The sequence below is a fragment of the Pseudophryne corroboree genome, chromosome 8 (assembly GCF_028390025.1).
Source record: "Pseudophryne corroboree isolate aPseCor3 chromosome 8, aPseCor3.hap2, whole genome shotgun sequence".
In the NCBI taxonomy this organism is placed as follows: domain Eukaryota; kingdom Metazoa; phylum Chordata; class Amphibia; order Anura; family Myobatrachidae; genus Pseudophryne; species Pseudophryne corroboree.
In genome coordinates, this window is record NC_086451.1 from 398,547,852 (window position 1) to 398,692,030 (window position 144,179).

At 43.0% G+C, this 144,179-nt stretch overlaps 3 protein-coding genes and 1 pseudogene across 5 annotated transcripts in view; 1 reads left to right on the forward strand and 3 right to left on the reverse strand.

Annotated features, from left to right (window-relative positions):
- Positions 1-3,486: 3,486 nt before the first annotated feature.
- Positions 3,487-92,174, reverse strand: LOC134949280 (cytochrome P450 2C23-like). Of its 2 annotated transcripts, none has more exons than XM_063937776.1 (9): positions 91,957-92,174; positions 44,292-44,454; positions 40,998-41,144; positions 38,665-38,825; positions 29,991-30,167; positions 29,131-29,272; positions 18,971-19,158; positions 3,849-3,990; positions 3,487-3,702 (listed from the first exon to the last, which is right to left on the reverse strand). In XM_063937776.1, the coding sequence occupies exons 1-9, from the start codon at positions 92,128-92,130 to the stop codon at positions 3,521-3,523; spliced, it is 1,476 nt and encodes a 491-aa protein (XP_063793846.1). In that variant the 5' UTR covers positions 92,131-92,174; the 3' UTR covers positions 3,487-3,520. The 2 variants fall into 2 exon arrangements, with proteins under 2 accessions (XP_063793846.1, XP_063793845.1); XM_063937775.1 differs by having other exon boundaries at positions 40,995-41,144.
- A 7,560-nt stretch (positions 92,175-99,734) lies between these two features.
- Positions 99,735-99,852, reverse strand: LOC134952419 (5S ribosomal RNA; annotated as a pseudogene).
- Positions 99,853-125,727: 25,875 nt separating this feature from the next.
- Positions 125,728-129,489, reverse strand: LOC134949883 (putative inactive cytochrome P450 2G1). The gene is made up of 3 exons (XM_063938581.1): positions 129,334-129,489; positions 126,043-126,184; positions 125,728-125,927 (listed from the first exon to the last, which is right to left on the reverse strand). The coding sequence occupies exons 1-3, from the start codon at positions 129,487-129,489 to the stop codon at positions 125,728-125,730; spliced, it is 498 nt and encodes a 165-aa protein (XP_063794651.1).
- Positions 129,490-135,514: 6,025 nt separating this feature from the next.
- LOC134949281 (cytochrome P450 2C23-like) overlaps positions 135,515-144,179 on the forward strand; it is a 33,789-nt gene continuing 25,124 nt past the window's right edge. For both annotated transcript variants that reach the window (XM_063937779.1, XM_063937777.1), the window contains exon 1: positions 135,515-135,572. The gene's annotated coding sequence lies outside the window, so the exon portion shown is untranslated. The remainder of the gene's footprint in view (positions 135,573-144,179) is intronic.

Here is a 144,179-nt window from a genome sequence, read left to right on the forward strand (position 1 = left end):
CTTGCCACACGTGAAGTCAGTTCAGACACTGCCAGCCTGAGTCAGGTCATTCCCCTCATCAGGCTTTTGCAGAAGAAGCTGGAGGCATTGAAGAAGGAGCTAAAAGGGAGCGATTCCGCTAGGCATGTGGGACTTGTGGATGCAGCCCTTAATTCGCTTAACAAGGATTCACGGGTGGTCAATCTGTTGAAATCAGAGCACTACATTTTGGCCACCGTGCTCGATCCTAGATTTAAAGCCTACCTTGGATCTCTCTTTCCGGCAGACACAAGTCTGCTGGGGTTGAAAGACCTGCTGGTGAGAAAATTGTCAAGTCAAGCGGAACGCGACCTGTCAACATCTCCTCCTTCACATTCTCCCGCAACTGGGGGTGCGAGGAAAAGGCTCAGAATTCCGAGCCCACCCGCTGGCGGTGATGCAGGGCAGTCTGGAGCGACTGCTGATGCTGACATCTGGTCCGGACTGAAGGACCTGACAACGATTACGGACATGTCGTCTACTGTCACTGCAATTGATTCTCTCAACATTGATAGAATGGTGGAGGATTATATGAGTGACCGCATCCAAGTAGGCACGTCACACAGTCCGTACTTATACTGGCAGGAAAAAGAGGCAATTTGGAGGCCCTTGCACAAACTGGCTTTATTCTACCTAAGTTGCCCTCCCACAAGTGTGTACTCCGAAAGAGTGTTTAGTGCCGCCGCTCACCTTGTCAGCAATCGGCGTACGAGGTTACATCCAGAAAATGTGGAGAAGATGATGTTCATTAAAATGAATTATAATCAATTCCTCCGCGGAGACATTGACCAGCAGCAATTGCCTCCACAAAGTACACAGGGAGCTGAGATGGTGGATTCCAGTGGGGACGAATTGATAATCTGTGAGGAGGGGGATGTACACGGTGATATATCGGAGGGTGAAGATGAGGTGGACATCTTGCCTCTGTAGAGCCAGTTTGTGCAAGGAGAGATTAATTGCTTCTTTTTTGGGGGGGGTCCAAACCAACCCGTCATATCAGTCACAGTCGTGTGGCAGACCCTGTCACTGAAATGATGGGTTGGTTAAAGTGTGCATGTCCTGTTTTGTTTATACAACATAAGGGTGGGTGGGAGGGCCCAAGGACAATTCCATCTTGCACCTCTTTTTTCTTTTCTTTTTCTTTGCATCATGTGCTGATTGGGGAGGGTTTTTTGGAAGGGACATCCTGCGTGACACTGCAGTGCCACTCCTAGATGGGCCCGGTGTTTGTGTCGGCCACTAGGGTCGCTAATCTTACTCACACAGTCAGCTACCTCATTGCGCCTCTTTTTTTCTTTGCGTCATGTGCTGTTTGGGGAGGGTTTTTTGGAAGGGACATCCTGCGTGACACTGCAGTGCCACTCCTAGATGGGCCCGGTGTTTGTGTCGGCCACTAGGGTCGCTAATCTTACTCACACAGCTACCTCATTGCGCCTCTTTTTTTCTTTGCGTCATGTGCTGTTTGGGGAGGGTTTTTTGAAAGGGACATCCTGCGTGACACTGCAGTGCCACTCCTAGATGGGCCCGGTGTTTGTGTCGGCCACTAGGGTCGCTTATCTTACTCACACAGCGACCTCGGTGCAAATTTTAGGACTAAAAATAATATTGTGAGGTGTGAGGTATTCAGAATAGACTGAAAATGAGTGTAAATTATGGTTTTTGAGGTTAATAATACTTTGGGATCAAAATGACCCCCAAATTCTATGATTTAAGCTGTTTTTTAGTGTTTTTTGAAAAAAACACCCGAATCCAAAACACACCCGAATCCGACAAAAAAAATTCGGTGAGGTTTTGCCAAAACGCGTTCGAACCCAAAACACGGCCGCGGAACCGAACCCAAAACCAAAACACAAAACCCGAAAAATTTCAGGCGCTCATCTCTAGTTTCTATGTTGAAGTCTGACCTTCAATCATTTTTCCAATGCACATCTTTGATAATCTCATTGGTCCTGTTTGTTTCCCTCCAATGATTTCTAGGGATACTGTTTCTCCTATCTACCAATGGTGTATTCCAGTTTAATCTATGTCTCCTATAATTTCATTATAAGGGGTATTATTATATCTCCAGTGCTCTTGTCTATTAAATTTGTTATTCTTCCTGGATACTCTATTCCACCTTTCTGTGTTCTTTATAGGATTTTCAACTACATCTTGTCTTTCCTCTATTAGTGTATCTGTTTTATTTGATGCAGGTACATTCTTATTCCTAAATTTTTTTTTTTTGTTGCTCTTTTATCCTTAATTCCGGCACTGGTTACCTGTATTCACCAAATGCATTATGCTGTATTTTCCCACTTACTGTATTTTATCTCAAAGCCACAGCCTGTGTCTTCAATTTGTTTTGGGCTTTGCAGCCTTCAAGGGCGCCATATGAGCACCTACAGTACATCTGTTTTCTGAAATCAGTATTTAGTTTTTTTGCACACACTGAATTCTAACATTAACCAATATTGCTGTTCACTCAATTATCTGCTAATCAAACTTTGGGCACGATTCAATTAGAAAAATTAGCATTCACTACCAGGGCTATGCAATACAGCGCAGTGGTAAGTTGGAGAATGCCCGTTCTCCAGGACTAAGCAGGGTGTTTTGTTGGGAGAACTGGTATTCTCTGACTTACAGTAAGTGCCCGGCAAAACACTGTTTCCAACGTGCTAAGGGCAGAAATAAGCACATCATTGGGTGTCACAGGGTGATGTATTCAATAGCCCCGGAAGCTTATTCCCAGCGCTATTCAACTGTCTTTGAACTGAATCATGCCAATAGTATTCTTTAATGACCTGGTTATAATTATTTTATAGCCTAAGGCAGTGATCACATTTGCAAAGCTGAATGCCAGCAGCTCTGCAAATGTTATTGCTCTAAATGCAAATGCAGTAGCAGGAAGCATGAAACACCACCTTGCTGCATTTGCAAACCCAGCCCTGTGACCGGTATTGCAGCCTGGGTTCAACATTGTGACCGATGGTTGTGATGTTCCCCCGCAAATGGCCAGCTGAGTAAGCCTCAGCTTACACAGGATAGCCATCGCAAAGGGCCTTATGAGATCAAGGGAGCTGCATTTATAGACACAAATCTTGACCTTGCCCTTCCAAATCTTGGCTTCGCCCCCTCCTGCAAAGCCAGGCCCTCATGTGAAGTCACACCCCCACTCGAGCCATTGGTGCGCAGAATGACTCGAGGTTCCACACCAGGTGTCATTTAGGTCAGATACGCCTCTGCTAGCAACGCTGGCCGTTCCCACCCCACCCCCTGAATAGCTGTGCCTGTCAAATCAGGCAGATGCTTATGGAGGGCTGCCTGCGATCATACAGGAACATTCTGCACACGCACAAAATGGGGCCTGCGTCTGCGCAGTTTCATGATAATTGGGAACCTGTGCAGGAGATTGCATAAGGGATCACTACTGAATGAAGGCCTAAATTGTGAGATATGCACAAGTAAAATAATTGTCTTGTGTAACAAATATACTATATGAATCTGTTTATTGTAAGGTACTGGATCAGCGTTTGTTCATAGAAAGCATGTAAGGTTGAGGATTATTGATGATTCTGTTGGGTACAGGAGAGATGTCAATATCTTCAGGTTCCATGTTGCATTTCAGGTCAAACACTTGCAAAATGGATGTGAGGAATAGAAAAATCTCCATGCGTGCCAGACCCTCTCCTAAGCAGATTCGCTTACCTGTCAGAGCAACAAAAAAAAAATGGGAATGTGAGGAGTAATAAAAAAATTCAACAGAGGGCATTTATATTTAACTCTTAGGAAAATACTGCAACTTCAGTATTGTTCTATACATATTATATATTAAACACTGTACTGAATATCACCTATAGAGAAGGGTATGAAGGCTTCATTTTTCTTTAGATTGCCCTGATCATCTAAGAAATGTCCTGGATCAAATTTCTGTGGATTCTTGAAATATTTTTCATCTTTCAGGACGGAGGTTAACATGGAGAATACTGTTGTACCCTAGAAAACAGTAACACAGCTTTGTCAGGAAGATCACTACTGAAACATTCCCTGTTTAACAAAGTATTTACATAACTTTATATTGAATTGTATACTAGATGGAAAAGTTCCAGTATTACATACCATGAAGATAGTGGAGTAGAATAGGGTAACAGAGGCCTTCAGAGAAATGCTATAACAGAGGAACAAAGGCTTTCAGAGACATGCTGTAGGGTATTAGGGGGTATGTAGTCATTATGTTGACTTTGAAATGTCAACATTCAGAAAAGCAACAGCATAATATCGACATGATCTGAATGTCAACATTCAGAATGTCAACAAAAGGGTGGCCAATCCCAGGGTCAGGATTGGCGAGATCCCCAGGATTTAGGCCTAAAATTGTCCAGGATTCAATCCAGGAATTGGAGTTTCCAATCCCGGGGATATAGGGATTAGAAAGCCCCCTGTTCTTTCAATCCCAGGCAGCATTGTGCTTCCTCAGGAGGCTCAGACACTGCCCAGCTCCCTCCTTCCTGCTCCCACTGTTCCTTGCTGTGCGCACTGCGCAGCATGACGTGAAGTCAGAGGTCTCACTGCATAGTCTGACACCATCTGACCGCGCTGCACGGACCAAACCTCACCGCCCATCGCCTGCAGCATGTGAACCTGTCCCACTCCCAAAGGATGGTGAGTAGTTATGTGGGATAAACGGGTCTGGGAAGGGGCGGGGCAGAGGCACTGAAGACTGTAATTTTTTTGTTTAAAGATTTTATTAGGTTTTCACAAAAAAAAAAATCAATGTAAGAATTTCAAAGATACATACATCTAATAAACATCAGTAGATTACATATATCCACCAACAGTCATAATAACAAGGCACAAAAGTATACATATTCAGTAGAACAAACCTTGCAGAAAATATATAGAGTACAACATATAAACCGGACACTTCCTAATTAGAAGACATTGATTTGAACAAGGATAAAACAAAAGGAAGGGGGGAGGAGAGGTAGGAGAAGGGAAAGTAGTTAAGGATTCTAAGTACATAGTATATGAGTATATGAGAAGGCATTAGTAATCCGTCTAATAATGGAATCAGAGGAAACTGTCAAGTATCAAATCATGAAACATTAGCTACAAAATTTGCTACGCTCCTGTAGAGATAAATCATATAAACCTAACATGGTATTGATAAAGGTGCTGAAGTTTAGTCATTAATTGTTATTACGCTCCATTGATGAGTGCATGTCTATATAAGAGCAATATCGGTACTTATAGTGAAAGTATCACAGTAAAAAGGGTCCAAGTCATGAAAAAGTGTAACATTTAAAGTCAAAATGATATATTTTAGAGACATTATCACTGACAGAGTATGTGATTAATGTAGAGGATGTAAACAGTGGCAAAAGGTATTCAACACACAGATTTAACCAGATTATATCAAATGCATTATTTGAACTTAATGTTGTGCGTCAAGGGTTTCAATATACTTGCCCCATTTAGATAATATTTCTCAATAGATAGAGATGCAGTCATCAGTAGAGAATGTTTGTCAAACATTAATAATTGTAGTAATTTGCTATTCACTTCACATATAGATGGGGCAGTTTTAACAGTCCAACGACTCAAGATAAGTTTTTTTGCTACTGTTAAGATAATTGTAAGAAGAGGAATAATAGTAGATTTGTTAGCTGCAAGCTTCCAGTTTTTGAAGTTTATATATAGACAGGCTAGAGGGTCAGGAGATAGGTTAACAGAAATCAATTCATTTATGAATCTTAACACTTTTCTCCTACACTTATAACACTCTCCTGATTCATCTTGAATCATATATTTGCATTGAGCTGGGGCTATATATATATATATATATATATTCTATAAATCGTCTTGAAGAGGACCTCTTGCATATATGCTGATTAAAGAACTTTCATAGTAGGGGAGAAGTGATTTAATAAAATCTTGAATCTATGATGTCCGGTACGTCTACATTGCATGCTAGTGTTAGGGAATGCAGTTAGGGAATGTAGAGTGGAGTCTACTGATGTATTAAGGAGAATGCCATATAAATGGTGAGTTTTGTAGGGTTGTGTGTATAAGACTATGGAAAGGGAAGTGAGAGGGTCTGGGTTATGAGGGGATACTATAAATGAAATTAGAGAAGAGATATATGGGGTCATTCCGAGTTGATCGTAGATGTGCTAAATTTAGCACAGCTACTATCAGGCACTCAAACATGCGGGGGGACGCCCAGCACAGGGCTAGTCCGCCCCGCATGTCAGTGACGCCCCCCCACCCACCCCCCGCAGAAGTGCAAAAGCGATGCTTTTGCATTTCAGGAAAAAATTATTGAAAATTTACAATTGCGCTTACACTGAAAAAATATACACATAGCCTGAATTCACTCTGATTACAACCCTCCTAGTAGGTAGATCTTCTTTTTTATTCACCAAAATCACAACAGACAATTGGCAATACTCCAGATGTATTAATGGAAATATAGTGAAATTCCCTGAAAGTGTATTTGCTGCTAATATACTGATTAATCAGCGCAGATTACATAAGAAATGTATTTGTTTGCATTTGAGGAGTAACTCTTTGCCAGCACAGCTCCTGCGGCTGGCTGGGAGAACATCTTTGCTGCCTGGGTCACAGCGGCTGCGTGTGATGTCACACAGCCGCTGCGACCCACACCCCCCAATGGTCCAGCCCCGACTGTGTTGGCCGGACCGCGTCCCATAATGGTGGCTTAATGCCGCTGTCCAGCCCCCTCCCGCACAACGACCGCCTCTGTCTGTCAACCAAGCAGAGGCGATCGCTAGGCAATGACGGCTGTCCATCTAGCATGCGCCGGCGCATGCGCAGTACTGACCCGATCGCATTGCTGCAATAAACTGCAGCGTGCGATTGGGTCAGAATGACCCCACACAGAGACAGACCGGTAGGTACCTAAAAAACAAAATGATATTTCAAACGTTGGTATTTGTTTTTTAATACTTTGAATGGGAATATGGAGCCTCCTGGGTCAAACAACTTCGTGGCTATATCCAGTCCTTTACAGCGCCACCCTACAAAAGCGGAGCTTTGAAGTGAGGGGTTAATTCAGGTTGCCCCAAATAGTAAGAAAAGGTAATATTCTGAAGTCCCTACCAAGCTTTTTCTTTATTTGGATCCAAGCATCATAAGTACGCCTGAGAGGAGTATGTAATAAAGCACTCAAAGAATAAGGTTCAAATATAGATTTGTCTAAAGTTAGATCTGTGTAAGTCAATTTGTCTAGAAGCCAGACTGTAATATAACGGAAATGAATCATTCAGAAGTACATCTGAAAATCAGGAATACTGAGACCCCCCTTAAATTAAGATCAAGTAAGTTTCGATAGAGACATTCTTGGCTTTTTCCCATTCCATAAGAATGATGACATACTGTAAGATTATTAATAGAACAAATATCTGATTTAGGTAGGGAGCAGGGTAACATTTGTAAATCATAAGAAAAATGTAGGGAATACCCCACTTTTTAGAACCGCTGCTACTTCCGAGAAGTGAGAGTGGTAGTTTGGTCCAACATTCCAGTTGATTCATAATTTTAGCTATTAAGGGGGTAAAATGAGTCTTATAGATTTTATGTGGGTCACGGGTGATTAGAATGCATAGATACTTGGTGTGAGAATGCTGGATAATGAATTGAGATATTGTATGGTGTGCCAAAATCGTGGGGTATAAAGATGTGATAGGAAGAATTTCTGACTTGCTAACATTAATTTTGTATCCAGAAATGGGACTGAACAAATCTATAATATCCATAATAACCGCTATAGACGAGAGGAAATTTGTGAAGAAAAGTAGCATGCCGTCTGCAAAGAGGGCACGTTTGAGTTCCAAGTTTGCTATCGATATACCCGTGTATTCTAGAGAGGATCGAAGGGCTAAAGTAAGGGGTTCAATTGCGATAGCAAAGAGGAGTGGGGAGAGGGGACAACCATTTCTTGTCCCTCTTTTGATCAGGAAGGTAGAGGAAAGAAAACCATTACAAGCAATTTGAGATGTAGGGTCAGTGTATATAGTTTGCTTGAATGATATATAAGACTGGGGAATACCAAATTTGACCATCGTGGAAAAGAGATGGGACTAAAGCACAAATGCCTTTTCAACATTGTAAGAATTACATTAGGAGATTCTGAGCAATTCTCTGAGTAAAGGACTTGGGTGGCAGCTAAAATCTTACGTACATTACGAACCAAGTGTCTGCCAGTTATAAAGCCTGTCTGGTCCTGATGGATTATAGGAGGAAGGATAGGGTTAAGGTATTTAGCTAAAATTTTTGTCAATAACTTGTAATCACAGTTTAGCAATTAAATTGGCTTATATGATCCAAGCTTTGAAACAACCCTTCCAGGCTTAGGAAGAACTTTGATGGTTGCAGAATTGAAGTGTGGGGGAAGGTGTTTGTTTAATAGAATAAAATTAAATACCGATACTAATAAGGGGGCAATACGATCTGGGACCATTTGATAAAAATCTCCAGAGAATCCATCAGGACCAGAAGCCTTAGCTGCTTTTTAATGACTTGAGAGCTTTTAAAACTTTGTCTAATGTGATCTGTTCTGTGAGGGAAGAGGTAAACTCTTCAGGTAGTTGAGAGTATGATAGCCTGTCCCACAAATCTTGCAATTTTTGTGTATTGAGAAGTGGAGAGGAAGGAGTGGGAGTAATAGCTGAAGTCAGAGGGGATTAATATATATGTTAGTGTAAAATTCACTCATTACTTGTGATATTTGTGCGTTAGAGGTTAATGAACCATCAACATGTCTAAAGGACTAACAGACATGGGAGGCCTAGTACTATTTAAGATATTGGAAAGTAATTAGCTGGACTTATTACCTAACTTATAAAAATGGTAGTTGGATGTGAATTGCAGCTTATCTGTCATATTCTGAAGGAGGTTGTCTAAAATAGACTTGGCTTTTAAATACAAAGCTCTATTAGTAGAGGTAGGGTGTTGTATATAAGTGGAATATGCCTCAGTTAAAGACTCTTGAAGAGTGATATATGAACATTTATTTATTTATTTATTAACAGTTTCTTATATAGCGCAGCATATTCCGTTGCGCTTTACAATTAGAACAACAGTAATAGAACAAAACTGGGTAAAAACAGACAGACAGAGGTAGGAAGGCCCTGCTCACAAGCTTACAATCTATAGGGAAATAGGCATAGATACACAAGGATTGATGCTACCTATTGCATAATGGTCCACCAGATTGCTAGGTTCTTAATGGGTTGTATGATGATACCCCACAAAGTTATCCAAGTGTCAGGAGGGTGTGAGACTAAAGAAAGTCAAGATATGTGATGTTATGAATACTCTACAGAGGATGTAATTAGATAGGGAAGCACTGAAGGTTATGTGGGTGGGTCTGGAATTTGATAGGCTTGTCTGAAGAGGTGGGTTTTCAGGGAACATTTAAAGGTTTGGAGACTAGAGGTGAGTCTTACTGTGCGTGGGAGGGCATTCCACAGAGTGGGTGAAGCCCGGATAAAGTCCTGTAATTTTGAGTGTGAACAAGTAATGCGTGTGGATGAGAGACGTAGGTCTTGTGCAGAGCGGAGAGGTCGGGTAGGGAGATATTTTGAGATGACTGAAGAGATGTATGTTGGTGCAGTTTGGTTAATAGCCTTGTATGTGAGTAAAAGTATTTTATATTTAATACGGTAGAATACCGGTAACCAATGGAGGGACTGACAGAGCGGATCTGCAGACGATGAATGTCTGGCAAGGAAGATTAGCCTCGCAGCTGCATTCAAAATGGATTGTAGTGAACATGAGTTTTGTTTACAATATTTTGTCTCAAAGGACAGAATAGCGCCTCTGAATACTGGCTTCGCTGTTAACCAATGAAGAGGGGGGTTTGAGGCTAAGGGTCTTCATTATGAAAGTGATAATTATTAAAGGCTGTTTCCAAATATGTGTAAAATTTGGATGAATGATGAATGAACAAGGTGGGCAGGAAACCTCCAAGATTTCTAAGGTGACACTTTTTTAGTTGACTGTAGGGTGACACTGATTAGGGAATGGTCAGAAAGTAGAATAGGTTCAATATCAGTATTCTTTACATGAGAAAAAAGGGTTGTGGTTATGAAAATGTAATCAATGCGGGATAAGGTGTGGTGTGCCGCCGAAAGTATAGTCACATCGTGTTGGCTTCAAAGCTCTCCATACATCAACTAAATGTAGTGATTTCAATAAAAAAGGGATACCTATTTTGGGAACAAATCTGTAAACCCTATTAGTAACAGACCCGTCTAAGGTAGTATGAGAGAGTTCAGATTAAAATCTCTACACAAAATTAAATTGCTGGAAACATGAGTGAGCAAGAGTCTAAATATTCTTTAAAAAAAATGTTTTGAGAAATTGTTTGGTGCATATATGGAACATAGGGTGTAGGCAGTACAGGTTGAGTATCCCATATCCAAATATTCCAAAATAAGGAATATTCCGAAATACAGAATTTTTTGAATGAGACTGAGATAGTGAAACCTTTGTTTTCTGATGGCTTAATGCACAAAATTATTAAAAATATTGTATTAAATTACCTTTAGGATGTGTCTATAAAGTGTATAAGAACGAAGCATAAATTATTTGTGTGCATGTACACAAACTTTGTTTAATATACAAATTTATTAAAAATATTGGCTAAAATGACCGTCAGGCTGTGTGTAAAAGGTACATATAAAACATAAACGCATTCTGTGCTTAGACTTGGGTCCTATCACCATGATATCTCATTATGGTATGCAATTATTCCAAAATACAGAAAAATCCGATATCCAAAATACTTCTGGTCCCAAGCATTTTGGATATGGGATAATCAACCTGTATTATAGATGTATAGTGAAACCAGCAGATATCTACCTTAAGTACCAGCTTGTATGGATATAACTTCTATAGGTGGAGACTTGGATGTGAATATAGCTATACCCCTCAGCTATCCGTCTGGGGAAGGGTACAGAAAATCTGGGGAAGGGTACAGAAAAAATCTGCTGCTTTGAAGGTCCCAATGAGCAGAGTGGCCTCCTTCATCCATAAATGGAAGACGTTTGGAACCACCAGGACTCTTCCTAGAGCTGTCCGGCCATCTAAACTGAGCGATCTGGGGAGAAGGGCCCTAGTGAGGGGGATGACCAAGTACCCATTGGTCACTCTGTCAGAGCTACAGCATTCCCTGTGGAGAGAGGAGAATTTTCCAGAAGTACAACCATCTCTGCAGCAATCCACTAATCAGGCCTGTATGGTAGATTGGCGAGACGGAAGCCACTTCTCAGTAAAAAGCACATGGCAGCCCACCTGGAGTTTGCCAAAATGCACCTGAAGGACTCTTAGACCATGATAAACAAAATTCTCTGGTCTGATGAGACAAATATTGTACTCTTTAGTGTGAATGCCAGGCATCATGTTTGGAGGAAACCAGGCAGTGCTCATCACAAGGCCAATACCATCCCTACAGTGAAACAGGGTGGTGGCAGCATCATGCTGTGGGGATGTTTGTCAGCATCAGAAACTGGTAGAATAGTCAGGATAGAGGGAAAGATGAATGAAGCAATGTACAGAGATCCTGGGTGAAAACCTGATCCAGAGTGCTCTCGACCTCAGACTGGTGCAATCTTTCAGCAGGACAATGACCCTAAGCACACAGCTAAGATATCAAAGGAGTTGCTTCAGGACAACTCTGTGAATGTCCTTGAGTGGCCCAGCCAGAGCCCAGACTTCCATCCGATTGAACATCTCTGGAGAGATCTGAAAATGGCTGTACATTGAAGCTTTCCATCCAACCTGATGGAGCTTGAGAGATGCTGCAAAGAGGAATGGGGGGAACTGGCTAAAGATAGGTGTGCCAAGCATGCGGCATCTTATTAAAAAAGGCTTGAGGAGGGCAGCGTGGCCTGACCGGGAAAGGGAATAGCTGCACTTCCAGTGAGCTCCTGAACAGCTACCCTTTTTATACCCTCTTTTACCCACTTTCCCCTCTTAAAACACGCTCTGCCAGGCGTCCTCATCACCTACCACCACCGGCGATTCAGCGCGGGGTGAACTGCGACGCCGGGAGATGCTATTAAGGGTCTCTCCGGATTGCGGTCTTCCCTACCAGAAAATCCGGGGACTCGAGTATCCGCTCCGGCCCGCCGGCTGAGCTCCACGGCGGGAATCGCGGGAGAACGGAGCCGCGGACGCCAGCTCTGAATAGAGCCTAACAGACATACTGCCTGCCTTCTCTCCTGGCCTGATGACCTGCACAGACCACCTTGCTGGCACATCACATGAGGTGAGAGACAAGACAGGCTCTGCTGCACTCAGGCTGTGTATAGCTGCGGCTGCCATTTTCTCCCCAGCACATTACATTACAGCCTAGTCTGGGAACACTTTGCTGGACTGTTAGCTTTACTCATTCCTGCTGGATCCTCTCCCTAACCTCTTGTCTTGCTACCTACATTACTGGGGCTTATTTCTACATGTTGCTGGAAGTCATAAGCTATTCTTCAGTATATTATCTGGGTGCACCCCCTGCTGTTCCCCAATACTCCCGGTCTGTAGCTACATGTGAAGCCTGTCATCTTTCACATTAACCCCCCCCTGGATCCTGTGATTTGCATTACCATAGTTTTTGCATTACCCACAATTTGCCTCAGAAATTCTCTGTACTGGATGAAGACCTTGGCAGCGCTGCTGGTCAGGCTGTTACTGTGTTCTTCTGTATTATTCGTATATCTACATATGCTTCTAAAGCCCATCTCACAGGAATATCTACTCAGGTACTCTGCAATGTGATTTTATTTACGCAATGAGCTGATAGCCTCGCTCACCGGCCTCATCTTACTTACTCCAGTAGAGACATTTCCACTTGTCACTGTTACTGCCTATCAGGGTTTTTCTTTTTCTTTTCTTTTTTTTTCCTGAATATAATATTGTCCTGGTGGCTGCTTATATGGAAAAATATCTTACGCCTCCTGCCTCCGCACAACCTCTTCAACCACGCCAGGAAAAGAGAAGGGCAGACCCCAACATGTCTTCGGACTCTGCTATCGTTGCATTATCTCCTGCCGCCAAAAAATCGGTAGCCCCTCAGGACTCGTATGTTACATATAATGATGTGGTAGATGCTATTAAGGCGACCATGGGGCCGCTACTCTCACAAGCAGTTTCAGATATAACTTCTCAACTGCAACACCTTACCCACTGGCTTGCTGAAACGGAACATAGGGTCGGTACCCTGTTTCAAGACGTCTCGCATCTCACACAAGTGGTTCCCAAATTGGAAAAGGACACCTACTATCTTTGGAACAAGGTAGATGACCTTGAAAATCGGTCCAGGAGAAATAACATTTGACTATTGGGGCTCCCGGAAGCAGTTAAGGTCCCGGCTCTAGCTCATTTTGTTCGTAATACTCTTCCAACCCTCTTAGGAATCGCATCTGAATGTCGTGATCTCATCATTGAACGAGTTCACAGAGTGGGTCAACATTCCGCAGCTACGTCTACCCGCCCTCGAGTTGTCCTGTTTCGATGTCTTAATTACTTACATAAACAGTTGCTCTGGTCAGCGTCCTGCAACAAAAAATTTATTCCCTGGGAGTCATCGAAGTTATACCTTTTTCAAGATTTCTCAGTGGAATAATCTTGAGCCCGTAAGGCTTTTTCCCCAGTGTGCTCCCGCTTAGTGGCAGACCAACGTAAATTTGCCCTGATCTACCCAGCCAAACTGAGACTGTTTGATGGTTCTTCTTACAAGGATTTCAACACTCCCGCTGATGCAGAGGCTTTCTTGGCGGAAGAGAGTCGTTCTACGCCCCAAGGGGATATTGCAGATACTCCTCCGGTTACTCGCTGACCTCCTCTCAGTTCATGTGGACACTGCTTTGTTCTAATACATTGTTTTTCTTTGTTTCTTTTTTCCATTGAAAAATGCATCCCTTCGTTAAAAAGTCACTACGAATTGTTATGCAAGTATACCTTGTTTTCTAATATTACAGGTATACTACTGATAATATGTTTTCTGCCTGAGTTTGAGGCCTAGTTACTTATTTTTCACATTGATTCAGTTTTTAGAGGCTTATCTCACCCATTGTGTTTTGCTATTAGATTCATCAAACACTTGCCATGATTAGAATGGTACTGGTTTTGACGTTGCAGATTTATGTTTTTTCTCATTCTATGTCATCCCGTGTTTGTGTTTGTCTCTTCCCTTTTGTCTCCTCTCCCACCCCCCATTCCATATTTTGTTCATCTGACAGGTCAAGTGGGGATGTTCGTAACTGGTTCCTGCATTACTCACCTATCACTTAAATGTCTGTACGCTTAGGCACGTGGAATGTCGGAGGAATTAACTCCCCGGCTAAAAGACGCAAGATTCTTACCTATATTTCCAAACTGAAGGTAGATATCATATGTATCCAAGAAACACATTTGACTCACACTGAATCCCTGAAACTGCAAACACTAGGTTGGAGATTGTTACTTGCTGCACCTTATAACTCTAAATCCCGAGGCATAGCTATACTGGCCAAAAAATCCTTATCCGTTTCTATTTCTAATTCAATTATTGACCCGGAAGGGCGGTACCTGATTACTGATATTGTAATCAATAACTCCCCATATACCCTCTGCACGATCTATGCCCCAAATGTTTATAAAAGATCCTTCTTTAGCAATTTACTGACCAAATTATTACAACATAGCTCAAAATCCCTGATTTTATTGGGAGATTTTAATCTTATCTCCTCCCTGATTCTTGACAGATCCTCCACTTCAAAGACTCCCACCTCGCTCCCTAAATTGGGTATACCAGCGCTTTCCAAGCAACTCAGCTTGATTGATGTTTGGCGAGCTATGAACCCAATAAACAAAGAATTCACCTGCCTCTCTGCTGCTCACCAGACACTCTCCCGCATAGATTTTATTTTATTATCTTCCTCCTTATTCCCCAAAGTGCAGGATGTTGTTATTGAACCTTATCTGACCATGCGTTAGTATGGTTATCGCTTCAAACTACAGTAGACAAGGGCCCTTATAGATTATGGAAATTCCCTAATTATTTGTCCCAGTCCATTTTTTTCCGGCAAAAATTAGAATCCGCTTGGATGGACTTTAAACATGCTAATGCTGATTGTGAAACTTCGGACCCACTTTTGTTTTGGCAGACGGGCAAAGCGGTCCTCCGCGGTGTCATAATCTCCTACCTGGCGGCTGAGAATAGACGCTTAGCCGCCATGTATCTTGATTTACAGTCTAAATTGACGGAATCTTATCAGTCCTTTAAGTCGGACCCTACCCCTTCCAATAAGTCGGTGTACTGCACTGCAAAAATTCATTTTGATGAATATTTTAAAATCAAAAGTGATCGCTCCCTTTTTTCCACTAACTATAAATTTCATAAGTTTGGAAACAAGACGGGCCGTCTCCTTTCCAATCTCCTGAAAGGTTCACAACCACCTATGTTGGTCCACCCGCTATGTCGAGATGATGGTTCTGTGGCAAACTCGAGCGACCAGATTACTGATATTATGAAAACTTTCTATGAATCCATATACTCTGACCCTCAAGATATTGATCCCCCTTCCACTGATGAGGTTCCCCCCAGTTCTTGGACGTTTCCACCCCTTCCCCAATTTCCAGATGAATTCTCTCATCTACTAGAAGCCCCTGTCTCTATAGAAGATGTCACTAGGGTTATTCAGCAATCAAAACCATTGAAAGCCCCAGGCCCAGATGGTCTATCAGCGGAATTTTACAAAATTTTTTTACCTAGGATTGGGGAAAGCTTGGTTGCTTTCTACAATGGTATTATTTCTTCCAAATCGGTTCCACTCTACTTCAATTCAGCGATTATTAAGTTACTCCCCAAACAGGGCAAAGATTTATCTCTACCTGGTTCCTATAGACCTATTTCTTTATTAAACTGTGATTATAAAATATTTACAAAAATTCTGGCTGACAGATTGAAACTATATTTACCCAAAATTATTCATCCGGATCAGACCGGTTTCATATTAGGAAGACATTCAGTAGTTAATGTACGAAAAATTTTGGCAGCGATTCACCACACGAGCCCTTCTACCCCCCCTAGTCTGATAATTTCTTTTGACGCAGAAAAAGCGTTTGATTTAGTTAGTTGGAAATATCTTTTCACTGCTTTATGCCGGTTTGGTTTCCCCCCAGCTTTTATTTCTATATTACAAACACTATACCATTCCCCCTTCTCACAAATTTCCTGTAACGGTTCCATATCGTCTGCTTTCGCCATTTCACGTGGGACACGCCAAGGCTGGCCTCTATCCCCCCTTCTTTTTGCCATCGCCATGGAACCTCTGGCGATTGCTATACGGCTTTCTGCTACGATTGAAGGTATTACCATTCGTTCCAAAATACTCAAAGTTTCCCTATATGCAGACGATATGGTACTTTTTCTTTCCAACCCGGCATCCTCTCTTCCAGCTGTCCTAAACCTCATCTCCTCTTTTGGCTCTGTCTCCGGTTACAAAGTCAATTTAGACAAATCAGCGATTCTCCCCATTAGTGGCTCGCCCTCTTATTTTCAATCACTGCCCATTCTTCAAGCTTTCCACATTGCCCAGTCTTCTCTTAAATACTTAGGTATTCATATATCGACCTCACTGTCGGACATTTATGCCCTTAACTTTACCCCCATCATCGCCAAACTGAAATCATACCTAGGCAATTGGCTATCCCTGCCTATTTCCCTCTTAGGCAGAATAGCAGATATAAAAAGTGTACTGTTTCCCAAAATCTTCTATGTTATGCAAATGCTCCCGTTTAGACTCCTCGCTAATGATATCAAAAATTTAAATACCCTCTTTTCCCGGTTCCTATGGCAAGGGAAACGTCCAAGAATTGCGTTCGCTAAATTAAGATTGCCCCGTAAGGAGGGAGGTCTAGGTTTTCCAGATCTAGCCTTATATTCGGACGCAATATTTTTTCGATATGTCAGTGACTGGTTGCTCGAGACTAACTCTTACACAGATAATCAACTGGACTCTGCTCTATTTGCCCCTTACTCCCCCAATGCACTGTTACACTCCAGATTAGCGGATATTCCTCCATTTATTAAAGACAATCCTTTATTCATAGATACTTATCGGACCTGGATTAATATTAATAAAAAATGTCATGGTAACTCCAGCTATTCCCCGTATGTGGCATTATGGGGAAATCCGGCTTTTCCCCCTTCACTATCTAATGTGGGTTTTCTTCATTGGAAGGAAAAAGGTTTAGCCTCAATAGCGAAGGTATTTGACCCTGGTGGCTGTCTATATTCATTTGCGGATCTTCAGTCCCGTTACTCCATTCCTGCTCAGCATTTCTATATGTTTCTTCAAGCACGTCACTACATTCAATCCCTAGGTATCCCATCACCTACTGACAATAGAACGAACACGCTCCTTTCCTTGCTTAAGCTCATTTCCTCTGTGCCTTATAAAATCAGTCTACTATATACCTCCTTAGCCTCCTTGTCAGCCTCGGCTCACTGGGAACCCACCCTAAAGAAATGGTCTTTAGATGTGCCTAGTATCAAACTTTTACCAGACCTGATATCTTCATATGATAACACGCTTAGATTTCTACAATCTTCCTATCTGCAAGAAGTTCACATTAGGATGGTACACAGAGCATATATAACCCCTGCACAACGGAGGTATATGACACCCCTTGAATCCGGTGCATGCGTTACATGCAAAATGTCACATGCAACATTTATTCACTGTGTTTGGGAATGTGGCAAAATTAAACGGTTTTGGAATAAAGTGATTCAGTTTATAAATGCTATGGTTTCTACTCATGTACACCCTGAACCTTTGGCATGTCTCTGTGGGAATTTCAAAGCTTGGGACTTAGGTCCCGATAAGAAATTTAAACTCCGTTTATTGTCTTTAGTTATCACGATTGCCAAAAAGATTATTCTCATTCACTGGATTCATTCCTCCTCTCCCTCACTATCAGAGGTCAAACAAAAATTGTTGCAAATAATGTATTACGAGCGAAGGGCTACTATTCCTGCTATTGATATGGGCGTGGAGAAATTTTACCGTAAATGGGAATTTTTTATTAACACTTTGGAAATACAGACACAAAATCATATTCTTAAATTATTCGAAAATACTTCCTGGAACTTGCTTAGGAATCTCTCTGCCGATTCTTAAATATGTCTCAGCTATATAAGTATTTTAAATATTATATATGACAGGGTTATGAACCCCTGATTCCCGTTGACAGTTTCTCACCTCCCTTCCCCCCCCTCCCGCTCCCTTCCCTTCTTCCCCTGGATGTTGTTTGTAGTGTTTTGTTTTGTTTTGTTTTGTTTGTCTTTCCCCCCTCTTTTTTGGGTTTTATATATTCATACTGTACCGTACCATGAAGATTATTGTTAGACTCTCGTATTATTTTATGTTATGTCTGCCAATGAGCTGGTGGAGTTTATTTTTTTACATATCTCCCCCTAACCCTCCAGCTAATGTGGTAAGATTGTTTTTCTGTTGAGATTTTCATTGTCTATGCAAGCCACTAGCCTAATTGTACTTGTTCATGCCTATTCGGTACTGTAATTGATTTTCTCTATTCCTATTAGAAAACCAATAAAATATATTTACAAAAAAAAAAAGACTTGAGGCTGTAATTGCTGTCAAAGGTGCATCAACAAAGTATTGAGCAAAGGCTGTGAATACTTATGTACATGTAAATTCTTAGTTTTTTATTTTTAATAAATTTGCAAAAATCTCCCAACATTTTTTTTCAAGTTGTCATTATGGGGTATTATGTGTAGAGTTTTGAGGGGGAAATTAATTTATTCCATTTTGTAATAAGGCTGTAACATAACAAAATGTGGAAAAAATTAAGCGCTGTGAATACTTTCCAGATGCACTGTATAAGAAACTTGAATAATAATAGTAATAATAATAATAATAATAATATAACTTGCCTATAGGTTACTGACCTTTGGAATGTGATATCCTCTCAGGTTTATATCCTGGTTGGTTGAGTGTGGGACCCCTTGTGGTAAAAGATCTATAAATCTCTGGATTTCATGAATCACTGCATCTGTGTATGGCATTTTAAACCTATCCTCCATTGTTGGACAGCGACTCTGGCCAATCACCTTGTCAATTTCATCTTGGATCTTTTCTGTTGGAAGTTAAAACAATGAGTATGTGTTCACAATGACATTGTTCTGCAATCAAATTACATTTGTAAGTTAGAGGGGTAAAAGATCTATGAATTGTTTACACATTTGTCGACAATCTGTTCAATAATTTATGTTAAGATGTGTTTCAATCGCTGTTCTATAGTAGAGCCATGTATTGAGCAAGCAAAAACACTAATGTGTCACTTTATAATTTTTGTGGGGATAGCTGGGCGGAGGCACGTGTTGCTCCACTGATGTGGGTCTGCAGTTTTTCTTCAAACACCAATATAAAAGAGTGTTTGTGGAACTGAGATGTGTCTATGAATCATACAACAACAATGTATAAATAATTGTACATTTTCTGTAATAAAATATAAAAAAATATAACTTTAACATGGACACTTGGGGTCACAAATTGCTAAAAAATATTTTTCAGCAAGAAACTTAATCACATTTGTCAACTGCATCCACTAGTGCATGACTAAATATCAATATAATATTCTGCAATTATTTAGATCTTCATGATGTTAAATGGCCTAATTCAGATGCGGTTGTTCTTGTTAATGCTGCTGCTGTCTTTTGCTGTACGCAATTGAAAATTATATGCTAACATGGCCAGAAGCTAGCCTGAGCATAGGTACGCCCACAGCTGTCACATTATTTCTGTCTGACAGCTTTTAATTGCTGATACTTCGATACCATCATCGCAAAGTGGATCATGTCACAGAGTCGGAGTGCCTCTGTAGACACGCAGACTGACGAGCTGTCCAGAGATGCAGAAGACTCTCCAGTAGCAAGTAAGCACACAACTGCTAATTTTTGCATGCCCAGAAAATGCTGTCTGAAAGGCCATGACACACTTGCTTATATTCGACCACTTCCCGGTCCCACCCACAAACGCTGTTTACCTGGCACTCACTTTGCAACTAATTCCTCGGTGTGACCGCTATCACAGATCCCTCGCTGCACATGTGCACTGCAGATCAGACACTTGCATAGTAAGAAAACGTCAACTGATTTGTGTACAATGGCCCTCATTCCGAGTTGTTCCCTCAGTAATTTTCTTCGCATCGCAGCGATTTTCCGCTAACTGCACATGCGCAATGTCCGCAGTGCGACTGTGCCAAGTAAATTTTCTATGCAGTTAGGTATTTTACTCACGGCATTACAAGGTTTTTTCTTTGTTCTGGTGATGATAATGTGATTGACAGGAAGTGGGTGTTTCTGGGCGGAAACTGGCCATTTTATGGGAGTGTTTGTAGAAAAGCTACCGTTTCTGGGAAAAACGCGGGAGTGGCTGGAGAAACGGAGGAGTGTCTGGGCGAACGCTGGGTGTGTTTGTGACGTCAAACCAGGAACGACAAGCACTAAACTGATCGCACTGGCAGAGTAAGTCTCGAGCTACTCAGAAACTGCACAGAGTTGTCTTTTCGCAATATTGCAAATCTTTAGTTCGCAATTTTGATAAGCTAAGATTCACTCCCAGTAGGCGGCGGCTTAGCGTATGCAAAGCTGCTAAAAGCAGCTAGCGAACAACTCGGAATGACCACCCATAGCCGCTTTGCGACCGCATCTGAATTGGTCCAAAATTCCAAAGAGAAATACTTTTTTCCTCAGCAGATTATATACGGATATTACAGTCATGATAGGTTATATAAAATGTTCTATCTATCTATCTATCTATCTATCTATCTATCTATCTATCTGTCTGTCTGTCTGTCTGTCTGTCTGTCTGTCTGTCTGTCTGGGTTGGGTGTAGGTGACCGGTGGTCTTTCTGGCCCTGAGGACGAAGGGCATGGCCGAAACATGTCGGTTTGGCTTGAATAAACTGACACTGATTTACGAATTTACCGATGTCTGCTGAGTGCCGTCGTCTTTCTGGAAGTATATATATATATATATATATATATATACACAGTACTTAGACCGGCACTCCGATAAATAACATAATCAGCTGGTGCCTCACATATACCTCAGTATATATACATACAGTTGCTGTGGTGCGGCACTCGGCTTGGAAAGAATGATCAGTAGACTGGCGTATAAAACAACGTTTCAGTGCTCCATTTATTGCACTATCATCAGGTTAACCTGATGATAGTGAAATAAATGGAGCACTGAAACGTTTTTATATACGCCAGTCTACTGATCATTCTTTCCAAGCCGAGTGCCGCACCACAGCAACTGTATATATATATATATATATATAAGTTTGTTTGCACGCAGATATATTCTACAGCTGTCAAGGTGAAGCTGCCAAGTTTTACACAGTTATTTAGTATGGAAATATTAAGCTATTAAACCACATTGAGACAACGCAAACAAGCGGCAGAGCGACATACTGTATATTGAATACATAATTTTTTGGTTGTAAACAATTGTTTTACTGATGGAAGAAAACATTCCGACAACATGACATACCATCAATGCAACAAATCTTGTGACAATTGCATTTTCAAAAGTGAAAGTATAACTTTAAAATAAAATCTATAAGTTTGTCATAAAAAAGGATAATTGGTTGTGGCAATTCCTAGCATACCTCTAATAACCTCTCAGATACCATTTTAATTTGAACGCTTGCAATTTCCATTGAGATTAAGTTTTGCCATGTCGATTAATACATCCCAGGGACAAACACTAAGGCTGGGCACACGCTTGACAATATGCAGCTGATATATCATCAGACAAGGTGGATCGGACGATATATCGTTCACATAGTCCCGTGTGTATGCACTTTATCATTAACTATGCGCGCTCCTTGTCCAAGATATTGGGCAAGACTGCTTGCACCTGTATGTGGGTGGATGCCGTCATTGACGATATCAGTAATGATAGCATTAAGTGTGTATTCCCGATATTGTTTGCTTTGACGAAGTCACATCTTGTACGCATCATCAAGTGTGTACCCATCCTTAAAGTTGTTGGGTTTCAACTACAAGGGGACTGCTTCTCTTATGGTTAACTGTATGTAGAATGCTCTTGAGTGTTAACAGATATAAATCTTTTCGTATATTCTCCTTTCAAAACAATTTACAAGATTGTATATAAAGAAGTTCTGTAAATTCAAATTTTACTTTAAACTTTGTTTATAATTTAGTATAAGGTCTAACATACTAGAGTATTAGTACAAATATTAGCACTAAGTTTCTTTTTAAATTAAAGAAATTAATATATTTTTGGTTTTTGCTGTAACTTTGTTATAAAATAATTATTGTAAGCAGAAAAGTTTAAAATAATAAATCTAGTTCATTTTTAACGGCAAAAAAAAATTATTTCATTTTACTGAAATAAAACATTGTTTAAAGTTTTATTTTATTTCTCTAATCAGAGCATTTGCATATTTTGTAAATAGCATTTTTGGTCTATTTACCAATTAATTTGCTTACATACTGTATAAAAACTTCTACACATTACAAATCGGACCTGCTCAACACCAGGTGACACTGCTTATAAAGATTACTTGATCCCAATATCCACCAAATACTGTAGTATAAAAAAGACATGCTTGATTTTGACCATTTCTTTGGCATTGTCCAGTTTCAGCAGAGGAATAAGAGCAATCTGTTTGATAGTCTCTTAAAGAGTCCGGTATGTACAGTAATCCCGGTAGTCGGGATCACGGCAGTCAGGAGACTGATGCCGGAATCCCAGCCGCAAGCGCAGCTTCTCCCCTCTTGGGCTCACTGTGCTTGCCACAATTCGGGTCTGGTGGTGAGCTTAGCTCACCACTCTATTATCTTTATCGGGTCTCTGGTCAGGATTCTGACTGGCGGCATTTTGCTGGCTTTCAGGATTCCGGTGTTGGTCTCCTGACAGCCGGTAAAATAACTGCATCCCCTCTTAAAACCAGTCTTTCCCTCATTCATTATTCTGATTTTGCACACCTGAGTACTGCTCCAGATCATATGTGAGGAGCTTGCAATAATACAGCCACAAATAGACTCCAGGGAGCTAATTCTTTCAGCCAAAAGCTCAATTGCCAGCACAAAAATGATAGTTGTCAAACCCTGAAACTGAACCATTAACAAAAACCCTAGCTGATGGAGTGGTACACAGGGCTAAAACAGAGTCAAGCATTCTTCTTTCAAAGCCAAATTGCCTTAGGATAGCTTGCAATAACCCCATTGAAGTCTGTCAAATGCCTTTTTGGCATCTATTGACAGAAATAACAAAGGCTCTTTCAGGGATTTGCATTGTTCTATAACATTGATAACTCTGTGCATGTTATCCAGCACAAACCCCACCTGGTCGGGTTTAATCAAAGTAGGCAAAGAGGTGCACAGACAATTAGCAACTAATTTTGCAAATTATTTGATATCAGTAATAGGGCAATAGTTTTGAACAGAGCAATAGGGCAATAGTTTTGAACAGAGGTAGGAGCTTTACCAGGTTAAGGAATAGCCACGATCTGCAACTCCCTCGGAAACCATTTAGTCTCTGAAGCTTTATTATACACAGACATCAGCACCGGAGCTAGATCAGCTTTAAAAGGTCTTACAAAAATTAGAAAGATAGACATCTTGTCCTGGTGCTTTGTCCAGTGTCAAGGAGTCAATGTAGGTACCTCCACCTCTTCTAATAACCAGGAAGAGTTAAGGGACAAGCAAGTTTCAGAGAATAAAGAATGTAGAAATAGTTTAAGACGTTAGCAGTATTTTAGCCCGATTGCCAAAACATAACATTTCTGATTACGGTGAGTTAAGATGTGCCGAACCTCTTGAAGAGAATAAACATTTACTTTCTCCTGAAAATTTGGAAGCAATTTAAAAATTGTTTTTCTGGAAGGATTAGCTTTATGGGCTACCTCTAGCCTAGCCGGTTCAATTTCAGCCTGCCGTAATGTTGTTAATAGTCTCTCTTAAGTCGTGCCTGAGTAGCTGAGTCTCTCATAACAGCTTTTAGGGAGCACCAGAAACTAAACGTGGGTTCCTCAGGGTTATTAGTACAGATAATTCTGGATGGCTTGTGCTCTGCTCTGGCTGAGAGAGGATTTAGTTATCCAACCTCCACCGGTCAGGGGCAATCCTCCTAGCACCTATATCCCAAGTTAGAAAGAGAGAGGACAGGTCTGACCACGACAAAGGAAGTACATAAATGTTATTAATGTAGGACAAAGGTCACTTATCTGATAAAGCCAAATCAATCCTAGAGTAGGATCTATGGGGGTCATACCGAGTTGATCGCTCACTGAGTTTTTTTGCTGCATAGCGATGAGGTAAAAATAATGGCAAATCTGTGCATGCGTATGCACCGCAATGCACACGCGTGATGTACGGGTACAACGAGCATCGTGGTTTTGCACAGGCTCTGGCGACGCTTTCAGTCTCAGTGGCAGTCGCAAGAAGATTGACAGGAAGTGGGAGTTTCTGGGTGGCAACTGACCATTTTCTGGGAGTGTTTGGAAAAACGCAGGCGTGGCCGGGCATTTGCTGGGTGGGTATCTGATGCCATTACCGTGTCACTCGTCGCAGCAATCATCACACAGTATAAGTAACTTCAGGGCTGCTCTTGTTTTGCCCAAAATGTGTTTGCAGGTGCACTGCTGCACAGGTGTTTACACTCCTGCAAAGCAAAAATACACTCCCCCGTGGGCAGCGACTATGCGTTTGCACGGCTGCTAAAAACTGCTAGCAAGCAATCAACTTGGAATGAGGGCCAATGTACATGTGAATAAAATCCCTTTCTGTAGGGTGCTTAGATCTCCATACATCAAATGAATTGTATTCTGCAAGTAACTGATGAAAACCTTTAGCAAACTCTGGGGCTTATTGGATCAGGAAGTAGTTATGCAAGATCTGTCCATCACCAGATCCAAAACCATATTAAAGTCTCCAAGGAGCAGTACTGCTCCTCTGGCGTGTTTCTGAAGTGTCGAAAAAATTTTAGTACAGAAGGACAGTTACCTAGAATTTGGTGCATAGCAGGAGACTAGGGTGACATTGACATTCTTTAAATGCAAACTCAAATTTAGTACCTTCTATCTGGATTGGCATTTTGTAAAATGAGAATGGCACTGCTAAGAGATAAGAATGGCCACACCATCTTTTTTAGTATGATCATCAGCTATATAACTGTGGGGAAATCTAGTGTTACTAAAAAGTAGAGATGAGCGGGTTCGGTTTTACTCGGATGATTTACCTGACTCTCCTTATTGGCTCACGGACGTGTTTTGGTTAGCTTATAAGAAAAATTCAGAAAAAATGAACTTGCGATAATTCTGGCGTTAAGAACCGAGTAAATCCGAACCCACTGATCTCTACTTAAAAGTGGTAAATCCTAACATTTAAAGTGAGTTTCTTGGACAGCAACAGTGTGTGCTTTTCGCCTGTGAAAATAATTCAAAGATAGTCATCTCTTTTGCAGGGAATTTAGGTGGTCATTCCGAGTTGTTCGCTCGGTAATTTTCTTCGCATTGCAGCGATTTTGCGCTAATTGCGCATGCGCAATGTTCGCACTGCGACTACGCCAAGTAAATTTTACTCATGGCATGGTTTTTTCTTCGTTCTGGTGATCGTAATGTGATTGACAAGAAGTGGGTGTTTCTGGGCGGAAACTGGTCATTTTATGGAAAAAACGCGGGAGTGTCTGAAGAAACGGGGGAGTGTCTGGGCGAACGCTGGGTGTGTTTGTAACGTCAAACCAGGAACGAAACTGACTGAACTGATCTCAGTTGCCGAGTAAGTCTCGAGCTACTCAGAAACTGCTAAGAAGTGTCTATTCGCAATTCTGCTAATCTTTAGTTCACAATTTTACTATGCTAAGATTCACTCCCAGTAGGCGGCGGCTTAGCATGTGCAAAGCTGCTAAAAGCAGCTTGCGAGCGAACAACTCGGAATGAGGGCCTTAATCCCTTAGCATTTATGGATATAATATTCACCATAGCAAAATATTAAAAGTGTAATGTATTCCGACCAGCACTTGGAGAGTACATATATGTAATGCAAACCTGGTGATGGAGTGAGTATTCAAAAGATTGCAAGGAAAACAGGGAATAAAATTAAAAAGGGAAACTGAAATGGCCCCACAAGAGAGTTGTCAGAACACATGATGGCCAAGAGTAGTGTGGGGTAGTGGCAAACCTCCCATCGCCCATAATAGGAAAAGGTAAGGGCATTATGCTATTTTAATCAGATATCTGCCAACCCGTAATCCAACTAACAGAAATAGAGTATACCGTACATGCCTAGAGAATTTATAGAGGATTAGGATCACATGAAAGAGGTCTCATAAATGAAACTATGCAGGGTACCCCACAATTGGCATAGGTTAAACAACACTGACAGAAGAATAAATGCTGCTCACAATTAACTGAAACCAATAAGAGATCCACAAAAGTAGTACATACAAACAATCTAACATATACAGAGATCAAATGAACTTTTGGAAAAAGAGACTCTTTATTAAACAGAACACAGAGCAATACAACATTATTTCCAACAAATACAAAAATCATCCCAACCTGCAGGAAAGTATAAATGGTTATTCAGAAGATGGAGCAGTCATTCTGTACATATGGCCTTGACCCCACCATAGACCAGTCTGCTAGAGCCCACAGTCAGGAGAAAAGCCCACAAAAAACCCTGCAATGTTCTATTTAGAGAGGACATTCATACTCGCATCCAGAATAGCAATCGAGACAGTGGGGCCATTATGGGGGACTACCAGTCTAGTAGGAAAACCCCAATAAAGAATGTTCACATTCCGAAGAACATTGGTGATGTGTTGAAGGGAGTGCATATTTAACAATTTAGCCTGTGAAAGATTGTTGAACAAGTGAAGGGTTCTCAGAATCTCAGACAAATAAGTCAATGATCTGGCAGCATTTCATAACACTTCCTTGATGTTAAAAACTGAACCATTATCAATACATTTGTGAGGAGCACCCTCAGGGGCATTCCTGGTTTTAGGAAGCCTATGGATATGATCAATGAGCATGAGGAGATCTGAGGGCTTGGCTGAAGATAGAAGCGTCTTAAACAGGCTGACAGTGAAATCATATAGACTGCTGTTAGAGCAGTTCAGGACCCCTCCTCATTTTATGTTACTGAGGAGTTATCTGTCCTCCTCGCTAACCTTATCATTGAGGGTTGTAAACTCTGCTTGTAGAGACTCTTGGGATAATATTAAGTAATTGCAAGAACCTACTGACTTCTCCATTTTAGTGTCCAGATGGTCAGTACGCCCCCCAAGATCATCTATAGTTTGTTGGCACATCTGGATGGTGGCTGCAAGCTATTCCTTAAATTGAGACAGGAGACATTTAATGTTGACTACAGTAAGATCACCAATATCATCAATTAGCTCCAAGGTAGCATCCACCAGAGGTGGACCTGGGGCACCAACATTAGAGGAGGAGGCAGGGGAGTCCTTACGAGAACTAGATGCCCCAGCTGCTTTAAGTTTGGAGGCTTGTGGGGATGGCTTAAAAAGGCAACCTGAAAGACAGATTCAGACACTTTGTACCGCTTAGGAGGGCTAAGGCTCAACACACTAAAGTCAGTAAATTATGTGATATACAGTATCAAAAGTAGATGGCTTCACTGGACTTAGAACTGTTAGACCATCTCACAAGCATCTCACAGGAGATATTGGGCAGATCACTTCAACATACCTAAACTCATATTACAGAGCACTAGCACAAACAGAGCTATTGGCAGGGCAGCCATCAGGGGGGACTGTGAGGACTGGTGTCCCGGACCCTTACAGAAAGGGAGGCCCACATCTGGATCCTACCAATATCTGTAGCCATGCACCAGTCTGTGAATCAACAGCAGGCTGATGCAAAGGAAGGACTTCTTACAAAAAAACCTTCCCTGCACACCAGCGCTCTGTGAACCATTCCTGTAGGTCTGCTACACTCCACCTATATGTAACGTCACAATGTATAACATTACAGAGGGGTGGAGCACTGCGGCAGAATCATTTACCTGTCTATTTTGTCAGTCCCAGGCCTCACAATTTCTGATGGCAGCGTTGGCTATTGGAAGGTCAGAGGGCAACACAAATGAAGGGATGTTATCAGGAGCACATTTAAACCCTACACAAACTGCTGGTATTTGAGTAACTTTGAGCAATATCGTCTCTGAGTGAAATTACAGAGGAGTGGAAGAATTGGGAGTGCAATTGTAAGCAATTGTGCTGAAGAGCCACCAGATTGAGCTCCAAGTCCTATCCAGAATTCAATAAGAATTCAATATGTTATCAACAAAACAATGGCAGTAAGATATATAGCCCAAGTAAACTTATTAATTCATGGAACCTGTCACTTCAAGCAGAGGGGAGAAGAATGGGGCTCTAATCACTCATCTAGCAATGGTGTACACAGGAGAGGTAGATGGAGGCAGGAGAGCACCCTGAACAGCAGCCACTATCACTACCTATGAGATTCTGGAACAGGCTGCAGTGATGGGCAAGACTGCCACCAACACTGCCTAGGGAGCAGGGAACCCTACTGTCCCTCACACCCCTGCAGAGAGCATCAAATAGAATCCACTTGGTAGAGGTAAGTAGATGCCGCGCCACCTTCACTAATACTGGGAATCATGGGTAATGTGTCCACAGCATCCACTGATTGTAGCGCAGGAGCTCCAGCCATGTCAGAAAGGGAAACTGTAGTAGGTAGCAGGGAAGATCCCTTTTCCATATCCACTTGCGGCACCTCGAAACACAATCCTGGGAGGGTTATAAACTACTCAGCAGTTAGAGGCCACTTCAATATCCTCCGCCACAGGAGACAGACTGCCTGGTCCAGTGTAGAAACATAAGCCGAGTCAGGCAAGACTGCAGCTTCAAGGTGCGGGGTAGGCACCAATCGCAGAGCCCCCCATGACAGTCAGCGACTATCTCTAAACAGGGGTGTCACTCCCAACACTTCCAGTCGTTGGAATCACTATAAGACCCTGTTAACAGCACATAAAAGCACATCTGCTCTCTCCAGCTTCCAGGCCATGTGCACTCCAATAATACTTACTTCTAATGTCAGGATATTTTAGCAGGATGAGTAATGCATATCTCAGTGTGGTACTGGTGGATTCTGTCCCAGCAAAATATAAGTTAATTATGGTAACGAACAGATTTTCATGATTAAATTCCGTAGCAGCATTGTCTTTCTCCTGGGGATGGGAAGAAGAAAAGATAACATACATTTTATTACAATTGGATATTGCTTGCTATGGACAGCTGCTAAAATAAAATAGTTCCCCACTTTTGTAAAAGGTAAAGTTTTGGCTAACACAATTAGCTCTTGATTTATTATTTATTTATTTTTTTTTAATTGAAAAGAAGCCCATAGATTTATATTGGACAATAGCATCTATATATACCATTGTCTACAAGCTGTCTTCAAGCTGCAGAAATTTTAACTTTATACATGTAGAACAATCACTATGGTGATGTGCTTAATGGTATCTACTAAAGTGGTTGGATTAGTAAATAAGCGGATGCAAAACCATTTAGAAAACATGAAAAACCTGGAAGTTTTGCAAAACAAATGTTTAGTAAATTTCCCACATACTGTAGCTACAATAACACTTTTGCAAGAATTTGAGGTGTGTACCTAAAATTCTTACAAAAATGTTATTGTAGCTACAGTATGTGGAAAAACAACTCAACAGACAATGGGCAGCACAATGGAAGTACTCAGGAATCCCAGTCTAAAACAGTAAGAGCCAGTTCAATGAATCTTCATTTGCAAGTTCTTGTTGTTATTTTACCCAAAGTAAGTTTACAAAATCAACCTATCTGAAATGAGAAACAATACTTTTTACATCACTCATAAAGGAGGTTTCAACCAAAACATTCAAATTTCATACGGATGTTTCCACAACGTACCTGTCCCATCTTTATGAGAAAGCAGTCAATGAAATCTCTGGGACAGTTTTTATCTAATGTCCTTTCATGTAATTTCACCTTTCCTATCACATACTCTTTCAGCTTGTCAAAATTCTTGAGCACTTTGTGGTGAGAACCCGGGAAATGCATTAGGAGTTTTGGTGCCAAGCTAAAGATCTAAAAACGAAAAAACTAGAAATAAATTTCTAACAATGTGTGAAACACATTATTAATATTTTTCAAGGCACAATACTAAGGTGATCATCAGTATAAATTATCATAATGTAGTCAAACTGTAATATAAATATTAGTATCTCTATATCCACTCATACTCATCATTAATGCAATTAGTAAGAAGTCTTTTGTGATAATATTTGCACATTTGCATAGAAAACCTCTTCAGATATTCCACATCTACCACATCAAAAAATCTCTAGTCTGTAGTGCAGATAGTAACTGTGCCCTTTAATTAGTGATGAGCGGGTTCGGTTTTACTCGATTTTACTCGGTTCTCAAAACAGAACCTTATGGGCTATCCAAAACACGTGACATCCGTGAGTCAATAAGATGCAGTTTTGAGAACCGAGTAAAACCGAACCCACTCATCACTACCTTTAATGTGCATACAATGAGTAATCTAGGCAGTTTAATATATTACCAAGACATTTTGTAGGGCACATGCAAATTTGTAAATGAGGCCCTGTTACTGTACACTGTACTTCCAACAGCTCATACTTAAATTTAAAGCCTGTCTTACTGTATAATATAAACAAGGGTCTCCTGTTCTAGCACCCATTCTCCACTACTTCTATAAAGATTGATGAGACTCCTGGTTGTGTGCTGCAATAATGGAGATTACCCATGGAACCATTCCAGGTACTATACTGTATATATTTGGTTTCCATGCCTTACAGAATCTCTTCTCAGTCACAGGAGATACAGTAGGCTCTCAAAGGTGGGTAGCGCATGCAGTCTCCTGGTTTTACCTACTTTAATTTTTTTTCTTACATTTTCTGTTTGTGCTAGTTAGCTTTCTAATTGTTAGATTTCTGAATATCAAACGACAAAGTGATTTTAAATAAAATAATGAAAAATAAAAAGATGCTTAACCAGGGCACAGTGGTTATAGCGCTGCTTGATAATGCAGGGCTTTATACTATCTATGTGAAGGTCACTTCATGTGTTCTCCCATTGTTAGCATGTTTCCTCCCATGCGTACTGTTAGGGTTAACATATCAGTTTCTGTGTGGTTGCAAAGAAGACATTGATTAAAATGATTAAAAAAATAATCTCATGACTGCAGTGTAATACGTTTTTGCTTTAGAGATAAATGTTAATAAAATCAATAATGACTTGATATGCTCAGTTTATTTGCAGGTCCAGTGAATGCACATATGCTACCTTTAAAGTAGCCATAATCATATGCAAACTACACAACCAAGTTGAATATTTGATTGAGCAATCTTAGAGGTCTGAAAAAACTTCAGTATACTATTGGGATGTTATTAAACTCTGATTTTTCAAGCATCAAAATGATACATCCCATAGAGGGGTGTAGTATGGCTGACCGGCGTCTCCTGACCGCCGGTCAGCTTACCGACACCGGGATCCTGGCGGGGAGGGGTGAGTGCAGCAAGCTCCTTGCGGGCTTGCTGCACTCGCCACGCTGCAGGCTCGCCACGGGTTCTATTCCCACTCTATGGGTGTCGTGGACACCCACGAGTGGAAATAGTCCCTGTTGGTCGGCATGCCAACCATCGGGATACTGAGCCGGCGGGATGGTGGAGGAGGTCATGTGACTGTCGGTCAGCAGACCGCCGGTCACATGAATACCACCCCCCATAGAGCACAGGTTTTCAAACTCGGTCCCCAGGACCCAAAACAGTTCATGTTTTCCAGGTCTCCTCACAGAATTGCAAGTAAATAAATCGGGTGGTCTTCAGTTTGCCGGCTGTCAGGATCCTGGTGCGCAGTATACCGGCGCCGGGATCCCGATATCTGGCATACCGACACTTTATCTCCATCTTGGGGGTCCACGACCCCTCTGGAGGGGGAATAACATGCGCCACTGTGCCCGAAGTGTGGCGAGCACAGCAAGCCAGCAAAGGGCTCATTTGCGCTCGCCACGCTGTTGGTATGCCGGCAGTCGGGAGCCCGGCCGCTGGCATACAATACTACACCCAAAATAATCAGCTCCACCTGTGGATCTCTTCAAATATATTAGTGAGTAATCAATACACCTGTGCATCTGTTTGGTGATCTGGAAGAGGTGAACTGTGTGGGATCCTGAGGACCTAGTTTGAGAACCACTGCCATAGAGGAACAGTAGCTCCCACTTTTCTTCTCTCCTCTACTTTGTGTGTGTCGCAAGACTTAAAACAACACTGCATATGTGGGATGATCATGGGGATATTAAGCCAGGCTCCCCTGGACTGATAACAATGAAACGGTCATCCTTTGACCTTGCAATTCAGGTTTCTTGCAGGCAGCCTTCAGCCAGACAGAAAAAAATTATTCAAACCAGGTGATCAATAAAGAGCAGGTGAGCTCTTATTGGTCAGATCATGAGATTTCTTCTCTGATTGCATGGTTTCAGCTAGAACTCATATGAGATTTAGCAGCAATGAATCTCAATGTATCAATAAGTTTAATTTATGCATTTTATCAAATAGTCTCACTGTACCTATAAAGTTAATTACAGCTAGATCCTATCTGTGGTCTAGTTATTACTAATTAGAGTAGATTTCAAACTAGCAGCTGACAGTTATGCTGGCCTGTCAAATCTGTCATGGTGCAGTAAAGAGCAGATTAGCACTGCAAATGTGTCTATTTTCTCCTAGGAATTAAAATCTGGAAGCAAGAAGATCATTGTAAAATTGTGTGATAAATATCTTTGTGAACGAGAAAATAGGTGATTATTCAAACTTTTTTTTTCACATTGTCTGCATATTTTTATATCTCTATAGGTTCCAGCTGAGTCTTGTAGCTCAAAAAGTGCCAACATTCTTTGGTAGCCATAGGAATGCTGCCACTTATGGTTCTAAAAAGTGCAGTTTACTAACTGACAGGGCTTTCTTGGATCAAAGGTGCTGCACGCCCTTATGACATAAGAAATTCAATTGTTTGTGAAGCATTACATATGAAATAACTAGAGATGTGCACCGGATATTTTTCGGGTTGTGTGTTTTGGTTTTGGATTCGATTCAGCGGCCGTGTTTTGGATTCGGGCGCGTTTTGGCAAAACCTCTCTGAAACTTTTTTGTCGGATTCGGGTGTGTTTTGGAATCGGGGTTTTTTTTTTTCAAAAACCCTCAAATACAGCTTAAATCATAGAATTTGGGGGTAATTTTGATCCCATAGTATTATTAACCTCAATAACCATAATTTCCACTAATTTCCAGTCTATTCTGAACACCTCACAATAATATTTTTAGTCCTAAAATTTGCACCGAGGTCGCTGGATGACTAAGCTAAGCGACCCAAGTGGGCAGCACAAACACCTGGCCCATCTAGCAGTGGAACTGCAGTGTCAGACAAGATGTCACTTAAAAAAAATAGTCCCCAATTAGCACACGATGCAAAGAAAAAAAGAGGTGCACCAAGGTCGCTGGATGGCTAAGCTAAGTGACCCAAGTGGCCGGCACAAACACCTGGCCCATCTATGACTGGCACTGCAGTGTCAGACAGGATGGCACTTAAATAAATAGTCCCCAAACAGCACATATTGAAAAAAAAATAGGTTCACCAAGATCACTGGATGGCTAAGCTAAGTGACCCAAGTGGCCGGCACAAACACCTGGCCCATCTAGGAGTGGCACTGCAGTGTCAGACAGGATGGCACTTAAAAAAAATTAGCCCCAAACATCACATGATGCAGAGATAAATAAAAAAAAGAGGTGCAAGATGGAATTGTCCTTCGGCCCTCCCACCCACCCTTATGTTGTATAAACAGGACATGCACACTTTAACAAACCCATAATTTCAATGACAGGGTCTTCCAAATGACTGTGGCTGAAATGACTGGTTGATTTGGGCCCCCACCAAAAAAGAAGCAGTCAATGTCTCCTTGCACAAACTGGCTCTACAGAGGCAAGATGTCAACCTCCTCCTCATCCTCCAATTCCTCACCCCTTTCACTGTATACATCCCCCTCCTCACAGATTATTAATTCGTCCCCACTGGAATCCACCATCTCAGGTCCCTGTGTACTTTCTGGAGGCAATTGCTGGTGAATGTCTCCATGGAGGAATTGATTATAATTCATTATGATGAACATCATCTTCTCCATGTTTTCTGGAAGTAACCTCGTACGCCGATTGCTGACAAGGTGAGCGGCTGCACTAAAGACTCTTTCGGAGTACACCCTGGAGGGGGGGGGGGGGCAACTTAGGTAAAATAAAGCCAGTTTGTGCAAGGGCCTCCAAATTGCCTCTTTTTCCTGCCAGTATACATACGGACTGTCTGACGTGCCTACTTGGATGCGGTCACTCATATAATCCTCCACCATTCTTTTAATGGAACAGAATCATATGCAGTGACAGTAGACGACATGTCAGTAATCGTTGGCAGGTCCTTCAGTCCAGACCAGATGTCAGCACTCGCTCCAGACTGCCCTGAATCACAGCCAGCAGGTGGGCTCGGAATTCTTAGCCTTTTCCTTGCAGCCCCAGTTGCGGGAGAATGTGAAGGAGGAGCTGTTGACGGGTCACGTTCCGCTTGACTTGACAAGTGTCTCACCAGCAGGTCTTTGCACCTCTGCAGACTTGTGTCTGCCGGAAAGAGAGATACAACGTAGACTTTAAACCTAGAATCAAGCACGGTGGCCAAAATGTAGTGCTCTGATTTCAACAGATTGACCACCCGTGAATCCTGGTTATGCGAATTAAGGGCTCCATCCACAAGTTCCACATGCCTAGCGGAATCGTTCCGTTTAAGCTCCTCTATCAATCTCTTCAGCTGCTTCTGCAAAAGCCTGATGAGGGGAATGACCTGACTCAGGCTGGCAGTGTCTGAACTGACTTCACGTGTGGCAAGTTTAAAGGGTTGCAGAACCTTGCACAACATTGTAATCATTCTCCACTGCGCTTGAGTCAGGGGCATTCCCCCTCCTTTGCCTATATATCGTAGGCAGATGTATAGGCTTGGATGGCTTTTAACTGCTCCTCCATCCTCTGAAGCATATAGAGGGTTGAATTCCACCTCGTTACCACCTCTTGCTTCAGATGATGGCGGGGCAGGTTCAGGAGTGTTTGCTGGTGCTCCAGTCTTCGGCACGCAGTGGCTGAATGCCGAAAATGGTCCGCAATTCTTCGGGCCACCGACAGCATCTCTTGCACGTCCCTGTCATTTTTAAAACAATTCTACACCACCAAATTCAATGATTGTGGAAAACATGGGACATGCTGGAATTTTCCCACATGTAATGCACGCACAATATTGGTGTCATTGTCCGGTGTCAAAATCCCCAGTAGAGTCCAATTGGGGTAAGCCATTCTGTGATGATGTTCCTCAGTTTCCGTAAGAGGTTGTCAGCTGTGTGCCTCTTAAGGAAAGCGGTGATACAAAGCGTAGCCTGCCTAGGAACGAGTTGGCATTTGCGAAATGCTGCTACTGGTGCCGCCGCTGCTGTTCTTGCTGTAGGAGGCAATACATCTACCCAGTGGGCTGTCACAGTCATATAGTCCTGAGTCTGCCCTGCTCCACTCGTTCACATGTGCGTGATTAAGTGGACATTGGGTACAACTGCATTTTTAGGACACTGGTGACTCTTTTTCTGACGTCTATGTACATTCTCTGTATCGCCTGCCTAGAGAAATGGAACCTAGATGGTATTTGGGACCAGGGACACAGTACCTCAAGCAATTCTCTAATTCCCTGTGAATTAACGGTGGATACTGTACACACGTTTAACACCACCGCAGCTGCCAAGACCTGAGTTATCCGCTTTGCAACAGGATGACTGCTGTGATATTTCATCTTCCTCACAAAGGACTGTTGGACAGTCAATTGCTTACTGGAAGTAGTACAAGTGGTCTTCCGACTTCCCCTCTGGGATGATGATCGACTCCCAGCAGCAACAACAGCAGCGCCAGCAGCAGTAGGTTTTACACTCAAGGATCCATCGGGGGAATTCCAGTTATGAGAGGACTCGTCAGACTTGCCAGGGACATGGCCTACAGGACTATTGGCGTTCCTGTCTAAGGAGGAAATTGACACTGAGGGAGTTGGTGGTGTGGTTTGTAGGAGCTTGGGTACAAGAGGAAGGGATTTAGTTGTCAGTGGACTGCTTCTGCTGTCACCCAAAGTTTTTGAACTTGTCAATATCTTCTGATGAATGCGATCCAGGTGACGTATAAGGAAGGATGTTCCTAGGTGGTTAACGTCCTTACCCCTACGTATTACAGCTTGACAAAGGCAACATGGCTTGACACCTGTTGTCCGCATTTCTGTTGAAATAATTCCTCACTGAAGAAGAGATTTTTTTTGTAATTTGACCAGGCATGTTAATGGCCATATACGTCCCACGGACAACAGGTGTCTCCCCAGGTGCCTTACTTAAACAAACCACCTCACCATCAGAATCCTCCTTGTCAATTTCCTTCTCAGCGCCAGCAACACCCATATCCTCATCCTGGTGTACTTCAACAGTGACATCTTCAATTTGACTATCAGTAACTGGACTGTGGATGCTACTTCCAGCACTTGCAGGGGGCGTGCAAATGGTGGAAGGCCCCACCTCTTCCAGTCCAGTGTTGGGAAGGTCAGGCATCGCAACCGACACAATTGGACTCTCCTTGGGGATTTGTAATTTAGAAGAATGTACAGTTCTTTGCTGTGCTTTTTCCAGCTTAAGTCTTTTAATTTTTCTAGTGGGAGGATGAGTGCTTCAATCCTCATGTGAAGCTGAACCACTAGCCATGAACATAGTACAGGGCCTCAGCCATTCCTTGACACTCCGTGTCGTAAATGGCATATTGGCAAGTATACGCTTCTCATCAGACCCTTTTAATTTAGATTTTTGGGTCATTTTACTGAACTTTTGTTTTTGGGATTTTACATGCTCTCTACTATGACATTGGGCATCAGCCTTGGCAGACGACATTCATGGTTGCAGCTTCAGCACGAGGTGGAAGTGGATCTTGATCTTTCCCTATTTTAGCCTCCATATTTTTGTTCTCCATTTTTTAATGTGTGGAATTATATGCCAATAATATATGAATAGCAATGGCCTACTGTACTGTACTATATATGTATACTGTTGGTCACCAAATTGCTGCACTGTAATACTAGAAGCTATAGAAAAGTATATATATTATTGTATATAAATCAGTAAAGAGCTGTTTAACTGTGACACATGTGTGTCCTGACAAGCAGTATAGAAGCTATAGAAAATGATTTAAAATTATTGTATGTAATTCAGTACAGAGCGGTGTAACTGTGACACATGTGTGTCCTGACAAGCAGTATAGAAGCTATAAAAAATGATTTAAAATTATTGTAAATAATTCAGTACAGAGCTGTGTAACTGTGACACATGTGTGTCCTGACAAGCAGTATAGAAGCTATAGAAAATTAATTAAAATTATTGTATATTATTCAGTACAGAGCGGTGTAACTGTGACACATGTGTGTCCTGACAAGCAGTATAGAAGCTATAGAAAATGATTTAAAATTATTGTATATAATTCAGTACAGAGCGGTGTAACTGTGACACATGTGTCCTGACAAGCAGTATAGAAGCTATAGAAAATGATTTAAAATTATTGTTTATAATTCAGTACAGAGCGGTGTAACTGTGACACATGTGTGTCCTGACAAGCAGTATAGAGGCTATAGAAAAGTATATATATTATTGTATATCAGTACAGAGCGGTTTAACTATGACCATGTGTCCTGACAAGCAGTATAGAAGCTATAGAAAAGTATATATATTATATACTGGTGGTCCCCAGTCCCCACAATGCAGCACACTGATCAGATATATGCAGCACACTGAGCACAGATATGGAGCGTTTTCAGACAGAGAACGTAGATATTTTCAGCACACTGAGCACAGATTATTTGCAGCACACTGAGCACATATATATTTTCAGCACACTGAGCACAGATTACGGACCTTTTCAGGGAGAGAATGCTGCCATGTCCTCTCCATTCAATCTCCAAAGCACAAGTGAAAATGGCGGCGACGCACGGCTCCTTATATAGAATACGAATCTCGCGAGAATACCACAGCAGGATGATGATGTTCGGGCACGTTCTGGTTAACCGAGCAAGGCGGGAAGATCCGAGGCTGCCTCGGAACCGTGTAAAATGGGTGAAGTCAAGGGGGGGTTTGGATCCCGAGGAACCAAACCCGCTCATCTCTAGAAATAACACACTTTCTCTCCTTCAAGACTGATGTGTGTGTGACTGGATCATATACTGTAGCCCACCAAAAACCTCTGCAATCTGGATTGACCAAGGTTCAATTAGGTACATCACAGTTATCCTCATGTATCAAATTACTATTACCCTATACATTTTAAGCTTGTGAGCAGGGTATTTCTTACATATTTCTCTGTTACCCAATCTCATTTTATTTAAGCACAATGCAGTATGCAGGCACTATATAAGTAAATGCTAATAAGAACTCTTGTTGCAATCTATTCTACTGCTACTATAATTTTTTGCCTACCTGAGCCCAAGTTGAGGATGCAATTCTGAAAGCCTCTTGTAAGAGTTTCAACATAGACAGAAATTCATTATCTTCATAGTCAAAACGTTGATCAAAGACAATAGAACTGATAACATTGGAGACTGCCAGACTTAGGAGGACGGTGGGATCAAATGGTTCCCCTGAAATAAGCATGTCACATTATCATCATCATCTGAGTGCATAATGGAGAGAAAGGTAAAAATTCTGGGGCACAATTACAGTAAACAGGAAGTTTGCTGGTCATCATTATCAACTTTATGATGCCTAGAATTTTAATGTGTATTGACAAAACATAAATGAAAATTATCCCACCCAAATAAATAAATAAATAAATAAATGAATTAATGAATAAATAAAAAAGTGAACAGAACACAAGCACTGATGGGGCTGATTCACACTATAGCAGGTTAACAGGGAAAACCATTGCGTGAGGTTTCCTGTCACTATTGCACACAGATCCAACTTATTTGCCTCTCTAATCACTCTGTGCCAACCTCCCACCTTTGCCAGACACTGCAGGGTAAATGTACTAATAATCGTATCTCACCCGTGGTTGTCCTAGATTAAACACGTGTGGGATCAAACAAACACTGTAGCATTTTTTTTATGAAATACAGAAATTTCCTATGCTCCCGTGTTTTGGGGGATTGTATTTTACGATGGTGTATGCAATCATAATCTACAGACATGTTTTAGGCGAGAGCCGCAAATCACTCCCATAAATGGCTAGTTTTGACTCCAATCTGCATTTTTCAATTGCGCCTATATTCCGGTCTGTCTGCAAAATGTACATACACCATTATTATTGAAGTGATGTAATTTCTTATGCAAAATGCAACCTTTTCATTTATGTTTAAATGTTGCCTAAGAAATGTTTACCAATTTTTTTTGTGATTTATGATTACAAACTCCGTTTAGATCTATACATTTTTAAGTATACATGGGCAATTATATGTGTATTTATTTGAAACTATTATATGGGTAACCTAACTAAACCTTCACATTAAAAAAAAAGATCTTTGTATATACATTTTCTTAAGTTGAAACTAAAATTAATACGTACGGTTATTGTACCCAAAATCATTGGGAACTGTTTTTGTTTTTAAGGTTTTTTTTAAATAATAGGTATATTGGTTATGCTTAATGGATTTTTGGCTAAATAAGAAATTTTCTATTGTAAGTAATGAAATTATAATAGGTGATATTGCAAACATGCTGCTGGTGAGGTGGCACATTTGAAATTTCTATTTTTGGGGTGAGTTTGGACAATTCACAGGTGTGTTTGCAAACACGAATCTTGGTAAATTTTGAGTAGAATTTGACCAATGGTGTATTTGATTGTATTTGTGATTACACCCAGGTTTTGAACTTCTATTTGAGTGAACACTACCGTGTTTTGTCTTTGGTAAATTTCCGTCATTGAAAAATTTACCAAACACTCCCGTGTTTGCAAATTCAGACAAAAACAGAGCTTAGTAAATTTACCCCCACAATTCTTCCAGTCCCTTACAGAATACATATCAACAATTTCACCCTCACTTATAAAGCCACTCATGCCTCAATAATAACCGGTTCTCGAAACGTCCACCATGCTGCTTACTGGATTGGGGTTGCGTGACTGGTGGTTATCATACCGACGCCGGGATCCTGGCCACCAGAATGCCAGAAGGGGTCAAGCACAAAAAACAGGTTCTATTCCCACTCTATGGGTGTCATGGACTCCCACGAATGGAAATAGTCTCTGCTTGTCGGCATTATGGCTGGCGGCATTTTAAGTGGTCAGGTTTAATTTGTTTTGCTCTACCTACCATTTGTGGTTCTTTCTAAAAGAATGAAATAATAATAACAATAATAATAATATTTAGAATTAGAATATAATAACCAAAAACTGTGTTTAGATTTCAACAAAAAATGACAGACATACTGTACATTCAACTGTATTGTTTCTAACTATTATTTTATTTACCATTATTATGTATTATCTTCATGGCATAATGTTATGTTGTACTGCACATTGATTTTAGTAAAGTCTGAAGGATCTCCATGAATATTATCTGCTACTAACCTGACATTTACAATTATAACAAAAGCATTGTATACTAACATACAATATTTACACATTTGGGAAAGTTTTAGGTGTAATTCACTTTTCTTATGTTTTTATTTTATTTTATCCAGCATAATAAATGGCCCAGTGTGGATTAGGGTAGACTACAACCTCTTAAAATGTACATGGCCTATATAAGTCTAAATGGATCACACTTATACAGTATACAAATATAAGTAGGTTTAGTAATTATGTGACTGACCACCTTTCTTCTTGAATTCCTCTGCTAGACACTTGGCCTCCTCCTGTACCCGGGACTCCAAACTTCTTTTTCCCATTCCAAATTGCCTCAAGGTACTGAGTGAGAACCGCCTCATCTGCTTCCACCGATCTCCATTACTGAATACAACTCCTGTTTGTAGAGAAATCATGGGAATTAAGAAATACTTTATTACATGTATTTGCTCCATTACTAAATACTGCACATCATGTAACAAGCTGAAATCCACTCCTAACATTCTAGAGATATATGGCTGGATTAAGAGTGGACAGTAATGTATGCACAGTTGCTATTTTTATGGAGTCACTGCGGTGGCAATATGCTAATGCTAGGTTCTGCCTTGCCATTGTATACTAGAGTGCTCTGCTCCAGACAGTGCAAGCTCTGAGATGTCAACTTTCAATGCCAGTGGACAGTGGTTCCAAACACTCAAACATTGGAACACAATCATGCTCACCACTGGCCCTGTTACTAGCCTATGGCTGGCACAGTGTTTCCTTCTGAATTTTGGCTACACATGGCCTCTGTGGCTGCAACTCTGAAGATGAGAACACCGCCAGGTCCACTGAGAGGTCCGCAGCACTCCCATAACATGCCCATAATATTGGCTTTTGCGCACGATTCAGGCCTCTTCCAAGTCACCACCTAGGAATGCCCATGTTTTTGCCTCACCGGGTCTAAAGCTGGGGCCTTCATATGCAACAGCATTCTCCACATACACTCAGGGGAGCTCATATGCCATAGGGGTTTTCAGCATTTCTCGTGCAAGCAAAGCAGCAAATAATCACTTAACTGCTCATACGAGAACTTTGCGTCCACCTCCAAATCAGGCCCACAGGATCGGATTCTGAGTTGGATACAAATCCAAAAGCAGATGCATCCCAGGAGATCCCACAATAATCAGTAGACTGCAAATTTTCCAAAGAAAACAATCACATACTGTGCCTGCACTGCACCTTGTATTCTGCATTGTGACTCCTATTGTGGTTTACATCTCTTATCACTCCTGGCTCCAGTAATCCAGTTCAATCCCAGTGTCCAGTTTCCAGTTCAATCCAAGTGTCCTGTATTCTGATTCCACCTGGAGTGTCCAGTATTTCAGTTCCACCCTGTTGTCCAGCATTCTGATGCAACCCAGTGGTTCAAGTACTCAATCTGCTATTGGTATCAGAATAAAGGATACATGGACACAGTAGTGTATGTAACATGTGCAGAGAGATTTAGATATATTGTTTCTGTGCATGGGAAATACTGGCTGGTTTATTTTTACACTGCAATTTAGATTTTACTTTGAACACAACCCACCCAAATCTAAATCTCTCTGCACATGTTATATCTGCCCCACCTGCAGTGCAGCATGGTTTTGCCCATTAGTGTGCTTTTTTCGGTTTGCTAGCAAACCTGCATAAGGCCCAATATACCATCCACGTCTGGAAAAGGATTAAAATCTCTGAGCATAAGTACTGTATTATAAGCACATGGAAACTACTTACCACACTCTAAATGAGTGTGGTATGACTAGCCAGCTGTAGGGATTCCGGCGCTCAGCATACCGGCATCTGGATCCTAACGGAATGCTGGCAGCGGGGTGAACACAGAAGAGCCCATTGTGGGCTCACTGTGCTCGCCATGCTGCGGGCACGGTGGTGCACATCCAGGGATGTCGTGGACACCCCAAAAGGGGGAATAGTTTCCAGCATTCCAGCAGTCAGATCCCGGTGCCAGGATGCTGTGCGCCGGGATCCCGACAGCCAGCCAGTCGAGTGCCACCCCTCTAAATATGGACCATGGGCATACTGTAAGTATAGTGCAGGGGATGCTGCAAATATTGGTCTCAGAGGTTTAAGGGGACTGCCTGAAATACTCTCGGCTCACATCTGCATCGGTGCCAAACAGAACTGTAAAAACAGTGACACTCTATTTTATACTGTGTGGCATAATATGAACTAAGGCCAATACAATGTGACATATTGGTAACTGGGGTCACTACAATGTGGCATAATGTGAACAAGGGTACCGTGTAGCATAATGTAAACTACTGTAGAAATTGACAGTCTACAAACTACTCAGCACAATTCTAGTGTATTTAAGTAGATACTGTAATAGCGAGTAGTTTGTAGACAGTCCCTTTTTACCAGCCTGTTGAATTACAGTAGATTGCGTACAGCAGATTTGTACAGAGTAGAAGTGGAATAAGAAAGCAACCATGGTGAAGAATGAGGTAAGCAGGAGCCAACTAATGTGAATTTTGGGCTCTGTCTCATACTGTTCATGGAGGGCACTGTGTGGCATGAAGTGAACTGGGGACTCTATGGTGCAATGTGAACTTGGGGAACTGCATTGCTGCATAATGTGAACTGGGGTACTGAGTGGTGTGATGTGATTTGGGGGTACCATGTGGCATAATTCGAACTGGGAGAACTACAATGTGACATTGTGAGCTTGGGGCACTATAATGTGGCCTAATGTGAACTGGCACTCTGTGTGGTTAACGTGATCTGAGGGTACTGTGTGACATGATTTGAACAGGGGACACTGCGGTATAATGCAAACTAAGAGCATCACAATTTGGCATAATGGGAACTGAACTGGGGTTACTGTGTGGCGTAGTGTGAACTATGGCACTTCTATAGAGCATAAAATTAACTAGGGCACTACTAGGGAGAATAAAATGAACAACCACTGTGAAGAGATGTGTCTCTCTAGAAGAATTTGGGGACCACTTCAAAATGTTCCCATTGGGCACACAAAGTCCTAGTTACACACCTAAATAAGTTTAAATCTAAAAATCACTCCCCAACAAGCAAATACATTTAAATCTAATTCCAAACAGTGTTTACTGCTCCATCACTAAATAATATATGATTAAAAAAAAAACCTTTGATGTTCAATAAATCCTGAAGACCTTGGCAGCTACACTATGATAGTAGTCTAAAGCCCTCCTATATACTGTAAAAAAAAATTAGATACAGTATATCAAAGGATCTTTGTATGCTCATTTTATATTAAACTTATAGTACAGTAGGTATTGGTCAAGTGTATTCTACATTTGTTGCATTTTGTTATTTTTTTAATATAATGTTTACATTTACATATGTTTATGATTCTGAAATATGATTCTCAATTTTGGATTTATTTGCTATTGGTTTTTTTTTCCACTAGTTTATTTTTTTGACTATTTTTCTTTTTTTACAGAACAAACCAATGACACTATTTTCTTGACTTTTAGTTCTTGTTTAACCAACATAAACTAAGCATAAATACACAATTGTATCTCACCATATCCCTTGAAAGCAATATCTGTAATGGCTATGTTCCCACGATCACTGAAAACATCTCCATGTTCTACAAAAGCCTCTTTCACCACATCATACCCATTTAATACGACCACCGGCTTCTGGGCCAAGTACACCATGGAAACAGGGCCATACTGAGAGCCGAGCTGAAGAAACAAAAAGGAGAACCTGAGTAGGACTCCATACCAGTAATCAGAACAGAGGTAGCATGAGAATATTTTAAAACTGAATTTTTGAAAAGCTGGTCATATTTTATATCAAATTAACAGGAAGGCAGCCAAATAATAATAACAACAGAAAAGAAAGTATGTTTAAACAAATAACTGTCTTATCATATACATGTAGTGAATATGTTGAATTTCAATTTTTAATCTCACAAGGATGAGACCCTACAGTCCCCAACTTTAACATAGGACTACAGTGTGAGGCTTCTTTCCTGACACAAACATCTCTTTTTCTGGCATTTATTACTGGCAGAATTTCCGAGGGTATGTAAAACAAAAGCTTCCTGTGATTTGTATTCTTTGAATGAAAAAACAAAAAAAAATCAGTAAGGTGATATTTAAGGGCTCGTTTATCAATAAGTAATACATTTCACCAGCCAATCAGCTCCTAACTGTCTTTTTTCAAACACAGCCTGTGACATGGAAGTTAGGAGCTGATTGGCTGGTGCAATTTATCAGTCACAGTGAAATTGATCACTCATTGATAAATGAGCCCATATATTTCTTTGTCAAAGACACTGGGACAAACACTGAAATACATAAGCATGCATGCCTACCTTGCACCTACCTGGGGAGACAGCCAACTGGTTGATCTTATCTAAAGATAAAAATTTGAACTCACAAAACAGTTATGACACTGATTATATATATCAGTTGTATACTTGAGAATATATTAATCAAATCTGATTGGATCAGATTTGATCAGTATATTCTCAAATATACAACTGATCAGTTTCATAATTGTTTTGTGAGTTCAAATTTTTATCTTTAGATATTATTAAAAGTTAAGTCTTAATCATTTCATAAGTGTGCCCCAACTGAGAGAGTTTTCTTTCTTCCTTTACTTACATGATACTGCTTACCATAACTCTCAGGGAGCACCACCGGGCTATTCATATACATTTTTTCCTCTCTATAATTAGGCATTAGTATTTAAAACTATAAATTGTAAATTAGCAAAATTCCGGTCTTTCCAATTAATTCTTTTCACCCTATGTGATAGGGTAAAATCAGTGCTCCTCCTACTCCCCTCCTTTTTCTTCCCCAACTGGTCGATCTCAGGATTGATGACCAATTCATCATGTCACAGAGGAGGTTCTTCAGGCCCTCATTCTGAGTTGTTCGCTCGCTAGCTGCTTTTAGCCTCCGTGCAAACGCTAAGCCACCGCCCTCTGGGAGTGTATCTTAGCTTAGCAGAAGTGCGAACGAAAGATTCGCAGCGCTGCTACAAAAAAAGATTGTGCAGTTTCTGAGCAGCTCGAGACCTACTCCTAGCTTGCGATCACTTCAGACTGTTTAGTTCCTGTTTTGACGTCACGAACACGCCCTGCGTTCAGCCAGCCGCGCCTGCATTTTTCCAGGCACGCCCGCGTTTGTATCTGACACGCCTGCGTTTTTACACACACTCCCCGAAAACGGTCAGTTACCTCCCAGAAACACCCACTTCCTGTCAATCACTCTGCGGCCAGCAGTGCGGCTGAAAAGCGTCGCTAGCCCTTGTGTGAAACTGCATCGGCTTTTGTGAAAGTACGTTGCGCGTGTGCATTGAGCCGCATTTGCATGCGCAGAAGTGCTGATTTTTAGCCTGATCGCTGCGCTGCGAACAACGGCAGATAGCTATCAACTCGGAATGACCACCTCAGACCTGATCACTAGTGTGCATTTTTTGCGGCCCTGCGATCAGATAGTCGCCACTTACAGGGGAAGGGAAAAGGTCTCTGCAGGTGTGCGGTCGCATTTGTAGCAGAGCTGCACAAACATCAGTTGTGCAGCCTCTGCTCAGCCCAAGACTTACTCTGCCGCTGCGAGGTGATACTGCTGATCGGGGCTGACGTCGGATACCCTCCCTGAAAATGTCAGATCCCGCCTGTGTTATTCCAGACACTCCTGTAAAACGGTCAGTTGCCACCCACTAACGGCCTCTTCCTGTCAATCACCTTGCCATTGCCCGTGCGATCGCTTTTTTCGCACCATCCTGTCGCTAGGCACTGATGCACGGTGCAGTTGTCCGATGCACCGGCACATTGCAGTGCATACGCATGCGCAGTTCAGATCTGATCGCCCGCTGTGCGAAAATGCACAGCAGTGATCAGGCCTGAATTACCCCCCGAGTTTCCTACTATCTGCAGATTGCTCTTGTCTCAGTCAGACTGCTTAATAACCACCAAGGTATCCAACTACCGGTGAGTTACTTATGCATAGAGAACCTGATTTATACGTTTACTATTTTGGACTCAAACTGCCTTTTATGCTGCCTAATTAGCCTACCAACCCCAATATCTATATAGCAACAGAGTGACTAACAATTTTTTATGTATGTATGAGGGCCCTAAGGGTTAAATTGCATGCAATTTTTTTGTGATACTAGGAATTTTATTAAAGTGGTATATTCTTTTCTATGGTGTATCTTTTTTATCAAATAATTATAGAATTAATTTTATCTTCTTACTCAACACTGTTCCTGTACACCCAACACTCTAAACCCTGTTCTATGCAAGAACAATAATTGTGCTTCTGTAAGTAAACAATAGTTATATCATTATTTTGATTGGAATAAATATATATCAAAAACTAAAAGATATATCCAGGTGGTTTGTCAAAAGCAGGACAATGATGTTTAGTAACAAGCACTCTAGCATAAGCTACCAGCAGTATGGATAGATACCTCATGCAATTCTCACAACCAGACCAGTATCTTCAATATCAACATCCCAATAAGAATAGAGGGCAGTCATGCATCAAATTCTCAAATGCAAACTGTCTCCTCTAATACAATTAATCATTCCCATGAACAACCTTTGCATGGTAGGCAGAGCCGGTCATAGGCATAGGCAAACTAGGCAATTGCCTAGGGCATTTGGTATGCCTAGGGGCACCAGCAGCTTCTGCTGATTAAAATGATATGTGGCATGCCTATATTCTGTGCGTAGCATTTTGTATGCAGATACAGCCACAGTCTCACACAGTATATAGGCATGCTGCATATCATTTTAATCAGCAGAAGCTGCTTGTGCATCCTAGCCACATAGCAATGCAAATAAGATGCATTTTCATCAAAAAAAGGCACCAGATCCGATGGTAGCAGAGCTGCCAGCTTACTCATGCCAGACATCTCCTGCTACATGGTGCATTGAGTCAAGATTTATGAGAACACATCTGTAGTCAAGCAGAGGCAAAGGTCACAGTTTTAGCGGCTGTGTGAGTGGGTTGGTTGTGCAATAGTATTCGGCATACAATATGTGTAAGAGGCATTATGCGTGTCGTGTATAAATGCATTAATAATGTGCAGCGAATGTGTAAGGGGCACTATGTGTGTCATTTTGTGTATAAGGGCATTAATAATGTGCGTCATATGTGGAAGGGGTAATATGTGTGTCATTATGTGTATAAGGGCATTAATAATGTGTGGCATATGTGTAAGGGGCTCTATGTGTGTTATTATGTGTATAAGGGCATTAATAATGTGCGGTATATGTGTGAGGGACATTGTGTGTGTCATTATATGTATAAGGGCATTAATAATGTGTGGCATATGTGTAAGGGACATTAATAATGTGTGTTTTATGTGTAAAGGTCATTACTGTGTGGTATTATGTGTATAAAGGCATTACTAATGTGTGGTATTATGTGTATAAGGTGCTCTACTGTGTGGCAATACGTATAGAAATGTAAATAAAAATGTGAATAAAGAGCAATATGGTGTGGTGTAATGTGAATAAGGAGCAATTCAGTGTGATGTAATTTGAATAAGGGGCACAACTGTGAGGAGTAACTTATATAAGGTAAAGTGATACTACTGTGTGATGTAACGTGAATTAGGGACACTATCGCATGATTAAATGTGAATAAAGTTGCAGTACTGTGTGACATAATTTGAATTGAAGGTACTATTATGTGGCCATGCCCCTACCAGCAAAAATGCACCCCTTTCTGGGCTGTGCGCCGAATGTGTGCACTGTTCCTATTTAAAAGGGAGTAGGAATACCAAAATAAGGACTGCTATGGGTGCTGGGTAACGGTGCTGGGAAAGGGGTGCAGGGTCTTATGTGGAACTAGTGGTGGTGCTAGGGGGCACCAACCAAAATCTTGCCTAGGGCATCATATTGGCAGTGGTGCAAGTAGAAATAATTTCTTAGTGGTATTGAGTGACGAAAAATGGGTGTGGTCACGTGTTGTGAGGGGGCTTGGCCACATGCTGCTAGTGGGAGTGGCTACATGACACTGCGGCGTGGCCACACGACAGACCCTTTTTTGGGTGAATCTGAAGGCAAGGCTAAAAATAAATAGTAATGCCTCCAGTATAATAAAAATATATACAGTAGTGATACCTCCAGTATAACAGAAATATATAGTGATACCTCCAGTATAACAGAAATATATAGTGATACCCCCAATTTAATAACAATATATAGTAATGCCTCCAGTATAATAGAAATATATAGTGATACCTCCAGTATAATAGAAATATATAGTAATGCCCCCAATTAAATAACAATATATAGTAATTCCTCCAGTATAATAGAAATATATAGTGATACCTCCAGTATAATAGAAATATATAGTAATGCCCCAATTTAATAACAATATATAGTAATGCCTCCATTATAACAGGAAAATACAGCCACTGTCACACTCCCAGTAACCCTGACAAAGTGGGAGGAGCCGTCATGCTGCCAAGCACCATGGTCTTGTTGCTTTGTGGCACATTATAATTGTGGTAATGGCAAAGTGTGTGGTAGTGGGTACTGCGTACCCGCTGCCAACTTCTTAAGGGTACTCCGTACCCGAGCGTATCCGCATACTTGCACAGCTGCATATTCGTTAGGGGCGGCTCTGATGGTAGGGTTGCTAATGTTGGTAAAATTGAATTCCAGAAGTGGACCAAGAAGACTGAGCATAGTGTAAAACAATTTTTTGCAAGATAAAGCAAGTACTGAGTCAACATCCTCTTGCAGAACAGATTACTAAAGCCATGACAGCTACATCATGTTAGCATTGAATCTGTTTCCAATTTCTACCATCCATGCATCAGTTTTTAGCTGTTTAGTATATCTTAGTTGAATTTATAAAGACTACATAACTATGATATGCAACTCAGTAAGTGTATCACCTTTGGCAGCTGCAGCTGCACTTGTAGCATCATCATTATCCTCCACATCCTCTCAACATAGCAGTTGTAGCACACAAATCCAGGTTATTCACAGACAAGCTGCTCTATGTATTACTGGCTTTATTAACCACTTAATTGATGATTTTTTTCCCCAAACAAAAAAACGCTCAGAAATTGAGTTAATTAGATGAAGAACATGAATTTAACCTTATCCAAAATTATTTTTTTTCAAAAAGTATTTCCCGCAAACATCAGAACATTGGTTGAGAAGATCGGTAACATGGGAATATCTGTAACATTGCGACCATCGCAACATTGTTTTTCACATCCAAAACAGCGGGCAGGTACACGGGGGGGGGGGGGAAGGGGCACAGTTGTCGGAATTGACTCGCCAACCCCTATTCAAAGAGCGGCCAAATCCAAATGTCGTATTTGTCCGCTCCCGTTGTCCTGTCCTGCTGCTGCTGTCAGCGGCTGCCGGGTGCGCTGACATCAGCGGTGGGGGGAGCTGTCAGCGGCGCCGGGGGGAAGGGGGGGAGTTGTCAGCGGCTGCCGTAGGAAGACATCTGCGGCACTGGGGGGGAGAAGATGTCTGCAGCGGTGGGGGGAGCAGCCAGGAGAGCAGCGAAGGAGGAGGAGACGGAGCGGAAGAGAGGAGGAGACAGGGTGAGCAGCAGCTGCATGCAGCATAACTGGAGCCTTACGGCAGCGTCCACCCGGCTCCAGCAAGCGGGACCTCGCTTGTTGGAGTTGGGTGGATGCTGCCGTCAGCAGCGGCGGTGCCCCATCCTCCTACTACGGCTGCTATTGGAGCTGGGTGGATGCTCCCGATGGGTTCCTGCTCTCCCCACTGCTCCCCCCCCCCCCCCCGTCTCCTGCTCTCTGCTCCCTCATCTCAATCCGACTTTTTTTAAAGTAGGATTGAGATTGTTGGAAACGGGTCTAAAATCTGTCAGGTTTGGCCCCGCTTCCGACAATGGCCCTCATTCCGAGTTGTTCGCTTATTAGCTGCTTTTAGCAGCATTGCACACGCTAAGCCGCCGCCCTCTGGGAGTGTACCTTAGCTTAGCAGAAAAGCAAACGAAAGGTTCGCAGAATAGCGAATAGAAATTTCTTAGCAGTTTCTGAGTAGCTCGAGACCTTCTCACAAACAGCGATCAGTTCAGTCAGTTTCGTTCCTGGTTTGACGTCACACACATGCCCAGCGTTTGCCCAGCCACTCCCCCGTTTCTCCAGACACTCCCGTGTTTTTCCCTGAAATGCCTGCGTTTCTCCGCACACTCCCAGAAAACGGACAGTTTCCGCCCAGAAACACCCACTTCCTGTCGATCACACTCCGATCACTTCAACGATGAAAAATCTTCGTTCGAACGTGAGTAAATCTACTAAGTTTTGAGCTAAAATACTAACCGCATGCGCACTGCGAACCATGCGCATGCGCATTTTTGCCTTAATCGCTCCGTTGTGAAAATCGTCAATGAGCGAACAACTCGGAATGACCCCCAATGCACGCTGATCGGCAGCTGAAGCCGCCGATCAGCATGCATTCCGACAGCATTCTGACAAGTCGGGTTTCCCGGCTTGTCGTAAAAAACGGGGCCGTAATGAATAGGTCGGAACCCCTTCTGACCTAAAACTGTCGGAAGCTGCCATCTTTCCGACAAGACGTCAGCTTTCGACAGTTATTGAATATACCCCTTTATCTGACTGGTCGCATCCTGTGCGACCAGGTCAGATAAAACACTTGCTGGTATGGTCGGATCTGATGCGACCATGCCAGGCAAGTGGTTAAGGAACATACCAATGTCAGTCTGTTGGAAGTGGTTAAGGAACATACCAATGTCAGTCTGTTGGAAAAATTCAGGAATGTCAGGAATGTTAAGAATCTTATCAGAATTCCACATTAATAATAATGGAGTAAACATCATGAGCATTAAAAAATGTTAAATTTGAACACATACTATGATTTGTACACACAATAAACTTGGTGGCTTAAATTTTGTAAAAACAAAACAAAACTGAGAGGTCTGCAGTGCCATCTTAACAACATTATAGGCCCTGGGCAAAGCAATGCACAGGGGCACCAATCAATGCAGTCACTGGAATCAATTTATAAAACTTCATAACTAACCTGTCCTGTGGTTCGGTGCTGTCTCTCCACATACTTCCATAAAGTGAACAACTGTCAGCACTCTTGGCCCGATTCAGACCTGATCGCTGTTGTGTGAAATCGCATAGCGGCTGATTATCAAGTGATTGTGCATGCACCACAATGCGCAGGCGCATAGCCAAACAGCGACACGATGGGGTGAAAATTTCGATTGCATTGGCAAGGTGATTGACAGGAAGTGGACGTTTGTGGGTGGTAACTGGACATTTTCTGGTAGTGTCAGGAAAAACGCAGACGTTCCCAAGTGTTTTCAGGGTGGGTGTGTGACGTCAGCTACGGACCCGAACAGCCTGTTTGTATTGCACTGTAGGAGTAAGTCCTGGGCTATGCATAGACTACACAGACTGTAAAAATCATTTGATGGTAAGAGAGTTGCGAACGGATTTGCAGCTGTCCCCTGTCTGGCCGAATTTTTGCACGCCATACACATGCATTTGCACACTTACACAGGGTGTGTTTTTATTCTCCCTGGGTGACAACTATCTGATCGCAGACCTCTGCAAGTTTGCAGCACAGCTATCAGGTCTGAATTAGGCCCTCTGTTTGGTGGATAGCTCAAGATAGAGAAATATGCTCCCAGCCCACTCTGATTGAGGATTTCACACAATCAGAGTGGCTGGGCAGTGTTCTTTACCCATCTTCAAAGAAGCTCTAGAGATACTAGCCTGGAAGTAGGGAGTTGCCTGCATTAAGGCCCCTTGAATCATAGATCCCTGGACAGCTGCTTATTGTGCCAATACAGTAAGATGTCCCTAGAGGTCTGTACAGGATATGCTGCCTATGGACTAAAAAAACGATGAGCATTTTTGGCATTCAGCAACTGCATATGGTACATTACAAGTATGTTGGTCTTGCTTTTTATGTTACTTATTTGGGTGTGTAATTTTATATTGACATTCATAATGTTGATATGAGAATGTTGATATGGTAGTCATTTTTAAATGCTTGGCATGTCAACATTGACCACGTGAAATGTCATCATGATTAGAATGTTGACAAATTGTCCTTGGTGGTCTAGTGGTGACTTACTTGGTACGGTGGGTATGGCAGCTCTAGCATTGTCTTTTGGGTCTGGCAGAGATGTCCTCATGACTTCTGGCAGATCCTGCATCACATCTGGTGGAGACTATTGCTATTCTTAACCCCTAAACGAATTCATCTGGGGATCGAGTTTTCTGCTTTGTGGCACTGACTCTATGGAATTGTCTTCCCCACACAGTTTGGGAAGCCTCCACTCAAGAATTTTTTTAAAAATGGACTAAAGACTTACTTATTTACTCAAACATTTCCCTACTATCCACTGTTAAGCTTATTTTGTATTTGGTGCTGTAAAGGTAAATGTAAAGAACTTTGAGTCCTATTAGGATAAAAGTGCTATATGATGATACTAAACTATGTAGGGTAATTAACTCATATAAGGATTCAGAGTTCCTACAGAATGACTTATTTAAACTAGAAGTTTGGGCAACTAAATGGAGAATGAGGTTTAATATAGAAAAATTTAAAGTCATGTACTTTGGGACTAATAATAATCATGCAACCTACAAATTAAATGGGGAGAACTTAGGGGACACAGTATTAGAAAAATATTTGGGTGTGCTCATTGATAAGAAACTTAACAACAGTAGCCAATGTCAAACTGCAGCAACAAAGGCAAATAAGGTATTAGCATTCATAAAACGGGGAATTGAGAGAAGGGATGAGAGTGTAATCCTACTATTATATAAATCGTTGGTACGCCCACATCTTGAATATTGTATACAATTCTGGGCACCTCCCTATAAAAAAGATATCTTAGAGCTTGAAAGGGTACAGAGGCGAGCCACAAAATTGATAAAGGGGTTAGAGGCACTGAATTATGAGGAAAGGCTTACTACGTTAAATATGTTTACACTTGAAAAAAGGCGTCTAAGAGGAGACATTATTAATATTTATAAATATATAAAGGGACAATACATGGAGCTAACAGGAGATTGGTTTATTGAGAGATCTCTACACAGAACACGTGGACACCCTCTGAGGTTAGAGGAGAGGAAATTTATTACCAAGCGAAGGAGGAGGTTCTTCACAGTAAGGGCAGTAAGAACACGGAATTCTTTGCCAGAAAATGTAGTAATGGAGGACTCAGTAAATTTAAAAACGAGTTAGATCAAATTTAAAAACGAGTTAGATCAACTGACTGAAAAAGATATCCAAGGGTATAGCATCTAAAATTAATGTATTTTAGATAATGTATGCATTCTAGTTGTCAACTAGACTAAAAATGAACTCCACTTGAACCATTATGAGTAAATCTATGGTTATAGAGACTAGCATAGTCTAGCATAGGATTAAAAAAAAAAACACAAAAAACAATAAAGGTTGAACTTGATAGACAACTTTGTTACTATGTTACTATGTGAATAACATAATTATTATTATTATTATTTTATTATTATTATTATTATTATTATTTTTTTTTTAATTATTATTATTATTACTACTTTTTGCTCCCAACCCTTCATCTAGTGCCTAACCCTAATCTCCCCTCCCGTATCTTAAACTTAACCCTCCCCCTAGTGTTTAGCCTTCCCCTCCCATAGCCTAATCCTATCCCTAAACTGCCAAAGCCTATCCTTGGCCCTCCACTTCCTGGAGAATGGCAACATATTCAATGTTAACATTTTAACAATGTCAACATTATAAATGTCAGCATTATGACTAAATCCATTTTATTTGATTTGTTTAGACACTAGAGTTTGCAGATATTTAATGTGGATCACTTTGTTTTGGCTACCATACTTGATCATACTTTCAATTTATTAGTTATGTCTTTCTTTCCAACTGACACATATCTTAAGAATGCAAACAGTTCCATGTAAGCAAGTTATTGACTCAAGTCACGCATAATACATCCCGTCCTTCAACATCTACAAATGCTACTGCCAGAAAAAACCTGTGTCAATGTAATAGAGGATTCTGACATCTGGTTAGGCTAAAAACAAATGTCGAAATATATTGGCATCTCTACTACATCTCTATATGATACACTGGGGTAAATTTGCTAAGGCTTCTAAAACAGAGAATTGGTAATGTTGCCGTAGCAACCAATCACATGCTTTCTACCCTTTCTCTAAGGCCTTTTAGAAAATTATAGACAGCATCTGATAAATTCTCTGTTTTAGAGGCTTCAGTAAATCTACCCCATTGTGTCATAGTAGAATGGTAGAGGGTTACAGCACTTACAATGTGGAGATTGGCATTATAAACAGTGCAATATTTAAAGTCCTTTGTAAAAACCAGCTATGGTGCACTTAAGCTGACGACACTCTAAAGTGTATTCTGAAAGAGTAGCATAGCAGGAAACTAAATGCCGAGTTGTCTGATACATGCTCGCCCTTTTTCAGTGCAAGGTAACCATAAATATAATAAAATAATGTCATTGAATCATATATAAGGGGATAGGAAAACACAGAAACATAGAAGTTGATGGTACAGTAAATAAGAACTGCTTGGCCAATCTAATCTGCCCTATGTACATGTATACACTTACACCATAATTGCCTACCCTCCCGGAATTGCCGGGAGACTCCTGAAAATCGAGTGGCCCTCCCGGCCGCCCGGAAAGGTGGGCAAGCCTCCCACTTTCCCTGCAGCTCCTCCACACCCCTCCTCGGCCGCCCGCAGCAGAGAAAAAGTGGGCGGTCCGAGGGGATCCGATCATGCAATTTGTGCTGAATTGCGTCATCATAGCCCCTCCCCCGCTATACAGTGCCTATTTTCTTGGCTCTGCATAATGGGGGGCAGAGCTACAATGACACCACAGGACTGCCCACTTCCCTGTCAGCCACGCCCCCAGACAGCAGACATTGCCTCTTGTCATGCCCCCAGACCACCCATCTTGCTTCCGGCCACACACCCATGCACCTACAACGCTGTCTCCTCCCGGACGAGGGGGCAGAAAAGTAGGTAAGTGTGACTTAGGGCGGGATTTACTAACCTCTGCCACTGCATTAATTGTCGTTTTCTCTGCGATCTGACTCACCGCTCTGCTGCCCGCCGCTACCCCTTAGCTCCCCCGTCTGCTTTCTCATCTCCTCTCCCTTTTCATGACCGCCATGGCCACTGAGTTTTCCTTTTGCTGCGCTCCCCCTGGCCGTTGGCGCATGCGCACATCTCTACCACCACCTACCACCTGACGGATGAACTAGTGTGCGCATGCCTGGAAAAACAGAGAGATGTGTGCATGCACCAGCGGCCAGGGGGAGCAAAGCGAAAGGAGAACTCAGTGGCCGCGGTGGTGATGAGGAGCTGAGAAATCAGACAGGAGAGCTAAGGGGTAGCGGCGGGCAGCAGAGCGGTGAGTCAGATCGCAGAGAAAACGGCAATTAACACAGAGGCGGAGGTTAGTACATCCCGCCCCTACACACTAGGGTTACATTTTAATGTGAGAACAAGTACACACTAGGGTTACATTTTTGATGGGAGACAAGTAACCTAGCAACGTATTTTTGTAGTGTGGTAGAAAACTGGAGTGCCCGGAAGAAACCCACGCAAGCACAGGGAGAATATACAAACTCAACACATTTAGACCATGGTGGGAATCAAACACATGACGTCAGTGCTGTGAGGCAGTCATACTAACCATTACATCATCTGTAATGTTTAAGGTCAGATTTACAAATTTGAACTACAGTACTATATTTAAACTAGCTATAACAGTGTTAATTAAATGAGCAAGATAGAAAGTATAAATAAAGTATGACACAGAAAGAATGGCCCAACTAAACAATATCACCATCTCCCTACATTCCACATCCTTCTAAGGGCCTAATTCAGACTTAATCGCAACAGCAATCTTCTTCTCTACTGGGCAAAACCATGTGTACTGCAGTTTGAGTACTCGTGAAATGATGCAAATGGATGCTTATATAAAGATGTGTTTTACTTTCACATGTATCAAATATGACACTCAATATAATGAAACAGTGCAGATAAATATTGTTGAACATGAAAAAGGTGGTAATCACAATGTGTGCTCCACGGGGAGCACCTGTTTAACTCAGTCCTTTAATCACTCAAATTGGTGATTAAATCCTTTAGGTTCTTGGCGTGTGTGTTCTGACACAAAAGCCAATGGGCTGGAAAAAAATATATAAATGTAATGATTAAATCTGGCTGTGTTGCTTTAAAAGTCAAATATAGATTTTCCAGTGGAAATGTCTCTAGTCCTGACCGGACTGTGTGGGCTTTAAAAATCTGTCTTTAGTAATTAGATTCATATAGTTGCAGAGGACGGCGTCCCGTACCTCTGCGTGTGGAAGTCAGGTATTCGTGCACTATCATTGCGGCCGTACTTGTAAGATGTACAGGTGCGGGGGGCAGCGGGAACCTCCTGGCAGCTCCGGACAGACTCGTCCCTCAGCTCGCGCACCCGCTCTCCGGTTCGTCCTGTTAGGGATCTCCCCGTGTGCCTGCGCCGCTCGCTGGGTTGGTCGTGTTCGCGTGGGGGGGAGCTCAGCCGCAGGATCTAAACAGAGCCTGTGGCAGTGTTGCACCTCCCCACAACGGAGTACTCACCTGTGTGGTCCTCCTGCTGCCCGTCCATCTGTACTGCTTACCGATGTCTGCGCCGTAGGTCCGAGGGTCTCACAGCACTCTCCTGTCCTCCAATGGTTTGATGTCTCTTAGTCGTCTCCTCCAACGCGTTTCAACCGGATCGGTCTTCCTCTGGGAGTCTTTGCAGTGTTCTGATAGTGGTGGATGTTAAAATGGCTTGCGGGCGGGACCAGCATCAGTTCCTCCTTTGTTCCACTGATTTGATTGACCGATCCGGTTGAAACGCGTTGGAGGAGACGACTAAGAGACATCAAACCATTGGAGGACAGGAGAGTGCTGTGAGACCCTCGGACCTACGGCGCAGACATCGGTAAGCAGTACAGATGGACAGGCAGCAGGAGGACCACACAGGTGAGTACTCCGTTGTGGGGAGGTGCAACACTGCCACAGGCTCTGTTTAGATCCTGCGGCTGAGCTCCCCCCCACGCGAACACGACCAACCCAGCGAGCGGCGCAGGCACACGGAGAGATCCCTAACAGGACGAACCGGAGAGCGGGTGCGCGAGCTGAGGGACGAGTCTGTCTGGAGCTGCCAGGAGGTTCCCGCTGCCCCCCGCACCTGTACATCTTACAAGTACGGCCGCAACGATAGTGCACGAATACCTGACTTCCACACGCAGAGGTACGGGACGCCGTCCTCTGCAACTATATGAATCTAATTACTAAAGACAGATTTTTAAAGCCCACACAGTCCGGTCAGGACTAGAGACATTTCCACTGGAAAATCTATATTTGACTTTTAAAGCAACACAGCCAGATTTAATCATTACATTTATATATTTTTTTCCAGCCCATTGGCCTTTGTGTCAGAACACACACGCCAAGAACCTAAAGGATTTAATCACCAATTTGAGTGATTAAAGGACTGAGTTAAACAGGTGCTCCCCGTGGAGCACACATTGTGATTACCACCTTTTTCATGTTCAACAATATTTATCTGCACTGTTTCATTATATTGAGTGTCATATTTGATACATGTGAAAGTAAAACACACCATAAGCATCCATTTGCATCATTTCACGAGTACTCAAACTGTAGGGGATGAGCGCAGTCAGGTGAAAACCAGATATCCATATTGAACCAAAGGGCAAGGACACCCTTTTGACTAGCAGCACATCCCATACAGTAAAACCACCCCAGTGCGCAGATTACCTCCCTTTTTGTTAAATGTGTACTGCAGGTGCAGCAGATATAACATGCACAGAGAGAGTTAGATTTGGGTGGGGTGTGTTCAAAATCAAATCTAAATTGCAGTGTAAAAATAAATCTGCACATGTTACATAGGCCCCACCTGCAGTGCACATGGTTTTGCCATTTAGAGAAAGATTTTGCTTTTGCGATCAGGTCTGAATTAGGCCCCAAATTGGAGGCCAACTGACAATCCATTACCATGCTCAAGGTATCCACCCCCCCACCAATAACACAACATAAGACCCACCTGGACCACAGGTGCCACCAGAGGTGTAGCAAGGTGTCATGGTGCTTGGAGCAAGGTATGTTTCGGCGCCTCCCTCCTCTGTACTGAATTGGGGGCGTAGCCACCAGGGCCGGTTCTAGACCTTGTGGCATCCAGGGCGAAAGTTACCTTTGGCGCCCCCTCGTACACACACATACACACATAGGTTAAACATAGTGCATCCCGAAGGCGCACGGCAAAAAATAGTAGCGTGGCTTCATAGGGAAGGGGCATGACCACAGTTATGCCCCCTGTAGTTATGGTCCCAGTAGTTGTGCCCCCTGTAGCTGTGCACCCTCTAAATTTACCCCAGTAGATGTGCCCCCCTGTAGATTTGCCCCCCAGTAGCTGTGCCCCCTGTAGCTGTGCCCGGTGTAGTTGTGCCCCCTGTAGCTATTCCCCCAGTAGGTGTGCCCCCTGTAGATTTTCCCCCCGTAGTTGTGCGCCCCTGTAAATGGCATCTTATTGGCTATTCAAAACTCAAGACATCCATGAGCCAATAAGATGCTGTTTTGAGAACCAAGTAAATCTGAGTAAAACCGAGTAAAACCGAACCCGCTCATCTCTAGTCCTTACACCCCCATCACCTCATGCTTTCAGGATTTCTGAGTCACCTTTACTGTATATGATTTAAAAAAATCTTGAGATCATGAGCTGTTAGCAAAAACAATTCAGGTACTGGACCCTCAGTTGCTGGGGGAGATAAGAGAGAGAGATATATGTTGTGAGAGCCCCCCTTCACTTGATCAGTGGGGAGATCAGGGAGCAGGGAGAGGACGATGGAAGATCTTACCATGGCCACATTCCTGCAGTACAGTAGTCCACCTCCCCAGCCCAAGCCAGTAGAAAAGAATAGCACCAGTTAGGGGAGGTAGTTATTACACTGCATCACGGGGGAAAGGGGCGTGCCTTGAGCCCTCATCAAGGCACGCATGTCAGAGCTGCCTCTTCTGGCATTGGCCCTCATTCCGAGTTGATCGCTAGCTGCCGTTGTACGCAGCGCAGCGATCAGGCTAAAAATCATCACTTCTGCGCACGTGTATGGTGTGCACTGCGCACGCGCGACATACTTTCACAAAAGCTGATGTAGTTTTACACAAGGTCTAGCAACGCTTTTCAGTCGCACTGCTGATCGGTGAGTGATTGACAGAAAGTGGGTGTTTCTGGGTTGTAATTGACCGTTTTCGGGGTTTGTGAGAAAAAATGCAGGCATGCCAGATAAAAACGCAGGAGTGGCTGGGGAAATGGGGGAGTGGCTGGCCGAACGCAGGGCGTGTTTGTGACGTTAAAACAGGAACTAAATAGTCTGAAGTCATCGCAAGGTAGGAGTAAGTCTCGAGCTACACTGAAACTGCACAATCTTTTTTTGTAGCAGCGCTGCGATCTTTTCGTTCCCACTTCTGCTAAGATACACTCCCAGAGGGTGTCCGCTTAGCATTTGCACTACTGCTAAAAGCAGCTAGCGAGCGAACAACTCGGAATGAGGGCCATTGTTTTCAATGCACAGTTTCTGCATGAGATGTGCCCGCAGCTCTATAAGCAGTTTCTGGTTACAAGAGGGAGGCAGAGCTATTGCTACCTCTCTGTCACGATCCGGGTAACTGGACACCATTATTTACGTTCAAAGACTTTCTTATGGTCTCAGAAGTGGAAGCCTATATTGATTAAAGATACAAAGCTAGGGAAATAAGATAATTAATCCTAGCAAGATAAGAAATTGCTTTATATTTACCCCTTTATTGTATTGTATTGACTTTTATTAAGTAATAAATTTGTTTTTTTATTTTTTCTTCTTTTTTTTAGTCAAGGTACATGGTTCGAAGGGTTAACACTGATAATTTAAAAGGTGCATTAGATATATGATTAATGAAATTAATTATTGTTGGCCAGTCAATTAATAGAAATATAAATTGTTTGTTATAAAAGGATATTGGTTGTGGTTTAATTAATAGTAAAACATAAAATAAGATTAAGTGAATTTACATGGATTGAAGGCAAAACATTGATCATTTAAGAGAATGTATTAAACATATTATTAATTGCAAATATTTAATAATTAGTTAGTATAGACCATAGGTCTTCAACCTGTGGCCCTCCAGCTGCTGCGGAACTACACATCCCAGCATGCCCTGCCTCAGTTTTACCATGCCTTAATAGCAAAACTGTGGCAGGGCATGGTGGGATGTGTAGTTCCGCAGCAGCTGGAGGGCCACAGGTTGAAGACCCATGGTATAGACCTTATTTATAGACTTGATTTGCTTGAGTCTGACTAGGAGTTGTTATATATCAGTAAGATACTGTAAGTTTTAATGTATTTGGGAAGTCATATATTATTAACGATAGATTAGACCTGAAGAAGGCCTTGAGAATTATTTTGTCTCGGTTGAGTGAGATATATTTATGTATTGTTTTGTTTGTTTTAAGTATTTTGGATTTTGTGTATTTTTCTTCTTTGTGGATCCTAATCTCTGGATATAATATTTTGAATGGTAATAAGCATGGTATATGCAATAGGGAGAAATTTATAGATGGAGACAAGCAGGATTAAGATAAGTTCATGGAATGTAGATGGTATTCAGTCTCCGATCAAAAGGAAGAAGTTGTTAGTTTATCTTAGAAAGCCACATTTAGATGTGGTTTTGTTACATAAATTAGCTTTGCTTCCACCTAAAATTGTTTAGTTGTATATACTGTAATGGGATGGAAAGTGGTTGCATTCACATCATTTAATTCTAGGACGAGAGGCTTGCTTATCTTAGCTAAAAAGAATTTACAGGTAGAAATATTGAAGTCTATTATAGATCCCTAGGATCACTTTTTTATTATTGACAGTAGAAGTAGATATGTGATATATAATGTACTGTACATGCTCCTAATTCTTATTCTAAAAGGTTTTGCAAAGACTGCTTATGCAAATATACCCATTTATGTCATTCCCTCTAATTGTTAGGGAGGATTTTCATTTAATTGCATCTAAATATATGGATACTAACTATACAGTCAGACTAAGAAAGCCACTTCCAAAGTTAGGTATTTCTTTATACAACAATTGAAACTGACAGATGTATGGAGAGTCCAGAATCCACCAGATAAGACTATACATGTTTACCACCAGCACTTGGTACTCTATCTTGCATAGATTATATTTTTTATGGCAGATACTCTTTTTACAAATGTTATAATATCAGAAATTGTACCTATATGCTTTTCAGATCATTATTTGATCAGGGTACAGTTAACTAGCACGATAAATAAAGGGTTTTATAGGCAAAGGAGGTTTCCTATGAATCTCTCATCATCAAACACTTTGGGCGGTATTCAAATCTTATCAGTATCAAATCTTCTAATTCCCCCTTTAAGAGAATAATTGAGTGTTTTTACTAGGAGTTGAAGATTAATAATCTTCACTATATGAATAAAAATCCTTTAACATTCTGCCAGGCAACCAAAACCATTATTAGGGGTCAGATTATGTGTCTAGAAGACCCCGAGAATTAATGTCTTTATATAAGCAGGCCCAGAATTCTCTACTGAAATCTAATATATAAAATTAACCCTTTGACAAACACTTGGACATCTTATAGTGAGGCAAAAGTTAATTTTGATTAAATTATGACTAAAATCAGAATGTTATTCGTTTAAGAAACATTATAAATTGTATGCATTTGGGAATAAAATTAGAGAACTTTGTCTAATTTACTTAAAGTTTTGCAATCAACATCTATAATGACACATCTTCTTAAAGCAGATTATACAGTATATATATATATATATATATATATATATATATACTAAGAAAAGTAAAGAAACAGATGAGGCTCTTAGGTTGTTATTTACAAGGATATATATACATAGTCTCTGATAGATATTCCTGCTAAACCTTTACACGCCCAATAACCATTATAGAAGTACAGACTGTTATCTCAAGACTGAAATCTATGAGAAAACCAGGACCAGACACAGGAGAATATTATAAAATACTGCTTCCCAAAATAGGTGATACTCTTATGGCATTATTTAATAATATTACAACTACTCATATGATTTTAAAACATTTTAATACTGCTATTATTAAAATTATTCCTAAACTAGGTAAAAATCTCAAATTACCATGTTCGTTCCAACCAATTTCTTTATTAAATGTAGACTATAAAATATTGACAAAAATGTTAGTGGAAAGAATTAAAGTAGTCCTTCTGAGTATAATAGAAATGGACCAGACCGGGTTTATTCTGTAAGTAATGTACGGAAGTATTGGCAGTGGGTATTGGATTCTGGCAGAATAGATCCACAATTCATAAACTTCACACGTCAGATGCATACGCACGCGACTCAAGCACACTTATCTTAATAAATAAAGACACAACAACCGTAATTGGCGGTGAAAGGGGTCAGCTTTTTATTTTGACTGCGAGGGAGGCCTATTAATACTAAAACTAAGAATGCAGACTTCCCTCTCTAACTAAGGTGGCGGGGAGAAGAACGGTTAAGCATGATAAAGAACTTAATAAGGATAATACAAAATTATATGACAAAATAGAGCAATAAACATGTGTGTGTGAGGGGGCCTTCTGCCCCAGATGTTCCGGGATTGGCCTCCTGCCTCCATCCCGAGCAATAAAAACATACTGTATGTGTGAGGGGGCCTTCTGCCCCAGATGTTCTGGGATCGGCCTCCTGCCTCCATCCCAGACATCGGAAGTCAAAAAATCCAAGGCCAGGGGTCGACCTTCTGCCACTACCCCTGCCCACCAACAGTTGTAGGGACGGAGGTATGCTCCGCCCCTACGGGGTAAAAAATAGGGCCACCGGCCCCGATATCCACACATGCTTATGATCTATCATATGGGCCCACCCAGGTACGGTGTTGCCCATCAATTAATAATAAGACTTTAAAATTACCTAAAAGTTCACCCGAACTTACTAACAATAAACTCCTTAAGTTAAACTAAAATAACCGTTCAGAAACCGTCCACCAAAAGCTGACACAAGCAACCCCAGGGGAGCAACAAAAAAACAACTCCCCAGGGCGGGTGGGTCACGGAAAAAACAGGAAAGAGGCAGGCTGTCCTAGGTCTGAAGACTATATGTATGTCAGACCAGCCCCTATACAGAATCCAGCCAATCACAATCCAAGGCAGTTTTCCTTACGTTCCTCCCACAAAAAACTGTAACCCCTTCCATGCCAGGGTGATGCATTAAGAGGCGTGCCGCATGCCCAGCCGGTGAGTTTATGCTGTCTCGGCCACATTCATGACCTACGCAGTCTTAAACTTCACACGTCAGATGCATACGCACGCCACTCAAGCACACTTAAAATAGGGCCACCGGCCCCGATATCCACACATGCTTATGATCTATCATATGGGCCCACCCAGGTACGGTGGTGCCCATCAATTAATAATAAGACTATAAAATTACCTAAAAGTTCACCCGAACTTACTAACAATAAACTCCTTAAGTTAAACTAAAATAACCGTTCAGAAACCGGCCAACTGCCAGGTTACCAACCTGCCACCGCCACCTGAACCGAAAAACCCACTCAACTAAACAAAGCAGAATACAAAGAAAAATCTCACTCAACTCAAACTAAAGAAAACAGAATACGAAACTAAAAAGACCTCAATCATATAAAGCACGGATCTAGCCAACTGCCTGCAAAAGGAGGGTGCTACTGAGGTTAAGAAATGAAATAAATGGAGAAAATGGGTAACCTAACCTGGGGGGGGGGGGGGTAGGGGTCGCCCAATTTGACTTGAGGCAAAAACACAAAACTTCGTTAGCCGGCAATAGCCGTAATTAAAACCAACGATAAAACAAAAATTCCTCAAGGCCCCCGCAGTCGCAAAGTGCAACTACGATGAGGGCGCACTGGGAGGAAAAGGCCAGATACAGCGCCTGACTGCACCAGACCTCCACCTACCCAGTGCCCGGACTTCGACTTCGGACAAACCTGCCGCAGCGGCTGCTGAAGCAGCGCCGATGTGGAGAGAGCGAGTCCCATAGTCGGCCGGAGATAGACCCATGTATAAATTACCGACCGGAATTGATATCTGGTCAACTGGGAACCGTCACTATGGACGAGCCACCCGGGAGTAGTTGGAGGCCGTAAGGACAAAGAAGACCGGGCTGCGATAACTGGACAAATGCCCCGCACACGAGCCCGACCCACTCGAACCCACAGCCCCCTGCTGACTACGTCAGTCTTGGAGCGCTGAATCCCATACCACAAACCGGCGGGGCGTACAATGACGTGGGCCGCCAGCATGGGCGAGGCAGAAGTCCGAGAGACGGACACCAGCTCACCCACCCTGAACGCACCGTGGAAGGCCATCGTAAAGGCTGCCATGAAGAGGCGAAACTCGTATCCCCGTATTGTATCCCCGTATCCTCGTATCGTGAGTGCTAAATCCTACACCACAAACCGTCGGGGCGTACGTCGACGGCTTGTATTGACTGAGAGGAAGGCCTATTAAATCTAAACTCATATAAAAAAACTCCCTCTCTAACTAAGGGACGGTTGACATATTTAACACACAAAGCATAAAGCACATGAAAAGTAAATATCTCAAAAATATAATAATAATAATAATATCCTAAATGTAGAAGGGCTGTCTGCCCAGATGTTCCGGGATTGGCCTTCTGCCACCATACTACTATAATACTGGTCGCACAGGTAAATTCATATTTAGTAAATTACCCCCATTTTTCAAATTATCAAAGATATTCCTTATATTCTTCCAGAAATTGGGGGGTGCTACCACAGGCAAGGTAAGTCTACAAGAAAAAAAGAGAAAAAAGAATTCGAAATGCACTATGGTGGTGCACACAATCTTGTATTAAGATATAACTTTTATTGAATTATATGTTAAAACCAGCGAATATTAAAAGGAAAGTAGAATCGTGTAAATAGAAAAGAAATAGTGTTTAAAATAAAAGTGCTGCGCACTAGATGTCACCGGTATCGCTCATGTATTGCTAGCAAAATCTATAGATGGTCACGAGTGTGTCAAAAATATTCCATGTCTATGTGTGTTATATTACACTTTTTAGATAGCTGAGAAAGCTGCAAGAATAAATATCCCACAAATTAATTGTATTCCTTCCCAGGATTCCAGATGTGGGATCGTTGAAACCAAATTCCAGATGTCACCTTATGTGGTGCTAATGATTTACTATATATTTTGCTGAATTGTCTCTCAATAAACTGATCAGAATGCTAAATGTGTACTGTGTCTCTCTGTATCTCAGAGTTAATATACAAGCTCAGTCATAAGGTCTCAGTAATGTCTGTGTGTTCTAGCTCCATGAGCAGTGTTGTATCCACTGAGAAAGGAGCATATGAAACATTCAGATACAAATGTATCCACTAAAGGGAAACAGTTATTAAGCTCTGACAGTATCCAATCTTTTACTTGTCACAAGATTTTATCATAGCTTCGCTATGGCTCATAGAGAGCTGTGACAATTAATGATAATAAATGATCAGAAATCTTTTTAACCAGATATTGTTGTACATCATATTTGTTCCCTTGGGATCCTTATATTCAAATAGATGTTTAGTGATCTAATTCAGATCATAAGAGTGGTTTATTCCTCTGTGTTATAATAGGGATGTTAAGGGCTCAACACACTCTTATTTTGATGTAGGCTCAAAGTATCAATATAAACATGGTTCGTTAATGTATCATGTTAAGCCTTCAAGGTGTGTATATGATAGTGAGTCTTACACCAGGTGCCTAAGTATATTAGGCGCCCTCTGTTGTCCTTTTATTTGGGGGGATTATATATACAGTGAGTATATAGCACTTGCTGTGAATGGGTCTGCAATCACTATAGAGTTAATTTGAGTGTAAAATGTGTCATTAATATCCTGACACACATCCAACTTTTTATTAAATAATTTTTGATGTGGATGTTATATACACATTAAACATCTTTTGGTGTGCGTATCAGGGCTTTATTATTCAGCCTTGTGAACACTATTTAATACCATTCATAATACACAGTGTTATTTCGGCATGGTGAATTATTATCATCAGCATCTAGTTGTGCAGTTTCCTCCCTGTAACTCCCACGCTTGCCTGAACTGAAACACTTGCAAAATCAATGATTTCTGATATAGATACATATGCACATTAAATATCTATTGACCATATGGATTAGAACCTTAGTGTACTGCCTTAGTATAGGGTTCAGTATGGTTCATTACACATGGTAATTACTTGCACAGCAGCATCTAGTTGTGCAATTTCCTCCCTGTAACTCCCACACTTTGCCTGAACTGAAACACTTGCAAAATCAATGATTTCTGATATAGATACATATGCACATTAAATGTCTATTGACCATATGGATTAGAACCTTAGTGTACTGCCTTAGTATAGGGTTCAGTATGGTTCATTACACATGGTAATTACTTGCACAGTATAGCATTCTGTTAGCAGCTATTAGTATTGTATGCTTTAGATAAGCCTCACAGCTAACACAGATCAGACACTCTCAGCTTCAGTATACATTTTTCCTAATCTATCTAGCTGAGCATTGTCCGGTGACTACCTAAAGTGCGTAGCTAGCCTGACGCACGCTTCGCTGTTTGCTTCCTCAGAGGCAGAACCAGATTGCCTCCCAGTTTGTCCTTAAATACCAGCAATAATTGTATTTCCACCAATGGGAACGCCTGTCAGTATCAGATATCCAATCATGTTATGCCATCTCACATGCTGACACTCCAGTCACGTGATCAGCATACACTGAAGCTTTCTATGCTGTCTTTTCAGGTTAGACCAATCAATCCAACACAGTCACTATGAGAACTAAATTATTCAGACCAAATCCATCGAGTACCTATCCGTGATGTGCAGTGCTTCAAGCACATAATTACATGTGTTACATCCAGCGGATGGTACCTATTTGGCAACATGAGATCCCGGAGTTTGTAATCTGGATCTTCATATTGTCTATGTCCTTATCTATCTGAATTTACTCTCCCATATACTGAATATATGCATCCAGGTTAATTAATGGATCACTGACAACACATCTATTATGTCTTCCCAGACCAGGTTAATCAATTTGTGTCCTCTCCATACATTTCAATAGATCTATACAAAATTTACAGTGTCAGAACACCTGAATAAGGGAATATTTCTAGATTAAATCAGAATTTATGAATCTCTATATTGTTCAGTCAAATTGATGTTGAGTCTAATATTTGTTAAATATATGAGACTGCATTGATAAATACATAATTGGGAGCTTCACATATTTATCTTCATGCCATACCATCTGTACTATCATACAGATAATGGATCTCCTATTCACCCAGCCAATAAAATAGTAATAATTAATGAATCAGTGGTAAATATTAATCCAATCAGGTAAGTATGTATACATAATTATGTAAGGTGAATTAACCAAAAGTGTAACAGAAATGCTCCTTCTAAAAAAGCAAATTATTAAAGTGTATAAGGAATGTGAACAAGTGTAGGGTGGTATTTGACCAACGAATGTATCTTATTCGTTGGATTATGTGAATAACAGATTATCATATTTATTTAATACCTCGCAAAGGTGACCAAATCAAATAAAATAAATGTGTAGGGTGAAAAAATCAAACAAAAATAAAACTGATAATGAGTATTCAATTATATTTGATAGAGTATAAGGCTACTCAAGTGCCTACAGTTTTGAAGTCATCCTGGGCATATGTCTGTTAACTGTGAATGGAGAAAAAGGAAGCAACCCCTATATGTAGCTTGGAGAGAGATATTTGGGTATATCTTTAATAATAATTTCTAAGATCCCACATGTATGTTTGCCATGATAAAAATTGTCCTGGGTATGATTGGGTCATCCCGGGCAGGTGTAAATTATGTATAAAGAGCAAAATAGTTCAGGGATCATAAAAAGGATGTGTAGTTGTTTTCTTCATTCAATCCTCTCGGTGTCAGAGTATCCATTAGGAAAATCAACCTTGTCTCTTGTTTGAGGAGCTCCCGATCGATATCTCCTCCTCTAATATTCAAGGTGATTTTCTTCATACCAAAGGCTGTCAGGCCTCTAGAATTGCCTTGATGATGCTTTAAGAAATGTCGGGCCACAGGTGTGAGTGTCTTCATCATTTCTTTGTCCCTTCTCGCATTCCTTATGCTTCCCAAGTGTTCAAGTAGTCTCTTCTTCAGGGGTCTTTTAGTTTTCCCTATATAATTTTTGTTGCATGGGCATCTTAAATTATATATCACAGCAGGGGTTTCACAATTGATATATTCTCCAATTTGCCAGATCCTGTGGAATTTATCAGTGTATTCCGTTGTGTTAACCATCATGGAGCATGCTTTGCATGTGCCACATTTACTGGATCCTTTCTTATTATATAGAGGTTTTTTGATGGTTTCCAGGTGACTCTGGACTAGTATGTCCCTGAGATTTTTGGACCTTCTCCAATTAACAATGATATTCTCCCCCAAGATTATGTCCAAATCCGGGTCAGTACGGAGAATTTCATAATGTTTCTGCAGGATCTCCCGGACATCCTGCCACTCCTGGCAGAATGTGCCAATGAATCTAACTTTTTCCTCTTCCTTCTTCTTGACCTTAGGTATAAGCAGTTGGTCTCTTGTATATGTCTTAGTTTCCTGATAGGCTCGTTTAGTAGATCTTCCACTATATCCTCGGGACCTAAGTCTCTTACTCAACTGTTGAGCCCTCGTTTGGAAGGTGTCCTTTTCGTAACAATTCCTCTTTATACGTAGGAACTCTCCTTTCGGCAGTCCTTTAATCACTGACGGGTGGTGAGAGCTTTCATGGTGAAGTATACTGTTTGTTGCAGTTTTCTTGCGGAATAGGTCTGAGGAGATATGGCCATCCTCTTCCAGGGTCAGTGTGACATCAAGAAAGTTGATCTTCTTCTCGTCCATCTCATGTGTCAGCTTCAAATTGAATTTGTTTGAATTCAGCTTTTTCATGAACCTCTCGAATGTCGGTTTATCACCTCCCCTGATTATGAGGAGATCATCTATATATCTCATCCACATATGAATGTGGACAGTATATGGGTCATTCTCCTCACAAAAGACGACCTCCCTCTCCCACCACCCCAGGTACAGGTTAGCATACGTGGGGGCACATGTAGTCCCCATCGCAGTCCCCTGTACCTGTAGGTAGAAGTCGCCATTGCAGACAAAGTAATTTTTGGTCAAAACAAATCTTAGAAGTGTGACCAAAAAAATGTTGAAATCACTAGTCTGATTCATGTTCAGAAAGTATTGGACCGCCTGAATCCCGAACTCATGCTTGATGCTTGTATATAAGCTTTCAACGTCACAAGTTATCAGCCATGTGCCGGGATTGAATGTTGTATCTTGAATCTTACTGAGAACATCGAGAGTGTCTCTAGTGTATGAGGGTAATCCGATGACATATTCTCTCAGGTGTGAGTCTAGATATTCACTCGCCTTCTCCGAGAGACTGCCTATCCCTGACATGATGGGTCTACCTGGTGGGTTGACCTCATCTTTGTGAATCTTCGGAAGAAGGTATAAGGTGGGTATCCTGGGATTATCAGTTTGTAAAAAATCAAAATCTCTCTTGGAAATAGTGCCACCATCTTTTGCCCTCTGGATCATCTTGTTATAGAACTCTTGGTAGTCTTGTGTTGGATTGAAGGTAAGTTTCTTATAGCAGAGTCTATCCCCTAGTTGTCTCTGAATCTCTTGTGTATATTTTTCACGTGGCCAAAGTACAACGTTGCCCCCTTTATCAGAGGGCTTAATGATTGTATCCTTCCATTGCTGTATTTCTCTGAGAGCCTTTCTCTGTTCGATGTTGAGATTTTGTTGGTATTTTCTCTTTCCTTTAGAATCTTCCAATCTATCTAGATCCTGACTAACCAGGTCCACAAATACTTTCACCGGTGGACAGATATGGAAGTCTGGGGAAAAGGAGGATTTTTTCTTCAGAGTGATCTCTGGTCTGCTTGGTATAGTTTCTATTTTAAGACTCTGTTGCGTTGACATTCACAGCAAGTGCTATATACTCACTGTATATATAATCCTCCCAAATAAAAGGGCAACAGAGGGCGCCTAATATACTTAGGCACCTGGTGTAAGACTCACTATCATATACACACCTTGAAGGCTTAACATGATACATTAACGAACCATGTTTATATTGATACTTTGAGCCTACATCCAAATAAGAGTGTGTTGAGCCCTTAACATCCCTATTATAACACAGAGGAATAAACCACTCTTATGATCCGAATTAGATCACTAAACATCTATTTGAATATAAGGATCCCAAGGGAACAAATATGATGTACAACAATATCTGGTTAAAAAGATTTCTGATCATTTATTATCATTAATTGTCACAGCTCTCTATGAGCCATAGCGAAGCTATGATAAAATCTTGTGACAAGTAAAAGATTGGATACTGTCAGAGCTTAATAACTGTTTCCCTTTAGTGGATACATTTGTATCTGAATGTTTCTTATGCTCCTTTCTCAGTGGATACAACACTGCTCATGGAGCTAGAACACACAGACATTACTGAGACCTTATGACTGAGCTTGTATATTAACTCTGAGATACAGAGAGACACAGTACACATTTAGCATTCTGATCAGTTTATTGAGAGACAATTCAGCAATATATATAGTAAATCATTAGCACCACATAAGGTGACATCTGGAATTTGGTTTCAACGATCCCACATCTGGAATCCTGGGAAGGAATACAATTAATTTGTGGGACATTTATTCTTGCAGCTTTCTCAGCTATCTAAAAAGTGTAATATTACACACATAGACATGGAATATTTTTGACACACTCGTGACCATCTACAGATTTTGCTAGCAATACATGAGCGAATCCGGTGACATCTAGTGCGCAGCACTTTTATTTTAAACACTATTTCTTTTCTATTTACACGATTCTACTTTCCTTTTAATATTCGCTGGTTTTAACAGATAATTCAATAAAAGTTATATCTTAATACAAGATTGTGTGCACCACCATAGGGCATTTCGAATTCTTTCTTCTCTTTTTTTCCTTCTGCCACCATACCTCAGGGCCTGCTGCCCAGATGTTCAGGGATCGACCTTCTGCCACCATCCCTGACCATCCCGAATCCAATGCAACTATGGACCATCTGCCTTGTGAGGTGTCTTACCACTATGGCCCCTCCCCAGAAGGTAGCAACTCCACCGCTCCCAAACGGCCAGATAAGCAGCGAAAGGTGCAGGAGCCAAAGACCTGTGGACTAAATCCTATAATCCTCACACAGAAGTAGGACAGAAGTCCCCTTGGATCAGAGCTGCAGGAGCCAACTGCCTAAACCACTGCCAGTCACCGCGAGAAAGGGTATCATCAATTTCGTGGCGCGCGGCCGGGGCATGCTTGGCTTGCAACGTAATGTTGTTCACCCTGCATAGCAAGACTATCTGCGCGAAGACCCGCAGTACCGGCAAGGATGTGGACTCCCGCCTGATGATGGCAAAAACCACGCCCAAATTGTCGCATCAGACCACCTGTTACGCAGGGCATAGCGGCAGAGCTCCAATGCGCCCCGTATGGGAAAAAGTTCCAGCAACAGCAAGTGTGTCGCGAAGCGCTCGCTAATCGCAAGCACCAGAGGCGTCCGAGAAAAGCTCCAGGGAGGTGCCAGACATGACCACCTCCCACCCAACACAAACGCAGCTGAAACGAACCAGAAATTCCTCCCTTGTACGTTAAACCCGCCGAATTTCGAGGGACAATCTGAGAAAATGATGCGGGCGTCGAATTCCAACTGTTGCCCGCTCCAATTTTCTACAGAAAAACCCCACCCATGGGGATAACTTTGCAAGCAAAACTAAACAGGCCCCATAGGGAGCGAGCCGGCATGAGAGTAAGCTTGCCCGCAGCAGGCGCATAAATGATATCATCGTGAAGATGGAACACCGTATCCACTGGGAGCCAACAGAGGTCGTTGACCATAGCAATCTGAATTCCGAGATAAAGCAAGGATGCAGAGGGCCCCTAAGTCTTCTCAGGCACCACTGGAACCCTGAAGGGTGCGAAGAGGGCGATGACGCGGCAAGCTAGCGCAGCGATCTGAGTCCTGTGGCCCGATCAAAAGGAAATCGTCCAAGTAGTGCGAAATAACCCTTTTTGCCAGTCGCATGCTACAGGCACCAACTGAATCTCTCGAAGTATGCGCAAGAGATGGAAAAACCCATAGGGAGGAACCAATCTATGTAATAGCCATCGTCCCATTTAAAACCTATAAACCGAAAGGCCGAAGGGTGCAGAGGGAGAAGACGAAATGCTGACTTGATGTCCAATTTACACATCACGGCCCCCGGTACAAAAGGCCTAATGGTGGCTATGGCCAAATAAAAGGACAGGTAAATGACCCTACACTGATAATCAGGGATAGCGTCATTTACTGATGACCCTGGGGGACAGGAAAGATGTTGTAGGTGCCTAAATGTGCCCGCGGTCTCCTTGGGCACTACCCCAACGGGGAACAAGACCAAATCCGGTAAGGGTGGATTCTGAAAAAGGGGGGGCCTATCATATTGCCCAACGACACCTCAGCCTGAACCATCTGTCGGAGCACGTCCGGAAACTCCCGAGCCGAACGCAGGTTCGTACCAGCCCCGGGACCCACTAGCCCAGATATCGGCAAGGGGTAGCCGGCGCGAAACCCGAGAGCAGCCAGGGTATGGGCGCCAGGAATTTAATTGGGGTGGGGGCCAAGGCCAGCGCCCACGGGAATGTGACCCAGCCTGGGCTGCGGACGGAATTACCCCCATCCCAGGACTGGTGCAGTCCGTGATCCCATGGGCTCCGCCACATCCGATGCAGGAGGGAGGAAAAAGACACCGACCACCCAACACACATTAGGCATTACTGAAAGTGAAGCATTTACCAGGCCCCGTGTATGATGGACCCGCTCGAAAAGCGGCAGAATGAGAGCCTGGCCGCCCTGGCCATCGTCTCACCGTACCGCCCTCCTCAGTGCCCATGGGGTCTTGTGGCAGCTCCGAGCACAATTCGACATACTCTTTATTGAATTGAAGATCTCCCAGCCATGCTGTTTGCGCTGGAAGTCCTAATAGGAACGTCGCCAAGCCGACCCGTTATACGGAGGGTACAGTATGTGTATAAGGAATAGATGGCGCACTAGGTTTCAAGCGCTTGTCCGGGCGCAAACTATAAAGAACACGCCGCAAAGATTAACATGCACCTAACCCAAGTAGGGTAGGATCGCAAAGCGTCTTCGCTACCCTGTTCATTTTCCTAGCCAAAAGCAAAGCTGTGCGAACATTGCTAGTAAGGGCGAAGATATTGACGTATTAACCCACACGGACCAAGGCCTGGACCCGGGGCCTCAGACCACGTAGCACCGCGTGTTAGCCCAGTGAACGGTGTCCGACTCGACCGATACTTACGAGGCATAAAAGGTTGAATACTGGAGCACATGCCGTGTAACCCTGTGCAAACCGCCGGCGGGGGAGGATGCGGAGCCAAGGGATGAGTCCGTGCCCCGACGCCTGCGCCTACGTCCGCTGCGCTTACTGGAAACCCTACGCGTACTTCCACCCTCACTAGAGGAGCGGGACCGAGTACTTGATCCCAACCCGCTACAGGGGGTAACCGCACTACCCCTGGACCAGGCAGGGGCCGATGAAGACACACCTGCACGAGAAGCAACTCCGTCCATCCCTGCACCCTCCGGATGACTTGCTGAGGCACCGGCCGACTCCATTCCAGGCCCGACGTCATCGGCTAGGGAGACAAAAGGGGGCATTGTGCCCGTGGACCCCCACCGGCCCGCAGCCGCCGCGAGCGGGGCTGGTGGGCTGGCCGGTCCACCAGAGGACAGGAGCGGCGGAAGCGCTCGCGCGATGCAATCCGCCAAAGAAGCGGTGGCCGGCACCTGTCCCCCGGGTACAGAGGATGACACGACTGCGGCACGAATGGCAGACAAGATGGAGGCGTCCACCAAAGGTGCGGACGCAGTCGCTCTAACCTCAGATACGGCACGCGAGTCCCGCGCCCCCACGGGAGGTTCGCAAACCACCCGAAGGGAGCAAGGACCCGGACGACCCCTCGCTGTCGGGTATAACGGCATCGCTGTCCTGCTGCAATGAGTTCTGCCTGACCCACCTGCGCCGCGACCTTTCCTATCTCGAGCATTGGACTCTAGCCAAGGACCACGTCTGGCGGCGTCACTATGCGACGCGCGTGTAACCCCAGATGGGGGCGGAGCCACGGGACCAACCACGGCAGGAGAGGCCTGGTGGCCCTTCCCGCTGCGGGTGGACGCGGAGCGTTCCTGCGCGACAGCCCCCACAAATTCCGCCGGTGCACCGGCCCAACAGCTGCGGCAGGGCAGGTGCGTCGCACCGCCCCGCCGTGGGTGCGCGCCATTCGGCCCTGAGCTGGGACATTATGACCCCCCCACCGGGCCCAGCAAGAGGACACCTCTCTGGGGCTCTCCTGGTGCGGACCCGACGTATGGCAGCACGTACATGCTGCACGGACCCACCGCGTCCGGCAGCCACGCGACCCCCCGCCCGCCCAGAGGAGAGGGGGAGAGGGTCATGGAGGCCGTCCCTACTGCAAAGTACTAAATATAATGCAGCACGTGTGTGCTGGCTGGACCCACCACGCCCAGCAGCCGTGCGACCCCCCGCCCACCCAGTGGACAGCGAGAAAGGTCATGGAAGCCACCCACACTGTGATGGACAAATTCCAACGCAGCATGTGTGAGCTGTCCGGACCCACCGCATCCAGCAGCTGCGCGACCCCCCACCCACACAGTGGAGACCCGCCCCTTGGAGGTGAAAACCAATGGGGGCTGATGGTGGAAGGGGGACACCGGGGAGCAGGGCGGGAGCGCCGATCCGTCAGTGCAGGACCAGCGCGCCCGCCAGCCGCCCCGACGTCATAGCCAGACTCAGCAGCGGCAGGTGCAGGGACAGCACAACCTCGTCCCCTGCTGGCTGCCAAAGCCGCCCACGGACCACCCGCGCTCCATCCCCCGCCGCTGCTAGCAGCGGGGACGGAGATGGAGAACACAGGCACAAGGGAGCACGGGCGGGCGGCCGAGCCCGGCCGCGGATGCCCAGCGCCACCCACACCCCAGACGCAGCAGGCCTGCCCCGGCTCGGCTGGACCACAGCAGAGTCCAGAAGCTGAGCAGGGAGGCCCGCGCTGCATTTGCCTGGAGGAAAGAGGGGGCCTCTCTGGTAATACAAATTAGTAAGGAGAAGTGGAGAAAGAGTGAATGAGAAGGCAGATCAGGGGTAGGGAAAAGAAATATAGAGATTATAAAGCTAGGGAGAGGCCAGGAGAAAGAGGACAGAGTAGAAAAGTTAAATGTACAATGGAATAAGAAAATTACCGATAAAGCAGGAGTACTGTACAGTTCACTGAAAAAACAGGAAAGAGGCAGGCTGTCCTAGGTCTGAAGACTATATGTATGTCAGACCAGCCCCTATACAGAATCCAGCCAATCACAATCCAAGGCAGTTTTCCTTACGTTCCTCCCACAAAAAACTGTAACCCCTTCCATGCCAGGGTGATGCATTAAGAGGCGTGCCGCATACCCAGCCGGTGAGTTTATGCTGTCTCGGCCACATTCATGACCTACGCAGTCTTACTTTCCTTAGATGCTGAAAAAGCTTTTGACTTAATATCTTGGAATCAATAATTTGCATCATTACGCAGGTTTAGTTTTCCAGAAGAGATTATTTACTTGCTTTCTATTATTCTCAGTATCTCCTTCTATAATTATAACAAAAACAAAAGATAAATTCAATATCCAAGGAGCGCATTAAACAATTTATTATCCAATCAATAATTAAAACACATTGCATATAACAATAAAAGCATGGAGAAATAAGAATTCCTTATAAATATATTTTTATCTTTTCCATTTTTATTGCTATATGTAATGTGTTTTAATTATTGATTGGATAATAAATTGTTTAATGCACTCCCTGGATACTGGATTTATCTTTTGTTTTTGTTATGTTGCTTTTGGCAGAACAGTACTGCTTAAATTGGGAGCTGCAGTATATTTAATGCTTTCATTGACCAAACAGGCTTGGTGGTTAGAACGCACTAGGAATTTTATTGTGTCCTTCTAGAATTGCATGTAATGGATATTTGATAGAAGAGATACACATTCAAAGAGGAACACGCCAAGAATGCCCCACTCTTACCACTATTATTTGCTGTGGCTATTGAGCCCTTGATGTTGGCCTCTGGGCTTCTAAGGATTTTCGATGGATAAAAATTCAACAAATGGAATTCAAAATGGCATAATTTATGAATGATATTATTCTATTTATATGTAAACCGATTGGTCCTAATCCTGCTGTATTACAAACAATCAATAACTTTGGTCTTTTTACAGAATTTTGAATTTAATATGTTGAAACCTGAACTCCTCCCATTGAATTTGGCTTCTTTTAGCCCTGAGGTACTTAGCATTTTTCATATGGTCTCACATAAAATAAAATATCTAGGTACTGTATATACAGTATGATATCTTTCCATTAAAAGACATAAACAGTATAATGCTAACTATATACCAACAATTAGAAAGATTGAAACTCAACTGGAATATTGGAAAGCTTTAACAATACCATTTTTAGGGCGAGCAGTAGTGATAAAAAGTGTAATACTGTATTTCCTAAATTATCACATTGTTTGATGTTTTTGTATGGTTGGTCTAATTTATTGAGTTATGTTTAATGAATAAGAGAAGGATATAGGAAGAAAAGTAAAGTATAGTGGAAGGTAATATCTTGCAGTTGATAAAGCAATAATTGATGTTTCAAATTAATAGCAATAATATATAATGAATATATAATGAATATGATTTTTTAATCAATGTAAATATAAATGGAATTTAAAAGGTATTCCAAAAAGAGGATGTGTTGGTATATGTATTGTACATGGAATATCTTGTCTAAATGTTTGAATTTGAAAAATCTGAAAATCAAAAAATATTCTTTAAAAATAATGAAAGACATCAATATGTTTTATGAAACTACATCACTTCTGGGTGCAGCCAACCTCTGACTATCTACTATTATTAAATAACTGGACTACCATTACTTCAAGTTTTATCCAGCTCCATATCACACGTATTGTATAATACTGATAATGACATAAACCATTATTCTCAAACTATTTAACTTCTGGGTGATACCCACCTTCTATAACTTCTGGTGTTATCCATCTCCTTGTCACACATGCAGAGCCAGCTATAGGCATAGGGGCACAAGCAGCTTCTGCTGATTAAAATGATATGGAGCATACCTATATTCTGTGTGTGACTGCGGCTCTATATGCATACGAAATGCATTACTAATATGCGGCATTATGTGTATAAGGTGTACTACAGTACTCTGTGGCATAACGTATAAAAAGAGCACTACTGTGTGGTCTAATGTTAATAAAGAGCAATATGGTGTGGTGTAATGCGAATAAGAGATACTACTGTGAGGAGTAACGTGGTACTAATGTGTGATATAACGTGAATAAGAGACACTATTGTATGATATAATGGACTAAAGATGCAGTACTGTGTGGCGTAATTTCAACTGGGGGTATTATTGTGTGGCCATGCCCCTTCCCAGCAAGAACATGCATAGTTTTAGGCTGTGCACCAAATGTACACACTGTTCCTATTTAAAATAAAGGGGGTAGGAGCACCAAAATGAGGACTGCTATGGTTGAGGGGTGATCGTGCTGGGAAAGGGGCACAGGGTCAGAGGTGGAACTAGCGTGTATGCAAGGCACCAGACAAAATCTTGCCTAGGGCATCATATTGGTTAGGGCCAGCTCTGCACACATGCTGTATAACATTGAGAATGACATGTTATCTTTCTAAATCCATTTCACTACTTGGTGAGGTGTGCCTTAGGGACTGTAAAGTACCTCTCTGTTGACCATCCAATCAGCCAGTGCTCTGTCTGTTTCATATTTGTATTTTGCAATAGACTACTGTGTTTATGTGCTGCTGCTGTAACTAATTCTAGTTATTCAACTCGCTACAGCCTTTGCTCAATATTGGTGAAGCTATTGACAATTGTGAGGTAGTAATTTTAAAACTTACTCTAAAATAGGATTTTAATTACCTACCGGTAAATCCCTTTCTCGTAGTCCATAAGGGATATTGGGGGAGACTTAGTACGATGGGGTATAGACGGGGTCCAAAGGAGCCAGAGCACTTTAAATTTTCTTCACTGGGTGTGCTGGCTCCTCCCCTCTATGCCCCCTCCCACAGACAGTTATAGGTAAAAGCGTTCCTGAAGGAGATAGGACATATATGAGCAAAGGAAATATGACAACAAAAAGTGGTGAGATTTATATACCAGCACACCACTAACATAAAACAACCAGCAATGGCTGGCAACAACAACACCAACAGCAACAGCTGAACAGGTATCCACCAAACAGAAAACCTGCAGAAAAATCACTACACTGAGGCGGGCGCCCAATATCCCTTATGGACTATGGGAAAAAGATTTACCGGTAGGTAATTAAAATCCTATTTTCTCTAGCATCCATAAGGGATATTGGGAGAGGATTAGTATGATGGGGACGTCCCAAAGCTCCCAGAATGGGCGGGAACGTGCGGAGACTGCTGCTGCACCATCTGCCCAAACTGGGAATCCTCTTTGGGCAGGGTATCAAACTTGTAAAACTTGACAAAAGTATTCTGCCCCGACTGGCAAGACCCCACCAATCTTGTAGAGTGGGCCTTCAGAAACTTAGGAACAGGCAAGGCTGCCGACACATAGTCCTTTTGGATAGTAAGCCTAATCCAACGAGAATCGAGAATGGACTGCTTTGAAGCAGGACAACCTTTTTTCCATGCATCATAGAGCATGAACTAGTAATCAGTCTTTCTGATCCGAACTGTTCGCTTGACATAGATTTTCAAGGCAAGCACAGCACCCAATGCCTCCGGAGGAGCAGAAGAACCAGAACCCAATGGAACCACAATAGGTTGATTCAGGTGAAATGCGGAGACAACCTTCGGCAGGAACTGCTGTCTAGTCCGGAACTCTACTCTGTCCTCGTAAAAGACCAAGTATGGACTTTTACACGATAAGGCCCCCAATTCTGAGACACGTCGAGCCAAAGCCATGGCCAGTAACATCACTGTCTTCCACGTGAGGTACTTGTCTTTTACCGTCATCAGAGGTTCAAACCAGGAGGACTGTAAAAATCCAAACACAACATCCAAATCCCAGGGTGCCGTGGGCAGCACAAAAGGAGGTTGTATGTGGAGTACACCTTGCACGAAGGTCTGAACTTCTGGCAACACTGACAATTTCTTCTGGAAGAATATTGAGAGAGCTGAAATCTGGAACTTAATGGAACCCAGACGTAAACCCTTATCCATACCAGCCTGCAGGAAACGTAAGAAACATCCCAAATCTGCAGGTGGATACGTGCGTTCTTTGCACCAGGAGACATATCTTCTCCAGATATGATGATAATGGCCTGATAATGACCTTTTTGGAAAGGCCCTTGTGAGCTAGGATGTTCCGCTCAACCTCCATGCCATCAAATGAAGTCGCCGTATGTCTGTAGAAGAAGATCTCTTCTTAGTGGTAGAGGCCAAGGGTCTTCGACGGACATGTCCAGAAGATGCGTGTACCACACCCTCCGAGGCCAATCCGGGGCAATTAGAATTGCCTGGACTCCCTGATTTCTGATTCACTTGAGCACGCTTGGGAGCAACGGAATCGGAGGAAACTGATAAACCAGCTGGTTAGGCCAAGGCGACGTCAGTGCATCAACTGCCCTCGCCTGAGGATCCCTGGTTGATGAGCAAGACCAATGAAGCTTCTTGTTAAGACGAGAAGCCATCATGTCTATCTGTGGGCAGTGCCACCGGTAGACGATCTGTTGGAACACCTGCTGATGGAGACCTCACTCCCCCGGGTGGAGATTGTGACAACTCAGGAAATCCGCTTCCCAGTTGTCCACACCCGGAATGAAGATTGCTGACAATGTTTTTGCATTTCTTTCCGCCCAGAGGAGTATTTTTGTCACCTCTCGCATGCAGGCTCTGATTTTTGTTCCTTCTTGTCGATTGATGTATGCTACTGCTGTGGCGTTGTCCGACTATACTTGGATCACGCGATACTTAAGCAGAGGAGAGGCTCGAAGCAGAGCATTGTAGATTGCCCAAAGTTTCAGAATGTTGATCGGAAGGAGGGCTTTGTGGGCTGACCTCCTGCCGTGAAACTGCGTCCCTTGGGTAACAACTCCCCACCCTCTCAGACTCGCATCCATTGTGAGGAGGATCCCGAAACACCGGCCTTCCAGTAGATTGGAGGACTGCAGCCACCACAGGAGGGAAATCCTGGCCTGAGGTGACAGCTGTATCATCCGGTGCATCTGAAGATGCGATACGGACCATTTGCTCAGCCGATCCAGCTGAAAAGTTCTGGCATGGAGCCTTCCATATTGGATTGCCTCGTACGAGGCGACCATCATCCCCAACAATCTTATGCAAAGATGCACACTCGAGCAGGTTGGAGTACCATTCGGACCATCTCCTGAAGTGTGCTCGCCTTGTCCTCTGGCAGGAACACCTTCCAGGCCATAGTATCCAGCAACATCCCCAGGAACAGGAGTCGCTGAGTGGGCTCCAGGTGGGACTTCTGCAAGTTGAGGATCCACCCATGGAGTGATAGAAGGTTGATAGTGCAGCCGATCTGGAGCAACAAAAGCTCCCTGGATCTTGCCTTGATTAGAAGTCCTAGAATTAATGTTCCCCATCTTTTTGAGTGAATCACAGAGGACACGTGTAGTGTCCTGAATGTTTTTAAGGAGGGTCACCATAGTGACCAAGGACATATCCCCAGCGAGGCCCCTTCAATTTGAGTGACCCAGGAGTTAATGGCATGGGTCATCCAGCAACCCGCATTGACTGGCCTTTGCGATACACCTGCTGCCATGTAAATAGATTTGAGTGTAGATTCTATTTTCCTTTCCCCAGGATTCTTTATGGTAAAGGAGCCCGGGGTAGGCAGCACCACCTTTTTGGACAGTCGAGACACTGATACACCAAACCCTGGGGGTTCCTCCCAAAAATTCCTACCTTCAGGAGCAAATGGGAAAGTGCGCAAAAAAGTTTTGAACACTTGGAATCTTTTGTCTTGGTTTTTCCAGGCCAGTTTGAATAGGTCATCTAACTCTGCAGAATCAGGGAAATTGAGATTAGGCTTGTTTTGTACAAAGAAAAACGACTGCTGTGACGCAGCGTCTTCCAGCAGGAGTTTTAACACATCCCGCATAGCCAAAATTAGAGGTTCAATACCCTGAGCAGAATCACGATCCCCACTAACAGGGTCCAAGATGTCCCCATCCTCCTGTACATCGTCATCTGTGTCAGGGAGTAGGTCAGGTAAACCACACTTTTGTGTTCCTGCATGGGAGGAGGGGGGTTGCGCATCTGCCCTAGCAGCTAAATCTGCAACAGCTTGTTGTAGTAGTTGAATTTTCGGTTCATTAGCAGTGAGCTGGGATGACATATCTGACATCATACTTTTAAGAGACCCTAACCATGTGGGCTCTGAACACTCTCTCCCAGCCTCTTCACTGAGTTGTGAAGATTGGCTGCATTTTTCACATGAAACAGAATCAGATTATAATGGAGAGAATCTGGTGTGGCATACATTGCACAGTTTGTGTTTACCCATGTTTCACAGTAAGCACAATAACATACACATACACCCAAACAGTTATATTGCAAGTCTACCCTACTGTATGTGAGAGGAGACATATAGAGAGAAGGACACCAGCACACCCTGTTACGCACACCAGTGCTAACAGGAGTATACCGGTCTATGAACAGAGAGGGATGCGAGGCAAAACGAACTCACAGACAGTATAACACAACATACACAGGAGGTGATGGAATAACTAATAAACACAAAATGAACGGAGAAGCCCAAAGGCTCAGGAATTGGGTGTCTCCCTAGTGTCAGGAATGCTCAGATGGAATAGAGCGGACAATGAAGCGAGATGTAGTGATTTAACATGTGGAGCACCCAAAATGATGTTGCTAAGAGCAACAGGAAAAACCCCAAAGGGTTACCAACGGGTGTGGGAATAAACTCCTTGGTCAGAGATAGAAATATAGACACAAGGAGAGTATCCACAATCCTAACCCCCACTTGCAGGGCACAGGTTCAGCTTACTGCCACTAAACTGACACCTGGACGCCCTGCACAGTGAGGGAGGATTAAGCAAGCAGGTTTGAGAGTACAGCCGCAAACCTGCTGGGTTCACAGAATAGCAAAAGAACCCCAGCAGGTTAAACAACTGACTCCAGTCTTACTGCTAGGTCCGGATTAGCAGAATGAAGTACCGAATCCCAAGGCCTATTCGCAGTAAGCAACAAGTAAATACAAAGTCACACAGTACTAGCTAACTCTCTGGAACTGACTAACAAACAAAGATTCAGCAGCATTTGCCTAGCCTGAGAGGATGGTTTATATAGCAGGTGCTGTCCACGCCCCACTCAGACCTCACAGACTGTGAGCACAAAACCAGCGCCGGATTCCCTGCCGTGCACAGAGCCTGTAACCACTACACAGTAAAAACCCGGACCGGAGTATCAGCTGCGCTCAGGTTACTTCGCTAACACTTGCCTCCCGATTGCCATGGTGACGTGGCAGTACAGAACAGGAGATCCTAACAGTACCCCCCCTCTGACGAGGGGTCAAAGAACCCCTACCACCGGGTTTATCGGGGAACTGCGAGAAGAAAGAGCGTATCAGTCTGGGGGCATGAAGATCACAACTGCGCACCCACGACCGCTCCTCCGGGCCATACCCCTTCCAGTGCACCAAAAATGACAGCCGACCCCGAACCATCTTGGAGTCAAGAACCCTTTCAACCACAAACTCCCTCTGACCCCATATCAGAAGAGGAGAAGGTCTTCCACTGGAAGAAGGATTACTAACCGCCAGTTTTAAAAGGGAACAATGAAATGTTTTATTGATACCCAATGAACGGGGCAGAACTAACTGAAATGCCACCGGATTGATAACCCTGGTGATCTTATAAGGGCCGATGAACCGGGGGCCTAACTTATGAGATGGCTGTCTCAACTTCAAATTCTTGGTGGACAACCAGACGAAGTCTCCTAATTTAAAGCTGCAGGGTCTTCTCCGCTTATCAAAAACCCTTTTGGTCACTAATGACACAGACACAAGGGCTTTCTTAACTTTCCTCCAAATACCCCTAAGGGCCGAAACCACAGAGGAACCACCAGGCGTGGAATCCAGGGGGTCAAAAGAATTGGCCTTAGGATGATGCCCATACACACAAAGGAAGGGAGAGATCCCTGTAGCAGAGAGAGCCGCGTTGTTATAGGCAAACTCCGCCATGGACAGATGAGCAACCCAGTCAGTATGACACTTGGAGACATAACACCTGAGGAACTGCTCCAAGGACTGGTTCACCCTCTCAGTCTGCCCATTAGACTGTGGATGGTAGCCTGACGACAAACTCACAGAAATCTGGAGATCAGAACAAAATGCCCTCCAGAATTTGGCCACAAACTGGGATCCACGGTCAGAGACCACATCAAGTGGCAACCCGTGGAGGCGCACAACATGCTGCATAAATAACTCAGACAGGCGTCTGGCCGATGGCAACCCAACCAGTGGAACGAAATGCGCCATCTTCGAAATCCTGTCAACGACAACTCAAATGGCTGTCATCCCCGAGGATTTGGGCAAGTCCACCACAAAATCCATGGAAATGTGGGTCCATGGCTTAGATGGAATAGAGAGTGGATGTAATGGGCCGACAGGAACCCCTCTAGGAGTTTTATTTCGGGCACAAATGTCACATGCCCGAACCCACTGATCCACATCCCTAGCCACCGAGGGCCACCACACCGCCCTAGACAGCAACTCCTGAGTTCTGGCAATACCCGGATGCCCTGCCGACCTCTTGGCATGGAATTCCAGGAACACTCGCTGTCTTAACCTAGGAGGCACAAACAAGAGACCTACCGGAAGGTCTGGAGGAGCCTGTTCCTGTGCTCTAAGGACTAATGACAAGAGGTCCTGGGTAATGCCCACTTTAATACATGATTGGGACACAATGGGCAATGGCTCCTCTGTGGTCTCTTGGACTGGAGCAAAACTCAGCGAGAGCGCATCAGCCTTGATGTTTTTTGACCCAGGGCGATATGTTATCAAAAAATTAAAGAGAGCAAAAAACAAAGCCCATCGTGCTTGCCTGGCATTGAGCCGCTTCACTGACTCTAAATATGCCAGATTCTTATGGTCGGTGAGAATTGAGACCACAAATTTAGCCCCCTCAAGCCAGTGTCTCCACTCCCCGAGTGCATCCTTTATAGCCAACAATTCCCGGTTACCCACATCATAATTCATCTCGGCAGACGAAAATTTACGGGAAAAGTAAGCACAGGGATGAAGGCGATTATCAGACACCCCCATCTGAGAGAGCACTGCCCCAATACCTATCTCAGAGGCATCCACTTCTACCACAAAAGGACGCTCTGGATCTGGGTGTCGCAGCACCTTGGCCGAGACAAATGCCCTTTTGAGATGGGCAAAGGCCGCTTTGGCCTCACAAGACCAGTGAGCAACATCCGCCCCTTTCTTAGTGAGTGCCACCAAGGGGGCCACTATAGACGAAAATCCAGCGATGAACCATCTATAAAAATTCGCAAAGCCCAGAAAACGCTGAAGTGCCTTCAAACTAGTGGGCTGCACCCAATCCAGGACTGCCTGTACCTTAGAACCCTCCATTTGGAAACCTTCTGAGGAGATAATATACCCTAGAAATGCGATTTGCTGGACTTCAAATTCGCACTTCTCCAGCTTCGCCCCAAGCTGGTGGTCTCTGAGTATCTGGAGGACTAAGCGTACATGCTTCCGATGTTCCTCCAGGGAATGGGAGAAGATTAGGATGTCATCTAGATAAACAACTAAAAATCTATCCAAATATTCCCTGAGCACATCGTTCATGAATTCCTGGAAGACTGCCGGGGCATTAGAGAGCCCAAAAGGCATCACCAAATATTCACAATGCCCTGAGTGGGTATTAAAGGCAGTCTTCCATTCATCCACCTCTCTTATCCGGATTAGATTGTAAGCACCGCGTAGGTCAATCTTAGAAAAAATGGTGGCAGTACGAAGCTGGTCAAACAAAGCCGAAATGAGAGGCAGTGGGTACGAGTTTTTAATCGTGATACGGTTCAATTCCCTGAAGTCGATGCAGGGTCGCAACGAACCGTCCTTTTTACCCACGAAGAAGAACCCCGACCCAACTGGGGACTGTGAGGGTCTGATAAATCCCTTAGCCAAGTTCTCCTGAATGTACTCTGCCATAGCCTGAGTCTCAGGACGTGACAGGGAGTACAACCTGCTCTTGGGAAGCTTAGCATCCGGCAACAAATCAATGGCACAGTCATAGGGGCAATGGGGAGGTAGTACCTCCGCAACTTTTTTGGAGAACACATCCGCAAAATCTGCATAACATCCTGGCAATCCTGGCAAACTTAGCTGCGAGAGCCTGACTGGAAGGCTCAAGCAACTCCTGAAACAATCACTACCCCAACTAAGAATCTCCCCAGAGACCCAGTTAAATTGAGGGTTATGGACCCTTAACCAGGGTAACCCCAAAACCAATGGGGCAAACGAACAGACAGTCACATAGAAAGACAATTTTTCAGAGTGTGTGGCTCCAATAAACAAAGGAATTTGGCTGGTGCAGGAGGTAATTTTACCCTGGGACAATGGTTCCCCGTTTAACCCACAGATCTCAATCTCTGATGACAAAGGTACTGTGGGAACAGAGTGTTCCAGGGCGAATTGACGGTCCATGAAAACCCCATCGGCCCCACTGTCAACAAAGGCCTCAGTCTTGACAGTTTGACCGAGGATCTCCAAAGTCACCGGAATGAGAAAAGTCTTTTTGTGAAAATCTGACTTCTTGCCTGACAGGATATTTCCCATCACCCTCAGGCCCTGAAGTTTTCCGGCTTTTCTGGGCATGATACTACGACATGACCTTTATTCCCACAGTACAAACACAAACCCTGCTGTCTCCTCCGCGTCTTCTCACGCGAGGAGAGGCGGGTAGCCCCAATCTGCATAGGCTCCTCGGAATATTCCTCAGAGTCTGAGGTTCCCTTGGGAAAAAAGGAAACTGCGGTCTCCCTTTCAAGCCTACGCTCTCTCAGCTGTCTATCCACCCGGATGGATAACTGCATGAGCTGATCTAAGCTATCAGGCGAGGGATATTGTACCAGTTGGTCCTTTATCTGGTCAGAAAGGCCCCTTCGGTACTGGTTTCTCAGGGCTGGGTCATTCCACTGGGTATCATGAGTCAACCTCCGAAACTCCGTATTATAAACCTCAGCTGGCCGTCGCCCTTGCTTTAGGACCGTAATCTGAGCCTCGGCTGAAGCCATCTTGTCAGGGTCATCATACAAAATGCCCAGTGCCATAAAAAAAGCATCAACACTTTTAAGCGACGGACAGTCAGGCTGCAACCCATATGCCCAGACCTGTGGGTCTCCTTGTAGCAAGGAAATCACCATGCCCACCCGCTGAATCTCCGACCCAGAAGATTGGGGCCTAAGCCTGAAATATAGCTTACAGCTCTCCTTGAAACAAAAGAACTGCGAGCGATCTCCAGAAAAACGATCCGGGAGATTTACTTTCGGCTCCTTAACCCCTAAACTTGCCGCTGCTGCTGCGGGAGCTCCGCTAGTGGCCTGCGGGGTGTTCATTTTAATGGACATCTCATTAAATTGTCGAGTCAGGACCTGTACCTGATCGACCACCTGTTGCAAAGTATTTTGAGGGGTATGCTCCATATTCCCACAAAATTTCAACAGGAGTAGGGCTGCTGAATATGTTACGCACACCAGTGCTAACAGGAGTATACCGGTGTATGAACAGAGAGGGATGCGAGGCAAAACGAACTCACAGACAGTATAACACAACATACACAGGAGGTGATGGAATAACTAATAAACACAAAATGAACGGGGAAGCCCAAAGGCTCAGGAATTGGGTGTCTCCCTAGTGTCAGGAATGCTCAGATGGAATAGAGCGGACAATGAAGCGAGATGTAGTGATTTAACATGTGGAGCACCCAAAATTATGTTGCTAAGAGCAACAGGAAAAACCCCAAAGGGTTACCAACGGGTGTGGGAATAAACTCCTTGGTCAGAGATAGAAATATAGACACAAGGAGAGTATCCACAATCCTAACCCCCACTTGCAGGGCACAGGTATAGCTTACTGCCACTAAATGGACACCTGGACGCCCTGCAAAGTGAGGGAGGATTAAGCAAGCAGGTCTGAGAGTACAGCCGCAAACCTGCTGGGTTCACAGAATAGCAAAAGAACCCCAGCAGGTTAAACAACTGACTCCAGTCTTAATGCTAGGTCCGGATTGGCAGAATGAAGTACCGAATCCCAAGGCCTATTCGCAGTAAGCAACAAGTAAATACAAAGTCACACAGTACTAGCTAACTCTCTGGAACTGACTAACAAACAAAGATTCAGCAGCATTTGCCTAGCCTGAGAGGATGGTTTATATAGCAGGTGCTGTCCACGCCCCACTCAGACCTCACAGACTGTGAGCACAAAACCAGCGCCGGATTCCCTGCCGTGCACAGAGCCTGTAACCACTACACAGTAAAAACCCGGACCGGAGTATCAGCTGCTCTCAGGTTACTTCGCTAACACTTGCCTCCCGGTTGCCATGGCGACGTGGCAGTACAGAACAGGAGATCCTAACACACCCTTAGCTGTACAGTCCCAGTGAGGCTGTCAGCTAACTATATAACAGTAAACCCTAACAAATTATGTCCTGTAAAGGACCCAGATAGTGTACAATAATGGCTCTCACCCTTTGCTACACCCTGTACCAGAGATCCAGCGTGGCTGAGGAGTCAGGAAGCGCTGTGTGCTGTAGATTGCTGCAGTAAGCAGAGGAAGGCGCCAAAATGCCTCTGGTCGGACTCTGAGGTAGTACCGCCCCCTCCAATGGCGTCGGAGCTACAGTGATATATTATACTGGCAAAGTCTCCTTACAGCTTAAAAACATCACACACATGCTAGTCTAAGCAGTTTTGTGCCAGTCTACACGGGGGATCTAAGCGGGACCCCCCCGAGTGAGCCACATACGCCACGCCCGTGGTTAGCTGCACAATGAACCGGGGGACCCCCCTAGCGGGGTCCCCGGTTTGTACTCACCACCGATGTCACCTTCAAGCAGTGTTAGGGGTGTGCGGTGTGCTGCGGCTGTGACAGCCAAGGCGCAGTGCCCCACTGAACAACAAGCAATCAGGATGGTGGTCCTGCAGCGGGGAAGCGGCTCTGCACCTCGTAAGGCCGGTGACTGCCCCCCCCCTCCCAACTCCCATGGTGCATGGTGCAGGTATGCTGTTGCCCAAACAGCATACCGAAAACAACAAAAATGAAAAAAGAAATTGAAGAAAACTCTCTGGAGCTCAGAGATGTGCATCCTCTCCTGAGGGCACATTTTTCTAAACTGCCTGTGGCAAGGGGCATAGAGGGGAGGAGCCAGCACACCCAGCGAAGAAAATTTAAAGTGCACTGGCTCCTTTGGACCCTGTCTATCCTCCATCGTACTAAGTCTCTCCCAATATCCCTTATGGATGCTAGAAAAATGTATGTTACAGTCAGGGGTTAAAGTGGGCTGGAACGGGGTGGAACTGCATTCCATCAGTTGTAATTGGAGTCGGAACGTGTTCCACCTACCCACTTTGCCCGGCTCTCTGCGTTTAATGATGTCTGTCACACAAGCTCTGGAACAGCTGTCCCAGCACCTGTCTTTTCCTCCTCCCAGGGCCACAAACAAGCTCCCTCCTCCTACTATTACAGGACCTCCTCCTCTACATCTTTCTGTGTAGATTGGGCAGAGAGCACAAGAGGGCGGGTGTGTGTCACTGTTGGATGCAATAGCCGGCCCAGGAGTCCTCAGGGTAAGGTATTTGACAGACCTCGGTGGGCTCCACTTCCCAGGTGCTAACAAGAGTGACATACAGGCTAAACGGCGCAGCTGCTGACAAGCTAGGCCAGTGGCAGGCAGGAGGGCTGGTGCTCACACACGCAGTGGCGGAACTACAGGTGACTTTAAAGAGTCAAACTGAATCATTGCTGTATGGCCACTGGCCGCAGGCTATAATGAGGTTTTTGCAGTGCTCATCCCCCTACATTTTCCAGTGCTCATCTCCTCCCTCCTCCCCCTTCCATGCTCAGTGTGTCCGGAGATGCGCATGCACGTGGCAGGCATATGTACAAAGGCAAGTAGATTAATGGTTGTGGATGCTGTGGCTGTTGGAGAGACGCTGCTGCCAGCCAGTGGGGGACTGCACTCAGAGACTGCGCCCTATCTGCATTCCGCTAAATAGGGAGAGGAGAGCCTCCAATGGCTAGTGCAGAGGACGAATTGAGGATGAACCAGGAGCCGAGGTGAAAGCACTCCCCTGTATGCCTGCTCACTATCTGGCTGCTGCTGCTGCTATTAGAAATGTGGTTTCCATTGCCTGGAGCCTGATCCTAAGTACAGTGCTTCTAAAAAGTGTATGCTCCCTCCGTGTGCACTGTCAGTTCCTAATAATTGTATTGTGATATACATTTGATTTACATATGTGTGTCTATATATCCCCCACTCTGCCTCATCCCACCCTCGCACTGGTCTTCCCCACCCCATCTCTGTTTTTCTGACCTCCATTGCTCTATCTGCCCCCCCTTTGCTACAGTAAGTCCTTCTATTCTCCACCTTGCTCTGTCCAACTGCCCCCTTGCTCCTATACTAACTCCCGCAGTACTGTTCACACAATAGGCCCTTCATCACTTATATGTGGCACTACTGTGGGCATTATGTTTAAAAGTGGCTTTACTACTGTTGGCATTATGTGTAAGGGGCACTACTACTGTGGGCATTGTGTATAAGGGGCACTACTGTGTGTCATAACGTGAATAAGGGGCACCACTGTGGTGCAATATACACTGATTTTAAAGAACACCACAGTGCAGGTTTCCGGGATGAATGCGGCCTGTGTATAGTCTCCATCCAGGCCCCATTCTCTCTAGCTGGCAGCACTATTCCAGATTCTACTGCACATACAGAAATCACCAGGTAAATGGCGACCTCACCATTCTCCTGGTGATTTGTGCAGTGCTGCCGCTAGGCTTAAGTATTAAACAACATGAAAATTTCCTTTTTATGTAACGTTTGTTACCAGTTTTCATGACAAGCTTTTCATCAAAATGAAAGCATATCATGTACCACACAAACAACATTTACTTTGCACAAAATATTCAAAATATATGCTGAAAAAAATATATTTCACATGAAATATATTTCAAAATGTAACGTTTGTTACCATGGAATGACCCATGAGTGCAATGAGTGCGGTGAGTATCCAAGGACCCATGTGCACCGTACACCCATTATATAAATTCCACTGCATCAGGGGTCAGCAACAGATAGATGGTTTTATAAAGCCATACGTTTATGAACAGAAACTGTGACATCATAAAGCAATAATACACTTTATACTTTGTGGTAAAGTAGCCTTATAGTGGAAGCACACACTCTGATTCTGGACTCCTTCACAATGTTTCATTTGGATGACTGCAAAACAGTTACTTTTCACAGAGTAGAATATTCACAGCCCTGTCACTCACTAACAGAGTCCTGCTCCCGAGCCACCGCCCACTATCTGGCATCAGTCATACTGATAAATGGCCTGCAGTGGCCTTAAAATACCTCAGATTCCTCCTCCCCCTCCCAGATTGACAGGCAGTTTGACAAGATTGTTATGGTGTGACAAGAGAACAGCAAAAATTATTCACCTTCTCACTTTCTAATTCCACAGTTTTTTAGTCTAAAATGTCAAGGGAAAACATTTCCTTGGACTGTGCTATGGATTTTTGAACATATGGTCATATTAGATTATTCTGAAACAGTATACGAACATTTATTTTGATAGTGTCTTTTTAAACAATGGTAAACTGTAACTGACCTGAACAAACTCATTCACTATGTTCTTGAAATCAATCTGTAGGATGTTTCCCAGAAGAGGTAGTGGTCGTGGACCAGGGGGGGTTCCAGATTTTTGTCCTTTTCTCATCCAGAGAGTCACCAAGAATGTTATGCTGAAGATCAGAAGCAGCGTCCCAAATCCAGCCACCTCCATGTCTGTTTTGCTACTGTGAGACAAACTGAGGCTTGATTTAGACTTTGACTTGCAAATATTTGGTTGAGTCTGTGCTTGGCACATAGGGGCAGATTTATTAAGCTCGGTGAAGTGATAAAGTGGAAGGTGATAAAGCACCAGCCAGTCAGCTCCTAACTGTCATTTTTCAAATCCAACCTGTGACATGGTAGTTAGGAGCTGATTGGCTGGTACTTTATCACTGTGCACTCTATCACTTCACCAAGTTTAATAAATCTACCCCACTGTCTCACATTTCATACAGTAATCAACACTTGTCATGTGTTTCAGGCCTTTTAAATTCCCTAACCATTGATGATTTATAGTGGATCTTTTATCATTATTTTTCAGTGGCGGCTCCTGCTTACTTTAAGTAGGGGAGCTGCTGCTACCTGCCCAGAGAGGAGAGGAGACATGGATCCCTGGGTCCTCGCACCTTCGCAATGGATCTGGCAGGTGCTGGATCTGGCACATGTGCAGTCCCTGTGGTGCGACTGCACATACGTAAACCCCCGGCTTTTATGGACTGCATCGGCTGCAGCCCATAAAAGCTGGATTGGGCTGCGTGTAAGGCAGGAAGTGGCTTCCTACAGTATGCCAGCTCCCGGCTTACCGCAGCCCGGTCTGGCAGTCCTGGAGGGAGAAAACACCTATTGTGTCTGTGACTGGCAGGTAGGACTTGCAATAGGAAGTCACTGCTAGTAACAGTAAAGCCAGTGCAGTCACGGACAGCAGCCGGCTTCACTGACACTGAGAGGGGAGGTGGATTTTACCTGGGAGGCTGCAGTCCTGCAGCACATAGGTAATATCTGCCACTGTTCCTTCTCTAATATGCAAACATTAAATGTTTAACTTAAACTTTGTAAATGCTTGGAGTCAATATGTCATAATTTATTAATAACTAAAAGAATATGTACAGTGGAAAAGAAAAAATAACAACAATCATACCATGTACTGTACAGAAATGTTGGTGTTCAAATTTACTTTAAAATAATTTAAATGGCTGACCCACCTGGCAGTGTGGTGTTCCTGCTGATCCAATGTGGGATTGCTATCAGCATAAACCAAACTAATAGGCCCTACACACTGGACAATATGACTGAAAGATATGAACGATCTCGTTCATTAATGAACGAGATACCGTTCATATCTTTCAGTGTGGAGGCACCAGCGATGAACAATTAGCGGAGCCGCGCTCGTTCATCATTAGTGCCCCGACAGTTGTGCATGCAGGCCAACATGGACGATCTCGTCCATATTTGCCTGCACTGCTATGGAGTCGGGTGACGGGGGGAGTGAAGAAACTTCACTCCCCCCCGTTACTACCCCCCCCCCCCGCCACCAGGTCGCCCGTCTGCCGTATCCGCCATCGGGCAGCTCGGCGGTCGATCGCGCTGTGTGTAGGGCCCTTAAGAAGAAGAGCACACCCAAATACTGAAAACAATATAACCACTCAGGGACAAATGCATGATTTCTGGACAGGGATTTCCAAATAATTGCATTAAGAAGCCTTTTTTAAGCCTTGTTTAAGTACTGTGGCAGTACTTGTTCCATGGCAGTACAGTGTGTTTTCTGTTATTGCATTCTCCTTGTAGGAGTAACAGAGTATGACCATTAAAAATATGCCTTACTCTTTGAATAAACATATTTTTAAAATATTTGATCATTTTTAAAAATAAATTAAATTTACACCTGCACAGTTGCTGATATATGGCCTAGAGAGTGTGTACTGAGCAACGTGGGTAGTGTGCAATGTGGGTTCTGTACAAAATACAGAATTCATACAAAAGGGTACACGCTGTCTGATTTTATTTGCTTGTTCCATACAATTTTCGGCAAAAATAAATGGTCCCAATATCTGAGCTACACACTAGGCGTTTTTTTTTTAAATGTTTTTATTTTAAGTAACCAACTTTCTGCCACAACAAGCAATTTTTTTATTTTTATTTTAAGTAACAAACATCTTCCTGCCAACAAGGAGGATGTTGTAGTCATGGTGAAACATGAAGAGAGAGTGTGAGAGGAAGAGGGTAATGGGGAGCGGGAAAAGGTGACAGGGTGATGATTTTAGGGAGAGGGTGACAAGCAAAGGGTGACAGGGATATGCAGTGGGTGTCAGGGAGATGGGGACAAGGAGAGTTAGAGGATGATGGGGAGAGGTTGACTAGCAGAGGGTGAAGAGAGAAGCAGTGGCTGACAGAGAAGCAGCAGGTGAAAGAAAGAGGGTAACATGGAGAGGCAGAGGATGATGGGGAGAGGGTGATGGAGACAGATAGAGTGTGACAGGGAGTGGGTGACAGGGAAAGGTAGAGAGAGATTGAAGAGGCAGAGGGTGGTAGAGAGAGAATAACTAGCAGTGGGAGACATGGAGATGCAGTGGGTGACAGGGAGAAGGGGTCATGGAGTGGGTGACAGAGAGAGGCTGAGGGTGATGGAAAGTGGGTGAAAGGGAGAAGCAGTGGGTGACTAGGAGAGAGAGGGGGGAGAGGGTGACAGGGAGAAGCAGAAGGCGACTGGGAAAGGGTAACAGGCATAGAGGTTAACGGAGACACAGAGGGTGATGGAGAGTGGGTGAAAGGGAGAAGGGTGATGGGCAAAAGGTAATGGGGAGAGGCAGAGGGTGACAGGGAGAGGGTGACTTGCAGAGGTTGACAGGGTGATAAAGTGGGTGACAGGGAGTCAGGGAGAGGGTGTTGAAATAATATCCATGTGACTAAATTTCACAATGATATTGGCATTAATCTTACGTGACATTTTAGATGTTTTTCTATGGTCAGCTGACTCATGTGCTAATTTAAAATAAATAAAAAAAATTGGTTTAGTACTCACCAGCATCCTCCTTTGCCACGAGTGGACATGTAATTTTTCCAGAAGCCTCTGTTATGTAGCTAAAGAAATAAGTATAATAGTTTCAGTGGCCTATTTTGGCTTAATGTACATGCATCTGTAGCTGAAAACACATCATTTTGGAAAATAAACAATCACCATTATTTCATAATGGACGTTCATCAACAGCTATACTGTTTATTGGAATTTGGTTTTACATTGTACAGATTTGCAAACACTAGTTACTGTTCTAGGCTACCTCACAATCATCTTGATGTAGTAACTGCATTTAATGATATTTACTCAGGAACGGTTTGTCTAATTTTGAAATGGCTATATCACTGGGGTGAGTAATAAGCAGCCCTCCAGCTGTTGTAGAACTATACATATCAGCATGCACTGAAAGTTAAAAATTTGTCCATTGTAAACTGTGTCAAGGTATGCTGGAATGTGTTGTTCTACAGTAGCAGGAGGGCTGCTTATTTGCCACCCCTGGTCTAATACTAACTACGAACTGAAGTAGGTTGGCACAGGTAAAAATGGTACAAAGATTGTTTGGTTACTTATGAGAATGGCCTTAGGTTGGAGGACTGTCTGTGTCCTTTATTTTGATTGCCTTGAGGATTTGAGGTGGTATTATTTGCTTTAGTTCCTCCTCGTAAGCAATATAGTAGATGGGTATTGGATGCCCACCCCCTTTCCTTCAGGACTCCTTCTGCTCATCTTCCATCTTGGTCTTCAAGAGGTGCTTCACATCATTGAAGCACTTAACGTTGGCCAAATCACACCGACACTCCTGCTCACTCTCAGGGTTCCTCACAAACTCCTCCTCCTCTTCCTTCAGCCTCTGCTCATCCCCAGCTCTTACCCTGAATGCCACAATACTGGTAACTCACAATATAATTGCGCTTTCCTCCCCTTACCCACTGCAACAGTAGCGGTGAGCAAGGGGGAGTGGATGTACCTGGCACTGTGGGGGCATATGTGTATCTGGCACTGTGGGGGCATATCTGGCACTGGGGGCATATGTGAATCTGACATTATGGTGGCATATCTGGCACTGGGGGCATAGGTGTATCTGGTACTGTGGTGGCATATATGTATCTGGAACTGTGGGGGTATATCTGGCACTATGGGGGCATATGTGTATCTGGCACTTTGGGGGCATATCTGGCACTGTGGGGGCAAATGTGCATCTGGTATTGCACTACTGGGGACATATGTGTATCTGGCACTATTGGGGGCATTTGTGTATCTGGCACTCCACTATTGGGGCATATGTGTATCTGGCACTATTGGGGGCATATTTGTATCTGGCGCTGTGGGGGCATACCTGGCACTGTGTGGGCATATTTGTATCTGGCACTGTGGGAACATTTGTGTATCTGGCACTGGGGTGGGGGCATATTTGTATCTGGCCTCGTGGGGTCTTTTGTGAATCTTGCCCTGTGGGGGCATATGTGTGTGTATCTGGCACTGCACTACTGGGGACATATGTATATCTGGCACTCCACTATTAGGGACATATGTGTATCTGGCACTGCACTATTGGGGGCATATGTGTATCTGGCACTGCACTATTGTGGTCATATGTGGCCACACCCATTTTTTGGTGCGCACACAGTACCGCTAAGAATTTTTTTCTACTTGCACCACTGCAGCCACTCCACTCTCTCTGTGGCCAGACCTGCCTAACAGGCCATCGGTCCTTCTGGTATTTGTCAGAAGTGCCAGATGGCCAGTCCGGCCCTATCTGGAACTATAAGAATATGGAGGGACCTTAATTCAGGGTGTTAGTAGTGCAATTGCATTTAATTGAATATACTTGTTGGAATTAGTTGTGCACAATTGGCACCATCAACTGTTTCAATATTTGTTCACAGTAGAGAACTGGTTAGATATAACAAATATTACTGTGAAACCTTCATAATTTACTATGTACAAACTGAAAATATAGTTACAATTGACATTACTCAATATCAGAGACTGGCAAAAAGTAACATATACACACACAACATCTTTAATCTATTTGAGGTTATGAATAAAGACAGAGCACGGCCTTGTTTTAAAAATTTTATTTATTCACATTTTTTTCCATTTTTCTATAATTTTCTTCCTTTAACCTTTTATATTTCGCTTTGATCAACTCTGTTATAGGACACACAGTTTGCATATATACATTCAAGTCTTGAATATATGAGCAAAATCGAGCAAAATAAATGTAGAATTATGGTTGGAATAGCTGCGTTTTAAAAGCCTACCGAATGTATATACAGGTTTAGTATCCCATATCCAAATATTCCGAAATACGGAATATTCCGAAATACGGAATTTTTTGAGTGAGAGTGAAATAGCGAAACCTTTGTTTTCTGATGGCTCAATGTACACAAACTTTGTTTAATTCACAAAGTTATTAAAAATATTGTATTGAATGACCTTCAGGCTGTGTGTATAAGGTGTATATGAAACATAAATGCATTCTGTGCTTAGACTTGGGTCCCATCACCATGATATCTCATTATGGTATGCAATTATTCCAAAATACTTCCGGTCCCAAGCATTTTGGATAAGGGATACACTATATATATATGTTTTTTTTTTTTTTTACAGAATTTAGATTAATAATGGATTGAGTGCACCCCTTTGTAAACTGATTACTTTTCCTTTGTAAATACAGTTCCATTCCCAACTATTTGAGATATTCAATTTGCTCCGAAGAGACATCAGGAATAAAAACTCACAATGTTTCTTCGGGTGCTGTGATCAGGCTATTTCAGGCATGTCCAAACTGCGGCCCTCCAGCTGTTGAGAAACTACACATCCCAGCATGCCCTGACACAGCTTTAGCATTCTCTGACAGCAAAACTGTGTCAGGGCATGCTGGGATATGTAGTTTCACAACAGCTGGAGGGCCGCAGTTCTATTTGATTAGCCAGCTGGTAACAAGTGTTTTTACACCCATTAACACACAGGTTCAGTGAAATCTGTGTGTTTTCGGGTGAAATGGCCAAGTTTTTGGATGAAAACAGGGCTGTTATCGGGGATTTTGCTTCACCTGCCTGAGGCAGGTGAAACAAAATCCCAGATAATCCGCAGCACGTGCCAGCTTATCGGGGATAACTAGATAGTCCCTGGTGGGGATACATTACACCCGACTTTCTGTCGGGGTAATTTAATATCCCAGTATGACTCTGATTCAATATGCTACGCAATTGTGCTGAAATTGCTTTTAGGCAGTGCGCACATGTGCAAGGCCATAAATTGCGATCAAATGTGAGTGAGTCCTGTCGGGGGACGGTGATGGGGCATCAATGCCGCGTTTTGTGGGCGTTGATGCACCATTTGGGGAGGGAGGTCCAGAAAACGCAGGCATGTCCGGACTGTTTGCGGGGTGGGTCATGGTGGCTGCGTGACATCACACGCAGCTGCTGTGACCCTTTGTCGGCTTTCGCAGCTAGGCAACCCTAGACATGAGAGCGCATTGCTGTATAGCAAATGTGCTCACATTCTAGCGCGGGGGGGGGGGCAGGACCTGGCATGCGGAGTGACCTTGCCCTGTGCTGAGCGTCCCCCCACATATTAGAGAAGTGAGTATTAGTTATGCAATTTTTCGCAAAACTACAACTCATGCTGAATCGGGCCCTATGTCTGTTACCCATGAAACTGCACAAGGTATCCGGATGATAGGTTTGCAGTAATAAGGTTCACAGTCAACAGGTCGATCCCATATTGTCGACATGCATTAGGTCAACAGGTACATAAAGTCATAATGGTCAATATGTCGACATAACAATAGTCAACACACACATGGTTGGCAATAGTTTTTTATTTATTTTTTCCAACTATTTCATACTTTACCATCCATGTGGACTACAATTGGGAATAGTAATCAGTGCCAAGTGCAGTGGTAGTGGGTGAGGCATCTTGCCCAAAGCATGGCAAGCGCGTGGTGACGCGGTGAACTAATTGAGGTCAGATGCGGTTAAACAAAATTACACCTAAAAATGCAAAACAAAAATGGAATTGACCTTTTATGTGTTGGCCATTTTCATGTCAATCTTATTAACTGTGTCATCCTTTTGTACATAGAAAAAAGATTGGTAGAGTCTGCACAGGATAACTCTATCTAAATGTTTGATATTTTAAGATAATATCATTAAAGCTATAGCTCTAGTATAAACCAACATCTGGCCAAATATACAAAACAAATAATTAGTATTAGGCGCTGGGTTGGTGGTGCTCCCAGAAATAATTCAGTAAACTATTTGTAAAAAATGGTTCCCTTATAGTACCGGAGCCAAGGAGAAAAAGAAAGACTATGTGTCTCTCCTGGGGCACACTTTTATTGGAAATTGAGTATTGTGTTATGTTTAAAATATAACTTTTATTTACAACCTTCTTCAAATAATGGCTATGAGGCAAATAGAAGAAAAAAAGAAAAAATTCTGACAATTAAAGATAACATTATCAATCCAACATCACATGAGGTAATTTAAGTTTGGCATGATGGCTCTGTGAACGAAAATATGTATGTGTCTCCAATATTGAAAATTATATATATTATATATGTTTGTATAATGTCTTCTTCCTGAAATTGTAACAGTATAACCTATGATAGGGATATACCAGGAAGAAGAAAAATCTACAGTATGATGTGTACCAGGCTCCACCCTAATTCCTGACTGGATATAAATTATAAATAAAGAGAAAAATAGAAAATTGTGTAGTTCTAGGTCCTGTGTCCTTGGTTCAGATAAAAATACCTGCAGTACCTGGTATTCCCTGGTGGTCTCCCAACCAGGTACTGACCTGGCCCACAGTGCTTGGCTTCCAAGATCAGACGAGGTTGGGCATACTCAGTATGGTTTGACCGCAGGTAGATATATCACACCTGATGACACCAGGAACTTTGTATCGTGGACTCTGAGAGAATTCTCAATAGTTTCTTGTAGAAATCCAAGAGTTTCTTGTAGGTTAAAAAAATGCTCCCAAATCTGGAAACCAGTGATGTCTAGTATTCTCTGATAGTCTCCTAGACCTGGTACTGAAACAAGTCCACTTGATCTTGGCTTCAAAGAAAATCTGATGAAGTGAGGCCTCTTTTATATTATAGACCTTGGGTGGATAAATCACATATGATAATTGCTGGAAGTCCTATAGAAACCAAGGCAATCAGGGGCTCTGATCTAACGGTATGTGATGGGGCTCCCCAGGTTTGTGGAAGTCCTGAAGGAATGATGGTGTGGCCCTGCTAGGAAATGGGTAAAGTGTGAAGGAAAAATGGGGGGAGGGGGGATTTGGGGAAGAATTTCAGAAAGAAAAGGAGGGAGAAAAAGGGGATCAGGTTTGGTTGTACACCACTTCTGCTTTTTAATCATCTGCCTGGGCATCGAATGAAAAAAAGAGAGGGTGGTGAGAAACGACACTGATACCAAAAAAAGATAGAGAAATACTTCTACTGTCCTGTTTTATAACATGATGGTGCTCAGTTTACATATTGCATTGCAGAGCCACCCAAATAGTTTAAACAGAATGAGAGGGTGTTCCAGAAATTTTATATGATTAGAAAAATGTTGCTTTAGTGGAAATTACTCAGGTATTAATCTATGGTGGATCACGTGTTTGATCCAAAATAATTAAATGATAAACTCTAATAAATCACGTGCAATCCACAAATGCTCAAAACAGTCCGCAACCTATTCAAAATTTGCAGTGTATCCAAAAATCCCCAATAAGGGCCATAAATTGGCAGTAGGTAGGTATTAACAAAATAATATCATATCCTGGACAAAGATGTTGCTTGTTGGAAAATGTGGTATATTCCCACTATTATACCTATTTCCCTAGATTAATGTAAGAGATAATGTATCAAAAAATTATATATACATGTAATCCCACAATTGGTTAATGAAGCTGTCAGTAAAAGAAAAAACAGATTACCCGGGAAAATTGAGACCGATGTAAGGTCAGGAAAGCCCAGAGACCTACTATTCAGTGGAGGGGTAGAATACCCCCACAGGTCGCTGGACGCCGCTCCTGAATGTCCGTGGAGAAGGGTGAGCCTGGCAAGTAGACGCCGGTGTCCGCGGTCTGCCGACCGGAAGTTCGGAACACCGGAACCGGAAGTGACGTACGTTTCGCTCAGGAGAGCTTGTTCACTGGAACCAAGGACACAGGACCTAGAACTACACAATTTTCTATTTTTCTCTTTATTTATAATTTATATCCAGTCAGGAATTAGGGTGGAGCCTGGTACACATCATACTGTAGATTTTTCTTCTTCCTGGTATATCCCTTTCATAGGTTATACTGTTACAATTTCAGGAAGAAGACATTATACAAACACACTGTATATAATATATATAATTTTCAATATTGGAGACACATACATATTTTCGTTCACAGAGACATCATGCCAAACTTAAATTACCTCATGTGATGTTGGATTGATAATGTTATCTTTAATTGTCAGAATTTTTTCTTTTTTTCTTTTTGCCTCATAGCCATTATTTTAAGAAGGTTGCAAATAAAAGTTATATTTTAAACATAACACAATACTCAATTTCCAATAAAAGTGTGCCCCAGGAGAGACACAGTCTTTCTTTTTCTCCTTGGCTCCGGTACTATAAGGGAACCATTTTTTACATCCTTTTGTACATATCATTTTTTTCAGGGTTCTACCTTTTCACTGCCAAACTACTGACCATGTCAACAATATGGTTAAAAAGAGCCTATTATGGCTCAAAAGATGTCGGCAGCTACAGTGACAACAGAAGCCATCCAGGGGGACTACCTGGTCTTAAGCCTTTGAGCCCAGCAGTGTGCGTAATCCAGATAGCACTCTGTGCATTACAACCAGTGGCTCAACACACGAAGACCGGGTAAGGAGACTCCATTCCACCCCCATTGAACTATTTTGCACCGACTCCTACAGTACTATGCTTACTGGTGACACCTGTTTGTAGCAGACCGGGGCACAGATACATGTATTACCCCAATGGTGCCAGATACACATATGCCCCCCACAAAGTCAGATACGCTGCCACAGTGCCAGATACACACATGCCCCAACAGTGCCAGATACGCCGCCAATGTACCAGATATACTCCTACAGTGCCAGATACACATTGCCCCACAGTGCCAGATAAGCATTGGGTTCAGAATACTGTTGCCCTCTTGTCTACCGGCATCAAGTACTTAACCCTTCTTGGGTGCAGAGGGGATATACAGTATTTTGTTCTGGGGTAGTGGGAAGCAATATTGAGTTTCAAACCATCTTTATTTTCATTTACCTGCCGCAGTTGTCATCATAGCTTTCGTGAGTGACACCCCACACATGCTGGGTACAGAGGTTCCATCTGAAACAGGTGTCCTAACTTCACCTACATATTACAAATGAGCTTGCAAATTTTCCTATATGCACATGACACTCCCAAGAGAGGAGTCAGTTCTGTTATTATTAGAGATGAGCGGGTTCGGGTCTCAGAGATCCAAACCGTACCGAACCTCACGCTCTGAACCCAGGTTCCGAGCCCGGCTCGAGTTTTCCAGCCTGACTCAAAAACACGAACGAGGCAAAACATCATCATCCCACTGTTGGATTCTGGTGGGATTTGGATTCCATATAAGGAGCCGCGCGACGCGGCCATTTTCACTCCAGTCTCAGAGAGTGTAGTGAGAGGACGTGTCTCCGTCCTCAGTGTCTATGTGGGGGCGGGAAAGTGGGGTGGTGGCGAGTCTTGTGTTATGTTGTGCTGCTCAGTCCAGTCCAGTGTAGTCAGTGTATTGTGCTGCATCTGTCCAGCCAGTCACAGTATTGGTGTCTTCTGCTGCTATATGTCCCCAGTGCTGCTGGCTGCTGTATAAGTACCTTGCATTTTTGCTGTGTTGTCTTGCATCAGACCAGGGGTAGTGTCTTGTGCAGCATCAGTCCAGTGACCAGTCATAGTGGTGGTGTCCTCTGCTGTCATATATCCAGTGTAGCTGTATAAGTCCCTTTCAGTGGTGCTGTGTTGTCCTGTATCAGACCAGTGGTAGTGTCCTGGCCATCAGTCATTCCAGTGACCGGGCAGTCACAGTGGTATACGCTGCTGCTATATGTCCACTGCTGACGTATAATAATAATAACAAGTCCCTCACAGTGTTGCTGTGTTCTGCTGTATCATACCAGTGGTAGTGTCCTGGCCATCATGCATTCCAGTGACCAGGCAGTCACAGTGGAATACGCTGCTGCTATATGTCTACTGCTGATGTATAATAATAATAATAATAATAATAATAATAACAAGTCCCTCACAGTGTTGCTGTGTTTTGCTGCATCAGACCAGTGGTAATGTCCTGGCCATCAGTCATTCCAGTAACCAGGCAGTCACAGTGGTATATGTGGCTGCTATATGTCCACTGCTGACGTATAATAATAATAATAACAACAACAACAACTAGTCCCTCACAGTGTTGCTCTGTTGGGCTGCATCAGACCAGTGGTAGTGTCCTGGCCATCAGCCATCAGTCATTCCTGTGCCGCATATTGGGTTATATAACTCCAGAAACATAATGGAGAACAAAAATTTGGAGGATAAAATAGGGAAAGATCAAGAACCACTTCCTCCTAGTTCTGAAGCTGCTGCCACTAGCCATGACATAGACGATGAAATGCCATCATCGTCGTCTGCCAAGGCCGATGCCCATTGTTATAGTAGAGGGCATATAAAATCCAAAAAGACAAAGTTCAGTAAAAAGACCCAAAACATTTAATTTAAATGGTCTGAGGAGAAACGTAAACTTGCCAGTATGCCATTAACGACAAGGAACGGCTGAGGCCCTGGTCTATGTTCATGACTAGTGGTTCAGCTTCATATGATGATGAAAGCCCTCATAAATGAGGCCTTGACACTTATGTTGGTGTTAGACGTGCATCCGGTATCCGCCATTAGTGCAGTGGGATTTAGACAATTGATGGAGGTATTGTGTCCCCGGTACCAAATCCCATCTAGAGTCCACTTCACTAGGCAGTCGTAAGTGAGATTTTGCCATTTAATTCCAGTGATTTGGACGTATAATTATTAAGTACAGTGATTTTGCCAATTAATTCCAGTGATTTGGACGAATAATTACAGTGATCTTGCGAATTAATTCCAGTGATTTGGACGTACAGTATAATTATTAATTACAGTGATCTTGCCAATTAATTCCAGTGATTTGGACGTCTAATTATTAATTACAGTGATCTTGCCAATTGATTCCAGTGATTTGGACATATAATTCCAGTGATTTAGACGTATAATTCCAGTTGGAATTGTTTGTGTTGCTTGGCTTAGACATACACCTACCACATTGCACCTCTTCGGCATCTTTGCATAGGTGCTGTTTGGGGCCTGGTTTTTGAAAAGTGCCATCCTGTGTGACACTGCCGTGTGAGTCCAGGGGTACTGCTGTATTAGTCCTGGGGTACTGCCATATAAGTCCACCAATTGCTGATTTTTTTTTTTAAGTGACTGGAGCGTTCTGGAGATGCTTTCAGTGGACCAAACAATTGCGGCCCACTCTCGACATTCAGCCACTGCGTGACACTACTAGATAGGCCAGGTGGTTGTGTCGCTTAGCTTAGTCATACAGCAACCTCGGTGCGCCTTTTTTTCTTCTTTGCATCATGTGCTGTTAGGGGCCTTTTTTTATATCTGCCCTCCTGTCTGCCACTACAGTGCCACGCCTAGATGGGCCAATTGTTTGTATCGCTTGGCTTAGTCATACAACTACCTCATTGCAATTCTTTTTCCTATTTGCATGATGTGCTGTTTGGGGCCTTTTTTTCACTCCTAGATGGGCCAGGTGTTTGTGTTGTCCACTTGTGTCGCTTAGCTTAGTCATTCAGCAACCTCGGTGCAACCTTTTGGCCTTAAAACAATATTGTGAGGTGTGAGGTGTGGAAATGAGTGGAAATGATTGTTATTGAGGTTAATAATACCGCAGGATCAAAATTACCCCCAAATTCTGTGATTTTAGCTGTTTTTATGTTTTTTTCAAGAATCGTCCAGATCCAAAACCAATACACGAAAGGGTGGTTTTGGCAAAACCAAGCCAAGACCAAAACACGAAATTGGAATTATAACCAAAACCAAATCACAAAACATGAAAAGTGCCAGCCGCACATCTCTAGTTATTATATGCTCACTGGGGGTCATTCCGAGTTGTTCGCTCGTTATATTTTTGTCGCAACGGAGCGATTAGTCGCTAATGCGCATGCGCAATGTCCGCAGTGCGACTGCGCCAAGTAAATTTGCTATGCAGTTAGGTATTTTACTCACGGCATTACGAGGTTTTTTCTTCGTTCTGGTGATCGTAATGTGATTGACAGGAAGTGGGTGTTTCTGGGCGGAAACAGGCCGTTTTATGGGTGTGTGCGAAAAAACGCTACCATTTCTGGGAAAAACGCGGGAGTGGCTGGAGAAACGGAGGAGTGTCTGGGCGAACGCTGGGTGTGTTTGTGACGTCAAACCAGGAACGAAACTGACTGAACTGATCACAGATGCCGAGTAAGTGTGGAGCTACTCAGAAACTGCTAAGAAGCGTCTATTCGCAATTCTGCTAATCTTTCGTTCGCAATTTTACTATGCTAAGATTCACTCCCAGTAGGCGGCGGCTTAGCGTGTGCAAAGCTGCTAAAAGCAGCTTGCGAGCGAACAACTCGGAATGACCCCCACTGCCCTGAAACGCCCATTGTGCTCAGTCCTTCCTCAGTTTCATTCTCCATCTGTGTCTGTGTGCATATGGTGCAGCGCATGTACAGACTGTGATTGTCTTCTACAGCGCGTGCACTATCTGCAGATATCCATCATCAGACCCATCCACATTTGGGCTCGTGTGTCACTCAGAATATAGCCCAGCGTATCTGCATTCCCTGTATCAAAACATTGTGTAATCCAATAACCTCTTCTCTACCACTTGTGATTTATATACAGAGTGATTGGGAGTGGTATAATTGTTACATTACTGGATATGCCCGATTTATGGTTAAAGTCCTGTACGCAGTGGAGGCGGCCCTGCCTATTAGTAATACGTAAAGAAGAACATGCCGTACTAGTCACAGAGAACACGGAGGCATTTGAGGTGAACGGTAACACAGGAGGTAAACAAGATAAGTGCTGTGCAGCAGGTGTGATGGAATGAGTGAATCTATAGCAAATGTTAGAACTGCAGATGGTTCCTGGGTGACAGGTGACAATTGTTTTGGTGTATTACTGTATATCTGGCTTCTAGTTATGAAACTTCAGCAACTTTTACATACTATAGCTGGCCACATTTTAAAATTTTCCACACAATGAATGTGTTGCCACTGTGCCGGCTCATTCACACATACAGTACATGAGTACTACAACCATTATAATGCCGTGTGTTTTTTTTTTTGGAGGGCATTCTGTAAAGAGTATGAAAATGTGGAGTTCGGGGTGAGTACGAGGATTCCCAAAAAATGGCTTCCAATGGGCATGAATCTAAGAAAGGAAAATGGACTGCCTTGTGAGTACTAATCCTTGCTTATGCCAGTAATCTTTATCTACAAGGTATTGTAACTCTGGGTGTATGTTTGAAGTACACCAGTTGTCAAACTTACAGTGCATCCGGAAAGTATTCACATCGCTTCACTTTTTCCACATTTTGTTATGTTACAGGCTTATTTCAAAATGGAATAAATTAATTTTTCCCTCAAAATTCTACACACAATACCCCATAATGACAACGTAAAAAAAAGTTTTGAGATTTCTGCAAATTTATTCAAAATAAAAAACTAAGAAATCATATGTACATAAGTATTCACAGCCTTTGCCATGAAGCTCAAAATTGAATTTAGGTGCATCCTGTTTCCACTGATCATCCATGCAATGTTCCTACTGCTTAATTGGAGTCCACCTGTGGTAAACTCAGTTGATTGGACATGACTTGGAAAGGCACACACCTGTCTATATAAGGGCCCACACTTGACAGTACATGTCTGAGCGCAAACCAAGCATGAAGTCAAAGGAATTGTCTGTAGACTTTCGAGACAGGATTGTCTCGAGGTACAAATCTAGGGAAGGGTACAGAAAAATATCTGCTGCTTTGAAGGTCCCAATGAGCACAGTGGCCTCCATCATCCATGAATGGAAGAAGTTAGGAACCACTAGGACTCTTCCTAGAGATGGTTGGCTGTCTAAACTGAGTGATTGGGGGGAGAAGGGCCCTAGTCAGGGAGGTGATCAAGAGCTCGATGGTCATTCTGTCAGAGCTACAGCATTCCTTTGTGGAGAGAGGAGAACCTTCCAGAAGGACAAACGTCTTTGCAGTGGCACTCTACCACTCAGGTCTGTATGGTAGAGTGGCCAGACGGACGCCACTCATTAGTAAAAAGCACATGGCAGCCCACCTGGAGTTTGCCAAAATGTGCCTGAAGAACTCTCAGACTATAAGAATCAAAATTCTCTGGTATGACGAGACAAAGATTGAACTCTTTGGCATTAATGCCAGGCAACATGTTTGGAGGAAACCAGGCACTGCTCATCACCAGGCCAATACCGTCCCTACAGTGAAGCATGGTGGTGGCAGAATTCTGCTGTGGGTATGTTTTTCAGCGGCAGGAACTGGGAGACTAGTCAGGATAAAGGGAAAGATGCATGCAGCAATGTTTAGAGACATCCTGGATGAAAACCTGCTCCAGAGTGCTCCTGACCTCAAACTGGTGCGACGGTTTATCTTTCAGCAGGATAACAATCCTAAGCCAATATATCAAAGCAGTGGCTTCAGGACAACTCTGTGAATGTCCTTGAGGGGCCCAGCCAGAGCCCAGACTTGAATCCGATTGAACATCTCTGGAGAGATCTGAAAATAGCTGTGATCTGATGCTTCTCATACAACCTAATGGAGCTTGAGAGGTGCTGCAAAGAGGAATGTGCGAAACTGCCCAAAGATAGGTGTGCCAAGCTTGTAACATCATATTCAAAAAGACTTGAGGCTGTAATTGCTGCCAAAGGTGCATCAACAAAGTATTGAGCAAAGACTTTGAATACTTATGTACATTTGATTTTTTAGTTTTTTATTTGTAATAAATTTGCAAATATATAAAAAAAAACATTTTTCACGTTGTCATTATGGGGTATCGTGTGTAGAATTTTGAGGGAAAAAAAGATTAATTCCATTATAGAATAAGGTTGTAACATAACAAAATGTGGAAAAAGTGAAGCGATGTGAATACTTTCCAGATGCACTGTAGTTGTATAATGTATAAAATAAAAATGTATTCAACAACAAGTTATAGGATATAAGAACAATAAAAGCATGAGTGAAGCATTCATTGCATTTTCATTGCAGCTTCACCCATGCGTTTATTGTTCTTATTGTTTGACAACTGGTGTACTTCAAACATACACCCAGAGTTACAATACCTTCTAGATCAAGGTTATTGGCACTCACAATCACAAGCAAGGATTAGCGCCCACAAGGATAGTCCATTTTCCTTTTAGATTCTGTAAAGAGTAAATATCATATTTTGTGTATGCAAGTTTCTAGGTATATGTAATGGTTGAGCAAATCCCGGCAGTCAGGATGCTGGCGGTCACATGACCGACTGCATCATCTCGACTTTTAGAATGCCAACAGGGGATGGAGTAACCAATACTACCCCCCTACCCCCTGCTGGCTACTGCTAATCACAGGGGGTGGCAGCTAGGATTAAGATTCACAGGGGTGGTGGCTAACCTCCCCTGTAGTACGCAACCCTAATCCTCCGGAACCCTAGCTGGCACATCAGTATTTATCTTTGGGATGTTGGCAGTTGGGGTTCCAGCACCGGGATTCCGAGTGGTGTCAGGATTCTGGCATCAGTCACCTGACCGCATCCCTGTGTAATAATGGGTTGATGTTCTTAACCAAATGTTTTCAGTGGCTTTTAAAACTAGAAGACAACTGAGCTCAGAACTTGGCAAATGTTCTTGAACTTTTTCACCAGCTCTTCACGAAGGGTGGTCTTCAGTTTGCCGGATGCCGGCATACCCTACTACACCCCTTCAGGAACACTGCACTATACATATGTAGCCATGCCAATCTTTACTGAGATGTGGCATGCTGCAACATGGCTTTCTGCATGACATGCCAGGTTGTGACTATTCACAGCCGGCGAATGGAATTAATGGAGCAATAGTCATCTGTAAACATACTGCATCACAGCAATATACTCATGGCTACATTTGTATGTCTAAGTTACATTTTATAATACTGGTTCTGTAATTAAAACCTTAATACTATATGTCCAATACAGCAGAACCATGTTATCAATCCTCTGCTCTGCTCTGCAAGTCATGTTTTCCTAGTTTCTCAATGGGAAAGCAAATAGCATTTTAAGTACACTTTGGTGCATGAATAAGAATACAGTATACTGTATCCTCACTACATGGCAATGTGTTTTATTAACGCCATCAGCTGTCAATGCCAGTGCCATCCTCCTATAAGATTCAGTTTTCCAGCCCAACTTAAGAAGCACATGTGGCTCTATTTATGCACATAATAAAATGGCTACTGGAAAATATCATATATCGCATAATATCGATGAGATATAGTATATATTAATATTTTATATATACACCCTCAAATAAATAGCCCCTCCGCAATCATGGCAAGTGAAGACCGACATATCAGGAGTTCGCTAGGTCTTCTTCATACTGTGGCCCAGATTTATCAAGCCTTGGAAAGTGTTAAATTGCATGGTGATAAAGTACCAACCAAACAGTTCCTGTAACAAGTACAAACATAGCATGTAACATGGCAGTTACGAGCTAGTTGGCTGTTACTTTATTACCGTTCTATTAATCACTCTCCAAGGCTTGATAAATCTTGGCCTATGTATGCTCCAGCAATGACTTGTTTTCCAGTGTCCTCTGGGCACAAGGGGCAGAGTGATGGAGAAGAAGTAGGAGCAGTGAATTCCATTGCTCCCCTCTACCTACCATGTACGTAAGCTTCAGGTCATTTCATCATCTCCTAATAAGTAAAATTGAGAAGTGAACTGGACATGTTTCCGGTCCTCTCTGAATCTCTCCATACTGGTGCATGGGATAGTAATATTGACATTAATTAGGGATACCACTGGAGATATCTGAAAGTTCTGCATGGCAGCCCCTTCACTAAGGCGAAGCTGTGAAAAGCCCTGTTATCACAGTGGGAGAGTGATAAACAGCTTTTCTCTGCTGCATGAATAAACTCTATATTCTCTAACAAATTACAAGGTCACTTTTTATGACATAGAAAAACAATCATGAGATAAAAGCATAAATGGTATTAGGAAATGTAAACATTCTCCATGAGCCAAGGCTGTTCATGCAGAAGCCCTCTTATTACTAGTGATGTGCACCGGACATTTTTCGGGTTTTGTATTTTGGTTTTGGATTCGGTTCAGCGGCCGTGTTTTGGATTCGGACGCGTTTTGGCAAAACCTCCCTGAAATTTTTTTGTCGGATTCGGGTGTGTTTTGGATTCGGGTGTTTTTTACAAAAAACTCTCAAAAACAGCTTAAATCATAGAATGTGGGGTTCATTTTGATCCCATAGTATTATTAACCTCAATAACCATAATTTCCACTCATTTTCAGTCTATTCTGAACACCTCACACCTCACAATATTATTTTTAATCCTAAAATTTGCACCGAGGTCGCTGTGTGACTAAGCTAAGCGACCCAAGTGGCCGAGACAAACACCTGGCCCATCTAGGAGTGGCACTGCAGTGTCAGACAGGATGGCACTTCAAAAAATAGTCCCCAAACAGCACATGATGCAAAGAAAAAAAGAGGCGCACCAAGGTCACTGTGTAACTAAGCTAAGCGACCCAAGTGGCCGACACAAACACCTGGCTCATCTAGGAGTGGCACTGCAGTGTCAGACAGGATGGCACTTCAAAAAAATAGTCCCCAAACAGCACATGATGCAAAGAAAAAAAGAGGCACAATGAGGTAGCTGTGTGACTAAGCTAAGCGACCCAAGTGGCCGACACAAACACCTGGCCCATCTAGGAGTGGCACTGCAGTGTCAGACAGGATGGCAGATTTAAAAAATAGTCCCCAAACAGCACATGATGCAAAGAAAAAAGAGGTGCAATGAGGTAGCTGTGTGACTAAGCTAAGCGACCCAAGTGGTCGACACAAACACTTGGCCCATCTAGGAGTGGCACTGCAGTGTCAGACAGGATGGCAGATTAAAAAAATAGTCCCCAAACAGCACATGATGCAAAGAAAAAAAGAGGTGCACCAAGGTCACTGGATGGCTAAGCTAAGCGACCCAAGTGGCCGACACAAACACCTGGCCCATCTAGGAGTGGCACTGCAGTGTCAGACAGGATGGCACTTCAAAAAAATAGTCCCCAAACAGCACATGATGCAAAGAAAAAAGAGGTGCAATGAGGTAGCTGTGTGACTAATACCCCTTTTACACTCGCATGAAAATCCCGGGATATTGCACGTGAACGCGCATCATCCCGGGTTTTTTGTCAGTGTGAAAGGGTACAGGGACAATTTCCCGGGTCGAGCATCCCGGGAATTCAACCCAGGTCTCAACCAGGGTAGAAACCGGGACCGTCCCGGGAAGCTGGGTAGTGTGAAAGGGCCCGTCCCAGGATTCACTACCCGGGACTGTTAAAAGGCCTCCGATTGGAGCTTTCATGGGCTCAGAAAAGATGATGTCATCTTCCAGAGCCCTGGGAAGCGTCCTGGATGCGTGTGAGGAAGGCAGCATGGCGACCTGGACAGACCAGGAGGTTAGAGAGTTGCTGAGCATTAGGGGAGAGGAGGAAATAATGAGGCAGATCACAGGCACAGTTAAAGATGCAGTGATTTATAAAAACATCTCCAAGATGCTGGAAGCCAGGGGAATCATCCGCACACAGCAGCAAGTGTTAAATAAAATGAAAACTCTTAAAAAGCAGTTCCTGAAGGTGCATGACAACAACAGGAAAAAGAGCGGTGTTGTCCGTATCGACTGGCAGTACTATGACATCTGCGCCAATATCTTTGGAAACACAGCTATATGCAGTCTGGTGAGTCTGTCTTCCAGTTCACAGTACACTGCTACAGAAGGCACCCCAGAAGAGACACAGACAAGCAGTGACGTCTGTCCGTCATCACCGTTGTTAATTGACGACACACCTGAGGACAGCGACACATCCTCCCAGCCATCCATAAACACATCCAGAAACGACGACAGCATAACTGCAACCATTGAAGACGTCGTGGATGCTCAGACCAGTGACAGTGGGACTGTACAAAGTACCGTCACCCCAACTTTACAGAAAAACAGTAAGTACATGTTTAGAAATTAACACTCATAGCACAAATCTACAATTGTTAATCATCCGGTTATGTGTGTAGTATGAGTGGCCAGTGTGGCAGCAGCGTGGTGAGCGCAAATGAGCCCCTTGCAGGATCACTGCGCTCATCACGCTGCTGGCACAGTGGCACGCTTTGCAATTTCTGCCCCCACCCAGGGGGGCTTTGCATTTTTATAAATAGTTCAATGTTGCAGAGTAGCTAGTGTGTAGGTGGATTAATGCCACAAACACATGTTTGCAAACGCTGCTATTTTTATATACGCTCATTTTGTATTTCTTCTCTTCACAGTTTACACTGTACCGCCTAGAAGGAAGAAACTGAGCAAAGCGGAGCAAGTGGCTAAAGCCATGTCAAATGTCCTTGTCAACCAACTCCGAGAGATGGACGCTACAATGTCCGCACAGGAGGATGCAAGGCTCGACAGGTTTCTAGAGGCAGAACGCCAAATGCATGATGCATTTCTTTCCCAAGTCATGACAATGCAGGAACGCATGAGTAGAGAGAAGTATGACCGGCACAGGGAAATGCACCAAATGAACATGGCGTTCTATGAGCGTATGAGCAATACCTCAAGAGCACCAATCCAACACCACAACTCACAATACCCTGAGCAGGGTTTTTCATCATTTAATCCTGGCCCATACTATGCCCCAAATGCTGCATCATCTAGCGCGCAAAGCACAGAGTTTACTGTATTGCGCAATTTGCCGTGAAACACAGTGAATTTCTTATTGTTGTTATTTGTTGTTAAATAACCACAGTGTGGTCAGTGTTTATGCACAACTGTTTGTGCATTCTTTATTTTTTTTTCTATGTTCTGTTTTGTATAGTGTCTACATTAAAGCACTTTTTATTTATTTTTTACACAGTAATAATATACTGCAGGGAAACTGTGGTGTTGTATCTACAAGCCTACCAGTGTTTTTTTTTTTTTTTATGCCAATCAAAACTTGATTGCAAATCTATGCATAACATTCCCACTTGTGCGTAACAGTAGACCATGTTTTCAGTGTTTTCTACATTGTTTCTCCATATATACACAGTTGCTGGCAATGTTTTTTTTTTTTAAATCATAAATATTGAAACCAAAGATCAAAGGTGGAATACAAAATAAAAAAAATGTAATTCACCAAACATGTTGTGCTGATTCTTAAACACTATTGTACCAGTGCTGCAAGGTTGGATGTAATAGTGTGGCGTATTTGTCCTGCAGCGGAGTTTGAGGCAGTCCCAAACAAAGCACCTTCCACATGTGGGTTCATAACCTCAGGGTCCAGCACAGTCCACTCAGGAAGGAATACCTCATTTTTCAGTTCACAGATGTTGTGCAGTATACAGCACGCAGCTACTACATTAGGCATATTCTTTAGGTCCACATCATTGCGCTTCATCAAACAACGCCATCTTCCTTTTAACCTGACAAAGGCATTCTCAACCACCATCCTTGCTGAACTCAGGGTGTGAGTATAGGTTTGTTGCTCTGGGGTTAACTGGACCTGTTGGGTGTAGCCTTTCATAATCCAGGGGCGTAAAGGGTATGCAGCATCCCCGATGATGTGGACAGGGATCTCCACCCCATTCACAATCTTTGCACACTCTTTGGGGTACAGCCAGCCTCCCTGCTTCTCCTCTACGATGTTGTACAGGTCAGAATTGGCAAGAACTCGGGAGTCATGAGATCGGCCTGGCCAGCCAATAAACACATCTAGGAAACTAAAGAACAGTAAAATTTAAAAAAGTTAGAATGTAAAACTCACACATGCAACTCATCCCACCACCCCAATAATAAACACTTACCAATATTTGTGGTCCACAACAGCCTGTAATATGATGGAGTGCCAGCCCTTCCTATTAAAATAGTCAGCATGGTTGTCACGTGGGGCAATAATGGGGATGTGTGTCCCATCAATCGCTCCTCCACACTGCGGATAGCCTCGCTTCACAAATCCTTTGATGGTATCCTGTAAGCGCTGTCCTTGTGGTAGAGATATGAAGTGCTTGTATAAGGTAGATACAATTGCTTTAGTCACCTTGTGGACTATGACACAGCAGGTGGAGATCGCAACACCGAACAAGCATGAGACTGAGCGGTACTCTCCTGGGGTAGCATACCACCACAATGCAATAGCTAGCCTCCTGCGTGCCTCGATGGGTCTCCTAAGCCTGGTGGTCTGCATGTCAAGTGCTGGGGTAAGTAATTCCAGGATGTAGTCAAAGGTTGCACGAGACACACGGAAGTTAGCCATCCACTCCTCATCCTGGTAAGCTTCCACGGTCCTCATAAAGGCTTCTCCGTGCCGGCGATCTCTGGACCAAAATGAGCGGTTAGGCCCCATACTCACGCACAGGATGGTACTCATCCTGGATGATATGAGGGCTCTCCTCCTGCGCAAATATTGGCGGCGACTAGCAGCCCTATCCACCATAAATTGCGCCCTCCTCCTCCTCATAAAATATATGTGCAGTATACTGCACAGTGTGACAAGCTGCATCATGCTGTCACTGGCTGTATGAAACATCTGCAAAGCAGAAAGAATCATGAGCTCAGGCATACACACTGGTACTCCGTCGGCCATGACTGCAGCAATGGTGTGAGCAGGCACCACCCCTCCCTTTGTTGACTAGTGTGACCTCATCTATGTGAGCCAGAAAAAGGCCATTTCTAATGACATACATATGCATTTGCAGGGATATCCCGGGATCAGTGTAAATGGGGCTGTCCCGGGTCGATCCCAGGTCTTAGTGCAGTGTTAAAGGGGTCAGTCCCGGGAATGCATCCCGGGACGCATCCCGGGAGTGACCCGGGTGTGCGAGTGTAAAAGGGGTCCCCAAACAGCACATGTTGCAAAGAAAAAAGAGGTGCAATGAGGTAGCTGTGTGACTAAGCTAAGCGTCCCAAGTGGCCGACACAAACACCTGGCCCATCTAGGAGTGGTACTGCAGTTTTCTAGCGAGAGGATGAGTGCTACCATTCTCATGTGAATCTGAACCACTAGCCATGAACATAGGCCAGGGCCTCAGCCGTTCCTTGTCACTCCGTGTCGTAAATGGCATATTGGCAAGTTTATGCTTCTCCTCAGACGCTTTTAATTTAGATTTTTGGGTCATTTTACTGAACTTTAGTGTTTTGGATTTTACATGCTCTCTACTATGACATAGGGCATTGGCCTTGGCAGACGACGTTGATGGCATTTCATCGTCTCGGCCATGACTAATGGCAGCAGCTTCAGCACGAGGTGGAAGTGGATCTTGATCTTTCCCTATTTTACCCTCCACATTTTTGTTCTCCATTTTTTAATGTGTGGAATTATATGCCAGTATCAATAGCATTGGCCTACTACTATATATACTGTACAAAACTGAAATGCACCACAGGTATGGATGGATAGTATACTTGACGACACAGAGGTAGGTAGAGCAGTGGCCTACTGGGCCGTACTGCTACATATTATATACTGGTGGTCAGCAAACTGTGCAAAACTGAAATGCACTACAGGTATGGATGGATAGTATACTTGACGACACAGAGGTAGGTAGAGCAGTGGCTTTCTGCACCGTACTCCTATATATTATATACTGGTGGTCAGCAAAATTATGCACTGTACTCCTACTATATACTACAATGCAGCACAGATATGGAGCATTTTTCAGGCAGAGAACGTATAATACTGGTGGTCACTGGTCAGCAAAACTCTGCACTGTAATCCTCCTATATAATACTGCTGGTCCCCAGTCCCCACAATAAAGCAGTGTGGCACAGATATACAGTATGCAGCACACTGAGCACAGATATGGAGTATTTTTCAGGCAGAGAACGTATAATACTGGTGGTCACTGGTCAGCAAAACTCTGCACTGTACTCCTCAAATATAATACTGCTGGTCCCCAGTCCCCACAATAAAGCAGTGTGAGCACAGATATATGCAGCACACTGAGCACAGATATGGAACATTTTTCAGGCAGAGAACGTATAATACTGGTGGTCACTGGTCATCAAAACTCTGCACTGTACTCCTCCTATAATACTGCTGGTCCCCAGAATAAAGATATTTGCAGCCCCCTGAAACAAAGTGAGAGGACGCCAGCCACGTCCTCTCACTATCATTTCCAATGCACGAATGAAAAATGGCGGCGACGCGCGGCTCCTTATATAGAATACGAATTTCGCGAGAATCCGACAGCGGGATGATGACGTTCGGGCGCGCTTGGGTTAACCGAGCAATACGGGAGAATCCGAGTATGCCTCGGACCCGTGTAAAATGGGTGAAGTTCGGGGGGGTTCGGATTCCGATGATCCGAACCCGCTTATCACTACTTATTACGGCTACATTTGTTGATGCACAGATCAAAATGTTAGGATAAAGATACCACATGTGATTATTCATGACGGTGGTCGGTCTAAAGTGAATGTAATCTGCTTGTTTCGTATCTGTATTGTAGTATTACTCAGGGACAACCACCTGTGACAATGGAAATCAGTGGAGCTGGAACGCTTCTCCTGGTTCTCTGTGCCACTTGCTTCATGTTCCTCATTATGGCCATTAGACGCAACAAGTGGAAGGACATGCCTCCCAGACCTACTCCGCTTTCTCTTTACAGGTGAACATTAAAGAGTTGCCTCAGTCATTATTAAAGGTGAGAAAAATTCCTCTCCTTTGAGCAAATTATTATAAAGTCAAAATTATAATCTGGTTAAAGAGATATGGTATTGAGGGTATTTATAGCACATAAATGTCCAAACTGGAATTCAATTTAAGGGACTATCAATAATTATACAGTAACTTGCTGTAGTTCTCCGATATATCCTACATACCTTTTTTGAATGTACTGTACATCTAAGGTATATTTAATTCTACAAATGGCAGTTTCTGAGTATTTTATGGGCAGAATTTGCTAATAACTATGCCCCTTAATGTCATTTCTCTCTCTATTTTGACTCTGTCTCTTAGATTCATAATTCTTTGCTCCTTCTCTTTCTCTCTCTCTCTTTCTCTTATTTATAAAGAACTGAAACAAATTTTATCTGAATTCTTTTTGGTCTTAAGGATTCTAATTTTTTCCCCTGCACACACGTATATGGGGAAGCCAACTTTCCATGCAAAAATATAAACTGAGATAAGATCCTCATTCTAGAGTTTTAGATGGAATCATAACTCTACTCGTGTGTGTGTGTGTGTGTGTGTATATATATATATATATATATATATATATATAGAAAAAAGGGGATGAGGAGTTTCAGCGACCACTGGTGTCTGCAATGAAGTAGTATACCAGATTGATATATAAATAATTAAATTGTATTAACAAAGTATATCACACTAGGTACATTCATAAAACAATGGGAAAATACACAAAAACACAGCTGAACTGTAGCACTTAAAATTTAAGTAAAAAGACTGTAGTATAAGTATAAAAATGGTTATTCCTTATCTGGGTATTGAGGTCAGCCTAGGTCAACCAACGCGTTTCGTCATAAAGACTTCATCAAGTGGTTAGAGATGTGCGGCAGGCACTTTTCGTGTTTTGTGTTTTGGTTTTGGATTTGGATCCCTGCATGTGTTTTGGATCTGTATTGGTGTTGTAAAAACCACCCTTTAGGGTTTTGGTTTTGGCTTTAGATCTGGATGATTTTTTTTAAAAACAAACATAAAAATAGCTAAAATCACAGAATTTGGGGGTAATTTTGATCCTACAGTATTATTGACCTCAATAACAATCATTTCCACTAATTTCCAGTCTATTCTGAACATCGCATACCTCACAATAATGTTTTTAGGCCAAAAGGTTGCACCGAGGTAGCTGGATGACTTTGCTAAGGGACACAAGTGTGCGGCACAAACACCTGGCCCATCTAGGAGTGGCACTGCAGTGTCAGACAGGATGGCAGATTTAAAAAATAGGCCCCAAATAGCACATGATGCAAAGAAAAAAAGAGATGTACTGAGGTTGCTGGATGGCTAAGCTAATCATGAGAAGCTGAGCCACCAGTCATGAACATAGGCCAAGGCCTTAGACTGTCCTTGACACTTTGTGTAGTGAATGGCATATTGCCAATTTGACATTTCTCATCAGATAATTTCTTCTTTTTTTTTTCTGAATGTACAAATTATCACCCCACACAGTCCTTTTGAATACTGAGAGAAAAAAACGGCAATTTGGAGACCTTGTACAAACTTTGGTGTGCTTAAGCTTCCCATCTGCAGTGTGTACTCAGAGAGAGTGTTTAGCACAACCAGTAACCTTGCTAGTAGTAGGCTACTGTACTTTCCTAAAAATATGTAAAAACTGAGTTTTATTAAAATTATTACAAATTTCATGAGGAAAACCTGTGCTGGCAATTAAAAGAAACATACATCTTTTGTAATGGTGTATACCATTGTGGATGAGCCAATATTGTATGATGATGATACTAACAACACTGAGGAGGGGGTATGGCTGTCTGAGTCGACCAGGAAAAGGTCGACAGTGTCTAGGTTGATACAACAAGATCGACAGGCACAAGGTTGACACCTGAAAAAGGTCAACAGGCAAAGGATGACACACAAAAAAGGTTGACTTGGAAAAGGTTGACATCAGGTTTTTAAAATATTTTGGTGTCATTTACTCCGTAAAGTGACCACGAATCTCAGTTAGTGCACTGCCTCCCCTCGCATGGCTCACTTTAATCTCCATGCTTCAGGCAAGTGCCTTGATGCATTCGGCACAGGTTAGTATTTCTAATCGCAGTCACCGTGGATCGTAAAGTATGAAAAAGGTAACAAAATTATTATTATTTTTTTAAAGTCGTGTCAAGCTTTTCATGTGTTGACTGTTGACAAGTGGACATTTTGTCCATGTCGACCTTTTCACCATTTCGACCTAATGCCTGTTGACCACTAGTGGTTGTCCTATTGATTGTCAACCTTATCCATGTTAACATAGCATCCGGATACCCTGAGGAGGGTAATGATGCATCTGACATGTTCCAAATGTAACAATGATTCACAACACTGTTAGAAGCCTTGAGCCCACTGGTTGCTTGGTTTATTCAAGAAACCAAAAGATGTGAAACAAACCAAGCACTACAGCTACAAAGGTGAAAGTAATTGTGCCTGAAGTGCTTGGTTTGCATGTCTTTTTTAATATATAACATAAGGGTGAGTGGGAGGGTGCACCATTTTTAATTTTGGGTGGTACTATACTGGGGCATTGTTGATGTTCTTCTGTCTCTTGCAAGGCCACCCATCACCAGTTCATTCTTCTTATCATCCTTTCTTATCTGTGCTTGACAAGCACCATATCAATTTTTTTAACAATATTCATATCATATTTTTATCTTTTCAATCTTAGTACATTCGACAAGGCTGTGACTCTGCCAATACTGGGGTAAATTTACTAAGCTCCCGATTTTGACCGAGATGCCGTTTTTTCATCAAAGTGTCATCTCGGTAATTTACTAAGCAATAATCACGGCAGTGATGAGGGCATTCGTAATATTTTGAAGTCCTAGGAAAAAAATCACGAATAAATACACCATCGGTCAAAACGCGGCTGTTTAAGTATGAATCTCGGTCATTTACTAAGAAGTGCAAAGCAAAAAAAAAACCAAACACTGCCGTGAAAAATTACAACTCGTAAAAAAGTGCTAAAAAAAAACAGACCTTTTTTTTTTATTCGTGATTGGATAGGCATGCACGGATCCATGAGATCCGTGCATGTATATCAGTGGGAAGGGGTGGGAAAGTGCTTATTTTTTCAAAAAAAATTGCGTGGGGTCCCCCCTCCTAAGCATAACCAGCCTCGGGCTCTTTGAGCCGATCCTGGATGCAGAAATATGGTGAAAAAATTGACAGGGGTTCCCCCATATTTAAGCAACCAGCATCGGGCTCTGCGCCTGGTCCTGGTTCCAAAAATACGGGGGACAAAAAGAGTAGGGGTCCCCCGTATTTTTAAAACCAGCACCGGGCTCCACTAGCTGGACAGATAATGCCACAGCCGGGGGTCACTTTTATATAGTGCCCTGCGGCCGTGGCATCAAAAATCCAACTAGTCACCCCTGGCCGGGGTACCCTGGGGGAGTGGGGACCCCTTCAATCAAGGGGTCCCCCCCCCAGCCACCCAAGGGCCAGGGGTGAAGCCGAGGCTGTCCCCCCCCCATCCAATGGGCTGCGGATGGGGGGGCTGATAGCCTTTGTTGTAAAAGAAAAGATATTGTTTTTAGTAGCAGTACTACAAGTCCCAGCAAGCCTCCCCCGCATGCTGGTACTTGGAGAACCACAAGTACCAGCATGCGGCGGAAAAACGGGCCCGCTGGTACCTGTAGTACTACTACTAAAAAAATACCCAAAAAAACACAAGACACACACACCGTGAAAGTATAATTTTATTACATACATACACACATACATACATACTTACCTTATGTTCCCACGCAGGTCGGTCCTCTTCTCCAGTAGAATCCAAGGGGTACCTGTTGAAGAAATTATACTCACGAGATCCAGGGGTCCAGGGTCCTCGGGGAATCCAGGTGTAATCCACGTACTTGAAAAAAATAACAAAACGGACACCCGAGCCACGCACTAAAAGGGGACCCATGTTTGCACATGGATCCCCTTTTCCCGACTGCCAGAAACCCACTCTGACTGATGTCTAAGTGGGTTTCTTTAGCCAATCAGGGAGTGCCACGTTGTAGCACTCTCCTGATCGGCTGTGTGCTCCTGTACTGAGTGACAGGCGGCACACGGCAGTGTTACAATGTAGCGCCTATGCGCTCCATTGTAACCAATGCTGGGAACTTTCTGCTCAGCGGTGACGTCACTTTAGGTCAACCGCAGGGCAGAAAGTTCCCAGCATTGGTTACAATGGAGCGCATAGGCGCTACATTGTAACACTGCCGTGTGCCGCCTGTCACTCAGTACAGGAGCACACAGCCGATCAGGAGAGTGCTACAACGTGGCACTCCCTGATTGGCTGAAGAAACCCACTTAGACATCAGTCAGAGTGGGTTTCTGGCAGTCGGGAAAAGGGGATCCATGTGCAAACATGGGTCCCCTTTTAGTGCGTGGCTCGGGTGTCCGTTTTGTTATTTTTTTCAAGTACGTGGATTACACCTGGATTCCCCGAGGACCCTGGACCCCTGGATCTCGTGAGTATAATTTCTTCAACAGGTACCCCTTGGATTCTACTGGAGAAGAGGACCGACCTGCGTGGGAACATAAAGTAAGTATGTATGTATGTATGTGTGTATGTATGTAATAAAATTATACTTTCACGGTGTGTGTGTCTTGTGTTTTTTTGGGTATTTTTTTAGTAGTAGTACTACAGGTACCAGCGGGCCCGTTTTTCCACCGCATGCTGGTACTTGTGGTTCTCCAAGTACCAGCATGCGGGGGAGGCTTGCTGGGACTTGTAGTACTGCTACTAAAAACAATATATTTTCTTTTACAACAAAGGCTATCAGCCCCCCCATCCGCAGCCCATTGGATGGGGGGGACAGCCTCGGGCTTCACCCCTGGCCCTTGGGTGGCTGGGGGGGGACGACCCCTTGATTGAAGGGGTCCCCACTCCCCCAGGGTACCCCGGCCAGGGGTGACTAGTTGGATTTTTGATGCCACGGCCGCAGGGCACTATATAAAAGTGACCCCCGGCTGTGGCATTATCTGTCCAGCTAGTGGAGCCCGGTGCTGGTTTTAAAAATACGGGGGACCCCTACTCTTTTTGTCCCCCGTATTTTTGGAACCAGGACCAGGCGCAGAGCCCGATGCTGGTTGCTTAAATATGGGGGAACCCCTGTCATTTTTTTCCCCATATTTCGGCAACCAGGATCGGCTCAAAGAGCCAGAGGCTGGTTATGCTTAGGAGGGGGGACCCCACGCTATTTTTTTTTAAATATTTGACAGTGTTTAATTTAAAAAAAACAAAAAAAATGAACCCCAGCACGGATCACACAGATCCGGCCGAGATTCATTGTAAAAAAGTCGGCAGTGTTTTGCTAATCACTGCCGTAAAAATAGAAAAAAAAACACGAATGACATCGACATCGGAACAAAAGAAAAACCCGAATACGACAGCTTAGTAAATTAGTCGTAATCAATTCAAAAAGTTGCAGTTTTACACTTTCGATGTCATTCGTGATTGAACTTTGACCTGAAACGGGAAAATACGAATCTTAGTAAATTTACCCCACTGAATCTCTTGTATTGTCCTGACTCTTGGGACCTGTGATTTGCTGCTTGGAACATTTAGTGATTAGGTTAACGTCTAATTACATTAGCAAATGACTCTCATTTTCAGTTCACTCATTTTAGATGGAAGAATGCTCATGATTCCAATATGAATGCTTGCTTTTTAATAGTTTGTTTACATGTCTCTGTTTTACTTGTCTTTATACTGTAGTTCTGAATTTTACTATAATCAATGAATCAGTAAATCAATGCTTTAACTGGCTACCACTTTCTTAAACTGGTCCCAGGCCTGTGATCTGCTGCTTGGAGTTTGCAATTGCATTTGTAAATACACATATGGATGCTTGTTTTATTTTAGTACTTACATACATCTATTTTACTTTGATCATATTAAAATTCAGAACTACAAAAAAAAAAACTATAATTCAATCAATCAATTAATCAATGCTTTACCTGGCTACCACTATATAATACTCCACCTCCATTTCCTTGTATTGGTCTTGGGCCTGTGATTTGTTGCTTGGAAACATTTACAATTACGTTTCTATACTCACATTAGGAAAGTTCCATGGTGTATATTTACTAAGATGGGAGTTCTATTTAAGATGGGATGTTGCCTATAGCAACCAATCAGATTCCAGGTATTATCTTCTAGAAGGTGCCAGATGAGAAGTAGAATCTGATTGGTTGCTATCGGCAACATCCCTTCTTAAATAGAACTCCCATCTTAGTAAATTTACCCCCATGTCTCTATTTTACTCTAATTATGGCTGTGCTGTATAAGTGACTGTATATAGGGGGAATGCTGCTGTATGTTACACTATACTCTGCTATACTTGCTGTACTGTATAAGTGACTGTATAGGGGGCACTCTGCTGTATGCTGTGCTATGCTCTGCTGTACTGGCTGTGCTGTATAAATGAGGGCTTGCTGCTGTATTGGCTGTGCTGTGCTCAGAGACTCCAGACTGTTGGTGCTGCAGCTCTTTTGCTTAATAACCATCCAGCTCACAGCAGCCTTTGGCCTATATTGGTGAAAACAATATTGTGAGCTGTGAAGTGGTCAAAAATGACTGGAAATGACTGGAAATTAATGTTAATGAAGTTAATAATACTATAGGAACAAATGTTGGGAATTTAGATTTTTTTGTAAATTTTTTAAAACAAAGTGCAAATCCAAATCCAAAACCAGTCACGATGGGTTGTCAAATACAAACGCAAATCCAAAGCCAGACGATGAATCAGAGCCATATCCAAAGCCATCAAAAATGGTCTGGCACACATCTCTAGTTACAAGAAGCTGGTAGGGTTAAAAGCATGATGTCAAATATGTGTGAGAAAAGGAAAGGCCCCCGATAAAATAAGAGAGCCGGTCAGCTGGTGTTGGAGGGCGTTATCCAGCTTTCAGTGATAGCATGGAGGTTGAGGAGATAGATATTAAGAGGTCATGTTTCCAGGTCTAAAACACACTTTACTAACATTTAAAAGTGAATATAAAAATATCATCTTTTAGTAAATGTATGTTTTAGACACTGAAACAAAATATTGAATAAGATTGATTTCCATCAGTCTGAGATTTGAGTCAGTGTGCCCTTGCACCAGCCCTATACTTTGAGCAAAACTTTTGTCTGAAAACAGTTGTATTTAGGCACATGTACAAATATGCATAGCCCACAGTTCACTAACATGCCCTCACTGAACTAGCTTAAATGAGAGCCCCCCATTACAGCCCTTTACTGTCTACTCAGTCACAAAAGGGGACGTGCCTGGAAAGTGTATGATTATGCATTGCCACTAGTTGTATATGTCAGATTCTAGTGCAAGAACATGCCAGAGCAAACAATGGGCCTAATTCAGAGTTGATCGCAGCAGCAAACTTGTTAGCAATTGGGCAAAACCATGTGCACTGCGTGGGGGGCAGATATAACATGTGCAGAGAGAGTTAGATTTGGGTGGGGTGTGTTCAAACTGAAATCTAAATTACAATGTAAAATTGAAGCGGCCAGTATTTATCCTGCACAGAAACAATATAACCCACCCAAATCTAACTCTCTCTGCAAATGTTATATCTGCCACAAGTGCACTGCACATGGGGGGTAATTCAGAGTTGATCGCAGCAGCAAACTTGTTAGCAATTGGGCAAAACCATGTGCACTGCACGGGGGCAGATACAACATGTGCAGAGAGAGAGTTAGATTTGGGTGGGGTGTGTTCAAACTGAAATCTAAATTACAATGTAAAATTGAAGCAGCCAGTATTTACCCTGCACAGAAACAATATAACCCACCCAAACCTAACTCTCTCTGCAAATATTATATATGCCACACCTGCACTGCACATGGGGGGTAATTCAGAGTTGATCGCAGCAGCAAATTTGTTAGCAGTTGGGCAAAACCATGTGCACTACAGGTGGGGCAGATATAACATTTGCAGAGAAAGTTAGAATTGGGGGGTGGTTATTTTGTTTCTGTGCAGGGTAAATACTGGCTGCTTTATTTTTACACTGCAATTTAGATTTCAGATTGAACACACCACACCCAAATCTAACTCTATATCCACATGTTATATCTGCCCCCCTGCAGTGCACATGGTTTTGCCCAACTGCTAACAAATTTGCAGCAACAATCAGGTCTGACTTACCCCCATGGTTTTGCCCAATTGCTAACAAATTTGCTGCGATCAACACTGAATCACCCCCAATGTGCATTCTACTTTGCTATAGTCTCATAATATACTACACACACACGACATGAAATACAAAGGATTTTGATACTCAAATTGTTGCTTTAAAATCACTGATGTGGAATTATAGCTAAGCCAATTTTATTTACTAATTCTGATCCTTTATTCCCATATATAAAGCAAATTAAATAAAAATAAATTAATTTAACATGCTACCATAACAAAATCTATATTTATTCCAAAACAATACTTTAAAAAAAATACTCAAAAATAAGTACAAAACATAATAAAAGGTCTTGTCATCTGTATTACAGTTGCTTTGTATTACTGGAATTCCAGTGAACTATATACATAAAAGTCATCACTCTGTATTCCAAAACTTTTCTAGTCAGTGCTGAAATTCTGGAATTGAAGAAGTGAATTATGGAATGTGTGTCTAGATGACTGCTTTGTGATTCAATTGCAAATTTTCTAATGCAATCTGTGCTGAGTTTTAATAATAAATATTAATTAATACAATTTAGATTCTAAGTAACTCACTGGAACTTATTAAACAGCTATATGAAGCTGTTAGCGTGGGACAAATCTTATTTCATAAGGGTGAGGTGTAGTGCCGTTGGTGTTGGGCAGAGGGGATACGTCAATATGTGAAGGGTCCTCGTCAGATTTCAGGTTGAAATTCTGCAGGATGAAGGTGAGGAAAATAAAAATCTCCATTTTCGCCATCCCTTCTCCAAGATCCTCTCCAAGATTCTCCAAGATCCTCCTCCCTTTCAAGACAAGAACATCACAGATATTAATTAATGAATTCACAAATACATTTTTAGTTGTTTTGTAACTTCATTTTATTTTCATCTGATCCCACCCCCATTAAATGATTGATACCTGTGGAAAATTGCATGAAAGCTTCATTTTTCTGGAACTTGCCATTCTTATCCAGACAGTGACCTGGATCAAAATTCGCCGGGTTTCTAGAGTGTTTTGAATCCTTCAAGACAGAGGTCAGAAGAGGAAACACAGTTGTGCCCTGCAAGTAGATAATAAGAAACATACAAAAAAACAAAGAGGAAATTGTTAAATGTATAATTCCCATTCTTTATCTTGTAAATACCGTGAAACGATCTAAGAAAGAATTATACCCAATAGTTTTGGAGATACAAGAGGAATGTTCTGTACATCTACCATAACAAGATGACCTGATTCAGATGGTGCCATCCTAGTCTATTTCTAAAACAAGGACCTCACCTCTCTACAATATGTGGTATTTCCCTCCATACCACAATCAATGCTGGGTTGGGATGTAATGAAGTCCGGCCAAACTTAGACATTTTTTAAAAGGGGCAATCATGTACAAGGCATGCTTTAGCCTTGAACTTGATTGCTCCTTTAAAAAAACATCCAAGTTTGCCTGGCATCCCGCATGGCCGCCGAACTCGAAATTCATTACATCCAAACCCAGGTATGACATTAGCTATATGCTGCTATAATTAAAAACACCAATGGATATAAATACAAGTTAATAAACTCTCCAAATAAATATAGAAGCAGGAAGGCTTGAGGCACAGTCCATAATTAATCAAAGGTATACAATATGGCAGTATAGCACATTTCCATAATTTTTATTAATTAGAGATTGTGGATGAAACCGCTCCGGTCCTTTGTTGTGAAGACAACACTTTTCTCCAACATTTTTTTTTATCATTGGCAACCAGTGGATGTGTCTAAATCAATCAATTGCAAAGTCACATATGATTTCATAAGGGTGAATTAAAAGTAAGTCATAGAATTACGATGTATATTTTTGGTTGAAGTTAGATATTACTACTATGCAGTAAGACTTATGCAGCTGACTTATAATAATGTTAGTATTAGAGATGTGCACCTGACCATTTTTGCTGGTTTTGATTTTGGCATTAATTCGTCATCCGGTTTTGGATTTGCAAAAATGTGGAGACTGGTTTTGGTTTTGCATTTTTTTTCAAAAACTGACAAAAACAAGCTAAAATTATATAATTTGGGCTTTTTTTCATTCCTAGAGTATTATTAACCTCAATAACATTGATTTCCAGTTATTTCCAGTCATTTTTAACCACCTCAAAGATCACAATATTGTTTTCATCTATGTAAAAAATGAAGTGCAATAGAGCGCCTACTGGTGTTTAACAGGATTCTGGTTTTATAGGATTTCTATATAGCCAGTTCACCATGTGAAAAGTGCAAAGTGTAAGTTAAGAAGGATTGACTTAGCTTCCTTGGGAACAGCTTCAGTCTGATGACACTTTTAGGACATGTAAAACAGAAATAAAAACCAACATAGTGTATACTGTTTGATTATATACAGTGTTCAACACTTTAGGGACCTTGCTAGTCCCAATATGGGTAAATAAGCTGGATGGTAGGTAATATTTCCAGTACACAAAAGCTGGACGAATTTATAAAACAAACAATTTAATATAACAAATCCTGAAGTAAATGTAGGTAGCACACGTACAAGAATAAAATTGTATATACAGCTTATCTGTCCACAAACGGAATCACCAGGTGAGCAACAGCCCAATCCTATTGGTGGATATTAAAAATGTCCCGAAGCAAATGCAGGTAACATACGTACAAGATATAAAAATAAATACAGCTTATCTGTCCATTCAGAGAAGTCACGGGTGAGTCATAAGTCCCGGTCCCGACGCGTTTCGTCCTGTGGCATAGGACTTCATCAAGGGGCATTTTTAATATCCACCAATAGGATTGGGCTGTTGCTCACCTGGTGATTCCGTTTGTGGACAGATAAGCTGTATATACAATTTTATTCTTGTACGTGTGCTACCTACATTTACTTCAGGATTTGTTATATTAAATTGTTTGTTTTATAAATTCGTCCAGCCTTTGTGTACTGGAAATATTACCTACCATCCAGCTTATTTACCCATATTGGGACTAGCAAGGTCCCTAAAGTGTTGAACACTGTATATAATCAAACAGTATACACTATGTTGGTTTTTATTTCTGTTTTACATGTCCTAAAAGTGTCATCAGACTGAAGCTGTTCCCAAGGAAGCTAAGTCAATCCTTCTTAACTTACACTTTGCACTTTTCACATGGTGAACTGGCTATATAGAAATCCTATAAAACCAGAATCCTGTTAAACACCAGTAGGCGCTCTATTGCACTTCATTTTTTACATTTTATCTACTTACTGGGCACGAGCTGCCACCCATTGATCCATGGGGGGTGTCGAAACATTTTTTATTTTGATCACATTCATCATATATTTCACTTTGTGTGTCTAAATTTAGGATTAGCCTAGGCGCTGTTCTTCATTTTTTATATATTGTTTTCATCTAGTTTAGGCCAAAGGGCTGCGCCGAGCTAGGTGGCTGAGTAACCTAAGTAACAGTGATTGGATTTGTTGTGGTAGGCATTGGCAACTGTATGGTCCACTAGGGAAGGCACTGATGTGAATGAACTTTTCTCCATGAGGCCTAGCAGCAAAAAAAACAATAGAAGAAGAATAAAAAATAAATTGATTGATTGATTGAATGATTGATTGATTTATTGATTGATTGATTGATTGTGGTAGGCATTGGCAACTGCATGTTCCACTAGGGAAGACAATGATGTTAATGAACTTTTTTCTGTGAGACTTAATAGCAAAAGTAAAAGAATAATTAAAAAATGATTGATTGTGGTAGGCAAGGATATGGTCCAAATTCTCTGTGAGGTGAGGCCTAGCGGGCAAAAAGACGATACAACTATGATAGTCACCAATGTCCCCCAAAATTGCAGTCCATAATGAAAATTGAGCTATAATCCATAAAAATATCTGTGCAGAAAAGACCATTCCTAAAGCCTGCCAAAACTACAGCCTACTTTGAAAAGAAAAGTGGTGCAAGATGGAATTGTCCTTGGGCCCTCCCACACACTATTCTGTTTGATATTAAAAAGGACATACACAGTTTAACAAACCAAGCAATTCAGCAACAGGGACCAATACTTTTGTGGCTGAAGTGCTTGGTTTGTTTGGGCCCCACAACATTTTTTGGAATGACTTCCTCCGTTCACTAATGAGGAGGTGGATGATGAGGGTGTTAATTACATTTTAATTCGTAAAACAAATTTCATGACCTCATCGTAAATTATGTAACATGGAGGAGATGCCTCGATGGCTAACTTCCCTACCTCTACTAACTTTGGCCCCACAAATGGAGCAGATGCCTTCAAAATGTTACCAGGATTTGGGTAAAAATAATTCCACAACCAAGAGGTGGCTTTATTGGTCTTATGCCCAGGCATCACAATGGCTTTCTTTTTATCATGGGCAAGAACTGTAACCATTGGTTGCTAACGTACACAAACATCATCAACATCCTCATCTTCAGTGTCAGATAGTAGTAGTACACACTTAACCACCTCATCCTGTTCCACTTCCACACAAGCATCCTCAATTTCTATTTTATACTCATCAGCATCTTTATTTGTACTACTCCCCACGTGCACATGATGCAGAAATAGTGGAAGGAGGCAAAATAGGCTTCTCTATGAAAACAGTGAAAAAAATGCCAGACTCACACATAGCTATACTCTCCTCAGGGATGTGTGGTCATTCTGAACACAGTTTGTTCTACTGCCTACTTTTTTACATCTCTACTAGTGAAAAGGTTTTGCATTGTCATAAGAGGCAGAAGAAGATGCCTCACTGACAGTTCCAGACCCACCACTCATAAATAATGGCCAAGCCCTGAGTCTTTCCTTGCCAAAAAGTAGCAATGTGATGGAACTAGTACACACCAGCAAATGGGTGTGGTATTGAAGGTTGATAAGACTTAGGTCGACAGTGTCTAGGTTGACCACTATTGGTCAACAGTAACTACAGTCGGTCAATAGGGATTCTAGGTCGACATGGTCTAGGTCGACAGGTCAAAAGGTTGACATGAGTTTTAAATATTTTTTGGTGTAGTTTTTGCCGTACAGTGACCGGGAACCCCAATTAGTGCACCGCATCCCCTTGCAAGGCTCGCTTTGCTCACCATGCTTCAGGCAAGGTGCCTCGCTCCACTACCGCTGCGCTCGGAACAGGTTACCATTCCCAATCGTAGTCCACGTGGATCATAAAGTATAAAAAAGTTTTAAAAAAAGAAAATAAAATTGAAAACCTCATGTTGACCTTTTGACCTGTCGACCTAGAACATGTCGACCTACCTAGAGACCCTGTTGATCTGGAAACCCTGTTGACCTAGTTACTGTCGACCAATAGTGGTCCACTTAGACACTGTCGACCTAAGTCTTGTCGACCTAGAGACCAGATACCCAGGAAATTGTGCAGATTAATTAGATATGCAACATATGTACAACTGTAAAGGTTTTATTATCTCTCTCTGGTGTATTATGTATCATTCCACTTGCTATTAGCCACGTGCATGAGTCACATGATGTGTATTTCAAATGCCTAAAAAATTGTTTATATATGATTTTCTTCTATCTATTAAATCAAATACGTTTTAGACCATGTAATTTCATAATTAAGAAATTCATTAAGGTGTTTTGGCTTTCATAGAACGTACCGTTCTAACATTCATTAAGCCAATTACGTTCTATTCACTCTAGGTATATTGCAGACATAGAACATTTCCGTATTTCCTGAAATTGCGGGTCAGGGACAGGAAGTACGTCATTGGAAGCCGGCTTGCGGTTCAATATGCGTTCCATATACCGGAAGTACCGGACGGACGTATGCGAAGGTGTCTAAACCTTAATATACCACATTCATCCACTGTTACCACCAATGAAGGCAGCCAGGAACACCCCAAAGAACACATAAGGAACTTCCTATTGACTTATAAGATTATAAAACAAAGATCAATATCGCCGGACCGGAAGTGAAATTATTACCACTTCCGGTTACTATATTATGTTGTTTTTTAAACGGTTTTAAGAATAGTTTTTATACATTTATACCTGGAGATGTACCACACATTGACTACTATGTTGTATGGTTATGATTAAGAGATTATATGATGTAATTTAATTTTATTCTGATGTGACCTCCCGACCCGGAAGTGTTTCTCATGGAGAGCTTAAATAGCTCATTATTTGTACAGTCTGTCATGCAGCCTTGATGAAGGGAGAGATCCCGAAACGCGTCGGCACTGTATGACAGACTAACCACCGCAGAAGGAAGTATTTACCAGACGGTTTGAGGATTGCTGGAGAATTTGGTTCCGGAGCCGATATCTCCCCTGGGTAACATCTTAAACGCAATCACTTCACCTAAATCTGGTAAACCTCCACCTTCACTTGATTTCAAGATTTGGATGTTTTTTAACTAATCAGAATTTAAAGATATCATTTAAAGACTCATTTATTCCTATGCTCTGGTAATTTCCCATCTACCACCTTTGCTTGCAGCAACTGTTTTACCAGCATTAGATTGTGTATTGTCAGTGTATTGTATTAACATTTTTTATTGTGAACATACTACACTATATATTTCAATTTTCTTTTTCACATATGGATCCATGACATTGGAATCTCATGTTAAAATCCACGAAAGAAGTTACATAAGGGAAGTACCATTTTATGATTATTAATTGTCCCGATTAGCGCACATCTTCTGGTTAAACCTTACCGTTTACATATGTACAACTGTGTGTAACTGAGTCCCTGAATCTCTGGTACTGTATTATGCTACATTTCAGTGACTGCTGCTTTTTTCCAAGTTCCATTGTGCTTTCGAAACAGACTCAGTAATACACAGATATACAAGCGTATCGAATTAATCAGCACAGTCTCCTGGTGCTTCTTCCTCACATTTCTTTGTGACTAAAAACACATTTCCAGAAAAATAGATACCCAACACTATCAGAGTTGCAAGGGACCTGGTGGCTCACTCACACGAGGCATCTTGCAGTTGGTGGTGTGTTGAGTCTAGATATATGAGAGCACATCTGTATATTGGATAAATGTTTGTAAGGTGTGCAAATATTATCACAAAAGAAATAAAAAAAGCATTTTACCACCTAATTGTAAGGTGTGCAAATAATATTACAAAAGAACTAAAAAAAGCATTTTGCCACCTAACAGACAAGCGTCATGAGTGTTATCCACTAAATGCCCTACTTCCTCATCATACTGTATCTCTAATCATCGTACATAAACATCCACTACTGGGAATTATGTACTGTGCTCTTGTGGATGTTAGCTACATTTCTGGCATAGGGCTAATTTTGACTGATTTTGAAAATGAATTTAAGAATTATATGAATCCACTTAATTAAACCCTTTTAATTAAGTGTTGATTGTTAGTCAATTATCATCCCAGTTAAAAGACTTACGCAACATAGAATGATATCTGCAGTAAGTATGTAACTGACTACTGTACTATGTACAGTACTAGAGATGTGCGGCCGGTACTTTTTGTGTTTTGTGTTTTGGTTTTGGTTCTAATTCCACTTTCATGTTTTGGTTTTGGCTTGGTTTTTGACAAAACCACCCTTTCGCGTTTTGGTTTTGGTTTTGGATCTGGATGATTTTTGGGGAAAAAACGTTAAAAAAGCTAAAATCACAGAATTTGAGGGTAATTTTGATCCTACAGTATTATTAACCTCAATAACAATCATTTTCACTCATTTCCAGTCTATTCTGAACACCTCACACCTCACAATATTGTTTTTAGGCCAAAATGATGCACCGAGGTGGCTGTATGACTAAGCTAAACGACACAAGTGTGCGGCACAGACACCTGGCCCATCTAGGAGTGGCACTGCAGTGTCAGACAGGAGTGCAGATATAAAAAAAGGCCCCAAACAGCACATGATGCAAAAAAGAAAAAGAGGTGCACCAAGGCTGCTGTATGACCAAGCCAAGCGACACAAGTGTGCGACACAAACACCTGGCCCATCTAGGAGTGGCACTGCAGTGTCAGACAGGATGGCACTTTTCAAAAACTAGGCCTCAAACAGCACCTCATGCAAAGATGTAGAAGAGGTGCAATGAGGTAGCTGTATGACTAAGCCAAGTGACACAAACAATTGGCCCATCTAGGAGTGGCACTGCAGTGGCAGACAGGAGGGCAGATATCCAAAAAAAAGGCCCCAAACAGCACATGATGCAAAGAAGAAAAAGAGGTGCACCGAGGTTGCTGTATGACTAAGCTAAGCGACACAACCACCTGGCCCATCTAGTAGTGTCACGCAGTGGCTGAATGTCGAAAGTGGGCCGCAATTGTTCGGTCCACTAACAGCATCTCCTGCACGCCCCTGTCATTTTTCAAAAATTCTGCAATTGGTGGACTTATACAGCAGTACCCCAGGACTAATACAGCAGTACCCCTGGACTCATACAGCCGTGTCAGACAGGATGGCACTTTTAAAAAACTAGGCCCCAAACAGCACCTCATGCAAAGATGTCGAAGAGGTGCAATGAGGTAGCTGTTTCACTAAGCCAAGCGACACAAACAATTGCCACTGGAATTATACGTCCAAATCACTGGAATTATACATCCAAATCACTGTAATTAAATGGCAAAATCACTGGAATTATACGTCATAATCACTGGAATTAAATGGCAAAATCACTGGAATTATACGTCCAAATCACTGGAATTAAAGGGCAAAATCACTAGAATTATACTGCAAAATCACTGGAATTATACGTCCAAATCACAGGAATTAAATGGTAAAATGAAGGTTGAGGGCTTCCATCGTCATGTGAAGCTGAACCACTAGTCATGAACATAGGCCAGGGCCTTAGCCGTTCCTTGCCACTCCGTGTCGTAAATGGCATAATGGCAAATTTACGTTTCTCCTCAGACCATTTAAATTTCTTTTTTTGGGTCTTTTTACTGAACTTTGGCTTTTTGGATTTTACATGCCCTCTACTATCACATTGGGCATCGGCCTTGGAAGACGACGATGGCATTTCATAGTCTATGTCATGGCTAGTGACAGCAGCTTCAGCACTAGGAGGAAGTGGTTCTTGATCTTTCCCTATTTTATCCTCCACATTTTTATTCTCCATTATTTTTCTGGAGTTATATAACACAATATGTGGCACAGGAATGACTGATGGCTGATGCACAGGACACTACCACTGGTCTGATACAGCACAACACAACAACACTCTAAGGGACTTGTTATTATAATTTATTATTATACGGCAGCAGTGGACATATGGCTGCAGAGTATACCACTGTGACTGCCTGGTCACTGGAATGACTGATGGCTGATGCACAGGACACTACCACTGGACTGATGCAGCACAAAACACCACCACTGAACTGATGCAGCACAACACAGCAGCAATGGACATATGGCAGCAAGAGGATACATCCACTGTGACTGCCTGGTCACTGGATTAACTGATGGCTGATGCACAGGACACTACCACTGGACTGATGCAGCACAATACACCACCACTGAACTGATGCAGCACAACACAGCAGCAATTGACATATGGCAGCAAGAGGACACAACCACTGTGACTGTACAAATACATCACAAGACACGGACACTGAGAGAACGGAGACACGTCCTCTCTCTACACTCTCCAATGCCGGAGTGAAAATGGTGGAGATGCGCGGCTCCTTATATGGATTCCAAACCCAACGATAATCCGACAGAGGGATGATGACATTTTGCCTTGTTCTGGTTTCCGAGTCAGGCGGGAAAACCTGAGCCTGACTCGGATACAGACTCGAATGGGGAAGTCCGGTAGGGTTCGGTTCTTTGAGAACCGAACCCGCTCATCTCTACTATTTACTAAATTCATCCTGACCACCGGCATCCCATACCAAACCCTTCTTGGGTGCAGAGGGGATATATTTGGTTCTGGGTTAGTGGGAAGCAATGCTGAGTTTTAAACCATCTTCATTTTTCTACCGCAGTTGTCATCATTACTTTCAGCAATTTCACCCTCCTCATGCTGGGTACAGAAGAACCATGTGAAACTGGTTTCCCAATTCCAGCTGCCTATTACAAATGAACATGGACATTGTCCTACATCCCCATGACACTCCTAAGAGAGGAATCAGTTCTGTGTTATCGTATGGTCGCCGCCCTGAAACACTCATTTTGCTCAATCCTTCCACACTTTCATTCTCCATCTGTGTGTGTATATATATATGGTGCAGCGCAGTCTGCAATTGTCTTCTACAGTGCCTGCACTGTCTGCAGATATCCATCATCAGACCCATCCACATTTGGGCTTGTGTGTAATCCAATAACCACTGTTCTACCACTTGTGATTTATATACAGAGTGATTGGGAGATGTATGATTGTTACATTGCTGGATATGCCCGGTTTAGGGTTAAAGTCCTGTACGCAGTGGAGGCGGTCCTGGCAATCAGTATTACATAAAGAAGAACATGCAGTACTTGTCACAGAGAACACGGAGGCATTTGAGGTGAACGGTAACACAGGAGGTAAACAAGATAAGTGCTGTGCAGCAGGTGTGATGGAATGAGTGAATCTATAGCAAATGTTAGAACTGCAGATGGTCCCTGGGTGACAGGTGACAATAGTTTTGGTGTATTACTGTATATCTGGCTTCTAGTTATGAAACTTCAGCAACTTTTATATACTGTAGCTGGCCACATTTTAAAATATTCTGCTGTGCCGGCTCATTCACACATACAGTACATGAATACTACAACCCTTATCATGCCGTGTGTACGGAATGTGATAATAATGTATGCTATGCAATTTAAATATTTACTGTATGTTGAATAAATATTTACTTTTAGGGCCTAGAGAATTAAGGTGGGTACACACTAGCCGATATATCGGCCGTTCTATTGAACGGCCGATATATCATGGGTCCGTCGGTCAGTGTGTACGGGCGATATATCTGTGAACTCCGTCGTTAAAAGACATATCGCGTCGGCCCAGCAGCACAGCCCATGGCCCATATATCTACCGATATATTGTAGAGATGAGCGGGTTCGGTTTCTTTGAATCCGAACCCGCACGAACTTCACTTTTTTTTTCACGGGTCCGAGCGACTCGGATCTTCCCGCCTTGCTCGGTTAACCCGAGCGCGCCCGAACGTCATCATGACGCTGTCGTATTCTCGCGAGACTCGGATTCTATATAAGGAGCCGCGCGTCGCCGCCATTTTCACACGTGCATTGAGATTGATAGGGAGAGGACGTGGCTGGCGTCCTCTCCATTAGAATAGATTAGAAGAGAGAGAGAGAGAGAGAGATTGTGCAGACAGAGTTTACCACAGTGACCAGTGCAGTTGTTGTTAAGTTAACTTTTATTTAATATATCCGTTCTCTGCTATATCCGTTCTCTGCCTGAAAAAAACGATACACAGCAGTCACACAGTGTGACTCAGTCTCTGTGCACTCAGCTCAGCCCAGTGTGCTGCACATCAATGTATAAAAGCTTATAATAATTGTGGGGGAGACTGGGGAGCACTGCAGGTTGTTATAGCAGGAGCCAGGAGTACATCATATTATATTAATTTAAAATTAAACAGTGCACACTTTTGCTGCAGGAGTGCCACTGCCAGTGTGACTAGCGGTGACCAGTGCCTGACCACCAGTATAGTAGTATATTGTTGCATACTATCTCTTTATCAACCAGTCTATATTAGCAGCAGACACAGTACAGTGCGGTAGTTCACGGCTGTGGCTACCTCTGTGTCGGCAGTCGGCACTCGGCAGGCAGTCCGTCCATCCATAATTGTATAATTATATACCACCTAACCGTGGTATTTTTTTTTCTTTCTTTATACCGTCGTCATAGTCATACTAGTTGTTACGAGTATACTACTATCTCTTTATCAACCAGTGTACAGTGCGGTAGTTCACGGCTGTGGCTACCTCTGTGTCGGCAGTCGGCAGGCAGTCCGTCCATCCATAATTGTATTATTATAATATATACCACCTAACCGTGGTTTTTTTTTCATTCTTTATACCGTCATAGTGTCATACTAGTTGTTACGAGTATACTACTATCTCTTTATCAACCAGTGTACAGTGCGGTAGTTCACGGCTGTGGCTACCTCTGTGTCGGCAGTCGGCAGGCAGTCCGTCCATCCATAATTGTATTATAATATATACCACCTAACCGTGGTTTTTTTTTTCATTCTTTATACCGTCATAGTGTCATACTAGTTGTTACGAGTATACTACTATCTCTTTATCAACCAGTGTACAGTGCGGTAGTTCACGGCTGTGGCTACCTCTGTGTCGGCAGTCGGCAGGCAGTCCGTCCATCCATAATTGTATTATAATATATACCACCTAACCGTGGTTTTTTTTTCATTCTTTATACCGTCATAGTCAGTCATACTAGTTGTTACGAGTATACTACTATCTCTTTATCAACCAGTGTACAGTGCGGTAGTTCACGGCTGTGGCTACCTCTGTGTCGGCACTCGGCAGGCAGTCCGTCCATCCATAATTGTATTATAATATATACCACCTAACCGTGGTTTTTTTTTCATTCTTTATACCGTCATAGTGTCATACTAGTTGTTACGAGTATACTACTATCTCTTTATCAACCAGTGTACAGTGCGGTAGTTCACGGCTGTGGCTACCTCTGTGTCGACAGTCGGCAGGCAGTCCGTCCATCCATAATTGTATTATAATATATACCACCTAACCGTGGTTTTTTTTTCATTCTTTATACCGTCATAGTGTCATACTAGTTGTTACGAGTATACTACTATCTCTTTATCAACCAGTGTACAGTGCGGTAGTTCACGGCTGTGGCTACCTCTGTGTCGGCAGTCGGCAGGCAGTCCGTCCATCCATAATTGTATTATAATATATACCACCTAACCGTGGTTTTTTTTTCATTCTTTATACCGTCATAGTCAGTCATACTAGTTGTTACGAGTATACTACTATCTCTTTATCAACCAGTGTACAGTGCGGTAGTTCACGGCTGTGGCTACCTCTGTGTCGGAACTCGGCAGGCAGTCCGTCCATCCATAATTGTATTACAATATATACCACCTAACCGTGGTTTTTTTTTCATTCTTTATACCGTCATAGTCAGTCATACTAGTTGTTACGAGTATACTACTATCTCTTTATCAACCAGTGTACAGTGCGGTAGTTCACGGCTGTGGCTACCTCTGTGTCGGCACTCGGCAGGCAGTCCGTCCATCCATAATTGTATTACAATATATACCACCTAACCGTGGTTTTTTTATACCACCTAACCGTGGCAGTCCGTCCATAATTGTATACTAGTATCCAATCCATCCATCTCCATTGTTTACCTGAGGTGCCTTTTAGTTCTGCCTATAAAATATGGAGAACAAAAAAGTTGAGGTTCCAAAATTAGGGAAAGATCAAGATCCACTTCCACCTCGTGCTGAAGCTGCTGCCACTAGTCATGGCCGAGACGATGAAATGCCAGCAACGTCGTCTGCCAAGGCCGATGCCCAATGTCATAGTACAGAGCATGTCAAATCCAAAACACCAAATATCAGAAAAAAAAGGACTCCAAAACCTAAAATAAAATTGTCGGAGGAGAAGCGTAAACTTGCCAATATGCCATTTACCACACGGAGTGGCAAGGAACGGCTGAGGCCCTGGCCTATGTTCATGGCTAGTGGTTCAGCTTCACATGAGGATGGAAGCACTCAGCCTCTCGCTAGAAAACTGAAAAGACTCAAGCTGGCAAAAGCACCGCAAAGAACTGTGCGTTCTTTGAAATCCCAAATCCACAAGGAGAGTCCAATTGTGTCGGTTGCGATGCCTGACCTTCCCAACACTGGACGTGAAGAGCATGCGCCTTCCACTATTTGCATGCCCCCTGCAAGTGCTGGAAGGAGCACCCGCAGTCCAGTTCCTGATAGTCAGATTGAAGATGTCAGTGTTGAAGTACACCAGGATGAGGAGGATATGGGTGTTGCTGGCGCTGGGGAGGAAATTGACCAGAAGGATTCTGATGGTGAGGTGGTTTGTTTAAGTCAGGCACCCGGGGAGACACCTGTTGTCCGTGGGAGGAATATGGCCGTTGACATGCCAGGTGAAAATACCAAAAAAATCAGCTCTTCGGTGTGGAGGTATTTCACCAGAAATGCGGACAACAGGTGTCAAGCCGTGTGTTCCCTTTGTCAAGCTGTAATAAGTAGGGGTAAGGACGTTAACCACCTCGGAACATCCTCCCTTATACGTCACCTGCAGCGCATTCATAATAAGTCAGTGACAAGTTCAAAAACTTTGGGTGACAGCGGAAGCAGTCCACTGACCAGTAAATCCCTTCCTCTTGTAACCAAGCTCACGCAAACCACCCCACCAACTCCCTCAGTGTCAATTTCCTCCTTCCCCAGGAATGCCAATAGTCCTGCAGGCCATGTCACTGGCAAGTCTGACGAGTCCTCTCCTGCCTGGGATTCCTCCGATGCATCCTTGCGTGTAACGCCTACTGCTGCTGGCGCTGCTGTTGTTGCCGCTGGGAGTCGATGGTCATCCCAGAGGGGAAGTCGTAAGCCCACTTGTACTACTTCCAGTAAGCAATTGACTGTTCAACAGTCCTTTGCGAGGAAGATGAAATATCACAGCAGTCATCCTACTGCAAAGCGGATAACTGAGTCCTTGACAACTATGTTGGTGTTAGACGTGCGTCCGGTATCCGCCGTTAGTTCACAGGGAACTAGACAATTTATTGAGGCAGTGTGCCCCCGTTACCAAATACCATCTAGGTTCCACTTCTCTAGGCAGGCGATACCGAGAATGTACACGGACGTCAGAAAAAGACTCACCAGTGTCCTAAAAAATGCAGTTGTACCCAATGTCCACTTAACCACGGACATGTGGACAAGTGGAGCAGGGCAGGGTCAGGACTATATGACTGTGACAGCCCACTGGGTAGATGTATGGACTCCCGCCGCAAGAACAGCAGCAGCGGCACCAGTAGCAGCATCTCGCAAACGCCAACTCTTTCCTAGGCAGGCTACGCTTTGTATCACCGCTTTCCAGAATACGCACACAGCTGAAAACCTCTTACGGCAACTGAGGAAGATCATCGCGGAATGGCTTACCCCAATTGGACTCTCCTGTGGATTTGTGGCATCGGACAACGCCAGCAATATTGTGTGTGCATTAAATATGGGCAAATTCCAGCACGTCCCATGTTTTGCACATACCTTGAATTTGGTGGTGCAGAATTTTTTAAAAAACGACAGGGGCGTGCAAGAGATGCTGTCGGTGGCCAGAAGAACTGCGGGACACTTTCGGCGTACAGGCACCACGTACAGAAAACTGGAGCACCACCAAAAACTACTGAACCTGCCCTGCCATCATCTGAAGCAAGAAGTGGTAACGAGGTGGAATTCAACCCTCTATATGCTTCAGAGGTTGGAGGAGCAGCAAAAGGCCATTCAAGCCTATACAATTGAGCACGATATAGGAGATGGAATGCACCTGTCTCAAGTGCAGTGGAGAATGATTTCAACGTTGTGCAAGGTTCTGATGCCCTTTGAACTTGCCACACGTGAAGTCAGTTCAGACACTGCCAGCCTGAGTCAGGTCATTCCCCTCATCAGGCTTTTGCAGAAGAAGCTGGAGGCATTGAAGAAGGAGCTAACACGGAGCGATTCCGCTAGGCATGTGGGACTTGTGGATGCAGCCCTTAATTCGCTTAACAAGGATTCACGGGTGGTCAATCTGTTGAAATCAGAGCACTACATTTTGGCCACCGTGCTCGATCCTAGATTTAAAGCCTACCTTGGATCTCTCTTTCCGGCAGACACAGGTCTGCTGGGGTTGAAAGACCTGCTGGTGACAAAATTGTCAAGTCAAGCGGAACGCGACCTGTCAACATCTCCTCCTTCACATTCTCCCGCAACTGGGGGTGCGAGGAAAAGGCTCAGAATTCCGAGCCCACCCGCTGGCGGTGATGCAGGGCAGTCTGGAGCGACTGCTGATGCTGACATCTGGTCCGGACTGAAGGACCTGCCAACGATTACGGACATGTCGTCTACTGTCACTGCATATGATTCTCTCAACATTGATAGAATGGTGGAGGATTATATGAGTGACCGCATCCAAGTAGGCACGTCACACAGTCCGTACTTATACTGGCAGGAAAAAGAGGCAATTTGGAGGCCCTTGCACAAACTGGCTTTATTCTACCTAAGTTGCCCTCCCACAAGTGTGTACTCCGAAAGAGTGTTTAGTGCCGCCGCTCACCTTGTCAGCAATCGGCGTACGAGGTTACATCCAGAAAATGTGGAGAAGATGATGTTCATTAAAATGAATTATAATCAATTCCTCCGTGGAGACATTGACCAGCAGCAATTGCCTCCACAAAGTACACAGGGAGCTGAGATGGTGGATTCCAGTGGGGACGAATTGATAATCTGTGAGGAGGGGGATGTACACGGTGATATATCGGAGGGTGAAGATGAGGTGGACATCTTGCCTCTGTAGAGCCAGTTTGTGCAAGGAGAGATTAATTGCTTCTTTTTTGGGGGGGGTCCAAACCAACCCGTCATATCAGTCACAGTCGTGTGGCAGACCCTGTCACTGAAATGATGGGTTGGTTAAAGTGTGCATGTCCTGTTTTGTTTATACAACATAAGGGTGGGTGGGAGGGCCCAAGGATAATTCCATCTTGCACCTCTTTTTTCTTTTCTTTTTCTTTGCATCATGTGCTGATTGGGGAGGGTTTTTTGGAAGGGACATCCTGCGTGACACTGCAGTGCCACTCCTAGATGGGCCCGGTGTTTGTGTCGGCCACTAGGGTCGCTAATCTTACTCACACAGCTACCTCATTGCGCCTCTTTTTTTCTTTGCGTCATGTGCTGTTTGGGGAGGGTTTTTTGGAAGGGACATCCTGCGTGACACTGCAGTGCCACTCCTAGATGGGCCCGGTGTTTGTGTCGGCCACTAGGGTCGCTAATCTTACTCACACAGTCAGCTACCTCATTGCGCCTCTTTTTTTCTTTGCGTCATGTGCTGTTTGGGGAGGGTTTTTTGGAAGGGCCATCCTGCGTGACACTGCAGTGCCACTCCTAGATGGGCCCGGTGTTTGTGTCGGCCACTAGGGTCGCTAATCTTACTCACACAGCTACCTCATTGCGCCTCTTTTTTTCTTTGCGTCATGTGCTGTTTGGGGAGGGTTTTTTGGAAGGGCCATCCTGCGTGACACTGCAGTGCCACTCCTAGATGGGCCCGGTGTTTGTGTCGGCCACTAGGGTCGCTAATCTTACTCACACAGCTACCTCATTGCGCCTCTTTTTTTCTTTGCGTCATGTGCTGTTTGGGGAGGGTTTTTTGGAAGGGACATCCTGCGTGACACTGCAGTGCCACTCCTAGATGGGCCCGGTGTTTGTGTCGGCCACTAGGGTCGCTTATCTTACTCACACAGCGACCTCGGTGCAAATTTTAGGACTAAAAATAATATTGTGAGGTGTGAGGTATTCAGAATAGACTGAAAATGAGTGTAAATTATGGTTTTTGAGGTTAATAATACTTTGGGATCAAAATGACCCCCAAATTCTATGATTTAAGCTGTTTTTTAGTGTTTTTGGAAAAAAACACCCGAATCCAAAACACACCCGAATCCGACAAAAATAATTCGGTGAGGTTTTGCCAAAACGCGTTCGAACCCAAAACACGGCCGCGGAACCGAACCCAAAACCAAAACACAAAACCCGAAAAATTTCAGGCGCTCATCTCTAATATATTGGCGCATCGCTGTGTGTGTACGGGCGACCAGCCGGCCGCCCGTACACATGCTGCGGCGGCCGGCGGTGATTGACAGCTGAACTGGGCGGGCGTGTGTACACGCCCGCCCAGTTCATGACATCAGTCCCCGACGGATTGGGCAGTGTGTATGCACAGCACACTGCCCGATCCGTCCATAGATATATCTGCAGATCACTTGATCTGCAGATATATCTGTCAGTGTGTACCCACCATTAGAATAGATGGTAAGAATTGCATCTAGCATGGAGAAAAATAGGAAATGTGTTTTGTCAGTGAGGGACAAACAATTTCTAGCAATAAATCTTTAAGACCTGGTTCAGTTATTGTGAGAAAAAAGGGCTATAGAGATATTATTATTATTATTATTATTATTTATTAAGGACAGTTGCCAACTATGGGGGTTAATCAGAGTTGTTTGCAAAGCAAAAATGTTAGCAATTGGGCAAAACCATGCTGCACTGTAGGTGGGGCAGATATAATATGTGAAGAGACTTAGATTTGGGTGGAGTGTGTTCAAACTGAAATCTAAATTGAAGTGTTAAAAATAAAGCAGCCAGTATTTACCCTGTACAGAAACAATATAACCTACCCAAATCTAACTCTCTCTGCACATGTTACATCTGCTCCACCTGCAGTGCACATGGGTGGTCATTCCGAGTTGATCGCAGCCAGCAACTTTTTGCTGCTGGTGCGATCAACTAGTCCACGCCTATGGGGGAGTGTATTTTAGCTTAGCAGGGCTTGCGAACGCTTGTGCAGCCCTGCTAAGCTAAAAAAGTTTGTGTAAAAGAAGACTAGCCCTGGACATACTTACCCTGTGCGACGGCTCCAGCGATACAGGTCCCGGCTTTGACGTCAGACATCCGCCCACCGTTTTTCTGACCACGCCTGCGTTTTCTCCACCACTCCCCGAAAACGGCCGCCAATGGTCTGGTGACGCCCAGGACCGCCTTCTTTCTGTCAATCTTCTTGCGGCCGCCGCTGCGACCGCTTTCTTGGCAATCCGCTTCATAACCCGGCGACCCCTGTCACCTAGCAATGACGCACGTGCGCAGTGCGCACGCTGCACATGTGCATTCTGGACCCGTTCCCACCACAGCGACAAACCGCTGCGTGCAAACGGGTCGGAAAGACCCCCAAGGTTTGCCCAATTGCTAACTTTTTTGCTTTGCTAACAACTCTGAATAACCCCCTAGGTATGTATCTGTCACTGAATAGTTGCACTTGGGTAATGTTCTTTTGATCTCTACAGAAAAAGATGACACTATACATAATCTATTATATATAAATGAAAAACCTGATATTTTTTAAATTGTACTTCATATAATTTAGTGCATATAAATTAAT

Bases quoted from the DNA above. Each gene is read 5' to 3' on its own strand.
- LOC134949883 (XM_063938581.1), bottom strand. From the start codon at position 129,489: ATGGTTACAGTTCTTGCCCATGATAAAAAGAAAGCCATTGTGATGCCT. The intron at 126,185-129,333 runs GTAGGGAAGTTA...ATCTACTTGCAG, and splicing joins TGGGGCCAAAGTTAGTAGAG to GGCACAACTGTGTTTCCTCT. The intron at 125,928-126,042 runs GTATCAATCATT...TTGTCTTGAAAG, and splicing joins TTTCATGCAATTTTCCACAG to GGAGGAGGATCTTGGAGAAT.
- LOC134949280 (XM_063937775.1), bottom strand. From the start codon at position 92,130: ATGGAGGTGGCTGGATTTGGGACGCTGCTTCTGATCTTCAGCATAACA. The intron at 41,145-44,291 runs GTGAGATACAAT...CTCTACAAACAG, and splicing joins TATTGCTTTCAAGGGATATG to GAGTTGTATTCAGTAATGGA. The intron at 3,991-18,970 runs GTCAGTAACCTA...ACTGTTTTCTAG, and splicing joins GAGGATATCACATTCCAAAG to GGTACAACAGTATTCTCCAT.